The sequence below is a fragment of the Equus quagga genome, chromosome 6, assembly GCF_021613505.1.
Source record: "Equus quagga isolate Etosha38 chromosome 6, UCLA_HA_Equagga_1.0, whole genome shotgun sequence".
In the NCBI taxonomy this organism is placed as follows: Eukaryota; Metazoa; Chordata; class Mammalia; order Perissodactyla; family Equidae; genus Equus; species Equus quagga.
The window spans coordinates 39,260,095-39,404,273 of NC_060272.1; positions in this window are offsets into that span (position 1 = coordinate 39,260,095).

The window sequence follows — 144,179 nt, forward strand, 5'->3', positions numbered from 1 at the left end:
ATTTTACATTTTATCTATATTTTACATTTTATCTATATTTTACATTTTATCTATATTTTCAAAAACGTTAGTGAAAGTGGTTCAAAACATTTTAACATGTATATAATGTCTGGGGAAAAAATATGCCACCCCAAAGTGTGTCTCTTTGGCCTGAGGATTATTTTATGCTGATTATTTTTAAGAGACAGAAAGACTCAGGAAATTTTGCTTTTTACTTCCTCAACTGCCTGAAAGAATTTAGACAGAGGGCCTGTTCCGGGAAGAGCACTGTCACCAGAGATATCTACAAAGAACATGGGCTAGGTGTGGTGGGGGCAACTCAGCAGGGCCAGAGATCAGAGTCCTCTCCGTGTCGCATTGTCTCTGCATGACATGGCAAACATTTTTTCACCAAACATTTGCTTTTTGCATCTTCCTGGGAATTGTTTTCTTCCCTTTCAAAGCCCCAAAACCCTACCCTCTTCTCCTCAGCTGAGGATAGCGTGTAAAATCTCAATTGCCGACTGTCAGGAAACCTCGTATTCTGGGGATTCCCATACATACAGAATTAAATTCGATTTTCTCTCCTTAATCTATTTCATGTCAGTTTAGTTCTTAGAGCATTCAGAACAACTTAGAAAAGCTGGGGTTGGGGGTGGGATTTCTTCATCCCCAACAATAATTTAGCATTTTAGTATATACATAATTATATCCTTTTTTTATTTTTGTGCTTTTACATAGATAATATCTATATAAATATACAAAAATTTATAATGTGATAATATCATTAGTGTTGTCAGAGTTCTGTTACTGCACAAAATTGGAGTTCTCTTGCCAGATGGCCATAAATAAAAAAAACTAATTAATTAGAGCATCAGCTCTTGGGGGAGAAATCAGCTTTATTCTATGAGATCCATCTGCAGGCAGACAGGGGAAGTTCACCCTCAGATCTGTCTCATCCATTCAGGATTCAGGGGAAAATTTAAGAGGTTAGGGCGAACAGGCTGGCATGCGGAAATGCTGGCAGGACAGGTTTTGACTGGTGGGTTTCAAACATTTATTGTAAGGTTTTGAACATTTATGACTATGACAGGACTCTAAGCATTTGTGATGAGGTTCTAAACTTTTATGTTAGGGTTTTAAACATTTGTGATGAAGTGAGGAAGGAATTTTAACACCCTGTCTTCCTGAATGAGGGACCCCTCACTTGTGATAAGAGTCCAACTTCCAAGTTCCACTCATGTCCTGGTCCTTGGGTTCCATGGGAAAGAGGATCTTTCATTCTGCGGTCATTTCAGGTCACAATTTCTTCTTTTGTGTATGCTCTGGCTGTGTGACTTTGCAGTTTTTCCGAAAGACAATCCTAATCTCTGTTAATAAAAGATGGGGTCTGTTCAAATTGGCTCTAAATGGGCCTATGGTTACAGTTCTACCATTTTTTATTTTCAAATAACTCACCTTTGTTATTTTTTATTTTGTTTTTATTGTTCTTAAGCTTATTGATTTTGTCTCGCACGTTTAATGTTAATATTTTCTTTTTTCTGTGGCTTACTCTATTGCTTTATTCCATTATTTTTAGTTAAATTCTGAACATTTTTGTTTTGTAAATTGTTTTCTTAATAAATAAAGCTAAAATTAACCTATGTTTTGCCTTAACTAGATCAACCAAGTTGTGCTATGCAGGATATTATTAATCAAGTCTAGGCTTTTCTTTCTTTCTTTTTATTTTTTGGTGAGGAAGATTGGCTCTGAGCTAACATCAGTTGCAATCTTCCTCTTTTTTTCTTTGCTTGAGTAAGATTGTTGCTGAGCCAACATCTATGCTAATCTTCCTCTAGTTTTTATGTAGGATGCTGCCAGAGCATGTCTTGATGAGTGGTGTATAGGTTTGCACCAGAGATCCGAACCAGTGAACCCCTAGCTGCGGAAGCGCAGCACATGAACATAACCACTACACCACTGGGCCAGCCCCCTTAATTTATTTTTTAAAAATTTACCATGTCCTCTTTTTTTAGCCCACATATTACTTAATACTGTATAAGGTAATTTTCACAAGTATGGGACATTATTAGGTATCCCTTTGTTATTAATCTATTGTTATAATTCACTACTCTGAAATAACATAGTCTAGATAATAGAGATTATTTGAAATTTTTTGAGGCTATTTTCATAGCCTAATACATACTCTATATGTTCTATTTGTATAAAACTTGTCCGCATGCTGTAAAGACAAATGAAAATTTAAAACAGAAGCTTAATTTTCCCTGTGGAAAATAAGGGCAGAAGTTCTCCTTCTCTCCTTTTTCTTAGAGCATTTATTCAGAAAACGTGTAATTCTAAGTACTTTCTCCTCTCTTTGAAATGTACATAAACCCTTTTGAAAACTAGGTAGTCCCTTTCTCAGCTTTGAGACCCAGGAATGTGTTTCTCAAGGACTCAAGAAGCATCTCACTGAGGGGCTGGCCCTGTGGCCCAGTGGTTAAGTTCGCGCACTCCACTGCAAGCGGTCTAGTGTTTCATTGGTTTGAATCCTGGGCACGGACATGGCACTGGTCATCAAACCACACTGAGGCAGCATCCCACATGCCACAACTAGAAGGACCCACAACGAAGAATATACAACTATGTACTGGGGAGCTTTGGGGAGAAAAAGGAAAAGAAAAAAGAAAAAAAAAAAAGCATCTCACTGAAATGTAAACATCAAGGAAGATAGCGCCCAGATCTCCCAGTTTCTGTGGGAGGGTAGGAGCCTTTGGGGGTTACTTAACTCCAAGTTGCCAAAGTACTTCCTGTCATAAACAAAGGAGAAGTTTGTTTCTCCTCTGAATAAAGCCAATTAGCTAAGACAGGTGGTCACTCCAATTACCAGGTAAATTTATGATGAACTACCTGTGACAAATGCTGCTGTCAAGTCCTCTTACTTGAGAACTAGTTTTTGTTTATCTGGAAACATGTATGTAATGGGTTGTATCTGCTTGGCCATATAAAAGGGTGGGATTTCTCTCTGTCTTTGCAGTTTCTTACAGGCTTGCTTGTGATTTGCATCACATTCTCGTTCAATGCTTATTCAATAATAAAAGTGTTTTCCTGCTACAAATGTTGATGCATATATTTCTTCAATTTTGGCAGGTGTTGCACTTATATTGTGAAGCTATATTGTTAGTTACCTACATATAGATGACAGATAGTCTTTCTGTATTTTTTATTTTACCCATTTATAACTATTTTCTATTTCTTTATTTTTGCCTTAAATTATATATATATATCTCAGATGTTAATATTGATTCCAAAGATTCTCTTTAGTTCACAAATTTTTAATATATCTTTTTAATAGTTATTTTGAATATTAAGATTTATTTTGGCTTGCTTATTATATTGAAGTTATTCTTTATAAAGAACATCTTTTGCATGTCATATAATGCCGTTTGTGTTAGGATGTGTGAGTTCAACTCATTTATATTAAATTAACACCTATTTTATTTGGAGTTATATTTTCAGTTTTATTATTTTTTATTTTGTAGGGGAGGAAGACAATTCCTCTACCCACTGTGGGTTCTTCTGGCTGGAGAACGAATTAAATTCACATGAGACAGAATAGCAGGAGAAAATTAAACAAAGCTTTATAACATGTATACATGGGAGAGGCTCAGGCAAGCTGAGCAACTCACCAAAATGGCTGAAGCTACCACCTTAAATATTGTATTCAGCTAAAGACAAAGGAGGATGTTGGGGGTGGGGGGTATCACTTACAGGAGGTTACCAGACAAGCACAATAAACAGGAATAAGATTATTATGCAGATTTAAGTCCTTGCCTTCTGCATTGAGAAGAGTTTCTAGAGATAAGATCATCTGCCCTCTTCCTGGTACAGAGAGGGAGACACCTTTACAGATGGAGATTTCCCTTACAAACGTAAATGTCTCATAACAAAGGGTAAGTAAATTCTACTTTTCAGTTGCTTTCCTGTCTGCTGTTTATTAAAAGTAACCAGCCCCAAACAATCATCATGCCAAAGAGACACATCTTGGGGTGACCAATTCCAGGCCCCCGCAATTTCAAATCTACTACTCTATATCATCTTGTCTTGTCTTTGATATTTCTATTTTTCTCCTCTCTTGCCTTCTGCTGTATTGAGTTATCTTCTGCATGTTTAAAATACATACATATTTGTTGTAAAATACAATCCTTAAATTAAGACGCATGTCATCATTGTTAACCAATTTTCATATCTTATTTGTAATCATATATATCTTTTTCAGATCAAACAGTATTTTAGCAAACTCAGATCTCTTTGTCCTCTTCACTTTTCAGCCACCTTTTGTTAACACAGATTAGATTTTATAATGTATTTTTAGAGATACACTTTCTCATTTTTTTTTAATTCAAGAAATGTTTATTGAGCAATTACTATATACCAGGTAGCCCTAAGTTCTTGGAATACGTCAGTGAAGTGCACAGGCCAAAACCTCTGCCCTCCTGGACTCATATTCTGGTCATTGCTCTCTATGGCCCTTACCTTTATTCTTTGAAATATTTTTTTTTTTTCCATTCTGCTTGGTCACTTCTGAAGAGGGCATTTTTAAAATTCAATTTCTAAGCAACTTTTTAACCCATTTTCTGCTCTGGAATATTGAAGGCCCAGTACTTTTCTGAGTTTTATACAATCTCCTTCACCTTTAATCCAGGCTGGTAGCACTTTTGCCCTTACAACTCCCTTAAAAATTTTTGGGCTTCCTATAAATATAGTTCATATCCATTCCATTGGCAAAAGCCACAGCCAAAATTCTATTTGAGACAAACTTCTTTTTCTTTAGTTTTTTAATTTGATTTAAACAATTTATTTAAACTGAAAAGAAAAAAAGTCACCCATAGAACAATGTTCATATATCTTTGAAAATATTCATATTACCTAAATAACATATGTAAAATATGTATAAATAAAATTTTATATTACTGATAAAATATGGAGTGAAATAGAATTCTAATTTCTAGTTATTTACCTTTAAGACAAATTATTATACCTTTTTGTTCTTTGCTATTCGTTATTTCCATTAAAAACTCTGAATGTGATCAGATAGTTTACCTTTTTTGCATGACCATTTTTTCTTCTCTGGAAGAAATAGAAAGTTTTTATTATAATTCATGTTTTTAAATTTTATTTTAGCATGTCAAGTATATTTTTACTTATCTTTCATTTGCAAGTTCATACATAAGTAAGAACAATCCTCCTTTTTGATTCTTCATTTAATTTCAAATTTCATGGTCCTCTACTTTTTACAAAAAAATTGAGACTTTCAATATTCTGATATTAGAATCTTTCCTTTTGTCCTGCTTTTTCATTAATCCAGCAAAATGTAGTTCTTATCAATTTTTTTTATTCAGCCTTAAATGAGCAGATCTTCCAACTCAGTAATTTATTCTTCATCTATATCCATGGTGTTACATATCACATCTATTTCTTTCTTCATTTCATTTTTCACAATTGGCAGTTTCTATTTTTTTTTTTACCATTTATTATTGCAGCATCACATTGCTCATAATTACCCTAATTTTCTTAAATATATTTAATATCTTTATTTTTAGTCTATCTGCTCCAACAGTTTCACTTCAGATAGCATATACTATTGATAATTTGTATGTTTTTATTGAAGGCATTCTGTTATTTTGGTCTTGGAGTGCATATTCTAGTGGAGGCATTAGCTGTTCTTAGGTGAAGGAGATTAGAGAAGGGCAGAAAGGCAGGCCCTAGACTGATTCATTTCAAGTGATTTTCAGGATGGTGCAGAGCAATGGGCTCTCTCCTCTCACTGTGATCTGAGCCAATTAATCTCAATGAGTTAGAGATCAAGAAAGAAAGTTTACTCGGATTAGATTAGCCAGCAAACCAGAATATGGGTGACTAATGTCTCAAAAACGCATCTTCAAGGATGACAGAATTTTGAGGCAGTTACATAGGGAAAATGAGCAGTAAAGAGGGAGTTTAAAAATATGCATGACTCAGGCTGGTGGCGTGGCTGAGTGGCTTAGTTCACGAGCTTTGGCGGCCCTGGGTTTCACCAGTTGGGATCCTGGACCCGGACCTAGCACCACTCATCAAGCCATGCTGAGGTGGTGTCCCATATAGCACCACCAAAAGGACCTGCAGCTAGAGTGTACAGCTAGGTACTGAAAGGGGGTTGGGGAGTGGAGGAGGCAAAAAAAAAAAAAAAGATTGGCAACAGATGTTAGGTCAGGTGCCAACCTTGAGAAAAAAAATATATACGTGACATACATGATGGACTCTAGGATCTCTTACTGTTCTTTTCTTCTGTGGCTGATGATGAATATTCTACAGGTGCTCTTTCTTTCTGAAGGCCTTCTCATTCCCTGGGAAACTTCATTAAAATTTTATTAAGAATGAAGCTATCAGATTACCTCAGCAGGGGTACATGCACAGGCTCAGGGCCAGAAAATCATGAAGGTGTGCAGCAATTTATAATGATCACATGCTAGAAAGATTTCAACTAAGAAAGGGTTATTCAGTGTAACAAGATGGCCTCACTTATGTTCACTTACAAGATGGCCTTACTTATGTTCTTACAAGGAGAGTGAAGAGACGAGCCCCTGGGCAGAGCCCAGGTACCAAAGAACCACAGAATTTTGTTTACTGGTACATAAAAGCTGACTATTTAGCCCACAGTTTAACTTCATTGCTTTAGGAGAAGCTGCATTTTTGAAAAAGACATTGCTCCTGGTAGTCATCCATCTATCTTGGATATTTTGAGCGCTAAATATCAAAGGAGTGAAACCTAAAGCTGAACTCATTGACTGGCACAGACTTTCGTCAGTCCTCAATACTGGCAGGAACTTCTGTGACCCTAGTGTCACCTCTGAAGTCTGTAGGAGAGAGGCAAGGTAAAAAATGAAATATTGTACACCAAAAATCCTTTCAATGTCCTCTCTGAGCCACCTGCTTAAAAAGCTCAAAGCCACTCACCAACTCCCAAGTTAATTACATTATGGTGATCAGAACAGGATTCAAATTCCCCTTGCAGTTTCTCACATGTTGTTGTTGTTGAGTTATTGTCATTGCTGTTATTGCTGTTGTTAATTACACAAAGCCAAGCTCTTGTCAATTTTAACTCAAACCCATGCTGTTTATTTTCATGACTTTTTAAAAAATGATACACATTTTATATTCGTATTGTAAACTTCCCCCAAACTTGTCTGTGTAATTTTTTGTCTATTTTAACATGCGGACCTAGAAATGAAAGCCAGATGGAAAATGACCTAATGCTGGAGATAATAGGTCAAATAACAATAGAACAACCTAATTTCCAAATTTAGATTTCCACTATCATCCTACAATCCCTTAATAATTTAAGATACTTATAACTTTATCTCTCCACTTGTAATTGGACTTATGTGTTGTATTTCATGAAATTAAGCCTCAGTGGTATATAATTTATGACTCATAGAATTTATACTTGTAAATTAGATGGAAAATGAATTAACTTCAACTGAATTTCTAAGTGTATTTTGTAGTTCCTACTGTAAAAAACAATAGCTGTCAAAATATGAAATCATCCATTAAATAACATTTAAATTGGTCATACTGAGAAGAAAGTATCATAGCACTTAAACTATTATACTCATAATGTACTTTGAAAATAAGTATAATGCATATACTTATGTAAATAAATAAATATATGATATATAAAATTTTAAAATATTTAAAATTTAAAGAAAAGTCAAAATAATGAGATACAGAAAATTATTCTTAAATAGGTATCTGGTAGAAAAAGGAATATTATATGTGAGTGAGTATAATGGTAATTTAGTAAACTATGGTCTCAACTTTGGTGTAGAATCTACTCTTTTATTTCATAGGAAAAATATTTAAGGATATATGCAACTTAAAAAAATAAATGAAATAATTGCATTAAGTATGATGAGCAAATTATTTTGGCTTGTTAGATTAACCTTAAATACAAATACATACAAATGAATGTTGTGGTATGCAGCATAATGTCACCCCTCCAAAATAATGTCTACGTACTTATCCCTGGAACCTATGAATTTGTTATCTTATGTGGCAAAAGGGACATTGCACATGAGGAGATGATTCTGTGTGAGCCAAACTACTCACGTGAGTCCTTATAAGCAGAGAACCATCCCAGCTGTGGTCAGTGGGAGATGTGACTTTAAAGAATGGTCAGAGATGCAGTGCTGTTGGCTTTGAAGATGGAGGAAGGTGGCCACAAGCCAAGAAATGAAGGACACCTCTAGAAGTTGGAAAAGCCAAGGAAATGTATTTCCCTATAGAGCCTCGAGAAAGGGGTGTGTCATGCCTCCACTTTGACTTTAGCCCAAGGAGACCTGTGTTGTATTTTTGTCCTACAGAACTATAAGGTAGTAAATTTGTTTTGATTTAAGTATTTTGAATTTCTAAAGAATTTATATAATTTCTTAAGATTTATGTAAGAAATATGCCCCTATCAAATAAGTTTACCAAGTTAAGTATACAATTTCCATTGTTTGGAAGATTCAAAATACATTTTAGCATTAGATAGCTATATATTATATTATCTGTTATTACATATTTTATTATATGAAAATATCTGGCGTTGCTGTATTAAACATACTAGTTTGACTATTAGGAAACCTAAAAAACAAATTACAAACTAAAAACAAAACAAAACTAAAATACACAACAAAACTCATTAATTTTATCATTTGCAGAGCACTAATATTTGAAAATATAAAGAATTACTAAAAATTCAGGAGAAAAACACTGTCACATAATTGAAAAATCTTTGAAACTTATAAACTACTAGTTCTCAGACAAATCAACACAAATGACTCTCTATGTCTATAGGAAAAATGGTCAATATCACTTATGATAAGAGAAGGCACATTCACAATTCACTAAGATGCAATTTCCTATCTACTAAAAATCCAAAAGTGCGCCAGCCCCAGTGGCCCAGTGGTTAAGTTCAGTGTGCTCCACTTCAGTGGCAAGGGTTTGGTTCCTGGGCACACACCTACGTAGCTCTGTCAGTGGCCATGCTGTGCTGGCGGCCCACATACTAAAAATTAGAGGAAGATTGGCATGGATGTTAGCTCAGGGAAAATCATCCTCAGCAAAAACAAAAAAAATATAACAAACAAAAATCCCAAAATTTGGCAACGTACCCTCTGGATATGATTGTGAGGAAACAGGCACTCTTATATAGTGACTGTACATAAACGAAACAGTGGGATTTTTACTCAAGAATACTTAGCAATGTCTAAATATTTTCCATTGATCCAGCAATCTTTGTTTTGGCAATCTATTAAAAAACAAGTCCAATATATCGAATAGCATATATATAAAGTTATTCATGGTAACACTACTGAAATAAACAGATCCTAAAAGATGCTTACAAATCCATCAAGAAGAATGCATTGAACAATATATGATATTGCTACAACATAGAATACTATGCAAGTTTAAAAAAAGAGGTGATAAAATAGCTATATATCAATAAGGAATGATCCCTAACTACATTATTAGATAAAAAGTACAATATATAGAATAATATTTAAAGTACGATAGTTTTGTGAGAATAGGGAGACATGAATAAATACACATGGGGGCTTACATGTATCTTAACATTGCCAATACAGTCCAAAAATGAATAAAAAGTAATTCACTGTACAGGGAAGAAGTGAGCATAATATAGTGGAAGAGTTGCGAATTTAAATGCGACTTCTGTAAATGAGCTTTGCTATATAGTTTTGACTTTTGAACTATTTAAATACTTTTGCATAATCAAAAGGAATTAGGTGAAATTAAAACACACACATAGCAACCCCTAAATATTAAAACAAATTACCTAATTTATATTGAGTTGATGGCAAAATAACACAGGGAAAATAATTACGTTATGGGATATAAAAATACAGTATTTTGAATGTACGTCTTTAACGATATATTTTCCTAAGGAAAGAACTACAAAGAAATCTTAAATTGTTTTCAGTAGTCTTATTATCAATAGTAGATACAGTGAATCACTATATTTATTTTGAAATTATTAGAGGTCTATTGCAGAATAAATTGTGCACATAGTTATATTAGTGCCAACAGGGATCAAAATGTTCAGTCAGAGAAGAGACACAGTGTAATAACAAAGAACATAAATGCAATAGAGTAAGCTTACAATTGAAAGGGAAACATGGATGTGAACTTATATTCTCTAGTGAAACATATGTATATGTGGATGTGTGTGTATTATTTATATACAAATAATTTTGTGTATATTCCTATACAGACACACACATATACACATAAATTCACATATACACTCATTTTTTTTCCTAGCATTGTTCATGAAAGAAAGACCTGGAAGCAATAACAATTCAATAGAATAAACACCTGAAACATCAAAATTGTGATGTTAGAAGCTATTTCGTACTAAAAGGAAATAAAGACACTTATAAACATAGGTTATTCTGAGTCAAGGGCAAAGCAAACAAACAAAATGTACAGGAGAAACTTGGGCATCTTCTTTTGCCCAGTAGCAGGGATACTATTTAATGTCTTGGGGGACATATCAAAAGGACACAGGAACCATCTTGAAAGACGTGCCTCCAACCAAGGATGGACGTACTTAATCATCAAGCAAAAGAATGGCTGGAGTTTTCATTTTTCTTACACACATACACATTAGTTAGCTAGCTAGCTAGCTCTCATCTGTCTACTTCTCTCTCTATTATCTGCCTAACTACTACATTGTTAGGGAACCAACTCATTACTAGAAACATTGAAAAATAAAAATAAGGTTAAATAATTTGACTGTTAAATAAATAAATACATTTCAAACTGTATTTCAAGGTACCTGAAGTATCAAATGAAAGTTCTCTACATAAGATTCTAGCTGTATTGTTTTCTAGGTCTGCTGTAACAAGTTACCACAAACTGGGTGGGTTAAAATAACACAAATTTACTCCCTTGTAGCTCTGGAGGCTAGAAGTCTAAAATCAGGGTGTTGGCAGAGCCATGCTCTCTCTGATGCAATCTTCTCTTCTGTTGTTACATATCTTTCCTTCCGCTGTGTCTGGCTCTGTGTCTCTGTTTCCCTGTTTTATAAGGACACCAGTCATTAGATTAGGGCCCACTCTAATCCAGAGCAACCTCATTTTAACTTGATTACATCTGCAAAGATCCTATTTCCAAAAAGGTGTCACAAAGATATTTGCGTCCCATGTGAATGCTCACAAAAGGGTGACCTCAACAGAGGGAGATTTTAATAATGAAGTTAGTAGAATGACCTATTCTGTGCATACAGGTCAGCCTCTTTCTCCAGCCATTCCTGTCATTGCCCAAAGCACGCATGAACAAAATGGCCATGGTAGCAAGGATGGAGGTCATGCATAGGATCAGCAACATAAACTTTCACCTACCAAGGCTGAGCTGGTATGGCTACTGGTGAGTGCCCAGTCTACCAGTAGCCAAAACCAACACTGAGTCCCTGATATGGGAGCATTCCCTGGGATGACCAGCCAGCCACCTGGTGACAGGTTGATTCCATTGCACAACTTCCATCATGATAGGGTCAGTGCTTTGTTCTTACTGTAGTAGACACTTACTCTGGATATGGATTTGCCTTCCCTTCACAGAATGCTTCACCCAAATCTACTATCTGTGGATTAACATAATTCCCTATCAACCATCATGATATTACACACAGCACTGCTTCTGATCAAGAAACTCACTTCGCAGCAAATGAAGTGTGGCAATGAACATTCACTGGTGTTATCCTGTTGCCCAGCAGCATACTGAAACAGCTGGCTTGAGAGAATGGTGGAATGGCCTTTATAAGATGCAGTTACAGTTGCCACTCGATGGCAATACCTTATAGTACCAGAACAATGTTCTCCAGGAGGCTGTAGGTACTGTAAATCAGCTTCCAATATATGCTGCTGTTTCTCCCAAAGCCAGGATTCACAGGTACAGAAATCAAAGGGTGGAAATGGTAGTGACATCATTCACCTAGTGATCTCTTAGCAAAATTTTGCATCCTGTCCGTGGTAACTTATGCTCCATTGATCTAGAGGTCTTAGTTCCAAAGGGAAGAATGCTTCCTCAAGGAAATACAACAATGATTCCATTGAGCTGGGAGTTAAGACAGCCATGCACCTACTTTGAGCTAGTCATCTCTGAATTTGCAGGCAAACAAGATAGTTACTTTAATGCTGGGGTAAACGATCTTGATTACCAAGGGGAAATTGAGCTGCCACTACACAATGGAGGTAAGGAAGATTATATCTGGAAAATAGGAGATTCCTTAGGGTGTCTCTTAGTACTACCATGACCTGTGATTAAAGTCAATGGAAAACTACAACCTGATTCATGAAGGACGACTGTGAGCTCAGACCTTTTAGGGTGAAGGTTTTGGTGAGCCCATCAGGCAAAGAACCACAACATCTGAGGTTTGCTGAAGGCAATGGGAATAGGGAATGAGTAGTGGAGAAAGGTAGTTGAAAATGCCAGCTACAACCATGTGACCAATTGCAGAGATGAGGACTTTAATTATTATAAGTATTTTCTTCTTTTTTTTTTTGAATGTGTTTTTGTGTTTGTGTGTATGCTTAATATATATTTATATATATTAAGCAAATGTTTGTGTTTTCTTCCCTCTCTTATCCCCTTATCATGTAACATAAGATGTATTAATAAGAGTTAATTTTGAATCACAATGCTAAGTCACAGGGTATCAAGGAGGAGAGCTAACAGTACCCAAGGACTTTGCATCCTTTTCTGGGTAAAGGAATAACATGTTGTTAGTTGTACACGGGATTGTTGTATCATGTTAGGTAGAAGTGTGACTGTCATAGTTTTTATTTGGAGATTCAGTATGGTTTAAGGAAATATGTATAACTGTCAGATTGACAAAATGTGGACTGTGATGAATAGTTTCACTTGTCCATTTCACTAATCTGTAGTACCCACTTATTCAAGTAAGCATAAGTGTTGCTGTAAAGGTATGTTATAAATATGGTTAATATCTACAGTCAATTGAGTTTAAGTAAAGAAGATTATCCATGATAAGATGGGTGGGCTTCAATCCAAACAGTTGAAAAGCCTCAAGAACAAAATTGAGGAAAGCTCCCTCTCTCTCTCTCTTTCCCTCTCTCTGGTACTGGTTCTGTTTCTCTTGTAGGACCCTGATTGATACAGAAAGTATGGGAAATAGAGCAATAAATTGAAAAAAAAGATGAGGAACCAGTCAGCCAAATCCAAAATGTATTCTACAGAACCAAAGGTCTAACTTCTCCAAAATCTTTTTTTACCAGTAATTTTTATAGTTTTTTATTAAAAAAATTTTATTATTTATTTATTTAAAAAATTTATTTTTTATAATATTCACTATTTTATTTCACTAATTTCTGCTTTTTAAAAATATTTCTTTCTTTCTAGAGTTTTTGGTTTATTCGAATTTTATTTTCAGCTTTGTTATTCAATGTTTAACTCATTCACTCTCTTTCTTGATTTTTAATTAAATATATGTATCTAAGGATAAATATTTTCCTCTAAGAATCTCACAAGATCCTATTTTTATACAGTGCTCTTATTTTCTTTCAATTTGAATATAAGATTATGTTCAATTCAATATATAGAGATATTACTCAAATATTATTTAACTTATTTTCTGTCATTCTGTGTTGTCCAAATATATATGTGTTTTGTTTTTCCTTTGCTTCTGGTTGTGGATTTTTATAATTGCTTTCATATGTTACTTCATTCTCATCAGAGAAAGTGAATTTTTCCCCCTTTAGTGTTCATTCAAGCTTTCTTCATAGACTTGAGCTGATCATTTTTTTAAAACATAATATTTATTTGAAAATAGTATTTATTAAAGTTCTGAATATGCCTTTCACAATTTTTCCTTGGGTTGTTTAAAGGAGGTAACTTTATTGTTGTGAATAAAAGTACTGGCTTTAGAATTGAACTATTCCTGGTAATATATTTTCTAGTAGTTTTATTTTAGATTAATTACTAAATCTCTCTGTTTAGTAGTTAGATCATCGTTAAAAGGAGGATAAAATTATTTCCTTATCCAAAGAATTGTTCCGAGTATTCAATTAAATAAATAATGTAAAGTGATAATGGTAGTCTTTATGTAGTTAGGGTGTCAGCTATCATTATTATTGTCTTAATCAGTTTGTTTATTACACAGTCTTGATAAATATTTTCAAACATGATTATAGATTTGTTAATCTAATTCAAAGCAATTTTGTCTGGTGCATAATATTTTATCTCTTTTATATATTTGTTGGTGAACTCCTTAAATTTTATATTGGCCAATAAGATTATTGCCACACTTTGATTTTTGTTATTTTCTTTTCAACTCTTTTTTTTAATTCCTTGATTTTTAAATTCTATCATTATCGTATTAAAGAATATATTTTGGAAAGCACATAAAGTTAAATTTTTTTCTACCCATTTTTGTGGGGTTTAATCTACTTTTTGTTTGGCTTATATTTACTGAATATTTATATTTATTGCTTTTATCTTATTTAATATTTTCTATTTAGAATGCATTCCAAATGCTCCAATATTTTTTTGCTTCTTTGCTTTAAATGTCTTTTCCTCACTCTTTTTATCCCTCTGTTAATTGGAGAATTAATCATAGTATCTTAATATTCTTTGACTGTTTATATTTCCTGCTATACATATTTCACATAATATTTTCTTATAAATTCTAATTTGTTACCTTCTGAATTTAACTAGAAGTTTTAGAATATTTTAACTTTCCTTTTCTACCTTCTTTTCTTGTTCAGATACTTGAGATCTAGACTTTTAGTTACATCTTATCTACCACCTATTGAATTTTTTATGTTAATCATAATTTTATTTATTTAAATAAATTTGCCAAGTACTGTGCTCATCCTTGCATCAAGCATCTTATTTCTTCTTTCTGGGTTTCCTATTATAGTCATTTTTGAATAAGCATCTTCGGTTAAGATCAACTAGGTAAAATATTGTAGACTGACAGGTATTTCTCCTTTTGCTTTGACACCACCATCTATTGCTACTGACTGGGAATCTCTTGTCAGTATCTTTGCTGTTATTCCATGGAAAAATCTGCTTTATGATTTTCCCCTACAAATAGACATATTTTTATTTTATCTTATTAATATTTAGCATTTTAACTATCCCTTTTTGATCTTGTTTGCTATCATTTTTCAATCTAAATGTCTCTTCAATTCTAGAATAGTTTCCACCATTATCTTTTAAAATAATAAATCTCATATTTCTTCTTTCTCTCTTTCACAGCCTCTAGGTGCCCTAACTTATGTTTTATTTCCTGTCTCTATATCTAACTGACAGTTTTCTTCCAAGAGTATTCCCCGTGATTCCTGGTTTATGGCTGTCTCTCCAAGAGGATGTCGTCTTTGCTGTTGGTAATTCCTGTTATTTTATGGGTCCCGGAGCAGCTGCCTTTGACTGCAGTTTTTGCCCTTGTCTCATGGACGAGAAAGCATTAATGAGGCTGTAGGGACCAGCTAAGATAATAGCTACTTCAACTCTTGTTCACTATTGCGGCTTTAAATTTCTTTTGCAATTCAGTGCCTTTGGGATTTGATTTTATTTCTTTTGATCCTTGATATGGAAAAATATAAATATATTGTATGTATTAAATACATATATATTCATCAGTAAATTTTGCCTTGTTAATTACTGAATTTATTCTAAGGCAATCTTGAGGGAGCTATATAAGTATATCTAAGTTACAATAAATATTCAAAATTTCTATATTTTTTATAAACTAAATATCAGCACTTCAGGTCTAAACAAGTACTTTCTTAATTGTTTTACTATGATTCTTGTGGCAAATTTTAAAGAGTTAAAATAAGATTGCTATATAACTTACAGGGAAATTTTCTAATTATAAAAGCTGATTATTGGTCTATGAGGGAAAAAATACTGGAAAGTCAAATATGCATATCTTTTATATTAAATTTACATGGATTAGGATACTACAGAACCTTACATCAAAATTTTCAGTGGCCAACCCCGTGGCTGAGTGGTTAAGTTCGCACACTCCACTTCAGTGGCCCAGGGTTGCGTCAGTTTGGATCCTGGGCGCAGACATGGCAGTGCTAGTCAGGCCATGCTGAGGCGACGTCCCACATGCCACAACTAGAAGGACCCACATCTAAAATATATGACTATGTACTGGGGGGATTTGGGGAGAAAAGGCAGAAGAAAAAAAAGATTGGCAACAGTTGTTAGCTCAGCTGCCAATCTTTAAAAAAATAAAATAAAATATTTCAGATTAAAATTGTTTTTATGACAGTAGAGGAGAAATTTTCAATGTATTATTCTCCTAATCAACAAGTACTTGATTTATAATATGCAAGACATAAAATCTAATGAACTGGTGTGAGTGTAGCTGGACTGAATCATTAATGTATCATAAAAATAAATATCTATAGGAACATTTATACCTAACTACTCCATGAGCCTCCTTATTCTGCTTTACTAACTCCCCAAATAATTTCCTATTGCAAAAAGGTTAATAAAGAAAACCACAACACAGAGCTCTACCTGTGTTAGAGACCCCCTGGAAAGCAGGAGAGGAGTGAGGTTAAAGAAAGAGTGAAGAAATCTTTGATCTATTATTTGAATTGTAGATTAGTCTGTGGAAATTTTGGAAACTTTATGGGTGTGTGTACCACTAAAATTGTTTTTATTTCTCACTTTGTTTTAGAGGATCCAAAAAGTAACTTTTCAAAATGTCTGACTGCAGTGATGGACACATCATGTAGGCAATAAAGGGAATTTTTTTTCTAGTAATCACAGCTGCTAGAGGGAAAGGTGGCAGGCAGAAGCAGCAGGACAGCAGCAGGAAAGCCATCTGCTTCACAGACAGCAATATGCAAGTCTTTGGGATTGTTGATTAAACAAGCCGATTTCACTTTTTTTTGGAGAAAGATCTTCCGAGATCATAAATTCAGTTAATAGGTCATTCGTTATCAAGAAAAGGATACCTTCATTTTCATTTTACATTTTCTCCTATGTTAAGCTGCTGCCTGTCTATGGTACTCTAACATTATTAGATTTGCAGATTGTGCAATCCTATTTTCATAGGAACTATGTAATCAATTAAGGGCAATCCACATCCTACTTTCACTCATCTCACATGGAAAATTGCAAGTTAGATATAACTTGTTAAATGCTATTCAAACATATAAAATAATCATAAATACCTGGAGTCAATTATCAATAATTTACATCACTTAGATTGGTTTCCCTTATGATTACATCATCAATTTCATCAAGAAGGGAAGAAGTGGAAAAATAGTTCAATTCACACTGGTCAATGTAGGTGGAACATAGATTAAACCCTAATTAAAGTGTTTGTGAAGACTTGCCTGAAGTTTCTTCCTCATAACCAATAAAAATGACAGAATTTGGCCCCTTATCGTCCACCCTTTAAAAATAATTTAAACTCGATCACTAATAAAAATGGAGTAAAGAATGGCATGAGTAATTGAAACATAATTTCAAAACTGTGTCTAGCCAAAGGATTCATTTTCTTCTCCGAAATATATTTTACAAGAGTAACAAGCAAGTAACTTGACTGGAATTTGATTAATTCTTCTTCTACTCATTTCAGTTCTCTCTATTTTGCCCAAAGCAGAGGTAATTAATTAAGATAAAAATAATATGAGATCAGAAGCAATTAAATTGGTATAAATTTTCCTTAATTAAGTCTCTCAACTTGGCAGTTTATCATTTTGGCATTTTTTTTTTTCAGATATAGCTGAACGAATTGTCAGATATTTTAGGGGAAAGTGGTATAATGATATATTTGTATATACACTGTAGCAATGCACCTTTTGTTAGCACAGAATAACTTGATTTTCTTTCAAAATTGTTACTAAGTTAACTAATTATAAAAGAATAAAAACAAAAAAGAAATTGTTATTTTTCAAAAAGAAAACAAATGTGAATCCAGTTTTGCCTGGAGTGTTGAAGCCCCCAGTGTTTGTGATTATTTGCATCTTCATCCAAACAGATGGCATGCTTAAATTCTCCAAGCGCTATCAACCTCTTTGCCTTTCCCAGTTCTCTGTCAAAGTAAACAGTAACTCTTAACAGAAAAAATAAAAAGTATAATGAATAGTACAAGGTAAATGATAAACTTATCATGCCTGTATCAAAAATATTCATTAACAAATTAAACTATTAAAAGGTTAACTATTTTACCAAATTAACAAATTAAGTTATTAAACAATATAAGCTAGTAATATAAAAAGAATAGGATAACTGAACTCAACCCAAAGATCTGATTGTTTTTTGGTCTCTCATCTCATTTTGGAAAATATTGGTTGGAAATATTTTATTATGATAGCAGTTCTTAAGCTGGTTGGGTCTTGGATCTTATTGAGAATTGGATGAAAGCAGGTACATAAACACCACACTGTCAATTTACACAATCAAGAGTCTCTCTTGTGCTCTTATGTCCTCCTTCCCTCCCTCCATCACTTCTTCCCTCTCTCACTCTCCTTGTCCCTCTCCCTGTCTCTCTTCCTCTGTCTCTCTCTTTGTCTCTCTCTCACACACACATGGAGACACAGAGGCTCACAATTTAGGAAGCGCTATAGACCTCCTAGATTTTGTGCTTTGATATTGATTTTAAAATCAGGATGTAGACTAAAGGTTATTGTTTTAAATATCACTTTTTAGCCACCCTCCTCCCATCACATCAGTTGATATCATCACATGGTTTTGACCTTTTCATCATTTAAGTCTCAAATGAAACACCAACTCCCCAGAGTGCCTTTCTCTAGTTAAGTAAGCAGAGTAGCCTAGTTCTGTCACCCCACACTCTATTCCATTATCCTTTTTACTTGGTTTATGGTATTAATTGCCATTTGTGATTCTCTTTCTCATTTATTGGGTTACTTATTTGTTTTCTACCTACCCTTACCAGATTATAAATTACACGAGAGAAAGAACAATGTGTGTTGTGTTCTTTGCTACATCCACAGCAGCTCTAACAAAGCCAAACTCAAGGAAGTGTTCAGTAAATTCTGGTTGGAAAAAAATGAAAACTGAATGAATTCTATTTCTCTAAAAACATCAATGAAAGTTACTAATCATGCAGATTAAATCATTTCTTTCATAAGTAATCCTTTTCTTAAAAAATTAGTATTTAATAAGTGAATATATCTTTTTCACATTTGAATATGAGCATAGGCTTCTCTCAACTAATCTAAGAGCTGGATGGATTTTTTTTTTTTTAAATATTGGCACCTGAGCTAACATCTGTTGCCAATCTTCTCTTTTTTTTTGTTTTCTTTTTCTTCTCCCCAAGCCCCCCATAGTTACATATTCTAGTTTTAGGTCCTTCTGGCTGTGCAACACGGGACACCTCGTCAGCATGGCGTGATGAGTGGTGCTAGGTCCATGCCCAGGATCCAAACCAGCGAAACCCTGCGCCAGTGAAGTGGAGCGTGGGAATTCAACCACTAGGCCACAGCACCAGCCTGGATTTTTTAAATCAACATTAACAATATAATTTCAATATTCCAGATGACTGTGTTTACTGAAATGGGATATTGATCCCTTTAATACTCAATGTCCATTTATGGACAGGAAACAAGTATTACAATGAAACTATGTATTTGAATGTTATAAACAAAAAACAAAATTAAATATACAACCCCTAAGTCTGAAAAAGAATCGCTTTGTGCTCTCTGAGAACTTTGTATCTATTTTTTTTTCATTAATTGTAAGAAATTTATTTATTTATTTTTAAAGATTGGCACCTCAGCTAACAACTGTTGCCAACCTTCTTTTTTTTTTTCCCTGCTTTTTTCTCCCCAAATCCCCCCAGTACATAGTTGTATATTTTAGTTGTGGGTCCTCCTAGTTGTGGCATGTGGGACGCTGCCTCAACATGGCCTAATGAGTGGTGCCATGTCCGTGCCCAGGATCTGAACCCTGGGCCACAGAAGCGGAGTGTGGGAACTTAACCACTCAGCCATAGGACTGGCCCCTGTAAGGAATTTAATAACCATTTTTGCTTGCTTTCAACACAATGAGGGCAGGGCACGTCCTTGTCTTCCACTTTTCTTGCGAAACACAAGTGTGGGAATTAATAATACCTCAAGAACTGTATGTTAGGAGGAAAATATCCCTGTGTATTATTATTCTCCACTAAAATTTCTTAGGCTTACAATACAGCAGAATATCAGTTAAAGCTCATACAGTAAAATAATGAGACTGGAAATGAATATCAGCAGAAATATATTCACAGTTTTACAGCTATACATGACAAATTATATTTCATTATTTATATCACAAAATATCCCACAAAAAAGTTACTATCAGTAAACTTTAGTTCTCAGAGCGTCATCTTATTTGATAGTTACATGTGGCAAATAACTTGTTTGCTTAATATGTACAGATTGTGCATTTTTTGCAATAGATTGCAATATACCTTAAATTATTGAAAAAGTGCCATTGTATAATTTACAAGGTTTAGCTGATTTAATCTTTCAAAAAAATCACAAGAATATTTCTATGTGATGCATATTTTCCCTCATTATTCAGCATCTTAAATGTTATTAAGTCATAAGATTTTAAATAAAGTTTATATATATTGCTTATGTACCGCCATGGTTTTTTGCCATCAAAAAGATATATATTATACAGCAAAACTAACTTGAATTGAAAACCAGACAATTAATTTTGCCTTATTGAGGTTTTTAAAAATATTTAGATATAGCTTAGTCCTTGAAGTTATAATCTGGCAAATTTTGGAGGTCAAAAATTAAAACTGCTTCCCAAATGTCATTTATGGCAAGTATAAAATGTCACTATGTACTAATCTGCTTTTTTGAACTAACAAATAAGAATCAGTTTGCTAAAAGCTATTTCCATAAATGCTAAGACTATTTTTGCTTAGAATTTGTAAAACAATGTGGCATCTGATTCTAAATAAAGCGAGAATTTTGCAATTTTATCTAAGGAGCATATTTTTGAGATACCCATATGATCAAGGGAAAATTGAAAAATAGCCAACACAGCAATTACTCCTCCTCTTCACTACAACCACCACTGCTATTGTTAATAATCACGACGTCAATAACAAGTTACACTATCGGACAGTTTCTCTATGTTAGGAATTGTTCTACCCTGTTCAACTCTCCTTGTAAACCTATAAACTAACTTTTAGTATCTTCCATGTAGTTATTTGTGTGTGTGTGTGTGTGTGTGTGTGTGAGGAAGATTGACCCTGAGCTAACATCTGTGCCAATCTTCCTCCATTTTACGTGGGATACCGCCACAGCGTGGCCTGGCAAGCGGTGTTAAGTCCGCTCCTGGAATCTGAACCTGCAAACCCCGGGCTGCTGAAGTGGAGAACGTGAACTTAACCACTATGCCACTGGGCAGGCCCCTATTACCTTCCTTTTATGATGAGGAATCTTAGTTCAGAGAAATGAAGTAAGTCAAGGTCATAAGTTAGGGTGCTGCGAGAAACCTAGGCCAGGAATTTTGCTGTAGCAAACTTGTATCAGTCTCCCAAAATAAATATTTTTATTAACATGAATATATTAATCTATTTCTCAGAATTTAGTTATTTTATTACATTTTTGCTTTTATCTATTTATTTTTGTTTGAAAATTTTAGGGACTTATAGGTTCCAAGTTTTAGGATAGAAACCCTCCAGGATCCCATCACACCTAAGCATCAGGACTCCACACACCCAGCTGCTCTGGGATTAGGCAAATGTTTGCCTGTGTAGACTGCAGATCAATGAAAGGAAACCACACTGCAGTAAGCTACTCCCTCTCTTATTTCTTTGGAATATGTTTAGATCCCTTATTTTATCTATAAGAGCTTTTGGTATTTGTCTGGACAAGAGGAAGGAATCTAAGTTCAAAATGGTGGCAAATACACCTTTGTGGATTTATGGGTTATATGGTCATAAGTCACCACAGAATCTCTGTTAAAAATTGGCTGCAAATTTGTACTGACAAGCTTATTTATTCTGCTTTTCTTCATTCTGCTTTTCCTACTCTTCTGGTCTTCCCCATCATATATTATAGATGATTGTGTTATGCTGAAAGAGAAGAGAAATTTGGAAACATGCAAGATATTATTTTGGAGGAAGGGGCTTTTTATTAATGACTTAAGCCATACAAAGGGGAAAACAACAAAAAAAGCAAACCAGGCTTCAGCATCGCCAATATTCTCTAAGGCTTATTTATTGTATGAGGATAAAATCTCAGATTGGTTATGGTGTTCTTTTAAAGTTGCCATATATCACCAACCAGTTTAAAAGAAGGTAACAAAATATTGTCAACTGTTGTACTTGTTTAATGGGTTATCTTAAATTATGTTTTAAATTATAAATTTATGATCCAGGTGAATTCATAAGAAAGACAAAGGTGAAATTCTACTTTTCAGTGAACTATTACCTAACAAAACATGGATACAATGCATTAATTAAGGTTGTGGTATCTGCGGGCATTAAGCCACAGAAATGCAGGCTTAATACAAGTAGAAACTTATTTCTAAATCTAATAAGAGACCAGTGTTGGTTTTCCTGCTCAAGGGCTGACATAATTAAGTCTAGGAAGTCATTAATGCACCAAATATGCCTTGGGAATAGGTAGGTCACCATCAGATGGTGAATGAGCATAGAAGAGAGATTGTGTGTGGTATCAGAGGCAAGATGGAAGTGGCGCACTGCATCTCTTCTTGCATGCCATGGGCTAGGATGCAGTCACAGGGCCAAAGCTAGATATAAGCTTAGAGGAAAGGCAAGTTGTGAGTCCAGGAGGAAGAAAACCACACATTTTGTTGAGCAGCCAGCATTCTCTCTCCAAATCTCCAATTACATATATTTTATTTGTATATAGTGATTTGCAAAGATTTTATGATTCAACATTTTTTTTGTAAAAATGAATGAAAATAATAAATATAATAATGACTTTTATAGGCTTTAAGTGTATTAGAAAAATATACACAATATATTGCCAGCATAGTGGCATAAAAATTATATTTTTCCAGAAATTAGTTATATTTCTCAAAGATTATTACATTTACTTATATGGATTCTTTTATTTTGTTTTAGTGTATTTTATGAGATGTGCTTTGAGAAGACTTTCTTCTGAATCAATAATTTTAATTATACAAGTTTTAACTACATTTAGGTGGTACTGTGAATGCAATTATTCCTAAAGCCTACTTGAAGTGTTGCAAGTAACAAAGAGAAAGATAGAACCAAGAGCATTTGGATAAAAGGTGACAAAATCTTAAATGAATAAAAGATAAGGGGAGATTTGATATTCAAGAATTCCAGAGAAGAGTTTGGTTAACAGGATAATGAGTAGCAAAGCTTCCCATCTCTATTAAACAGGTGGAACTCTCTCTTCAAGCTGCAGCAGAAACAAGCGTTTGAATAATCCTCATGCAGGAGCCAGAGGAGGAAAATAAAGAATCAAAGAGAAGAAATACTTTTTCTAAGCTCCTAAATGAATTTTCTAAGAGCTTTCAACTTTTCTTAGGAGCAGAATTAGAATAGAAAAGAAAAGATTTTGCAGACTATTATCTAGAAAGTGGTCTAAGTTTAAAATTTGTCCAGAAATTATGGCAACACATAGCAACATGGAGCTAAGGAATCTTAAAGAATAGCTATTTCCTAGCAGAGACGTATATAAAATCATCAAAAGATCAAGAAAAGTTATTCCATATAAAAGAGATGATTATCAGAACAATGGCATTACCCACTTAAAAAAAGTATTATTAACTGTGTCAAGCTGTTATACATCTAATTTTACTCTCAGGAAGTATTAATTTCTTAAGCTATTTGCATCAATTTACTACTTAATTGGTTTTAGCATATATGTAGAACATCGATTTTAAGTAAAACAAAAGTTAAATAAGGGGCTGGCCCAGTGGCGTAGTGGCTGGGTTTGCACATTCTGCTTCATCAGCCCAGGGTTCATGGGTTCAGATCCTGGTCACAGACCTACACACAGCTCATCAAGCCATGCTGTGGCAGCGTCCTATATACAAAATAGAGGAAGACTGGCACAGACGTTAGCTCAGCGACAATCTTCCTCATGCAAAAAAAGAGGAAGGTTGGCAACAAATGTTAGCTCAGGGACAATCTTCCTCACACACTCACACACACAAAAGTTAAATAAAAGATAGATTAATTATCATGTTTAATAATAAAATATATATGATAATTTACAATAAGTAGTAATAGTAAATTACCAAGTGACACTCATTACTACCTCCACAGGAGGACTTCCATTTTCTGGAGTTCAGCAAAGAGCATAACAACACCTGCCACCAGGGGCAGCAGGATGTCAACCTACTGCATAGCTTGCAGGTGTCAGAGTGGCCAAGAAAGGCATAACTTACACAGGCCCTGAATGGAACACAGAGATAGGAGGCAGAGTGAGGTCAGCGTCAATAGTGAGCGTAGGTCCCCTATGGCCAGAATGTCTCGCCTGCATGGCGGCTACAGGGAGAGATGGTCTGCACGCACCCAGTGCTACAGACAAAGGACCCTATTCCTTCCCCACTGGGAAGGAAGACAGCAGTGGGGTTGGCCAGGTACTACATGATGCACACGCTTAAGCTGAACAAAGAAGTACACATCCAATCCAGCACAGGGGAGGACTACCAAATAAGTCCTTAGGAACAACCTTGTGCTCCTGATAGAAGAGGGAGGAATTATTTTTTATCTATTATTATTTTCTCCAAGGCAGAATGTGTGGATCTTTGTTAAAATATAATTCCAACTTTCTCTTACTCTTCTAGAGACAATGTGACAAAATTTCTCCCTAAACCATGAAATTGAGTCATAGGTATCAAAACTAGCAAGCAAAAAGGATTTGTAAACCACAGCGTTTCAGCAGTGGAATTACAAATGAGGCATGTCTGCCCTTGTGCTTCACATTCAGGCAAAGGTGTAGTGAACTGATATTGATGAGTATTCCCAGAAAAAAATGATTGTAGTGTGGACTCCATTTTAAGCACTACTGTATGGATGGCTAGCCCTGAAATTGTAAAAAGGTACATCCCAAATAAAAGGTGGACAATCGAGGTGGACAATCTCAGGTCCCAATTACAGGCAAATTCTCATCATCATCTCATTTATTTAGCCATGCCACCTGAGCAAACTACTTGAAATTATACAAGTAGTCTCTACGGACTTTACTTGACTCAAATAGTTTTCAAATTTTATTCCACAATCCATAAAATCATATGAATATTTCTCCTACACATCCGATATATCATGGAGAAAGTATCTTACGACTGCGGTCTAGTTTTTCCACTGAAAATGGCAAAGTGCAATTGGTAATATGCACTAAATGCACTATTTGTACTATTTACTTCTTCATTAATTGAAATCAACAGAGGAGAGGAGCCTAAGAAAGCTATAGCAGAAATATGAACTCTCGCCAATCCACAACCACCTCAAGAAGCACAAGAAACCAAACTCTCAGACATTCATCACAGCATTCCTGCTCCAAGACGGTGTGGACACAAAATAACCAATAACCATTTTGTAGATAAGAGAAATAAGCTGAATTTTACTTGAGCCAAAACTGAGGATTATAACCCGGGAAGGCCTTTTCCAGAAAAGAAGAAAGCGTTCTGGAGAAGCGTGGTTTTCAATACAGTCTTATACTTTTCTTAAAACGAAGAACATATGTTAAAGACACCCAGGGTGCATATTCACCAAAGTTTCAAAGAGGTATTCAGTTGCAAATTAGCAGGTCAACATGCCCCTGATGTCAGGAAAGGAACTAATGTGGGCCTTACCAATAGGGCGTTACTGATAGGGTGTAGGAGTGGAAGTATGCATTCTTTTCTTGAGAGAGGGCATTCTTTGCCTTAAGGGTTAAAGCAGATGTACAATGTGTGTTTGATAGGCCCTGAGTCAGGCATCTTTATTTCAAGCTGAAGCAGTTTTGAACTGGAACAGTTATCCCATATACCTCAGCATGTGAAAAATCTCTTGTCAGAAGGGATGTGTCCTTTTTCTCACATCAAAGGATTATACTTCTAGCTGAGTTCAAGATGGGGCGGGCTATTAGTGGAGATGGTGCACCTGGCAAAGTGGATTTCAATTCATCTCGCACGTCATCCACACTCGGGACCCTAGGTGTTTTTCTGGTTACTTGAAACATGGTAGGCATGCAGACACGTAGGGAGACTTCCCGCAAAAGACAAGAAGTTCCAGGATGGTATATCAAAACACCTTGAAAATGCAAAACAAAGCTTCTTAAAGGACCTTATAGGTTTCTCACCTTATCAAGTGGTAACAATTAGTAAATCTCTGTTTGGAGACTTGAGGGCCAGGGCAAGTTGCTACTCTAACCAGAAGAACTATATCTTATGTCTTGAATGACCTTCTTCACAGTTAATTTCTTGTATTATTTACTTAAAGAAATATGTAACTTTTACATGTGTAAATCTCAGTGTCTGAAAGTAAATTCTGTGAAAAGAAGTTATAGCTAGATTACTTGGGAGTGATCTGAGGAAGCAGGAGTGGGAATAAGGAGTATGAGATGGTGAATATGAAACAGCCACAGAAAGGTGTTTTGCTTGTGAAGTTCCTGCTGTAGGCTATGGGGACTCGACTCACCTGAGACCTCTGAGCCCAGAGCTGACTGTCTGAAAGACAAGAGGCTCTGCTGTTCATTTAGCACTTGGGCACTACTGTCCATTTCCCATTGGCTGAAGGTTGTTGCTAGAGGTATTAATTGCCCTGCACATCGGAGAAAGCTCTGAGGAAGAAAAGCAGAAAGATTAGTGTCATGAAGGATATCTGACATTAGATTCTATTTCTGTACACAAAACAGTCCATCATCGTTATTGTTGGTGTCAGAGATGAGCTGAGGGAAGATGGCATAGGGAACAAAAAATGACTGCTCCACTCAATATCTTTCCATTAATCGCTGTCATCCTTTTGCGACTGTGCACATACCACACATACTGAACAGTATGGAGGTGTGTGTTTTTCAGTCATTTATACTGTTTCTACTTTTAAGAAGACCAATTCTGTTTTAGCTCTTGCCAACAAATTATACCATGAACTCTCCCACTTCATATCTAACGTCTACTCAAATGCAGAATACTATTTCCCATTCACTGATGAATTTAGCATCTAGCTTGTTGTTCTCTTTTCTGTCTCTACTCTGTCCCTATTATTACCGTTATAATAGTTTTATCTCTTTCCACAGACATCCATTTCCATGGTATGCACTTTGCTCACTATAAAACACTGTACCAATTCCAATATATCAATTTCAGAAATCCCTTGCTCTGGTGGCACCACTTATATCACCAGTTCACATACTCGAATTCTATCCATTTCAGTAATTCTTTGAGATATTGATTCATCCCATCCATTAACTCCATCATTATTTCTTGGCCCATCACCTCCTTTATATACTCAAATTTTTTTATGGTCTATTCTTGTAGTTGTTCACTTAATTTCACTTTTAAATATCCCTCTATGCTATATCTACTTCTTTCCGTGTTACACTCACCTAGTGATAACAAATCCAGGTTAAACCCCAAACATCCACACCTTGTCTGCCTAAATCTAAGGAATTAAATGTTGAAGTGGGGGATAACACAGTGGTCCTGATATTTCTCATTTTATAATCAGAATGCTGAACCTTAACATATATTTTTCATCTTAATTTAGCTTTCCCATTTCCTTGATTGACTATTTTATCTTTCTTTTCTCTGAAAACCTCTAGCAGAATTGCCTTTTCCCCGTAATCTCAGCTGTTGTCCTTATCTTTTGTAGAAAATATAGAATAAATTAAACAGATACTCACTCAGCTTCCAAGGACCAATGTATAAACTACCCTATGTCTGTGCTCCTATTTTCTAGTTTGCTTCATATGGATGGGAGATATATCCTTACCCCTTTCAATGCATTCCAACTGCTCTTGCTTTATTTTTTTGCATTATTAATTTCTCTCTCCCACATGAGTCATTTTCAACAACATTCAATATGCTTTAGTATGTCCCATCTTGAAGGAAAGACAAATAATTAAATTGAATAGTTATCCTTGATATTGGGGTTTTTTCTCTGCTATCATTGATAGAAATATCATTGGAAAAGTTTTCTTTAATTATTGACTCTTTTATATAACTTTTGATGAATAAATGAAAAGCAATATGATATTTTGGAGTATATGAGAAAGCCATTTGGTTTGAAACTAATTCAGCCTGACATTGTTTTTCCAGAAAGTCATGACATGGCCTGTTGAGCATGCATTGTACATCTGCTTTAAACATTTACAATGTCCCAAAGACAAGAAAATTGCCCTTAAAGATAGAGATATAACTTTCTCCCACATCAGCATTTCTTTAAGGATAAGCATTTCTTCCCAGAAACCAAGGATTAATTACTGACCTGCTGACCACTGACTTGCTGTGCTCACCTTGTGACCACTGGCCTGCCATGCTAGCTAAGCATCTCATGACTGTAGTAAAAGAGATGTATCCTATGCAATGTGTGCTCTTTGTTCTAAGATTTTATATAACCACTCTGTACACTCTACTTCTTTCATGTGCTTCCTTCCTTGTGGAAGAAAGTCCCCAGGCTGTAGTCCCCAGACCGGGCTCATACAATAAACTTATACCAATTTTGATTTATAGATTGAGTATGGATTATTTGCATTGAGATTTTTATTGATTTTAACATTCAGCAGGTAGGCTTTTCTCCTCTGGTGAAACAGCTTCTTTCAAGGTCAACAAAAACTTGAATGTTGTAGGCCCATTGGCTGGAGGATTTATTATTAATTATGCTCAAATAACTATGAAATAATAAGGTTTAAAGATAAATCTACATTTTTAATTCTAAGTGTTAATAGCAACATTGCTAGGATAGCTGGTTATTTTAAGGAACAAAAATTATATAAATATGAAAATTCAAAATTTATATGAATGTATATTTATAAAATATTAAATCAAAATACATTTTGAAATGAAACCATATTGCATTTCTCCACAGACTCATCATGTAGTCATAGGAAATTTATATTAAAAATTCTTATTTGATTATTAATAGGACATCAGTATGTAAATGATAATAATTACAGTAATTTTAACTATCTTAAAATTAAAATGCTGGCAGTTTTCCTGTTTGTTTTGCTTTGTTTTATTTTTATTTTTTTTACTAGCCAAAAACTTCCCAAATACTGAATGCACTCCTCACATATTTTGGAAATCTATCATAGATTTATTAAAAAAAGAACATATTTTCTCTATATCTTCTAAAGTGAGATATTAATAATCTATCTATATCATTACCTAAGATTTTAATTTGTTCTTCAATAACTAGAAGAAGATTTAAATTCTTTTGTCCAGATAACTTGATGTGATGCTATCTATTACAAAGTACTTCTTTGCAGAATTGGTTATGCTACATACACATACAGTGAAATTTCTTAAAATAAGATACACTACACTTTTCAAAAATTATTATATAAGAAACTTAGAAACACAGTATTAACACTCGGTGTCGTATATAATATGTTTTCTTTAATAAGAAATTTAAATATTGTTAACCTTTTAAAAAGATATACGATAAAAGATTTCACAGAAATAAAACTTTACTAAATGGATTTTCTTCGTGATCTTAAAAATTATGGACATATACAATATACTAAGTTGGCTAATGTGTACCTATCTGTGTAGCATCAAATATAAATTTACTTGATTGCTTAACATATACATGATAACCAAATGGAATAGAAGTCTAATGACATAAAGAAGGTTACACACCTTTATAACCTGAACAGAAACTGTTCAATATTATATTTTAGAAAATTAAGTGTGAGATGGTGAAGGGACATTCTTCAGAGCAGTTTGTAAAATCCCATATTTTAAAATTATTTTCACAGAATGCCCTCAGATATTTTGAATTTCATATATTGATAATACCCACATACACAACATTTTTATCCCTTTTCGTTTACAGTGTTAGAATAACATGAATTTCAAATAATCTTTGACATAAGGATAGGATGTTAAATGATCTAGCTGCCATCAGAATGAGAAAAGAAGCAAACATGTGAACATGCAGATAGTGACTTTCCAGAGTCTGATCCTTTATGGATGAGGCAGTTCTTTTCCAGACTGATTACTCTGTCATTCACTGGAGCCTGTCTTGTCTGGGGCTGTCACACTCGGTCTTTGACATTAACAATAAGATTAGGGCCAGCACTGACTGTCACAACAGCAGCCGGAGTCTGGAAAGATAGTAGGGAGCTCGCTCTGATACAATTACATTCAAAGAGAGACCAGTAAATCCATACTTCCAATTATTCTTCAGCTATACTGAGGGAAAAAAGATTGCTGAATTTTTACACACTTTAAGTTCACAGTGTGAAAGACATACACAATGTAGCCCGATAATTATTGGATTATTTATTGATCTAGTTAATGCATCTTTGCCCTGGTGATGAAAATCTCAGTAGGAAACTTTACATAGTCTATAATGAGTAAAGAATAATTTGAATGAGCTTAAATCTTCCCTTTGAGCTTGACAATACATAATTTCTGAGCATGAAGATGTGTAAGTTTTTAACACTGTTACTCATCAGTTTGACTATCTACATCAGAGAAAGAGTCATTTTCAGAAAATCAACAATATGAAAGGCCTTCTGCTTTTAAAGAAACATTTTTCTTTTTTATCTCAAGATCTATATAAAATATGGAGTAATTTTTATACTTTATATGCATATTTTGTACTTTTATATAAGTTTCTTCCTAGTGCATATGTTAACTTGAAAGAATAGTATTACTTAATGTTGAGATTTTCTGATAAAAGATAATGAATTATAGGAGACATGGCATGAAGGTAATGAGACATTAGTGATCATATAAGAAAAGCTGAGATCTTTGGAAAAACAGTATTTAATAATAGTATTACAAAAAATAATAATATTAGTTTCCTATTCTGTGTAACAAATTACCACACACTTATAGGTTTAAACTAGCACATATTTATTCTCTCTCAATATCTTGGGGTCAGGAGTCGAGGCACAGCTTAACTAGGTACTCTGTACAGGGCCTCAGAGGCTTCAATCAAGATGCTGACTGAGGGGCCAGCCCCTTGGTCAAGTAGTTAAGTTTACATGTTCTGCTTTAGCAGCCTGGGGTTCGTTGGTTCAGATCCTGGGTAGGGACCTACACACCACTCATCAAGCTGTGCTGTGGAGGCATCCCACATAGAAGAACTAGAATGATCTACAATTAGGACATACAACCATGTACTGGGGCTTTGAGAAGGAAAAAAATAAGAGGAAGATTGGCAACAGAAGTTAGCTTAGGGCCAATCTTCCTCAAAAAAAAAAAAAAAAGATGTTGATTGGGCTGTGTTCTCATCTGGAAGCTTGACTGGCAAGAGTCTGCTTCTAATATTGTTCAAGTAGCTGGGAGAATTTATACTGTTGCAGCTAAAGGAGGATCTTCTTTCTTTCTTTTTCTTTGTTAAGTTCTGTGAGAGTGGGCACTGCCTCAGATAGCTCAGTGCTATATTCTTCTTTTTTTAATGAAGATTGTTGTACATAGCCCTAGTACATAGTTGTATATCTTAGTTGTAGATCATTGGAGTTCTTCTATGTGAGATGCCACCACAGCGTGGCTTGATGAGTGGTGTGTAGGTCCACGCCCGGGATCCAAACCAGTTAACCCCAGGCCACCTAAGCAGAGTGTGCGAACTTAACCACTATGCCACAAGGCTGGCCTCTCAGGAGGCTAAATTTTATGAACTGCATCAATGCACTCATTTGTTTTCTGACTTCCACTTGGATTTGGTCAAAGGGAGGCACATGAAAAAGATCAGACTGAAGAAAGAAAATGAAGTAAAAATAATAATTTACTCTTTTAAATCCCCAAATTCCTAATTGGCAGCCATTACTCTTCCTGTTGTATAGTGACCACTCCCTCTTTCTGCCTCTGCAGGCCAAGGGTTAGTTTCCTGTGGTTGTTAACTATGCCCTAAGCTCTTATTAATTTCTCACATCTTCATAAATTGTTGTGACAGGAAACGTGAGATCTCTGATTCAGACTGTTTATTACTCACATAGCATCTTAGATTCAATTTCTTATTCCAGCATTTTCCATGGGGGACATGACAAGAGCCAAGTGTTCACCTGTTCATTCGTGGAATTACACCACAGGAGAAAGACCATGAAATTATGAGACTCATAGTTTGTATGTGGTGATTGGCACATTGGCCCAATCTCCCCTCAGGAGAAAGACCTTTACTCTGAAGTAAATACAAATAATCTCGTGAGAGGAGAGGTGAAAGTCTCTCTAAAATGTAAGCAAACAGTCCTGAGGGAGAAAAGTATATAAATATCTATAGAACAATACCTAATCTCTAATTTCCAAGAAATGTTTTCCATTCAATCATCCTTTAACAATGTTTTTTGGTGCTCTTATAAAAGCATATTCGTGGATATTTGTCTCTTAACCTCCTTTATTCAATTTTTATCATTTAACCCATTTCTATTTCCTGCTGGAACCTTGTCTGATACAGCTAATAAGTAGTACAACTGAGACTTTAACCCATACAATTTGGCTCCAAAGACTGAGTTATTAATCACCACGGTATATGTCCTGAATCCATGAGTGTTATTCTGATGCCTGCAACAAAGGAATTATTCACTTAAAGATCTTCTATCTGCTACACTAGCAGGATCTGTAATTGAATTAATATTTTCAACATCTTCCCAACAAAACAGTACAGAAAATATCAGCAAAAAATGAGAGATATTAATAAATTAGAAACAATTGAATAATTCTTCACTTAATTTGGTATCCTTTCAGCTCAGCCTTCCTTAATGGTTCCAAAAAATTGCATGTGAACTAAGCACAAAGACATCTTGTTATTCTCTAATCTTCTGCTGTGTTTGTTCCAGGTGATTTTCTTCAGTTCACAACCTATGCCTTCACCTAGACTATAACAGGAACATAGAAATTTTCTTTTCCAAATAAAAATACCTTGGAATTTATCTGTTTATAAGCATTAATATGAAAATGTAAATGACTGGTAATAAAAATAGCTTTCTTCATTTCTATAACCCTGTAAGATCCTGGCTAGATTACTTACGCCATTTCCTCTTTCCATGCACATGGAATGAATCCTTCTCACAGTCTCACTTGTGTTTACGTTAGGCCTTGTAAGAAGGTTCTATCTAATGTAATGCGGTTGTAATTGATGTGTACCTCCTCTAGACTTGATCCATAAAAACACCTTGTTCCACCCTGAAGTGTTTCTTCAGCCAGCTCTTTAATCTGGCAGCCTCAAAAGTCAGATGGAGACTGAATCCCTAGGTCAACACTTGGAGAACATCTGCCAAACCGAGTTTCTCACTAGCATTGAATTATGACATGAACCAGAAAAAAATTATACCGTTAAGCCACTGAGATTTGGGAGTTGCTTTTTATATCAAAAAATAAAATAAATTACTCTAGCTAAACACCTAACTTCCCTCCACTACCCTCCATTTCATAAAACACAAATATATTGGTAACAATGATAAATTACTTGTAGATACTGATAAATTAGGTCAGGTATTCTTTCACTTTCAAAAGACCTCTGACTTAACATCACCATCGTCATCTTTAACATACTCGGCCTCCCAAATAGCCAAATCCTCTACCTAGTGATATCATATGACCTCGGAACCAATTGAAAGGACTGGGAAATCCTGAGGTATTTCTTGTATCATTCTGGACAAGTTTGTTGAGGTCTCTTGAGATGAATAGTCTAAGCTGAATCTAATGATTCCACCTGAGCCACAGAGTTAAATAGCCATTTCAAAATGGCTGCGTTTAACTCTTCCTCGTCAATAGATTTCTTTCTCTTGACATTCCTTCACAAGTGCTTTCATAAGGAAAGTAAAAATTTCCAGGTATATAAGAAGTGTTAAACTAAGCACTCTGAAATTCTCTGAACAAATGAAATAATTACATTACATTTTTCTCCTACAGTTAAATATCTGCCAGTCCTCAAATATGTTAAATGATAGTGTTCCAAACAGCAGCTGTTATCCACGAATGAAAATATTATGTATGTTAAGAAACCTACGGTGTTTTTTGTTTGTGCGTTTATATATATACATATATATATTTTTTTTCTTTTTACATAAAGGAGAATGACCTCTGGAAAAGGTAAAGTCTTAAACGCAAACAGGCAATTACAACAATTCAGCAAACTATCTGTTCCAATTATAGGAGGAAGAAATAGAAGTGAGGATTTTAACAGAGATGCAAAACATCATCAAAAATAAAATATCTAATGTTTATTGATGGAGATAAAATATGTTGACTGCATGAGCAAGGATTATACATAAACTAGTGAAACATACATAAAAGAGTGAAAGAAAATTTAAGAGGTCTTATAGGAAAACTATTCTGTGCCAAGATGCTTTATTAGACTGTGGAGGGGTTTTCTGAAAGATATACAGCATCGTCATTTAAATCTTTTGGAGATAGACAAGAAAAACTCTTCCAAGATAATTATCTAAATACAGCCCTGCCCATTTGCTATTGACAACAGTATTATTCTGAGTAATGCTCTCACAAAATGCTCTGAACTTCCTTTTTCCCTTTCTTTAGCAATAATATTGACATTTTACCCACTTTATAGACATAATTAATTATCCCTCCAAATAAATGAGGTTAAGTGTGTTTTTATTTTGATGATTACTTTTAATCTCTTTCCCAATGGTTGTGGGAAGTTTGGGAAAAAGTTAGGAGGAAAATAAAATACCAACCATTGAATTAACTAATTTGCTTGATAAAAATCTCTTTGAGATTAAAATGCAATTTTAAACTATATATCTTTCTGTCTAGAGGTTGCAAAGCTCATTCTATTACTCTAAACTCAAAATCTTTTTGACACAGTTTCTCCTATTTCCAATGAGTTAGGGTATCTCTGAGCAGATCTCTGAGTGAGGGTAAGTGCCAAGTAGATACCTGGGGTGAGAGCGTTGCACAAGGGGTGACAGCAATTTGATGTCTCTAAGAGGTATTTGAGATGGGTGCCTGCTTGACCTTTCCCAGGAACTGAAAAAAAGCAAAACAAGCCAGAGTAGTTACAACAAAGTGAGTGAATGGGTAAGTCAGAAGATAAAGAGGGTTAGCTCAGGTATCAATTTCCAAATCATGGTAAGGATACTGAATTTTATTCTGAGATGGAAATATTAGAAAGTTTTGAGCAGAGATACACCTAAAAGATTGCTCTGGTTCTGTATGAAAAGGAGAGACTGTAGGAAGGCAAGAATGGATTCAAGGAGGGCAGAGAAAATAATACTATCCAGAGAAGAGAGGATGGTTTTGGGAACTAAGGTGGTTGAAGTGAAGGTGGAGAGAGAAATGGTCAGACTCTTGATACATGTTAAAAGAAGAGGCAATAACTTTCTCTAACAGACTAATAATGGGCGTGAGGGAAAGAAAGTACAGAATAATGCCATGTTTTTGGGCCTGAGAACCGGATGAATGGAATTGAAAACAATTGATATGGAGCAACTAGAGTAAAGAGAGGAGGGGACAGAGCAGATATAGAGGAAATAAGAAGTTGTCTTTGGACATGTTCATTTTATCAAACATCCAAATGGAAATGTTTAGTAGATAATTGGATATATTTATCTCTAGAATTTAGGAAAATGATCAAAGCTGGCCATAGGAATTTTTGCAGTCATCATCATATAGATACTATTTAAAGACTTCAGTGTAGATAATACTAACTAGAAAGCGGGTATAACCAGAGCAGTGAGAAGTCTCAGAACTAAGCCTTCACTTTGAGATGTCAAGATGAAAAGGAATATCCAGGAGTGTAGGAATAACTATAAGAGAAGTCATTCTCTTCTGATTGCTTCCATTTCCTCAGTAAATTGAGGAACAAGCAAGCAGCTGAAAGTGTGTCCCAAAGAAGAGTACCAAAGATTTAGTAGAGTATAAAACTTATGAAATATTGGAGTGTAGGAGAGTGTAACGACTAAGGAAATGTAAAGTGATTGGTAATAAGCATTGAGATTCCACCTGAGCTTTGTGTAATGAACTGAAAGTCAGTGTGGTTGTGTGTTTTTCACCAAGCTTACCCAACTACTTGGCAACAGATAAAGAAAAGGTGGGAATCTGAATTTCAATCATTGTTGGCATTTTGCCCAAAATATTTGACAGAAAGCAAAGGATAAAATCGTTGCTTATACATTTAAATGAGTACTTTGAAGTGGAAGGTCAGAGATAGTAAGGACAACCAATTTGGGGTCCTAGTAGAATTCAAAATTGTTAAATTGGGATTCTATAGTGAGTGAGTTGAAAAGTTAAGATGTGATATTCTGAATGTCAGATACTTGAAACTGATATTTTGAAGAGCTTGCCAATATCAAGGTCTTCTAATGTTTGACCATGGGAACGGATCACTGAATGGATTAAAAAGAAGATGCCAAAGGGAGAAGACATCTCAAACATGAAAAATTAGGATATTAGGTGGAAACATCTATAGAGAGTGTATATTTTGATAATAATGGCAGGATAAATGGTTGGGAAGGAAATGTGATCGAGGTCTTAAAATCTCCAATGAAAGCAATGGTAGATGGCTGAAGCAATGGGGGCTAATGGGTAAAATAGATGGATACCATGTGCTTCGAAGTGAGTAGGTGATAAGGTTAGAAATCTGGAGAAACAAACACTGAAATGTCAATAAGGAGTAAGGAGGACTCTTATTTCATCTCCAGGTTCCATTGTATGTGAAGTATAGGAGAATGAAAAAACAGCAACAGAGACTACTTTAATGGAGTTTGCACAGGATACACTAACGCTAAATGACAACCATTTTTGAGTAGAGAAATAAAGTGACAGGAACATAAAAACATGTTGAGGGTATAGGAAATTTTGCTGCTGACAGAGTTCAGAGAAATAATAGAAGGTTTGGTGTTAACTTTGTAGGCTGTGACATTGGGCCAAATTAAGAAGTATACAAAGGTATATAGAGATGAAAGAGGTTTAAGTCTTGAAATTCTTATGGGAAATGAGATAAACAGAGATATGAGGCATGACGGGGTTAATGTTGACAGTCTCTGAGAAGGACATGAATAATCACTTAAAATTAAGTCTTCTTCCTCGGAACTGATCTCTTAGGCCATGTTTCGTAATGAAGCGGGGGAGTTATGGGAAGAGAGAAGGCTATTGCTAGGAGAATGTTGAGCAGTGAGGGCCCAATCTTCAGTCCTGAGGAGCATGATAGTAAGATCAAGGTTGTTGCTCAAAATCAAAAAGGAAAAACTAAATGAATTAGATTTTGAAAAATTTGAAAATAATTAATTTCAGGTAACTAATGAAATGATTAGCAGATAAGAGTAGCTATACGTTCAAATTTAATGTAAAAGTGATTTTTCATTTTGCTTTACTACATTAGTCTTTTAATATTCCCCCAAAGGAGAGGCTTACATATTTCTCTCTTTTCTCTCTCTTCCCCCTTTTTTTTTCTTTTACTTTCTTTCATTAACTTTTGACCTCTTGTTATGTGCCAGGTCCATTACAAGGTCAATGAGTGGTATAAGGAGAACAAGTTTTCACATTTTTGAAGATACTACTCTCCAGGAGAGGAGATAGTTACATGAACCAAAAGCGTAGTTCTAGATAGCTTATCATATGTGGTAAATTGAAGTGCTGTGTTGCTTATGGAAGAGGGGAAGGTGGCTCCTGTATTAATTTGGTCTGACAGAACCAAGTAAAATTTTATCTGTCTGGGCAGTGGAAAATAGATCATGTCTAAATAGGTTTATGTTGGGTATTTAGAAGTAGTAAAGGTAAGTCGAAGCAAGTGAAAATGGGAAATGCATGCAAAACTTTTCCTTTGTAAAGAAACTTTTTTGTAGAGCTTTGTCTTTGGGAAATATATTTGTGGAAAATAGTCATATAGCATTTTTCCCTTGATGATCTTGCTTTCTCAATATTTACATAATGGTCCCTCTCAAATATGTTCCTACAGCTAATTCTGCAATATAAGTACAATTTTAGTAGAGACTTGGAATGGGGCATATAAACGTAACCTTCCCCTGGCCTCACATTCAGGACAATGTGGATTGGTACACTATTTGGCATAAAGCAAAAAACCGGCACTCCTATAAGTTAATTTCATCAAGTATCATGATATCAGTCCTTTTCATTTTATTGATGAGGAAATTGGGTCTCAATAACATTAAGTCAGTTATCTACGTAGGCACCATTTTTCAGGACAAAATTAGTAGGAAAATTATAAAAGCTGACAGTTATTGGGGGTTACTAAGGGCCAGTCACTGGACTCAATGTAATAGTCACCACTTAGATGTTCGATGTGTCTTCCACTCTACTACACTAAGAAACAAAATGCGTTCATGTAGGTATGTTTTAATACAATAGAAATTCATTAAATGTCATGCATTGAGAAGGAACTTTAAAATATCAGAATATTAAGAAGGAGCAAATCAAGAATTTCTTTCTCTTTTAATTTAATATAATAGACTACAGGTGCAATTCATAATGAAAGTTTGATAGAGAATTTTGCAGAACATTTTGAAAAGTCAACATAATGCCATCAAAGTTATGTCTTAAATACACTTTATTTTATAATTCTGTTGATCATTTTAATTAATATCAGAGTAAGGATACTGTACAATTCCTGTAAAATTCCATTTTATACAATTCCGAATTACTTTGGAGAAGACAAGAAGAAAATCTAAACCAATTCTGTAATGGTAAAATGCCTCTTGAAAAATTATTTTACCTTCCAAACACTGAAACCAAATTGGGTTCTTTAACCTATCTTTGTTAAATTCCTTTGATTCCACTTACATCTAATTTACATATATTATTTTTATCTTTCCTAAACAGTAGCCAAGTAACACTGCCCGAATCAATGCAGGTGACCTTATTATATTACAGTTTAGTTTCTATTTTGCTTGTTTTGCTAAATCACATTTCTGCACAAAATATTAACTCTCAACTATTTTCTCAACTAACTCAGAGTTCTAAGATCCGTTAATCTGAGACAAGGAGAGCTGGAAGTCATTGCCTTTAATAATTATAGTATCTTCTTTATAAAGAGCTAATATACATTAAAAATCAAGTTAAAGATAGCTCGGCAGGACATGGGAACAAATAAAATTCTGCTGAAAACTGCATACTTACAGTATGAATTTTAAAAAGCTATAATCATAGAAAGATAAATTCCTTTCAATACTGCATAAACAATAACACAAGAATTGACCAGTTTTAATGTGCATTTTGGAAATAAATTAGAAATGGCACAGAACAAGGGTGACCAAAGATGCAGATGTGAAGGAAAACATGCCTGAGGAAATTTTGGCTGTTGGTGGAAGATTTTGGATCTCATTTTAATTTTACTTTTTTAATTGTATTTTGATACTTTACAATTTTTATTTCCTCTTGGTCCACTTTTGCCATTTTATAATTTTTCCAGAAATGTACCATTTCATATTGTTTTCCAAAGTTTTTTGGCATACGATTGTTGTATATTTCATTTTATTTTATTCTATTTATATTTTATTTATATTTATTTTATCTTACTGCATCTCCAGTTGTTTTTTCCCTCTTCTTTATATATTTCCTTACTTTAAAATATTTTTTCTTGTTTCATGTTGCAAAAGTTGTTTATTTATTAATCACTTTCCAAGAATCAGATGTTCTGTTTTATTTAACTGCACTACATTTTTCTATTCCTCTCTTCGAAGGTTTTTGGTCTTATTTTTATCATTTCCTTTTGTCTTACTTATTTGACTTTTCTCTATTGCTCAATCTTCTTGAATTGAATACCTAGTCCATTTTTAAAAATTTGTTCTTAATTTCTGATAAACATATCTAAAGTTTTAAAGAAGTGACACTGTCACACAGGATGTTTTTGTAGTGTTTTAATTGCCCCTAATTTTAATTATGTTATAATTTCCTTATACTTTCTTATTTAACACAAAGGATTTTCATATTATACTTTAGTCTTTAAGATATATGATTTTGGATAATCATTTTTTTATTGATTTCTAATTTACTCAGCTTTTCCGTTGGAAACTATACACTTCTACAGGTGTTTTTAGGCTTCCCTCAAAATCTAATGTGTGTCTGACTTTTTAAGATACTGCATTTGTGATCCAAATATTGTTGGTTTTTTTTATGTATTTATAATTTCATTGTGTGTTTGATCAGAATTGTATACTACAAGACAGATACATCTTATAAAACATTGTGGATTTAATTAATTATGAAATATGACAATTTAGAAGAATAATTTGTATAAATATGAATACATAGTTACAAAACTTTTTAATAAATATTTTAGAGATATACTCACATCTCTGGGGATTTATACCACATGATTGCTAAGTTTCTATTGACACACTACCATTTAAAGAGAAGGTTACCCTCCACCTCTCTTTCTCTTTCTCTCTATGCAGGCACACACACAGACACACACACACACACACATACACACAGAGGAGTAAGTCTGTGTTATGGATATAAAAGGAAATTAGGTGGGCAAACAGATAAAAATACAATAAAAATGACTATAGGGACAGGACATTGGATGGACTGTCAGAATCTGTTAAGAATTTCACCTATATTATTTACTCATTACGGATTGAAAACTCAAAGATATAAAATCAAATTCAAGGTTACCTAGACAATAAGTATTCAAACCAGGATTCCAGTGTTTATTTTACATCATATTTTAGAGAATGCACGAATATTTTGACAACACTGTGTTCTACATGCTATTTATAAAGAGATGTAGTTGGTTCTGTATAAATTTGCATGTGTATCAGTATAAATCACTATTCAAACAATTTTATAGAGCTATTCCATAGTAAGGATTCATTCACTTTTCAAATGACAACTTGTTTTAGGATAATACGCTATTAAGGGAAGGAACTCTTAAGAGATTGTGAGTCTGGACCAGAGGGAGCGAATTGATAACTGTAGTCAGGACTAATTTTGCCAAAATGTATGCTAACCTGGGCACTTAAGCTCTTCAGGGTAATGCCAAAACAAGATAAAGGAACGCCGACCATCAGGACTTGCAAACACTGCGACTTGGCAACATTCTAGATTTTTATTAGTGATTATTTCCCTTGAAAATAATAGAACTTGTTATTGCTCACATCAATTTATTCATAACAAGAATTTAAGAACTGGACTGTATGTCACAGTGAGCCCAACGGGCTCCACAGTATCCAGAGGAAGAATTTGAGGACTAATAATGCTCACCACATCTCAAAACTAGTTAGTGGCGGGGCAATTAAAAAAAAAGTGTTTTTATAGCACCCAGGCCAGTGTCCAGAGCCTATTTATGGTGCTATTAAGCCATACAAATAATAATTACCTTTGTACATGTTAGGACTCTTTCTAACACAGAGCTCAGCTACTGAGTCTTAATACACAATGTCTAATTGCCATGTTAACTTATGCCAAAGTCTCCAATATACACTAGCCATCCACATTTGTATTTGGAGTCAGAAAAAGATCCCAATAAATTATGTAATATCATTTATCTTTCCCTTTTTTACTGTGATGTTTGGAAAAGGAAATTTAAAAGAAAAAAATTTTTATATATGATAATGTTTTCTGCACAAATTCAAGACCCTAAAAACTTTTGAAAAAAATTTGGCTCAGTTAAACCACTTCACTCACTATAGATATTTTATTTACAGAAAAGCTAACCAATTATGTAATTACACTTTACTTAATATTAGACCTTACTTCAGTAATTTAAACGTACTTAATTTTAATCAGAACAATTTTATGTGTAAAAAATCTGTACCATATTAATGTGACCAAAAATTACTAGTTGAAAAATAATTATTGAAAAGCTTGACAACATTATTATCCCAAAATATATTAGTTAAAATGCAAGGTTATGTATATTAATGCAGACAGCTAGTATTGTCATTTTTCCTTTAAAGGATAAATATTTTTTAGTCCTAAATTGTTAAATAGTTGAAAAAACAAGAACATTTATATTTTATTGGAGTAATTACATCACCCAACATTTAGACTCATAAATTATGAAGCATATGTGTATGTCCCAATATTGCTTATAGCAGAAAAGAGTCAAACTTTCTTGAAATATGTTTTTGAGCATTATAAATTTCACTATGGTACCTGAAAGATCGTTCAGAAAAATCATAATTATTTTCTTGAATTGAATATTTGTAGATTATGTAAATTCATTCCAATGAATTTTAAGTGCATTGTTGCTAGAAATTGAAGTAGAAAAGATGAAGATATTTCGTAAACCTCATTTGGGACTCCTTTCCATGTGTCAGCTACAATTTCAACAGCTATTTAGAATTCAAACTCTTTAATTTATAATTTAATACCTTTAAATGCTGAGGGATTAATTTATGCTGATTTTAGTACTTTATGCTGATTTAGTACGTTTTGGATCATCGTTCAATATGTTACATGGCTTAATATGTTATATGGCTTAATCTTAATAATCTTGTTGGACTTTCCCACATTATTGCTGATCTTTTTAAATGCAAGCACTCTGAAGTTATGTGTTCTGTTAAAGAGAATAGACAATTTTGTGCCTAGAGAAATATCACTACCCACATTTGATAAGTAAAATATCATTCTATTGATAGGAATTGTTATCACAGCGTGCCATTTCTAGGTCAGGAGTGGATAAACATAAATAACAGGTTTTATTTGAATGTATATATAGCTAAAAATATCAATAACCAAAACTTCTTTCTCTCTACACATATACTGTATGGAATATGATGAGATGTATATGCATTTTTGTCAAAGTGCCTAAAAGGAAATATAAGACGTGCTACCATTTCAGGCAATCTCACCATCTATTAACCTTCTAAGTGCCTCCTTTAATCATTATGGGCAAGGAATCTTTCCCTTTCTTTATTTCTGCTAGATTCCCTTTTTCCATCTGAGCTGACAAATATTTCTCCTACTCATTTTCAAATAGCCAGGAAGTTTATGAAAATTATCAACCTGTCATGAACCCTAATTTAATAAAATTTTTTCGGGGGAAAGGTTTTTATTTTTTCTAATTAGCTGCAAACTTTGGAACATTGGAGGGAAAGAGGCTGGAAGTGGGTGAAGCCCACAGTGATTGTAGGGTTAGAGCTGTGGGAAAGGAAAGGATTGTGACGATAAATGCGAGGTCTGGAGGTTTGAGTAAAGAAAAAAAAAGACAAAAAGAAAATTCAATACCTCATTTCTTCCACATCAGTGATATCGCGAGCGTTCATTTATTGGGAAGAGCAGGTTATGGTGCAGCCTGCTTGTCAAGTTAATTTCTCCATCATTAGTCTCCCATTTTTTGATATGAACCATTGAATTTTTTATACCTTAAGTAAAAATGCAAAAGCAGCTTCTAACAGTTTCCCCACTCATCCTTTTCCCACTTGCACTTTCAAACTTTTGCCAATTTTAAACTTCTCTTCTTCGGAAATCTGCATGTGAAAGGCAGGCTTTAGGTTTCCAGGTGGTCAATTTGGAGCCACACAATCAGCTACCTGACCTTCAGTCAAACACATCAATGTTCACATATTCTACTTAAGTAAATTTTATTATAACCATGTTATAGCTTGCCTTCTGCTCAAATACTCTTAGCACATGTGCTACACACTACTGAATTAAGAGCATAAACTGGTGCAGACAACAGAGTACAGACTCATAAATCTATCAATAAAAGATTGAATCCCCATAAAACCAACAGTTCTGCATATGAAAGAATATGTTCTGCAGCACATGTAGTTTCATGGCTTGATAGATTAAACTGAGTATGTGTGTGCATGTATGTGCATATGGAAAGAAAGAGAGAAAAAGGGTATCGGAACAGATTTTTTTCTCCTTCATATTTAAGATAGTGCTGTAAATTGCCTATGCAGGCGAAATGTATTATTTTACTAGAGAAAGGAAGCCATACCAGGAGGAAAGTGGCTACCTCTGCATAGAACTAGTCCTTCTCTAGCACAATTCAGTTTTAGGTCTTAAGCCTGAGTGATCAGTGCATATACCATCCTAGATGAAAAGGACCACTCAGGACCTCCGGCTTCCTTTCACTCCAGCAGATGTTCTATAATCTTTGAATATTCAAAAGGTTAGGATGCCATTTGCATTCCACAAGAAGTCTCCTTGGCCTCCCTGTAAAGATTTCAACATCTACTTATTAAGAGGTAAGGAGATAGTCCGTCTTTGACAAGAAGAAAATAAAAAATAAAAAAATAAAAAATATGTATAAAGTAAAAGGGAATACTCAAATGCTTTTAAGCTAGATCATATTATTGCAAATATTTACTTAGTACATTTATTTGCTAGATACTGTACTAATGAATTTATATCAATTATAGCATTTAATTTGCACAACGAAACATAAGGTAGAAATTATTTTTATCCATGTTTTACTCTGGCTTACAGGGTCAAATGACTGGGCTGTATTTAAATTGGCTAAGAAATGAGAAGAGAAGTTTTAACCACATCAGCAGTCTCTAAAGGCGATGTTCTAAGGCAACTACACATCTCTTCCACTAGAAAAAGGAGTGATTAGCAACATTTAAATGGAAGTTGTTCTCATTAGGAAACACACGTAAAGATCTGCTGCAGCACATAATCTAAAAAAATCCATGTATATTTTCTTTATTAAAACATATTTGTACCTGATCTAAAGCAATTTTAAAAATTAATATTCTTGCTATTTAACATAGTCAAAAGTTCTAACTGATACAGTTCTCTATCTTCTCTGTCTCTGTATTGCTATTCAAACCAATCAGGTTATATAGACTGAGTAATTAACCAGTGAAAAGAAGTCATACTCCAATCAGATTGCCTTCGTTTATGCGCATGTAATGTTAACTATTCAACACAGTTTGTTGAGCTATTATCTAATAAATGCTTGACTACCAAGTAGCAAAATACTCGTCTTTTTCCAACTATTTCTTTGCACTACATTCAGCTTGTCTTCACTGGGGATTGTGGAAATTATGAAGAGTATTGTGTTTAATTATTACAGTCATTTCACGCCTTGCTTATAAAGAGAAGCTGTGCTTGAAAACTGCTTCAGAATTACCAACATCTCTGATTTAAAACACACATAGTTGCTTCAGTTATCTATTGCTGGTAACACTTTACCCCAAAATTTGTGACTTAAACAGCCATCATTTTATGATACTCAAGGTCTGTGGGTCAGGGATTCACACGGAGTTCAAGTTGGCAATTTTTCTGCTCCATGTGCTCCATGTGCCTTAGTAAGGTGACGATGGTATTCGGTGGACAGCTGGGTCGTGCTGGAGGGTCCAAAAAGGCTTTGCCCACATGTCTGACACATAGACGTGGATGATTAGAAGGCTGGGCTCAACTGGGCTGTTCTCTCTCTCCATTATCTGCCAGGTCTCTCCACTCAGTCTCACCAGCGGCATAGTTGAACTTCTTACATAGCAGTTCAGGAAATGTTCTTTGAGAGAGGCAGTTGAAGATCCTCCAGTCCCCTAAGGTCCAGGCTGGAAACTGCAATGGCAATACTTCTGCCACTCTGCATTGGTAAAAGCAGTCCCAGTGCCTGTCCCAATTCGGCGGGAGGTGAAAGACTCACCACTTAAGGTGCGTTATGTGAGAGAATTTGTGGCCATTTCTAATCCACTGAAACAAATAAGAAGCTGACACATTTGAAGAAATATGATGTTTATATTCTATATTTTGATTGAATATATGTCTTGTTTTTAATCAGGAGAATCTAAGCATATGAACACATATATAATTATGTGTCAAATTATATACTTTTATTAATTATACTAAATATCTTCATTAGGTGGAAGAGAGATACTTTTTTTTATTTGTCGTCATAGGTTAGAGTAATTTCATTATCGTGTCATTTAAAAAATAATAGGTTTTACTTAAAATTATTAATCGTATACATTATTCCAAGAAAAAATATATTTATCCACCCAGGAAATTATTCATTTTGAAAAATGTCATCTTATTTAAAATACGTTCCTATGCATATATGCATAATAATATAGTTTTTGACTCCAACAACAATAGTTACACTTGCATTATTCTGAAAACCTCTCTAAAGATCTTTAACAAAATCATTGTAATAGCTTCAAAACTTCAGCTCTATCCTTCTTCCTCTAATTTTGTAAAGGAAGGAAATTATTTGGTTATCAACCAAAAGCAATGGAAGCTTCTATAAATCACTTCAATTTGTAGGCATCTTTTGACATTATAAAGCAAAAATATCTGCTGACAGCAGACTAGCATTACTTTATTCCGAGTGGTAAAATTAACATGCAGACCAGTAAATGGAATTTTTAGTTACAATTCATTAATAAGTTGTTAAGCATTTTTTTCCTTGGGAACTATCCATGTACAAGAGAGTCAGCACCAGCTCCTGACGGCTGTCCCCTGTATGCTTTCTGTAAACAGAAAATGAAGCAACATCCCAGCCATTCTCCCTGGAAAGGCAGCTTTCAGAGCTTTATGCAAATAACATGACCCTCTAGCTGTGGCACATTCTTCAAAAAGACACCTACCTTCAAAAGTGACAGCAAGTAATAATGTGACAAACGAGCATGCAGCCTGCACATGTGCCACATATTTCACCTAGAATCCTTGGATGTGATAAAATTAACGTGACCTCTATCGCCAAGGACATTATAATCAATGGAACAAAGCCATAGGAGAAGCAGAAATGGTAGGGGCCAGGTCCTCATTTAGTAGGCTTTTCATTAAAGCTTTCTAACATCAATTTCTAAATTTTAAAATCAATTTTTTTCTTTTCTTTTTTGTCCTGAGATACTCTTACTTGTAAAATTTCTATTGTTTTCCTTATAAGAAAAAGGAACCATATTTGCTGATCATCAAGGAAGAAAAAGAGAGGTTACGTATAATATACTCGAGTAATTAAACTGTAGCTAGGCAATATAAAACTTTAATGACTATTGATATTGGGATTAAAGATCTTGGCTGATTGTTAGTATAGCCTGCTCTACATCTTGCTTTGTTTTACAATTGATTTTTTTCCCTTTTAAAGAGAGAAGAAAAATGATGCACGTTTTCCTTTTTTTTATTGATGAGAGAATTATGCAAAGAAGTGTGATAAAATATTTCCAACTGACTTTGTAAAATAAGTAATGTACAAATGAACTCTTTTTAATGTACCCCCACACTTGAATGCAGTAAGCACACCATGAGAGTTTTATTAGATCTTGATTGTAACAATCAAATTTAAGAAAAAACAATAGGAAACTTTTTCAATCCTCCTTCACAGACTTGGCAAAAATTAAAAAGTCATAAACAAAAATAGTCTTTGTGGCATCAAGCTGAGATCGAGGCCAACAACTGATATGGACATCAAAATGCATCAAAAGCAGATTTAGACATTTGCCTATAATTATTTTGAAGCTACTGAACAGAATATTATCTTTGCATAATTTATATTCAGAGTTCACAGTTACTGAAGATATGTGGAAAATGAACAAGAACTAACGAATGTGATGATTACATTTCTAGTAACGGAGTTGTGAAAGAAATTAAATGTGTTCATCATAAAATAAAAATGCATTCAAAACACAAACAAAAAGTATTGTTTGATCCCAGGTTCAAAATAGCACTAGCCGCTCATTTCTTATATTTTTTAAATATGTATGTAGTAATTAACAGAAAAAGACCTGGATTTTAACTGTTATTCAAACAGGACATCGAATGTTGGAAAAGATTACCTATACACACTCCAAGGAAATAAAAACAGGTCAGTAGATTAGGAATGAATTTTTAACATTACTTCTAAAGACAAAATGACCTTTGAAATTACAAATTGAAAAAAGGAAAGGTAAAACTCTCTTCTATTTTACAAGGAATCCCATCTGTTCATATGTTTCTAATTACACATAAAAAGGAGTGGGCATAGTAAGGAGATTTGCTCATTTTATAAAAATGTTTTTAAAAGTTTGAGAGATTTCAAGTGCTCAGAAGAATGCAAAATTATGGCTGTTTTCTCACTATTAAATTTGACAGACGTTGAATCTGATATTTTTGTTTGCTATTTTTATTTTTATCAAAATTATGCATGCAAAATTATTAAAGGCAAGTACTTCCTTCTTGCCTTGTTTTCTGCAACCCAGAGGCAAGCACTTTGATTATTCTAGCTGTTTAATTTGGTTTTGACCTTCACGTCTCTGAATAACCATGTTTCTGTTTCTATTTCTTTATCTTTCAGTTTTAGGCAATTTCCAATTATTTGCAGTTGGGATAGGTTTTCAATCTTCTTCTCACATCGACCCTGAAACACATGCACACAGCTCTGCCCTATCTTTCCAATAAAACCGCATTATAGATTTTGTGGGATCAATATTTAGATTTCACATTGTAATGGCGATACAGACACTATTCCCAAGTGACTCTCCATGTATGATTCACCATGCAAGCACCATTCTACAGCTTATTTCCCATTCTAGTATACACTTTCATATTCGTTAAGTTAACATAATTTTTATTTTAATGCTTATTTAGCTTTCTATGTACTCATTCTTAATGTCATAGCCATTTTTAAAGACATAATATTCCCTCATCACAAATATTCTCATTTATGTTATGCTTATTTTCTATTTCCTCTGTCAAATACCAGTTTCTCATACAGAAAAAGAGAAACTTTCTTGACTTCTGAGTTAGTTTTATTTCTTTATGTCTTTATCTTGTTTATTCTACAGACAATATTGTTCTGCCTTTAATGTTTGAATGTATGGATTGTGAGTATGTGTGAAATCAGATTAAAAAAATAAGTTCCTATAATAGTCTATTTTTTTGGATCATGTAGTTTTGACTTTACTGCAAACATTAAGGAGCAGTTTATATCTCACATCTTCTACATCTGATATTTCCTTTGAGCTAAGGTGGATGGAGATAATTCTTTTTTATTAACAAATTTGTTGTCAAATTTTCAAACACTTATCTAGATATAAATCACGAACTATAAAATTCATCCATTTAAAATGCACAACGCAATATTTTTAGTATATTCCTAGATTTGTGCAACCACTGCCATGATCTATGTTTAGAATGTTTTCCTCTCTCCAAAGAGAAATTTCACTCCCTTACAGTCACTACCCTTCCCTTTTCCCTCAAGCCCCTGGAAACCACTATACTGTCTCTATAGATTTGCTTGTTCTGGACATTTCATATAAATGACACCACGTAAATTTCTTGTGTGACTGACGTTTCAATTATGTTAATGTTTTCAAGTTCTATCCCTGTTGAAGAATATATTTATATTCGTTCTTTCAGATTTCTGAATATTCCATTTAGTAAATATACTATATTTTAATTATCTATCCATCCACTGATAAACATTTGGATTGTTTCTACTTTTTGGCTGTTATAGATAATGTTGCTATGAACGTTTCTGTACAAGGTTTTGTATGGATACAAGTTAACAGTTCTCTTAGGTATACATTTAGAGGTATAATTGCTGGATCCAATAGTAACTATGTTCAATATTTCGAGGAACTGCCAAATTGTTTTCAAAGGTGGCTGTACCATTTCACCTTCCCACCTGCAATGCATGAAGATTTCAATTTCTTTCTATCTTCAGCAGCACTTGTTAGTCTGTCTTTTTATTTTAGCCATTTTAATTTGTGTGAAGTGATATCAGTATAGTTTTGATTTGCATTTATCTAACGACTATTGACACGTATTTTCTTGGGCTTATTATTGTATTTTATTTATTATTATTACTGTATTTCTTCTTTGGAAAAATATGTTTTCAAATCTTTTTCTCATTTTAAAATTGAGTTGTCTTTTTATTGTTTTATAAGTTGCTAAATCTGTTTTGCTAGTACCTTTTTGAAATTTTTTTGCCTATATTCATAATGTACGTAGGTCAGTAGTTTTCTTTTTTTTCATGATATCTGTGTCTAGTTTCGTTATCAGGCTCATACAGCCCTCTTAGCATAACTTGGGAAGTGTTTGCTCCTCTTCTATTCTTTGGAAGAAAGACTTTGTGAAAGATTGGTATTAATTCTTACCTAAGTTTTTGATAGAATTTGCCAGTGAAGACATCTGAGTTTATGTTTTGTTTTTCTGTTTTTGTTTGTTTTATTTGAGGGAAGTTTTAAAATTACTAATTCAATAGTTTTGGTTGTTAAAAATCGATTCAGATTTTCATTTTCTCTTTTCTTTTCTTTTTTTTTGTTTTGTTAGGAAGATTGTCCCTGAGCTAACATCAATGCCAGTCCTCCTCCATTTTGTATGTAGGCTGCTGCCACAGCATGGCCCGACGAGCAATGTGCAGGTCTGGGATCTGAACCCGTGAACCCTGGGCCGCTGAAACAAAGCATGCAAACTTAATCACTATGCCACCAGGGCAGCCCCCAGATTTTCTATTTCTTTTTGAGTCAGTTCTGATAGGATGTGTCTTTTTAGGAATTTATCCATTTCATCTTAGTATCTTAGTTATTGATTTTGTTGGCATACAGTTGTTTTTAGCACCACCTTATATTCCATTTTATTTCTTTATGGTAGGTACTGATGTCTTCTCTTTCCTACTGGTATTAGTGAATGCTGACATATCCAGGATTTTTTTCTTCGGTTGGTTTGTTTGTTTTCGTCTTGCTTTTGTTTTTCTTTAGTCGGTCTGGCTAAGGATTAGTCATTTGTGGTGTTCTTTACAAAGAACCAACTTTTTGTTTGATTAATTTTCTCTTTTGTTTGTCTGTTTTCCATGTCATTTATTCTGTTCTATTAGTTATAATTATCTTCCTTTTTTTGTTTTTAAAGATTGGCACCTGACCAAACAACTTTTGCCAATCTTCTTCTTTTTGTTCTTTCTTCTCCTCAAAGGCCCCAAGTACGTAATTGTATATTGTAGTTGTGAGTGCCTGATCGGTGGTGCCATGTCCATGCCCAGGATCTGAATCAGCGAAACCCTGGGCCCCAGAAGTGGAGTACACAAACTTAACCACTTGGCCACCAGGCCGGCCCATCTTCCATTTTTCTACTTGCTTTGGTTCTAGTTTGTTTCTTTTTTTTTTCTAGTTCGTTAGGAAAAAATGTCAATTTATTTGAGATCTTTCTTCTTTTGTGCTATAGGCATTTGCTTCTATAAATTTCCCTCCAAGCACTGCTTTATCTACATCCCATAAGTTTTGGTATATTGTGCTTTCCTTTTCATTTATTTTACCTCAAACTATTTTACAATTCCTCATATGACATATCCTTGACCCATTGGTTATATAGATTTGTGATGTTTGATGTTTATTTCTCCATGAATTTCCCATATTTTATTTGGTTATTGACTTCTAATTTAATTCTATTTTGGTTTGAGAACACATTTTTATGTGATTTCAACTCTTTAAACTCTATCCAGGCTTGCTTTATTGTCTAAAGTATATTCTATCCTGGATTGTGTTTCATGTGTGCTCAAGAACAAAGTGTATTCTATTCTGGTGTATTTCATTCTGGTGCTACATAGATGTCTATTAGGTTTAGTCATTTTATCATATTGTTCAAGGATTCTACTTACTTTGTGATCTCCTGCCTATCCACTCTTAGAAGTGGGGTATGGAAATTTCCAACTATTATTGTTGAGTTGTCTATTTCTCCCTTAAATTTTTTAAGTTATCTCTTCATGTAATTTGGGGTGATATAGGTGGTTATAATTATCATATCTTCAGAGTGAATTTACTATTTTATCATTATAAAATATCCCTCTTCATCTCTAATAAAAAATTTTTTGTCTGAAAGTCTATTTTGTCTGATATCAATGTAGTCATTTGGCAATCTGTTGGTTACAGTTTGCATGATATATATCTTTCCACCGTTTTACTTTCAACCTATTTGTGTCTTTGAATTTAAACTATGTATCTTGTAGACAGTATATAGTTGGATCATGTTTTTGTATTCATCAAAACATCTCTGCCTTTTAATTACAGTGTTTAATCTATTTACATTTAATGTAATCACTGATTTGATAAGATTTATGGTTTCCATTTTGCTATTTGTTTTCTATTTGCTATTTGTCTTATGCATTTGCCTCTCTTTTACTCTATTATTGCCTTGTTTTATGTTAAATAGATATTTTCAGCATGCCCTTCTAATTCCCTTGTTGTTTCTTATAATCAAATTTTTGAGATGTTTCCATTGTGGCTTTTAAGGGGATTATATCATAACTTAGAAGAATGGAGATCAGATTAATAGTAACAATTCAATAGCATACAGAAACATTGCTCAAATGTAGGCCATTTGCTCACCCCTGATTTGTGTTATTTTATGATAATAACATCTTTATACATTGTTAGCCTATCAACATGGTTTTATAATTATTACTTTATAAAGCTACATTTTAATAAGGAAGAAGTTACAAAAATACCTTTCTGCTGTTCTTTATATTTACCTATGTAGTTAACTTTGCAAGTGTTCTTCATTTCATGGTGCTGATTTGAGTTGAAGTGCCCTTTCATTTCAGCTTTAACAATTCCCTTTACTACTTTATGAGGGGCAAGTCTGCCAATCACAGATTCTCAAATTTTTTGTTTGTCTTGAGCTATCTTAATTTCTCCTTCATTTTTGATGGATAGTTTCATTTTGATGGATAGATAAAGATTTCTTTGTTGACAGTCTTTTTTCTCCCCCACCACTTTGAATACAGTGCTCTACTGCCTTCTGGCTTCCATGGTTCCTTTGATATGATGACATCTTTTTCTTTTGTTGCTTTCAAGATTCTGTCTTTGTCTTTTGAAAGTTTGACCTTTGTGGGACTAGACGTGGATCTTTTTCATTTAACCCTACTTGGAATTTGTTGTGTTTCCTGGGTTTCTGTAGATTGATATTTTCATCAAATTTTCAAAGTCTTCAGCCATTATTTCTTCAAATATTTTTCTGCCCACTTCCCTCTCTCCACTCTTTCTGGGAGTCTTATTATGCATATGTTGTTGCACTTGATGGTGTCCCTCAGGTCTGTTCATTTTTGTTCGTTTTTTTCTTTCTCTTCCTCAGACTGGGTAATCTCAATTGACCTATTTTGAATTGCACTGATTCTTTCTTCTATCAGTTCAAATTTGCTCTTGAGCCCTTCTAGTAAATTTTATATTTTGCTTATTGTACTCTTAAACTCCAAAATTTATATTTGTTTCTTAATTTCTTTTTTGAAATTTTCTATTTGCTGAGATATTGTTAACATACTTTCATTTAATTCTTAGACATGCTTTTTTAAATATATTTATAATAGCTGATTTAAACTCTTTGTCTAGTAAGTTTAACATCTGTCTTCTACCTGGGATAATTGCTATTGATTGATTTTTTTCTATGTTGAGACCACCTTTCCAGTTTATTTTCAAGATTTGTATTTTTTGATTAAAAACTGGATACTTTTCTTAATGTAATGTGGCAACTCTATATATCACATGGTCCTCCTCCCCAGGGTTTTCTGTTATTGCTATTTCATTCTTATTGTTGCTGTAGCTATTGTAGTGGACATTTGTTTGTTTACTGACTTTCTTGGGCTAATTCTGCAAAGTTTGTTTCCTTTCTAATGTGTGACCACTGAAATCATTGCTTTGTTAGCTAAGTGGTCAGCTAATCATGGCTAGGGAGTTCCTTAAATGCACTAAACCAATAAACCTTCTACCCTTCATCAAGGGACTCTGTGTATGAATTGAGGCATGCCTTCAATTCTTAGGCAGTTGACAACTCTGCATTAGCTTTTACTCCCTGCTTGTGAAGGACCTCAGGATTAGCCAAGCTGAGATCTTGGCACCCACTCAGATCTTTCCTGGGCATGCATACAGCCTTGCACATGAGAGTGACTTTCTAGATTACCCAGGAAAATATTAGAGCTTTTCAAAGGTCACTCTATGAACATAGCATTTCCAAGCTCTTCCTTTTAAGTTTTGTCCTTGCTCTTGTGTGTACCATGAGGTATCGCAGCCTCAGTCACCTACAATATTAAACAAATGCTACTGATTGCTTTCAACAAATACTTTGGGAGTAAGGCATTTCACAAAATGGAGCTCAGAGCTGAGTCCACAGATAACAAAAATGCCTTGAAAATGAGTCTTTCTCATGGAGTTGCAAAAGAGGTCGTGAAGTGAGAATGCTATGGAAATAGGAACTTTAAGTAATCCATATATTATCTATCCCATTTGGTAGTTTCAAGTATGCTAGTTTCATATCCACTGTATTTGCAAAGTGATAGTGATGAGTGTGTGCTGGGAGGAGATTAATTTACAACATTACAAATTTTGTTATTATTATTGAGATTCAGCAATTGTTCTTGAATAAACAATTCTTAGATTTTTTTAAGCCTTTGTTTAATTTGCAGAGTTTGAAAATGTTGATTTCTATCATTTTTGCCAGAGTTTTCCTTGCCTTCATGGAGAGTTAGGTTACAGAGTTCTCCATCTCACCATTTTAGCAGTCCCATCAATATTATTTTATTTTAAGTCATGAGTTTTACTCTATTAACAATCTCTGTCCCATTGCTTAAACCATGAAATAAAGAGGCACATTTTATTCTTTGACATCTTTGCCACTATGCAGATTTTTTTCTAGTCTGCTTTTCCTTACATTGTATTCCCATCAAACTTGGTTTAATGAAGGGGGTTTCAGGTTTGACCATAACCACAACAGAATAGTTCAAGTTGGATTCAATCTATACATATACAGGTTTTTGTTTTTGTTTTTGACTAAACCTGGGGTAAAGACAAGGCACTTCTCTGGACTCATGGATGGTGTTAATTTTGATCTCCTTTTGCACAGGGGCTCATCTTTATGTAAGAATCTCATATCAAATCTCTCACTGTATGAAGGTCAAATGCCATTATTGCTTGTTCATTTGGCTATTAAATCTCAGATCATAGCCCTTAGAACTTAAATTTTTCTTGAATCCCATTGGGCCACCACTTCTTTAAATTTTGGCTACCCTTGCTGTAGCCTTCTCTCTTTGAGTTCAGAGATATGTTGAAATTATTATTAATATCTTTATTTTGTCCAGGATCTTAGTGTGCAACACTAAGGCATATGTGCAACCTTAGTCCTCCATGTTCCAGATTTATTCTTTTATTGCAAATATAATTTTTATTTTCATACCCAAATTCACTTCAGTAACTCCCCACTCTTAATGTATATTTAGTTACGTTTGCCTGCAGGAGAATTTATCAGTGACATGACTCCTGACAGCCTCTTCAACTTCATTTCTTAGAAAGTACTCTTTTTCATATGTACTCTTCAATTCTGTTTTATGGATCTGGGTTACACATTTGCCAATCCCTTTGAATTCTAAGAACACTTCTTGGTTTTCTAACTTTTCTTCATCCTTCAAAGACTTCTCCTTTATGAAGTTTTTGGCAAGCTAGATATAATGCTTTCACCCCCCCAATAATATAAATGTTTTTATCGTTTATTGATTAAAGGAACTGTGCTTAATTTGTATTTTTGTTTCCAGTACTCATCACAATTTCTGACTTACTTTATACACAGAAAATATATATTTACTGAATAAACATATCAGTATACCATATAGTATATGATTCGGAAAACTGAATAATGATAACAATAGAGGATCATACAGCACAAAATATTGTTCACCTACACATTTAAAATTTATTCATATTTGAAGTAATCAAAAACATTCTGTATAGAATGTGATTTATTTCAATAAATATGACTTTCTTGGATAAAATGAGTGACTATGTTCATTAAATAATCAACTTTAAGGTTATTAGTAAATTGTTAGGAAAACAATGATCAGACGATTCAAAGAAGATAAGCATTTTCAAATGAAGTATGTCATTTGAGGTAACAACTTTCAAGTCAATTAAGAACCAAGTAAATGGTTTCCAACAGGATTAGATTTAGGGCAGAAAAACATATATCTATTTTGTTTTATTTACTTTTTTTTCCCATTAAAGAATAGCATATATGCCATAAAATATTTTTAAAAACAAAGTAAATATGATGTAAAATGTTTATTTCCAACATTGTGCCTTATAGTTGCTATTATTATGGTATATTTTTATCTAGCTTGTAAAATGCTCTATGCGTATCTCTATCTATCTATCTCTTAATCAAATGGCATTACTGCTAATATTGTAATGTTTCTATTAAAATATGTTACTAACATTTATGTAAATGATTTCAATTATTCTATAGCATTACTCTTAAATCTTTTGATTATCCTTATTTATATGTGTACCAAATTATATTTAGCTTATTCCTATTATTGGATAATTAGGTTATTTCAATTATTTATGAATATATATGGTGCTCTGATGAATGTTCATTTATGCTTATGACTCACATAGTATGTAAATATTTTTGTGTGTATTGTAAGTTTGTATATTTCCTCCAGAAATTTGAAATTTATTAGAACATATAGTACATAGTCTACAGTCCATAATGTTGTGGTATGTTTAGCCTATTTGTATTTATAACACTTTTTTTATTAATATATTTATTTTCTTAGTAAATAAACTCGCCAGAAATTTGTTGTTTCATTGCATGTTTTAAAAACAACTATTCTATGTTTATCAATTTTACTATTTCATTCTGTTGTATATATCCTTGATTGTAGCATTGTGCAATTTTTCCTTTCCAGAAGCTAATTCATATTTTTTTTATGGGGCAAAGCAGAGTGAGTATTGAAATGCAGATGTAATTAAGTTACTCCATAACGAACATGTGAAATATGTCTGCCAGAATGACTTGTCATTGTATATTGTCTTTTATTAAATAATGTAGATTTACTGATTGTTATATCTATGCAATTCAATTTCATTTGTAATTAAGGCCACGCTCTCACAGTAATCAGTAATTACATTATCTTTTCATTCTATTATTTAGACAACAAGATGAGTCATTTGAAAATTAGAACATAGATCAAATTTAAATAAATTGTTATTGTATTTTAAATATTGCATTTCATGTACCACCAACTTCAAAAAGTAATTTAGAACTCTGTAAACTTTTGATGCAATTGTTTTTAATTTCAATTTTTTTAAATATCATATTAGTTTATGTAATTATTTAACATGTATCCAAAAACACAGATTGAATTTAATAAAAAGTCATGTCTACTGATATATTTAAATTAATTATATGCTTGCTTTTAAGAATTCATGATTTATACAAAAATATCAAAGCAGTCTATTATATTTAAGGCAAGGTAATAATATTTAGTATGTCATTTCACAAAAAGCCACAGATACACTAAAGCGTGTAGTTATAATGTTCTAATTACTTTTGGAATAACAGCACTCATTCCTGGTTAAACAGACACACACACACACACACACACACACACACACACAATGAGAAAAAACAAAGGAAAGAAAACATTACCACTATCCATTAGATACACAATTTCCCACTCCAGATATAACCATTCTAACAGAGGACTAATATTTCCTTCTGAATTTTCCAGAGATGTCTCTCCAAATGTGTGGGGAGAGGGGCATGCATGGATATGTAGCTGATAGTGTGCTAAATACTACATTCCTTGTTTTTCTCTTGCTTTACTTAACTACTATTCTTTTAATTGGTTGTGATTCACTGACAGAATACACAGAGCCTCCATTTTATTAAATTGTGGACCACTATAACTTTAAATGGAAGCAATTTAATACACCTAACTAGTCTTCCATATAACTTTCTATGGGAGCAGTTTAATATACACAATTAGTCTTAGCATACAGTTTTCAAATATTTTATCAAATAATGCTTTGATAAACAATTTTTTAAATCAAAAAATAAATCTTTTCTAATATTCCCATGTTTATAGGTAAAATAAAATTTTACCCAGTACAAATCAAAACTTTTTGTTAGACATTGCCTTTCTCCAAAAATGTTTAATAATTTTTATTGACACCTGGAATGCATGATGCCTTTTTGTCACATCATCATCAACACAAAGTGTTCTTAACTCATTTACATTTTTTCTTTGCCAAATAAGTAAAATCTAAGTTTTCATAATTTTAATTTGTATCTTTTTTTTTAAAGATTGGCACTTGAGCTATCAACTATAGCCAATCTTTTTTGTTTTTTTCTTCTTTTTCTCCCCAAATTCCCCCAGTACATAGTTGTATATTTTAGTTGTGGGTCTTTCTAGTTGTGGTGTGTGGGACACCTCCTCAGCATGGCCTAATGAGCAGTGCCATGTCACCACCCAGGATCCAAACCAGTGAAACCTTGGGCCACCAAGGCGGAGTGCACAGACTTAACTGTTGGCCACAGGGCTGGCCCCTGAATTTTTTAAATTATGAAAGAATTTGAGAATCTTTTCAAATGAGTAAGAAAGCAAAAGCCCTTTTATTTTATTTTCTATCTAATTTTATATATAATCTTGTTTGTTTATATATTCATATATAAATATAATTGTAAATATTACATAGAATCTAGCAAAATATATTGGTGATTAAATTAATCATTTGCACATTTCTGAATAGATCTATTAGTTACAATGATTTCTCCCAGTTAATTTTATCAAAAATTATAGATGCTTTATCTACCAATTTGACATATCTTTTTAAGATCTATTCTTTGAAGTCTATTTGAATCACTTTTATAGCATTCAAGAGTTTACAGTAATTTATTTATAGCATTTAATATTGAATCCAGAGTACTTAAGACACTAAGAATGAGATTTATTTAATGATGATTCTCTGAATTCACTATTTAATTTTATTCAGTTATTGATTGGTTGTACTAAGTTCTTAATGATCTATCTTGTTCCATTTTAATATATATCTGGCAGTTCCTCTGGATTTTGGAGTTAGATAATGCACGTGACCCCCAGTGGGGAATTTTTCCCCATTGTATTAATTTACCTGCATGACAACCCTATGGCTAGTGAAGCTAACTGCCTGTGTGTGACGGTATAATATGAAAAGTTAATGTGCTCTCTTGGAAAGTTTTGTTTCATGTTTGTTCTTTAATTGCATAATAGCCACCTAAAAAATAAGCTATTCTTATTCTGCCGAGTATACATTTTACTCACTTAAAAATATTGTTTGAGAGTCTAATCCTACTATAATTCATGACGCAATGAATGACACATTTACTGTAACTCTGACTCTCAGGAATTTTACTAATGGTCCATTTAACTTTCCATGAAGGTGAACATTTATACTGAAGGAAAGCTGGCAGCCACAATGAACACCGCAAGCTGTCGAAGTTGACAGTTGCAACTTTATTTCAAGAAGGCATTTTAGCAGATTTCTCCCGTTTGTAAATTGGACACAAAAATTTCACGAAACAGTATAGCCACACACAACTGAGGATGAAATTGCCTATTATAATGTCCACGGTAAGATTAACATCATTGCTGAAGTTTTGATGATAAAATTTGATAGAACGGCTTGAAATAGAGGTGTAAAGGAATAAACACGTAGTCCTGTTGTTGCTTCAGAAAGAATTGGGATAGCATTTTGTTTTCTGTTTTTTTGCACCAAATGAGCTATTTTTTCCTTAGTCATTTATTGCTAAGGACATTTGTTTACCTATAAAGTTCAAGGAGTGGTAGAATATTAAGGTTAACAAAAACAAGAATGGACATTGGGGTTATAAAATGATTGCTTCCCCACCAGCCTCAGTTAGCCACTTCTTCATTCTGTTTTTGTTTTCAGAATTTAACATTTTTGAGGGCTTTTTTGTTGTTGTTAAAACATGTTGTAACATTCACCCTCATCATGTTTTTGCATCACTATTGCTTTTAGTAATCAAATTATTTGAGACTTTAAGTTTATAATGACTATCCACTGAAAATAAATTAAATAACCAAGGATTTTTAGTATAATTTGTACTCCTAAATTTTCCCCCACAAGGTTAGAGATCAGCAGTTTGTGTGATTATGTGAGTTTGTGTGTGTATATATTCGCTAGTTTGCGGTTGGGTATTAATCTAAGTAATAAAATCAGGATAACTATCCAAGATTTCTGTACTTTCTTTCTCTTTCTTTCCTTCTTTCTTTCCTTCTTTTTCTTTCTTTTTCTTTCTTTCTTTCTTTCTTTCTCTTTTTTCTTTCTTTCTTTCTTTTATTGCAGTAACATTGGATTATAGCATTATATAACTTTCAGTTGTACATTGTAATATATTTCAAATTCTGTGTAGATTACATCATGTTGACCACCCAAAGACTAATTACAATCCATCACCACCAATTTGTGCCTAATCACCCCTTTTGCCCTCCTGCCTCCCCTCTTCCCCTCTGGTAACCACCAATCCAGTCTCTGTTGCTATGTGGTTGTTTGTCGTTGTTTTTATCTTCTACATATGAGTAAGATCGTATGGTATTTGACTTTCTCCCTCTGACTTATTTCACTTTGCATAATGCCCCAAGGTCCATCCATGTGTCACAAATGGCCAGATTTCATCATTTCTTATGGCTGAGTAGTACTCCATTGTATATAAATACCACATTTTCTTTATCCATTCGTCCCATGATGGGCACCTAGGTTGCTTCCAAATCTTGGCTGTTGTGTATAATGCTGCAATGAACACAGGGGTGCATGTATCTTTATGAATTTGTGTTTTCAAGTTCTTTGGATAAATACCCAGCAGTGGAATAGCTGGATCATATGGTAGATCTATTCTTAATTTTATGAGGATACTCCAAACTGCTTTCCATAGTGTTTGTACCAGTTTGTACTCCCACCAGCGGTACTTGGCTTCCCTTCTCTCCACATCCTCTCCAAGACTTATTATTTTCTGTCTTGCTACTTATAGCCATTCTGACCAGAGTGAGGTGATATCTCATTATAGTTTTGATTTGCATTTCCCTGATAGTTAATGATGTTGAATGTCTTTTCATATGCTTGTTGGCCATCTGTGTATCTTCTTTGGAGAAATCTCTGTTCAGATCTTTTGCCCATTTTTTAATTGGGTTGTTGGTTTTTTTGTTGTTGAGACGTATGAGTTCTTTGTATATTTTGGATATTAACCCCTTATCTGATAGATGGTTTGCAAATATCTTCTCCCAATTGTTAGGGTGTCTTTTAATTTTGTTGATGGTTTCCTTTACTGTGAAGGAGCTTTTTAGTTTGATGTTGTCCCATTTGTTTATTTTTTCTTTTGTTTCCCTTGCCTGGTCAGACATGGTAGTAAAAAATATGCTGCTAATACTGATGTCAAAGAGTGTACTGCCTATGTTTTCTTCTAGAAGATTCATAGTTTCAGGTCTTACATTCAAGTCTTTAATCCATTTTGAGTTGATTTTTGTGCATGGTGTAAGACAATGGTGTACTTTCATTCTTTTGCATGTGGCTGTCCAGTTTTCCCAACACCATTTATTGAAGGGACGCTCCTTTCTCCATTGCATGTTCTTGGCTCCCTTGTCAAAAATTATCTGTTCATATGTGTGTGGGTTTATTTCTGGGATCTTGATTCTGTTCCAGTGATAAGTATCCTTCAGACTCAGTACAACTGAGATGAGTGTCCTACTATCTGGCTTCACTGGCTATTAACTGCAACAGGGGAATACCCCGAGAAAAGCTATTGGAGGAAAGCCAAAAAACTCTTAAAACCCCTCTTAAAAAAAGCTCTTAAACCCTGGCTCTTAAAAGACCCACACACAAATTCATCTGTCTCAGAGAGCAACCTAAAATCACCAAAAAGAAAGCTGCACAGTCCCTTGGTGAAAAGAGACTCATCTGGGAGGCTCTGGGTACATCTCGACGAGAAGTGAGAACTCTCCAGAGATTGAGACTGGTGGTGGCCATTGTTGTGACCTAGTAGAGGTGTGCTAACACAGACCCTGGCAGATGCCATTGAAGTTCTTCCACTGTCTGTATATCTTAGGGTGGCTCCCACCCAGCTGGCTGTGAAGCTCTGCTTCTTGCAAAGGTGGCTTTTTTTCTCTCCAGAAGGAATTTCTGCCTCTTCTGTCTCATTGAGGACTGTCCCTTGTGGGGGTTCTTTTTATCCAGTTTTCAGTTTTCTCTCCAGGGTAATTTTTCCATTTCTGGATGTAAATTCAAAGGAAATGGAATCAATATATTTGTTTTTTTTGAGGAAGATTAGCCCTGAGCTAACATCTGCTGCCAATCCTCCTCTTTTTACTGAGGAATACTGACCCTGAGCTAACAACTATGCCCATCTTCCTCTGCTTTATATGTGGGATGCCTACCACAGCATGGCTTGCCAAGCGGTGCCATTTCTGCACCTGGGATCCGAACCAGCAAACCCCGGACCGCTGAATCAGAACATGTGCACTTAACCACTGTGCCACAAGGCTGGCCCCTAGAATCACTACTCTGAAGAGATATCTGTACCCTCCCATGTTCATTGCAGCATTATTTATAATAGCCAAGATATAGAAACAACTTAAGTGCCCATCAATGGATGAGTGGGATAAAGGGAAAAATATATATGTATATACATACATACATATAATGGAATATTATTTGACCATTCAAAGGAAGGAAGTTCTGTCATTTGTAACAACATGGATGGGCTTTGAGAGTACTTTGCTAAGTGAAATAAGTCAGAGAGAGAAACACAAATACCATTTGATATCACTTATGTGTGTAATCGAAGAAACCAAACTCATACGACCAGGGAATAGATTGGTAGTTGCCAGAAGTGGGGAGTGTGGGGTGGGAGAAACAGATCAAGGTGGTCAAAAGGTACAAACTTCCAGTTATAGAATAAATAAGTTCTGGGGATGTAATGTACAGAACTGTGCCTATAGTTAATAATATTTTGTTGTATATTTGAAAGTTGTTTGAGATTAGATCTTGAAAGCTCTCATTATATGAAAAAAATAGTAAGTATATGAGGTGACAGCTGTTAACTAAACTTATTGTGGTAATCGTTTCCAAATATGTACATATATCAAATAATTACAAGTACACCTTAAACTAATACAATGTTATATGTCAATTATATCTCAATAAAACTGGAAAAAATATCTTTAGTGGGCATTATAAATGTAAATAGTGTTAATGCTGCTTTGCAAAGCAAATTGAAAAATATTTCAAATGTATAAAATGGATTGGAGAAGATCATTGGTGGATTTCAGGAAACTTTATTTTTTATTTCTATGTTTGGTGCAAGTTTTTCAAATTCTAGAGCCCAGTAAAAGGAAATAATACGATCAAAATAGTGAAAAATCTAAAATTAGCTAATATATTGTTGACTAAATACAATCTAATTTTTCATATCAAATAGTTAATTTAAAAGGAAGGAGTATTTCTTTGTAATATATAAATGATGCTAACATTGGTCAAATAAATTTTTTAGAGAATCTCATCACTCATAGGCAATGGTGATACCTCCTTTTCAATTGTTTATCAAAACAGAATATTTTTAATATTTAAATATCACTTATTTAAATGAGATAGTCTGAGATGTTTCAAACACATTACCATTTCAATGTTAAATACTTTAGAATGATTCATATTGTAATGGAAATTATATTTGCTGTACTTAAGTACTGAGAAATATGGTAAAATAATTAGGAAATAAAGCATTACAAATTATGCATCTTCTTACACATTTGTGCTTGATTACTTTTTAATATATGACAGGATGCTTTAGCAACTCTTGCTTCCTCATTAGTATATTCAAATTTAATGTTTCCTTTCTAGAGCATGTGTGTGATTTATTTAATACTAGCTTATAAATTTTAGAAAATTAGGTTCTATGTTCATTAAATTTGAATATTATGATAAATGAAAGTATGACTTTTGAGTCTTTAATGATATATGAACTAACCAACAGAGAGCTTGTTTTCAAGTTTCCTTTTTGTAAAATATTGTATCAGAGAAGAAATTATTGCCAATGTCTTCATTATTTTCCTTTTCTTATGCTAGACTATCCCTACAGAGAAGACAATGCTGTGTGTGGGTGTTTGTATAATAAAATGATATAGAAATATATATTACATAGTAATCATAGTATTATATTTATTAGTATAAATGATGTGAATTCACTTAAAGAAATAAACAGGTTTTTATGCGAGTATATTACAGAGAAATCACCTGAGGTAGACTAAGAGATTAAGGAATGGTTTTCTGAGAAAATTTTGCTGAAAGAAGGTTAAGGATATAAAATTGTGTATTTTGATTGTCTTGTTGATTTTGAAGTATCTTCATAAATCTACAAGTAGAAATGATGAGTGGACAGTTGAAACTGTGTTTCTAGACCTCATAGAAGAAATCTCATTTGTGATATAAATTTGAGCTATTGGTATTTATGTAAAAATTAAAGATTTGTCTATAACTGAGAGAAGTTTCTTATGGAGAAGATAGAAACACAGAAGGTAGGATTATATTTATGTATTCATAATAAGCATAGGTTTTGAAAAGGGACAGAGTTTTAGCTGACAGATAGGTTATTTAAAAAATCAAGATGTGTGCCTTCAGTGAAGCTAAAGAAAATGACAGTGTCAAGAGATGACTAGTTAATAGTGGTAAAGAATCGTGTGTTAAATCAGTGATTTTTTTCAGTAAATAATTTCTTCTGTGTTATGCTCTGTTCTATGCCTTGGAGATGAAGCAGTAGATAAAACCACGCCCCTGCCCTTATGGAAGTCATATTCTCATTAAGGTAGAAAAACAATAAAGAAATAAGCTAACACATACCATGTAAGATGGTGGGAAGTGCTATGAAGAAAATGTGGAGAAAGAGAGTTGGGGTGTCGTAGGGGAGCTTGCTGTTCTGGAAAGGGTGGAGAGGGAAAGCCTTGCTCCTGAGGTGTATTTTGGGAGAAACCTGAAAGGCCTAAGAAAGCAAATTATGTTGATAACTGAAGGAAGAAGTTTTAAGACAGAGTGAATAGAAATTGCAAGGTTTCTGAGGCAGGAGATGGCTTCTAGAACCTCCAAGAAGCCGCGAGGTCCCTAGTTAAGCATTAAGCATATTAAAGATAGAATAATTAGAGATTAAGCTGACAAAGGTAAAGAATGCAAGATCACGTGGGACCTTGAAGGCCATGCTAAGGGATGTAGATTTTATTCTGAGGGAGTTGGAAATCCAAAGTGAGATTTGGGCAGAGGAAACTAAAATACGACTTACATTTCAAAAGAAACCTTAGGTTGCTAAATTACTGTAATAAGCTGCGGAAGGAGGTTAATACACCAAGAGGATTTTCTCTTCGTCTGATGTGGCTTGCATTAGACGTTAGCTGTGGAAATGGTAAGAAATGCTTGGACTCTGCATGTATTTTAAGGTAGAACTACAGGATTTGCTGAAGAATTGTATACAACTAGGCTTATTAGGAATGGATTCTAAAACTATTCTCTAAGATATTGACTAATATTTATTTAAAATAGTTTCAGTTTCAAAATGTTATTCGTTTAAAGATGCATTTTATTGTTTTCTGTATCTTGTGGACAGAAGATTTTCTTTTTTTTTTTTTTAAGATTGTCACCTGAGCTAACATCTGTTGTCAATCTTTCTTTTTTTTTCCCCTTCCTCTCCGTCTCCCCAAAGCCCCCCAGGACATAGTTGTATATTCTAGTTGTAGGTCCTTCTGGTTGTGCTTTGTGGGTTGCCAACTCAGCATGGCCTGATGAGTGGTGCTAGCTTCGTGCCTAGGATCCAAACCTATGAAATCCTGGGCCGCTGAAGCAGAGTGCGTGATCTTGACTACTCAGCTACAGGGCCAGCCCCGGACTGAAGCTTTTTAAATTTCTTATTTATCAGAATCCATATTGGTTAACATTTCTTTAATTTTATAAATCACAGATTAATGTAACATCCAATGAGAGTTTTCTTTAAATTGAAATAATGTGAACCACTAAATTGTAAAATTTCAACCTAAAGCAAATATCTATAACATTTTACTTAGTTTGTTTAGACATCTCAAAATTAAATTATTTTGTTTTAAAGATTGGCACCTGAGCTAACAACTGTTGCCAATCTTTTTTTTTAATGCTTTTTCTCCCCAAATCCCTCCAGTACATAGTTGCATAGTTTAGTTGTGGGTCCTTCCAGTTGTGGCATGTTGGAGTTGCCTCAGCGTGGCCTGACAAGTGGCGCCATGTCTGTGCACAGGATCTGAACCAGCCAAACCCTGGGCCGTCCTAGCGGAGCACACAAACTTAACCACTCGGCCACGGGACTGGCCCTTAAATTCTTTTTTTCTAAAAAATTTTTATTGAATCTATGATAGTTTACAACCTTGTGAAAGTTCAGCTGTACATTAGTGTTTGTCAGTCGTGTTGTAGGTGCACCAGTTCACCCTTTGTGCTTTCCCTCCACCTCCCCCTTCCCCTGGTAGCCACTAATCTGTTCTCTTTGTCTATGTGTTTAACTTCCACATATGAGTGGAGTCATACAGAGATTGCCTTTCTCTGTCTGGCTTATTTCCCTTAACATAATACCCTCAAGTTCCTTTAACTGTTAGAAGGGTGAAATATAGGTATACCAAGTACTATCTTCATGACCCTAAAGATTTCTGGAACTTCAGGCTGAGAACCACCATGAAACCTGGAGGACAAAATACTAAAGAGTCAGGGTGAATCTGCAAAGTGACCTCAATGAGATTGAAAATTAAAAAAAAAAAAAATGTAATAGAACTTCTTTAAAAGAGCTGTTTTGGGGCCGGCCCAGTGGCACAGCGGTTAAGTGTGCACATTCTGCTTCAGCGGCCCGGGGTTCGCCCATGAATCCCGAGTGCGGACAGGGTGCCACTTGGCAAGCCTGCTGTGGTAGGCGTCCCACATATAAAGCAGAGGAAGATGGGCACAGATGTTAGTTCGGGGCCAGTTTTCCTCAGCAAAAAGGGGAGGATTCGCAGATGTTAGCTCAGGGCTAATCTTCCTCAAACAAACAAAACAACCAAACAAACAAAAAAAAGGCTGCTTTGTTTTTCAAAAACTAAATTTCTTTATTAAAGATGGAAACATAGATTTGAAAAAAATTATGAGAAATTAAAATCATAGTATGTTAGTTAAGCACACTTTCAGTGTGATCTAACAGGGTGTTATATCTCCAAATAAACTCTCACTCTTAACCCACATTAGTAGAAACTGCTATTTCCTAACCACAGGAAATATTCCCTTGTATTTTGTATTGATTAGATCATTTGAAGAATATTACATTCAACATTAAATTCATTTTTTCATGTATTCATCCCTCTTCTATTTATCTAGTTAACAACTGTGTCAAGTATCATCCTCTCTTCTGGTGATACATAATGTGTATGTGTTTGTATGTGTGTATGTGTGTGTGTATACATATTGTGGGAGATCAGAATTTGCCATCCCAAAATGTGCCTCTTTGGCTTAATTATTATTATTATTTTTTGAGGAAGATTAGCCTTGAGCTAACACCTGCTAACCATCCTCCTCTTTTTTGTGCTGAGGAAGACTGGCCCTGAGTTAACATCCGTGCCCATCTTCCTCCACTTTATATGTGGGACACCTGAGACAGAATGGCTTGCCAAATGGTGCCATGTTTGCAGCGGGGATCCAAACTGGCAATCCCCCAGCTGCTGAAGCAGAACATGTGAACTTAACTGCTGCACCACCTGCCAGCCCCCTGGCTTAATTATTTTTAAGAGTAAAAGACTCAGAAAGAAGCTTTGACCTTCCCCCTAACTGCCTAAAAGAATTTAAGATAGAAGTTCTGTCCCAGGAAGGAACTATCGCCATAGATAACTCAAGGTGTGGTAGATAGGAAAGCACTAGCAATGCCTATTTTATCAAAATTCTTTCTTGGGTCCCATTGTCTATAAATGGGCCAGCAAATTTACCAAAAATTTGCTTTTCCATCTCCATGTAAATTGCCTTCCTCCTCTTTTGAAGTCCCAGACCACTACCCCCAACATCCTCCTTTGTCTTTAGCTGAAGATGGCATTTAAGGTGGTGGCTTCAGCCATTTTTGCAAGTTACTCAGTTTTCTTGGATTTCTCCGATGTATACATGTTATTAAATTTGCTTGATTTTCTCCTGTTATTCTGTCTCATGTCAATTTAATTCTTATACCAGCCAGAATGACCTAGAGGGTGGAAGAATAGTTCTTTTGCCTCTATAATACATACATACATATATTCTCACCCAGCTCAAACTTACAGTCTAATAAGTGGATCAGGCTATGGACTGTAGTAGCAAATATATAAAGACACAAACACAGCAGGAAGTAACATATTGGTGAGAATTTGGATACTGTGGCTTTTGAATAATAATGGGTTCAGTCAGGGAGGAAAAGGGATGAAAAAATACATATATATGTTTTACATATATATATATATAAATACATATATATATTTTAAAAAATACATATATATGTATATATAACCATAACATGAAAGGTGAATATTGGTAATAAACTGAAAGTAGAAAATGGGATAAAAATGAAAGAAAATGTCTTCTTTTCTAGAGCACAATTCATATACAATGAAATTTTGTGATGACCATATTTTAGTTAGTGTTAAATATATAACATGCATATAGGTAAACAATGTAACATAGTACATATCATATATCATATGGTGGTTATATTTTTATGGTCCATAATAAATACATTAAATAATCTACTTAAAAGCATGATACAAATATAATGCAATTTCAAAAGGAATAAAAAATGAAAAAATATTAAATAATTCTTCTCCTGCAAAATTTATAGGAGGGTACAACTTTGAGAATCATAAATACATGTATCTGCGAGTTGTTCTTTCAAGTTGATCTTTGTGACTTAGTTAGGGAGCTGTTGTAACTAATAAACTTGACATCTCAGTAATTTAACAAAAGAAAAATTTATTCCTTATGTAAAATATGATTGGGAGTGGGAGTGGGAGTGTTGGATTTAGCCTAATGGGATCCTGTCGTCTTCAAGCTGGTGCTGCCCTATCTCGCTTGTCATTAACAACTAACTGACAGTTGGAAAAATACGAGGTTTTAAGTGGTCATTCCTAAAATTGGTGGACAAGTTTTGCCACCAGTCATTGGCTATGGCTCTGTGATATCACCACCATTGTCTGCAAGGGAGATTGAGAAACGGAGCCTAACTCTGAGCTCAGGAGGAAAGTGCTGTGAATTTTCTCAACAGCTAGCTAGCTAATTTCTGTTATATTTGGATATGCATGACTTTAATGGATGTTGATAATTTGGCTGGAAGACTTTTGTGTGTTTTTAAATTTATATTAATAGGAAGAAATTTGGGGGCTGGCCCAGTGGCGTGGTGGTTGAATTCACACTCTCTGCTTCGGCAGCCCAGGGTTCACGGATTCAGATCCTGGTTGTGGACCTATGCACTGCTTATCACACCATGCTGTGGCAGCATCCCACATACAAAATACAGGAAGATTGCCACAGATGTTAGCTCAGTGACAATCTTCCTCCAGCAAAAAGTGGAAGATTGGCAACAGATGTTAGCTCAGGGCCAATCTTCCTAAAAAAAAAAAAGAAAGAAAGGAGGAAATTTTGTTTCTGAATCATATTGAAAATTCAGGTGACTTTTGATAGTATACTAGTAGTGAAATCATAGAAAAATTTAAAGTCTCTAAAGAATGTGAAAGAATACAACCAATTCTTTTTGTATGACTGAATTTTATCTTTTAGAATATTTTGAAATTTATGGGATGTATTCCTAGGGGAAAAAAATGGTTTATGTATGCATATACCCTGAAATTTAATCTCATTTTGATAGTATATAGGTTCAAAATTCCTGTCTGAGAAATTGTGTGACACAACATACTTATGTTATAGGTCAGAAAGGTGAAGTTCAAGTGATAAACCAACTACAAATTGACAGTGAGAAATACAAACACAGTATGTACTGCCCTTCACTCTTGTTCTTTCCACTACTTCACATTATCCTGCCACGTAAGTGTTATCTTGTTCTGAACTTGAGTTAATGCCAGAAAGACACATTACATTTTTACTGTAGCAGATAAAATGTAAAAGACCAATGCGTGTTAAATTCAAGTTATTCTCCAACATAAATGTTTTCATCAGCTATTTTTTATCACTCATTTTAAAATATTTCTGCCAGAAACTGAATATAACAGGTATAGTCTATTACACAGAGCATAATTGAACACTCTCACATACTGAACTCACATATTCAACATTTTATAAGCTCTCATGCTCATTGTTTGTGTGGATGAATGTCAGTGAATTAAGTGAACTTTCTCCATCACAGCTGGCTGCTATATTCAGTTTGTACCAAGATTTATTGAACTTGAATGGAACTTAATGTGTTATTATTTTTCTTCCTTAACCTTAACTTAAAACATATAATTGTCTTCTCAGCATTTCATTTAATGAAGCACTATAAACTATAGTCATTTAGAGGATTGCATTTCTTCAAATTATCCTGGTGTGCAACAAATACACATTTTGGCAGAGAGGAGACAACTCATCTCTAGTTTCTGGTATTCAAAATATTTATGAGGTTGGAAGATAATATCAAGGGACTGTATGCTTACTACCTATTGATATAGACTTTTAGTAATTCAGCATAAAGCTGTTAAACGTTTCATACCTCCGTGATAGGTCTTCGGAATACAAAGGTTAATGAGAATGATACTCAACCTACCGAGAGCTCATAGTCCGGAAGACAAATATGACTCTAGTTTCAAGTGAGCAGTTTTATACTGGAGGCATGTATATCATGCTGTGGAGAAAGAGAGCAGTGAGACACTGCCTGGTGAACTGAGGGAAGTTTTTCAAAGGACATGACATTTAAAAACGTCTTGTAGTAAGAATAAGAGTTCAGCATAAGAAGATGGGGAGCTGACGCTCAAGGTAAAAGGAATTGCATGAAAAAGGTAGCACAGAGACACCAAATAGAATAAGTTTTGTTCAAAAACAATAGACCATTACATTATAATGTCAGATTATAGAAGAGCATGGAAGATATGTGCCCAGGACTAAATGAAGCACATAGCACTTTGGCTTATATTCTTTTATCAAGAATTTAGTCACAGATGATCACACTTGACCAGGCTCATTTGATGATCACAGGACCCATGCAGTTGCAAAGGGCCCGTGCTTAGAATGGCCTGTGTTTGCTTTAGTTCTCTCCATTCACCATCTGGAAATTCTTGATAAGTTTTCAACAAGGGGCCTCACGCTTTCATTCTTCACTGGGTCCTGCAAATCATGTAGCTAGTTCTGCTCCTAAAAGCAAAGGAGGATAGGCAATATAGTCTAGCCGTGTTCCATGGAGAAAGGTATATTTGCCTTCAATGGCTATCTAACAGACTTTGCCAAGATATGTATGACAAAGCAGTGATAGAACCCCAGTTAATCAGTCAGAGATTATGTGTCATGCTTTTTATAATGAGCTTGGTTCTCTGACTCTAAGCCCATTGATTTTTTTTCTTTTCAAAACTGAATTTATGACTTATTCTATAGTCATATGTGTGGAATTTGAAAATACTGTCATGGAAAAGTAATGAATTTTTTGTTTACCTTTCTTTTGTTTTTGTTTTGTTTTGTAATGTTTTCCCTGAGAAAACTGTACAAAAGTGATACACTAAAAAAAAAGTAAAAGCTGTTGCCTGAGTCACCTTGTTAGACAGCTTTACCCAAAGTGAAATAAGCTAAAATTTAATTTTTGTTTGAAGAGTTAACTAATTCAGTCATGTAATACAAAATAAGAAAATGGAGCTTATCTTAAGAAATAAGACTTCAGTAAATAGGAAACAAATTGGAAAAGAGAGCTGTTACTCTGTGTTTACATGAGGGAATATTGGAAAGAGATTATCCCTAATCAGCATGATGAGCTAATCAGGAGGTTTAATTGAAAGCCAAATCCTCAAGTCAACATTTCCACAACAACAACAACAACAAAAAGTAAAAGAAAGAATCAAAATGTGGTTAAGAAGCCCAAACAAAAAGAGAACATGAGCCTTCAGGTACAGAAAAACTTCAGTTGTTGCTCAGTGTTAGAGTTATTATATTTTTAAATAAGCAGTGTGAGGCAGCATGCATATGTGAGGGGATGAGAGAATAGTTAGGAATTGAAGTTCAAGGGTAGAAAAAGAAAAGAAGGAAGAGAGATGAGGATATTGGAGGAACAAAAGAATGGGAGAGATCACCTCCAGATATTCTTAGCTTTGCCAAAATTGTCATCAAGCTGCCATGCCTAGTTAAAATCTCTTCTTTTTATGGAATCATTTTGTTGTAGTCATCTCATACAAAATTTGCACCTATCTGCCATCCAAGAAGAACACGGGTATAAATGGACACAGGTACATAGTACATATGGATGTAGTATATCACACAGGAAAAACTGCTGCCTAGTTGAAGATCATTTACTCTGATTATTGATGGATTTCTGAAAGGAAGCAAGTGCTACCAAGAAAAAAAAAAATACAAACCAATAACTTGTCCCCTGTTTCTTTCTTCAAGGATTTGCAGCTTTTCTTGATACTTTTCCTGCATTATAGATTTTAAAAACCACTCATCCATTATATGCTTTAGAAATAATCTGTTAAAAGAACTTCATTCTAGAAAACAAACGTATGTCCAAATTTTTTTATATTGAATGGCATATTTAAATTTATACAACTAGTTAGGGAATTGAGCTAAGGAGGCCTGATTCCTTTCTCTGAGTTCAAGTCACTGTCCTGGAAGGGAAGGAACGAGAGGAAAGTGGATGGAGATGAGGTCAGTTACACAGACAGGGTTTTGATCATTTAGGGCCAGAATAGGAAAGACAAGGAAATTAAATTTCTTCTAGGCATCTGGTGAAGGAATGAAAGAGTTTTGAATAAAAGTGTATTTTATATTTATGTATCAAAAATTATTTCTGACTTCTTAGTCTGAGAGAATATAGTGTGGAAGTAAGAGACTAGTTGGAGGCTATTTCAGTGGTCTACATGAAAGATTGTTGCAGTTAGGACTAGCTATAGTTGTTGAGGATTCACTGGACTAGGGCCATATTTGGAGGATAGAGCAAAGAGGATTTGTATGGGGATTAGATATCAAATGTAAGGACAGGGGAATCAAGTATGAATCCTAGGTTTTGAACTGAAAACTCACTGATGGTTCCATTTACTCAATGAAGGTGATGTTGTGGGTTAGAAAAGAAAAAGGAGAAAATATCAAGAGCTTTATTTTGAGGTGTTTATTTCAGCTTTTCTATATGGTTGAAGACTTCATAAGAAAGACATGAGAAAAATTAGTCTTTTGAAAAATACGGTAGAATATCATTATAATGTCATAAATAGGTGAAAAATTTCAATTACATAAAATATAGGATTAATGCAATGTATCTGGCTTAAGCCTTTTGCAGAAAGGGGTTCAATGACGTATCTGGATTCACTTTTTAATGGGGCATGTAATTGAAAATTGACATTCTGTAATTGTTTAAGGCACATATGGGGCATCTAAGTCAAGTTGTGGAGGAAAGAGGTGAATATATAAATCTGGAATGCTGGAGTGAAGGGGAGAAATCAAAATCTGGCAATAGAAATGCAAGAGCTATAGAGACTGAAACAGAGATACAGAGATAGTGAAACAGATAGAAAGAGTGAGCTAATGATAAACATGAAGATGGAGAGCTATGATATTCCTTTTGTCCTCGTTTTGATAAATACATTGGTGATGAGAGCCGAACATAAGTGGGAAGGGCTGTGCTAATTTTCTTCTCTAAGTGGGAGGTGAAGGTAGGAGACACTGCTATTCAAATAGGCTGCCTGATTTCAACAAGAATGATGTGATACTGGGGTCATAGGTCATGTCATTGCTTTTAGCTTCCAAAGTGTTGCCATAGTTCTCATTATAGGCAGAAGAACTAGAATGGTATTGGAACAGCCTGACCTACAGAGATCTTTGGTGGTTGCAAATATATAATCAATCACTCAGAATCAAATAGATGGTAATCTTGATAAGTAAGTTCTTACATGATCCATGTAATCATAAAAAATAATATATCTGGTAAGCTAAGGCTTGATTTGGCTTACTGTAATAAAGTGTCAGGAGCTTTTACTCAGTTCTGAGAGAGGATTCAACTGAGAATCCTAAAGCCCTTGAATAAAAGTGTATCTGGTACACTTGAGGGAGGACTCTACAATAAGTCTGTACAGGATCTTCCTTAGCCTTTGGATCAGGGAAAATGGTAACTGCATGCTTGGAAACCGAAGCTATTCAGCCTGTTAGGAGTTATGGAACACTGCTCTGAACCAGTCTCTGGGAATACAGAATGTAACTGTGATCTACCAATTAGAGTGAAAGCTTGTGGAATTTGGGTTGGAAGAGGGCATTTTTACCTGATTGTACCTCACAATTGGTAAAATGGAATAACAAATTCATACTCATGTCATGTCCCAAAGTCTTGAGCTATAATTAAGATATATATGCTTATCTGTGTTATCATCATATTGGCTCTCCAAATCAAAGTATAAGGGTCATTGGGGGAGAAAGAGAAAATGAAAGTTTCTGTATTTACTGTTCCATCAATTGCATACACAAAAAGGAAAAACACATCTGTGGTAGGGACAAAGATACTAGAAATGTGATTAATTTACAAAAGATAAAGGAGCAGTAGAGTGCAGACGGATTTTAGCAATGGGTCCCATCTGCTCCACACGTGTGACTTGCTTTGGCAAACAAGATGTTAACAAATAGGATGCATGCTGAAGCTGGAAAAGTAATTGCGCAGTAGAATTTGCTCTTTAGCCCATTTTGTTGTTCTAACTAACCATCAGAATGTACCCTGGTAGCCTGCAGGAGGATAAAATGTGTGGAGAAGGGCTGCTGGAGAGCTGATTATCCCATCTGAGGCCATCCTATACCATCCCGTCTTCTGATCGCAAATGTGTGAATGAGATTAGCAGATAGCAGTCAAGTCTGGTCCTGGTCAGCAAAGCCATCCAATGGAATTTAGATTCATGAGAAATAATAGAGCTGTTCTTTTAAGCCAGTAAAATATTGCATATCTGGATATGCAGTATTGTTGGATCAATAGTTAACTGTCACAGGTAGTTACCAGACCATCTCCTTTATTTCACTTCTTAACCTAAAGCTCAAGAGAGAGTGATTTCATAACATGAAAGTGGATTATTTTAAGTTTAAGGAGGAAGTAACTTCAATTTAAGCTATTCATCCAGCTGTTATCTCCTTACTTGAGGAATTAAACACAAATAAAATTCTAAGCACTTGTTTTACAGCTAATTACAAAACCAGTTTTTTTAAATTGTTATTACTATTGATTTGGAAATTCAATGTCTCTCTTTCTCTCTCTCCACATTTCCCCTCTCCCAAGCACTCTGAAGCAGTTTGCTTCCACACGGCAAGAGAGCAATACATCTTTATCTTGCTACTATATTTAGCACACATTTTAATTTGCAAGGATATTGACCATTGAACTGTCCCAGAGGACATCACATTGTCCACCAAATAATGATATTATTCTGATAAGAAATCCAGGAAGAAACACATCATTCTATTAAATTCTGTGATTCCAAAAAATAAATGGCTTCTTTACTCTGTGAATGTTTTTGGAGGTCCAATGATCTGGATACGTTGAGATAGCCCCTCCAAAATAAAAATAAGTTGTTATACCTTGGATCTCCTATTCAGAAAAAAAAGAAACAATCCAAATAAAGCCCCCTCTGTTTTGTGTTTTTAATTTTTTGCTGAGGAAGATTCGCCCTGAGGGAACATCTGTGTCAATCTTCCTCTATTTTGTATGTGGGTTGCCACCACAGCATGGCCACCAATGAATGGTGTAGGTTTGTGCCCCACACCTGGGAACCAAACCCAGCCACTGAAGCAGAGCATGCCAAACTACCCACTAGGCCATGGGGGTGGCCCCAAACAAAGCCACTTTTGATTTTGAAAGCAATTCACATTTGGATGTATTGTGCTGACCATTTTCTGAGTTACTAAGATGCTTCCATTTTTATCCCAGAAAAGGCTTGTCAGATGGTCCCAAACAGGAAACAGGAAGCTCTACCACCCAAACTTCAGAAGAAATGGATCCCATGGTAATGAAATGTTTGTGCCAAAGCAGGATACCTCAAGGACACTGTGGTGAGCCCAGCACAGAGGGAGATCCCTAGGTTTTAGTAGCCAAGACATAACAGAAAATATTCCATGTTTGTCAAACATACTTTAAGGCATAATAGATACAGAGAACATACAATAGGTTCACTGTTCTATAGACCAAATCATTGTCCAAAAAAAAGTACTGTATTCAGAACAATTTCTGAAGGCAGAAGTAAGTTGCATGAGCAGGGAGCTCACATTGGACCTCAAGGAATCCTCAATATGAGGTAATGTAATACATTTTACATAATACATTTTAACAGTGATAACATTTATTAAATTATGACATCAACTCAATGGTTTATATTCTTTGACAGTGAAGTTTTGGGCTGCACTAAGAGGTAGAAAATCTATCAGTGGGGCAGGCCCAGTGGCACAGCGGTTAAATACACACATTCTGCTTCGGTGGCCCAGGGTTCACCAGTTCGGATCCCAGGTGTGGACATGGCACTGCTTGGCAAGCCATGCTTTGGTAGGCATCCCACATATAAAGTAGAGGAAGATGGGCATGGATGTTAGCTCAGGGCCAGTCTTCCTCAAAAACAGAAAAGAAAAGAAAAGAAAACCTATCAGTATTGGCTTAGAATGCCAAATGGTTATGTAGGAGGGAAATCATAAATGCCAAATATGTCTTGAGACCATTTGGAGAAATTAGTACTGAAATATCTCCTCAAATAATCCTTCTTGATATATTTCAGGAGATACTTCAGTATATGTGCATAAATATTATATCTATAAGTATATATTAATGATATAAGTATTTTTAAAAATGGATTTTCTGTGAAACCTTATATTTGTGTGTTTGGGGTAGACTTTAAAATCTAGCCCATAAGTTAAAAAAAGATCATGACAGTACGATGAAAAAAATTTAAAGAGAAAGAATGGACGTGTTCCAAAGAGGGTAGATTTAGATTTACATATAGTAACTGCTAAAGTTTTTAAAATACCCCCCTCCAAACTTTTAAAGTTTGTCAAGAATCAACTGACTACGTTTGTGTGGGTCCATGTCTGGATTCTACTCTCTTCCGTTGATCCATGTGTCCATCCCTTTTGCAAGTACTACACTGACTTGATTACTATGCCAATTATTTTGAACTTTTAAGTGGTGGAGATGGTTTTAAGAAGTTTCTTAAGAAATCTGAATTATTAAACATGGTCATAGCAACACAATGTTAATTATTGGATTCTGAAGTAGAATTTCATGAAAAATAAGAAAAAAAAGATGCTCAATGATACCATTTTTACCACATAGTTAGTTTTTAAGGTGTTTCACTACATGGTTTTCACAGGTATGAAAGTATTTATTAAAATGGCAATAATAATTATTTTTTATCGCTGTTTGTAGAATTTGCTCAGGGTCTACTGGCTGTACGTCATGGTTCAGGTCCACAGATGAATAAAATGGTTCTGCCACATATGTGTTCATTCTAGGGTTTTAACTAACAGTGGAGAACATATTCAGGAAAATCTCTTTTCACGATGGTGGCAGAAATACAAGAGAGCACGCCATGCAAGTACATTTTAAGCCCTTGTTCATTTAACACCTATTGATGTATATATTGGTCAAAGCAAGTTATGTGACTGAGCCCAAAGACAAAGTTTAGGAAGTCGATTCCTCCCATGCAAGTAAAGTAGAGGGAGTAAATATGTTTGAATAATATTCAAGCTATTATGATCTGCCTACTTGTTCAAGTCTCTCTGACACACAAATATAAGATCTCTAAAGGTTCTGTCAAAATCATAACATCAAGTTTGAAGTCCAGGTTCTTGAAATTTCTATGAAATCTTGTTGCAGTTCCTCTTTATTTGGAGTTCTCTGAACCAAAAAGCCCAGTGATTACCTTCCCTCACACTCAACATCAGTGTGTGGAACAGGGAGCTGTTAGCCTCCCAAGGCGTCTAGACGGGCTTGGTCCTTCACAATTCTGGATAAATGTTACTAGGTATCTCGACTCTGAGGGAAAGGAATATTTCTTCATTAGGTCCAGTTTCTGTTACCACAAGCTGTTGTACCCTCTTGGCTCTGCCTTCTGGAAATTCCTTCTTTTTGCATCATGCTCAATAGCCAATTCTGAAAAATTAGGTAGGAATAAAAGAATTCAAGAAAATGCCCTTTGGGGAGTCTGAGAAGCTTCCTCATCCTGACTCCTGTCTTTGAAAATTTGGAGACCAAAAGATTTCTTTTAACTTGAATAATTTCAGTTTCTTGTGATCTGGCTGGCAGAACTTTTGACAATAGTCTTCACAAATGTTTTGGTTTTATAAGTATTAAATTCCAGTCAATTCCATGTGCCAAAAGCTGCACCCTCAATTATTTTCAGGACATTTGTCTCTCCAGACTAAATTATAGGTCCTTTGAACAAATCAGGCTGCTCTACAAATGCATTTTTCCTTGTATCCTTTTATCCAGCTTAAAGGGTCTATGTGACACTAATTCCTTTCAGAAATCGTAACTACAGGTATCTGAGTAACACACCTAATTTGGGCTTTTTCCTTATCAATAACAGTCATATTTTATTTGATAAAAAGCAGTTTTATTTTCTAAACCTGTTAAGTTATGACTTCCCTATATTTGCTAGAAATCCTGTTTGCAAACTGGCAAATACTTTTGTGAGCTATCTCTATCTTATAGTAAATTATAAAATACAGCTAATAGCAACCAGCTCATGATGTCAACATTTTGCCTCTAGCTCTCCAAGTTCTATGTTGAAAATACATTCAGAACATTTTCTGTCTTTCAGAATATCGTAAGCAAAATTCCCCCCAATATTTTGGCACTAAAGAAAATAAATTGCCATTTTTCCTACCTCTGGTATGAGTTTTCTCACTTTAAGCACTTGGTCCAAAATTCACAGCCATATAGTCTAGGGTCTTTTTAGAAATGCTACTCCTCCTATTTCCATTGCCAATTTTTATATCAACTTTTACTATGTAAGAAAAGAGAAGCAAAAACCAAAAGCTTCTAGCTTCTAGCTATGGGTATTTATTTTTCTCATGGCTCTGCAGTTTAGCTTAAGAGTCTCTGCTTCAAAGTGTTCCTCCTGAGCCCAAGGCTGAAGGGCAAGAGCTACTCAGTAGCAGCTCCTCTAGAGATGGCAGATGTGCAAGATGACACACTCGAGCACACAGACACATTAAAAGCCCTGTTAATGTCACATCTGCTAACATGCCATTGGCCAAAAAAGTAACATAGCTGAACCCAAGTTCAACTAGTAGTGAATGCACTCTTCTCCTGGAGTTCAAGTAGTGGGAGTTACTGTTTTTCAATAAAAATGTGTCTTAGTTTGTTCAGGCTGCTATAACAGAAAACCGTAGACTGGGTAGCTTATAAACAATAGAAATTTGTGTCTCACATTTCTAGAGTCTGGGAAATCCAAGATCAAGTCACCAGCAGATTCGGTGTCTGATGAGAGCTCGATTTCTGGTTTATAGACAGCCATATTTTTGCAGTATCCACACGTGGTGAATGGGACGAGGGAGCTCTTCCAGCTGTCTTTTATAAGGGCACTCATCTCTTTCACGAGGGTTCTGCCCTCAGGAGGGGTTAGGATTTCAACATAAGAATTTGAGGGAGACACAGATACTCCATCTATGACATAATGTAATATAACACAGTCCTACTGAAAAGAAGTTTGGATAAAATAAAGAATGGCTTCAAAAGCAGTTTTTCAAGAGTGAAAAACAAACTAAAATAAACACAAAAGAAGCATACATTCATACTAAAATAAATCATTATCCATTTGAAATGTCATCCATTTGCAAGTGATTCTTCTTAGCTGGAGTTGTAAGAGATGAGAGTGGGAATTTTCTGTTTCCACTATCATGATATTCTCATACAAATACTATTCAAAGGCAAGTCATCAAGGAGCTTCTGGTTGGTTTATTTTTAATATTTTCTCTTTAGCCCTACTTGTAGCAACATGAAAGCATTTCATAATATTTGACTCTAACATAGTCTTTTAAAAATATTATTTTTTATGCACCCTTCTTGTAAGAGAGGTACTGGGACTTGTTCCAACAAAAAAATGAAACAAGAAAGAGACCTAGTGAACTGGTGTTTCAAAACAGAAGTAAGGCAAAATGTATGCTTAGGGTCCTGGTGAAGGAAAGCTCCAAATTGTGCCTGTGTAAACAACTGAAAGTCAAATAAATCCTGAGAGGAGGAGGCAGACAGAATACTCTAAAGGCATAGCTCGAAGGAAAAAAACTATGATAGAGAATTTAATGTGTTAATTTTGAGAGAAGTTATTGCTTCAGTCAGCTATCTCAGACTCTCTAAGCAATGTTTGCCCTACAACTAGAAATTTTGAATCATTTTCTATTCTTTGATTATAGGAATTTTACCAAGTGATACATGAATATGATCTTTTTTTTGGTTAATCTTGATGTAATACACTTTTCCAATGTGAAGACTCAATTTTGCCTATGAATCAGGTAAATACTCTTTAAATAGGAATTCTTGTTTTCTTTGCATTAAACAGGAATTCTATTTTTCCTTTTAGAATGTCTATTATTCTCATCTTAAGCTACCTGGTTCTACCGACCATGAAGCTTACTTTTTGTTAAATAATTCTCTTTAAAATAGGATTTTAAATCAGAAGTTTATACTAGACACCAAGATGAAATAGACACAATATTTGAAAATGATGTGCCGAATAACCATGTACTGATTTTCAAGTAATATTGACTGTAAACTGTCTCTTTGATCTTGAACACCCTCACATACCTTGAGAATACAAAAGTTTTGAGAGAAGGAGTGAGATCATTTTGTAAGGATGTTATTTTAGGGAAAATCTCTGCTGTGCTCCTTCCACCTTCCGCCATGGAAAACCTAGTGCTAGTCCCCTCACCTCAAACAGTGGGTGGGGCAGTGTGCTCTAGAATCTGAGATAAGCCTGAGAAGCACTGAGGACAAAGAGTGTCTTTGACAGTTTGTTGTCAGAGCCGGGAAGCATCATTACTACGGGATTTGCCGACTTCTCATAGTTTATTGGCAGGGATTATGTATGCGTTTCCAGATGTGGGCCCCATGAGAAAGAGAAGCAATAGGTCCTGCAGGGCCACACAGATGGGTATAAAGAACCCAGTAGCAATAAACTGGAAGTAAGTGAGCTGGGACTGAGGATGGAGTACCAATGGACCCCCTATAATATAGAAGAACCTGCAACAGCGAAGGGAAATTTACTTGGACCCTCCTGGCGGGAAATGTCTGAATAGCCTCAAATTGAGTCATCTTTAAACTACTGTGAGGCCCATAGAGAATGAAGCCAGCTTAGGACAGTAGTAGTGAAAGCACAGTGTCACACTCCTGTGCCTCTCCTACCATAGGGATCAGCGGAACAGCTGGCGAGAGATGAGTAAGAAGAGAAGCAGCCAGGAGGAAATTACAGGAGCCAGTAATGTTTTTTCCTAGTGCAGATGCCCAGCCTGAAGCTGCCTGAGCTGCAAGAGGGGTATGAATTTATCACTGGATCAATTCAGAATTTTGATTAATGTCTTTGGCATTCTAATGATCAAAGTGAATCTGTGTTTAAAACTGTTATCAACAGACTATCTGCCACATAAGATTAAGCAGACAACCTATGGGAATTGCCAGAATTCTTATCTAGACAAGACTTACTTATTTTTTAATATAGGAATAAAAGAATATTATTTCAATCAATAAAATAAAGCTATGGTAAGAAGTCAGTATATAGTGTGGTTTAAATGCATTGTGAGTCTTTTTTCATCTTTTTTATAATTTATTCTGGCTTGTGTAATATTTCTTCCATTTGATCAATTAGTTTATGTCTCTCTCTATATATATATGTTTATTTATTATTCTATTCAACTAAAATTACCATGGTTAGATTAAATAAAATTCACAAGATATTATAGAAGCATAGAAAATTAAGATTTGAAAAGACCTGAGGTTCTACTCAACCATTCATCTTTATTTTTTACGTGCTTTCTCCATTCTCCTAACTAATAACTGTCCCAGCTTTAAAAATTTATAATGAGAGAGCAGGCTACTCTTGGAGGTAATTGAGCCGGAGGTAAGGATTCTTAGTAGAATCTTCCATATATTCAACTGAATTCATCTCCTTGCATATTTCACTATTTTACTTTTTCTACCAAATACTATAGGTTCTCCCTCTGGAACAGTATATAAAAAGGATTTGGATGAAAAATTTTTAAATCGACTGAACTCAGCTATCATGTTTTCATACTATCTCTTTGCAAATCACTTAACCCTGGATTCTTCATAAGTCATGGTTCCACACACCACAGGACATGTTTCTGACTGTTATCTATGTCCATCTTAAATGATGGCTAATATAAATGGTCTAATACTCCAGACAGAATTTTGGATAATTTATTTAAACATTTATATCTATTAATATTAACTAATTTCACTTTTAGTCTATCAATCAGTGGGACACAGACCCCACATTGAGTTCATCAACTACTAGAACATCACGTATTATTCAAATAAGCTATTAATTCAAGTTCACACCATGTTATGCCATATAAATTAATGTAGAGATTTTAAAGTTTTATTTTAAAAAATGCTATTAGTTCAGCTTGCTAGATTTAGATCATCATTCTAATATTGTGAAGCAATTTCAAATCTCAATTATTTTATCTAACTCATTAGATGTCCTTTCAATTTTCCTATATCCAGAGTTTTGAAAACAGTATCTCATATTTTAATTTGATTAATTTATAAATGACATGAGGCTATTCATAAAATGAAGCACCGGAGACCTCAATAACTCCCATATTGCTAGTTTTGGGGCATTTTAATATAAATGGTTTTAGTGTACTATAGTTCACATTTTAAACATTTTCACAAGGATACCAAAAGGCATTTTTAGTAGTTTGCTAAAATAAATATATCGTATCCACAACTGACATCAACTCTGTCCTATTTAATGACAAATTCAATGGACATTTTCATCTACTGTCTTATTTGACTTCACAACACAATACGATACTATTTGATTAGTTAACACTATTTTGGTTGCAATAGACAAAAACCCAATATACAGTATTTTTGGAAAAAGGAGGAATTTATTGGATCTTAAATTTCTTTTTTTATTTTTAATCTTTGATTATGGTTCTAGTCTGAAACACTGTTATTTATTGGCTGAAATATTAAAATAGCTTTCTAACTAATTTCCTTTCTCCCACTGAATTCGTTGACTACTGAGATATTTATAAAACAAAATCAGATCATTCTACTCTCCTAATACAAATCTCTCCAAAGACCTTCGATTGCCCATAAGGTCAAACATAATTTCAAACATGCTGACCTCCTTGGACATATATCCTACTCTTATCTTCTTACTTTCCTGAAATCTGGTACACAGATTGTCTTTATGTTTCTTGAATATGCTAAGATCCTCCCAACTCTTGGTCTTGGATTGGTTGTTTCCTCTGTCTGGAATAGTTTGTTCTCTGACCTTCCTTTGGTTGCTTTTATTTGTTGTTTAGGTCTTGACTCAACCACCTATTTTCAAACTCTCCAAACTAAATTACTCTCACTATCAATTCACTCTCAATCATTTCATTCTGCTTTATTTCTTTTTAACATGCATTATACTCTACCATTATGTTATATTGTTTATGTACTTATATGCTTACTTGTTTTCAGTATCCCCTCATAAGAATGTAAGCCAAATTAGAGAAGAGACACTGTTTGTTCATACCTACATCCCCTACTCTAAGAGAACAGTGCCTGGCAATTGGTTGGTACTCATAAAATGCAACACAAATGAATATAAATACCCTGGAGAAAGAGGATAGAGGAAAGAACCAAGAATATATAACCTGTTGCCACTAAATCTTTTTCTTGCAGCTCAACTTATCTCCAGGTGTCTGCTTTCTCTGAACTAGCCTATTCCACAATGCTAGAAACAAAGTTCTTGGCAACTCTAAGCTGTATGTTTGTTTTGTTACCTCTTGATGTAAATGGATTTCTCCATCTCAGCTGAATTTCAGAGAATTTCTGGAGAAAGACTGTGATTAGTCTCATTTGGATCATATACCCAATGTTTGGACTAATTTAAAATACTGTGGTAGAGACTGCTGGTGGGAGCTAATATCAGTTCTCCCTTCCTCCCTCTGAGCGCATCACCAACCTGGGTTCACAAGACTCCAGTTTTCAAGTGGTTCTTCTGCGTGGAATATGTGTGGCATTGATGTGTGTCACTTCTAGCTGAGGTAGATAAGAGTGGAAGAGCACTCATCTTGTTCTCTTTTCTTTGCTGCCAGCCAGATAGAGGATGCAACAAAGGACTTAGAGGTTGTAGGGTATAGTGGAGTCAATTAATAGAAGGAAATTGATTGCCAGAATGATTGCATCAAAATGACTCATTGACCTCTAATCAACTGTATTTTCAATTAGAAATATACTTTTATTGTGATAATCCACTGAAACTCTACATTATTTGCTACAATATTTATCCTACCTTAATGATATATATGCCTCCATTCTCCAATTTTCTGATACAAGTATTCCTTTTACTTGTGTATAGTGCATTATTCTGAGTGCCTGATCAATCAATCAAAATATATCATTTTTATAAAAGTTAAATAAAACATATCCATCTAGCTTCATCTATTTTTATACTTTCATACTACTTACAAGAGAGTAAAAACATAGATATTGGCAAATAAATCCACATGCATAGCACTTCTAGATTTTTTAAATAGTTTTTTTATTTCTTTTGTATTTATGATACTCAGTGTTGTTTTGCTCTCAACTTGTCTTGATATAGTCTTCCCAACTGACTCTTGTTACTTTTTAGAAAAACATAACCCCTTCCTCTCAATACTCATTTTCCATCTTTTTACTGATACTTAATTAAATTTGTCAATTAAAAATGATTAAAACTAGCATAAAACACTGTTAGGAATAAGTATAATTGACTTTTGCTAAGAGCACAATTCAAGTTGTAGATAGAGAACTTTGAGAACATATTGCAGTGCAGCCTATTGGCAGAAAGCTTCCATCATGCATAAACATCAGTCTTTATTTTTCACAAAGAGTGGAGAGTATAGAAGCCAGGTCACTGATTAAGAGAAGGTTGATTAGAGAGCTTATAATTTCCCACCCCCGCTATCACCCAATACCACTACACTGGTCACAAACTCGTTTCTGTTCAATACAGCTCTTCTAAATGTACAGTTTTTTAGTATTGCTACCATCTAGCTAGTTTCTAGAAACAAAACCAAGGGAATTTTTCTTAACTAGCTTTCTTCTACAATTGATTCAAAGATCTCATCAGATAGATGTTAAACTATTCTATGGGTCCAGCCCGGTGGCGCAGCAGTTAAGTGTGCACATTCTGCTTCTCGGTGGCCTGGGGTTCATCGGTTCGGACCCCGGGGGCAGACATGGCACTGCTTGGCACACCATAGGTAGGTGTCCCACATATAAAGCAGAGGAAGATGGGCACGGATGTGAGCTCAGGGCCAGGCTTCCTCAGCAAAAAAAGAGGACTGGCAGTAGTTAGCTTAGGGCTAATCTTCCTCAAAAACATAAATAAATAAATAAAATAAAAATAAAAATATAAACTATTCTATTACAGCTCCCAGATTTGCAGAGGGTGTTACTCCTTCTGTATCTTATTTAATAATAGAGGGCAAATTTGTGTTGTAAAACTATGTAATTTAATTATTGTTTATCTGTAGGCCTCTCCTACTGCACTGGAACACGGACCATGAGATAATCTAGAGCAGAAACAATATTTCCTCATGTTTTTAAATTATTCTGTTTTGAGTAGGGAACATGGGAGGCATTCAGTGAAGAGCTAGCAGGTATTGATTGCTTACTAAGCTTCAGGAACTCTGTTAGATGTTTTACATGGATTATTTTCTTACCTATCTAAACGACACTACGAAGTACTACGAAGTAGATACTATTAATATTTTAATTTTACACATGATATGTTGAAAGTGAAAGAATTTACATTTTTGCTCAAGGAATGTCTTGCAGCTAGTGAGTGTTCGAGCAGTCTGTCTGGGCAAATAAATCATGGTGAAAATGTGACATAATGTCCTGCTCTTCTGGTGCTCACACACTAGCAGGGTAGTCATGTATCAGTCAAAGGGTTTTAACAACGAATGCATAATTACACATTGGGATAAATGCACTGAATCAAAGAATGCATTACGTATGATTATATTCTGTGTTTTTATGCTTGAATTCACCACATAGATCACATTTATTTGGTGTACAATGCCATCAGCTAGACATTTGTACTCTTGTCTTATGTTACTTTGTGGATAACAAATATTACCCATTATAAATTAATTTTATTTAAGTCATGGATACAAATTGCTTCCAAATTCTAGAAATTATCCCAATGTGTTAGATTCTTTGAGAAATTCTGTGTTCTTAGATTTAATATCTGTTAATACTTGCAATGTTACTAAGATTCATTCGGTCTCTCTTTCCACCTTAGTGTTATAATTCCCAAAACATGTCCTAAATATGTGCAAAAAGTTCATTAAAAGAATTACTTAAAATGAGATTTTCTTTTCTTTTTTTTTTTTTGAGGAAGATTAGCCCTAAGCTAACATCTGCTGCCAATCCTCCTCTCTTTTTCTAAGGAAGACTGGCCCTGAGCTAACATCCCTGCCTATCTTCTTCTACTTTATATGTGGGACACCTAGTACAGCATGGCTTGACAAACGGTGCATATGTCCACACCCAGGATCTGAATGGCAAACCCTGGACCGCCAAAGTGGAATGTGTGAACTTAACTGCTGCACCACCAAAATGAGATTTTCTTTTTGGTATTCTTTTGAGAAGAGTGAAATCAGTTTCTTAAGAAAAATGTTCTTGTAGACTTGTCACTGTACTATTATTAATTAGAGTTTTGTTCTCTCGCCTTAAACTTCATACTTATCCACATTTGCTTTTTAAATAAACCACTGCCTAGGAAAACTGGTTGAATATATTTTTGCTATTACCAGTGTGTCTGATTATTGTGGTTGTCCCTTAATCCTATTGATCTTAGTCTTGAGTCATATTTACAGGGTGGAAATCAATATGAATTGATTAAAACTGTCACCAGTGAAAGTAGCAGACTGGTTTTGCTGCTTAGAGTTAATTTTCTGAATGGATCTCTATTTCTGATGGGTCTATTGTTTTTATTATTTTACCAATGTTTATAGCGGTGATTATACAACCATGTAAGAGAGTCTAAAAGTCATGCATGCTATATACCAACAAAGAAGTTTAAAATTAGTGAGGGAAAATAATTTTTAAAAAGAAACAGTTTTACCCAAAGGAAAAATAGCATTTTATGAATGAAAGGATTATTTGAGAAAGAGTTAAGACAGATTTTTTCCAAATCTTATTATTCTCTAATTGCAGCCAAAAAATTAAAGGTTGCCAAATAAATACAAACATACATAAGTGGAAGAGATTTACCATCCAGAAATAAAGCCATTATACTCAGGAACCTAATATATAACAATGTTCAATTTAGAAATGTCTGCATAAGGGATGCTTTAGTTTATAAATGAAATTGGCATGTGTAACTTTCTATTGGAAGGAAAGCAAATATAAATCCATACTTCATATCATATGCCAAATTGATCCTTAATAAAAACATTCATTGAAAATAAAGCATTAAAATGTTAATAGAATATTGAAGAGAATACTTGAATATTTGTAAAATCTTACAGGGGGGGAAGACGTTTCTGAGTAAATCTTCACTTACGCCCACTCCCCCCAGAATTCAAAAGCCAACTGGGACCATAGCAGCTCTTAAATTATCCATGTCCTGAAACTCACTTTTAAATAAACTCAGTGAATTTTACAGAAGTTTCAGTTTATGGCTGTAAATACTTGATCTGGTTTACTATATTTTTTTGCAGGAAATCACCAATAAGAAAATTATTGAGAGACTTACGAAAATTAGAAAATTATAAGGAAGAATGCAAATTTACTTAAATTTTAAAATGAGTTTAAATAGTTGGATTTAAAGAATTGAAAAAATATTGTCTATGTCGTGGCTCTAATCAATGTTTCTGTTCTCTGAGTAATCAACACTATATTAATCAAAAATATAATATAGTGGTAATTCCCCAAAAGGAGGGAAAACAATACCTTTAGTTCATTACTTATCTCTGTAATATGTCTTAGAATCCATAATGGAAAAGAAGGAGATACTGGAGTATGTGAATTTTTGAAATTTACATGTCAAACTATATCATTAAAAGATAAGCTGAAGATACCAGGCTAAGGAAGAAAAAGTACAAATTATATATAAAAGAGTCTTTATCATAAATAACCAAAGCATTAATAAGGCATTTAAAAAAGAAAGACAGAAAGCATCACATGGTGGCAATTTTCAGAAAATAAATTAAAATGGGCAATGAAAAAAAGGAAAGTGTTGCAATAGACACTAGGTCTAAGAATCTCCTGGTAAACACAAACATTACAATTAAATCAACAAACAGATAATATCCTAAAATCAAACCTAGAGTTGGTAGCCACTGGTAATAAAGCATTATTTTTAAATTGAAAATCTGCTTCTACCACTACATATATTAAAATATTTCAATGTAGAGGAAATTATGAAACAATATTTGATATGGCTTTAATCGAAACTACAAATCATATCCTCCCACAGAAAACTTTTCTCCTCTAAATTTCTTCTAGATTATTTTTCCAAAATTTTTTCTAAAGTTAAAACAAGTAGAAGTTACTATTCTCATTAGGGAACCAAGAGATTCAAATTGCTTCTTTGTGAATTGCTCACTCATTGATCAAATACCGAATATAATTGAGCCTGATCAGTCACTCATATATCCTCTGATATATAACATTGTTAAATATTCAAAAAAAAATTTCAAATAGAAAAATTAATGCAAAAAACTAATTAGTATGTTCATTTGCATTCCCTGTTGAAGGCAAAAATATATATTATCTGCTATCAAAAGTTTTAATTGAATATTTCATTTATAATTTAACTCTAAATTCTAGTTATGGTGATATTTCAAGTCTATTTTTCCCCATAAGCAATGACGATAATAATTCTTACTTTACTTTTTTTAAGAAATAAAAAGAAACATTAAGGATAATATAGCATTAAGAGCAAATTTATCTAAATTTATAAAATGTTTTAAAAAGTAAGCAAATAAATTCTTTGCTAAAAAATTGTTATATTATCTACTGTAACTCTAGGTGGGAAATTTGGCTTATGTTAATATCACTTTTTATCAGATGAGATGTCCTTTGTGAATAACAACTGACAGATGTCTTTTCATTGCTCTAAAATTAAAGGAAAATCACTTAAAAAGACTATCCTTTGCCTGAGACTATTTTCCTCCTTCACTAGAGGTTTGTGAACAACATCAAAAACTGTTCTCTGCCTTTAACTTATGATTTCTTTTAATTGTATATCTTTTCTTCCTGGCCTTTCTTAACATAGCAGGGATTCCTCCTGTGAGAGAATTCCTTTTTTACCTCAGGAAGAAGGTCTAATTGCCCTCACATAACTACTTTGTCATTAACAAAATTCTTATTGAAAATTAACAGGGTTTTTGGTCTCTACCTATGCAAACCATCATATATTTACGTCTCTTCTAGGTTTATAAATGTCCTTTCCACAACTCCTCCACCCCTTAAATATTGATGAACAAAAGATATACATGCACACATAAGACAATAGTGATTATCTAGTCATTCTTTTTTTTTTTTTTGAGGAAGATTAGCCCTGACCTAACATCCACTGCCAATCCTCCTCTTTTTGCTGAGGAAGACTGGCCTTGAGCTAACATCCATACCCATCTTCTTCTGCTTTATATGTGGGACGCCTACCACAGCATGGCGTGCCAAGCGGTGCCATGTCCGTACCTGGGATCGGAACCGGCAAACCCCAGGCCACCGAAGCAGAACGTGTGAACTTAAGTGCTGTGCCACCAGGCTGGCCACTATCTAGTCTAATTCTAACATGTATATGGCAACATAGTCCATATTGCCATTGAAGACATTTTGAAGTAATGTCATCTAAACCTTTGTAAAGGAAAAAGCGAGAGTGTTTCTTTAAAAAAAATTGTTTCTTAGATATACTCATTTCATTAACCTTCTCATAGCTTTGTCATGAAGACGCGGAAACAAATTTTATGTACTAGTCTGGTATACTTTTGTTATGGATTATTTATGAAAGAAGCACAGTGAGCAGGAGCAATGAATAGAATGCATAATGTGTGGGAAAATGAACAGCGAATAATAAATTTTTAGCTTAAACAAGAGCCTATTTCTCTGGAGGCTCAATAGTTTGATCAAGACACTGTGTTTTAAAATGCAGCCTATAACCTACCACACTGAAATAGGTAGCAGAATGTGTGTCAGCTAAGATGTGAATTAAGAAATCTCATCCTTTGGTTACATGTCTCAGAGAGCTGGATCTTTCCCTTTAATAAATATTTCAATCTAAAGAGAGACGCCTCAGTAAAATGAAAACAAATGACACCGCTATCTCCAAAGAGACAGTGTATTACTTTAAAATGGATGAAATGGTCCATGCTCTGCCCTATGACAGTTAAATGCTCAAAATGAGACAGTCAAAAATAGAGTTAACTCATTCCCATGGACATGAAATTGAGTCTCCATTTTTGTTCTAATTTGCGAAGAAGAAAAGAGAACGAAAAAGAGCACCAAGTCTAAATAATATTGTTACAAAGATTATCTAATATCTTTGTAGCATTCACCAGAGGCATAGCACAATCTTAAATAATGTCATTTCAACTTAGAGATTACCTTATTGATTAATGCCCTAATATTCTTCATTACAGGCATTCAAAATATGGAAAACAATCGTTAATTAGTTATTAATAGATGATTAAAAACTTTATAAATGAGCTATTTGCTGAGTCTTTAGACTCGAATTTGAAATTGTTATTAGACAATAAATGTGGACTTGAATGTGAAACAAATACAATTACATGGCTTCATATATACTCCTGACATCATGAAGCTTAATTGTTTGACTCACATCAGGGATGTGCATGGAATTACGGTCTGACTGTCCTGAGCTAATTCAAAAACTTTTTGAAATTTCAGGACAACATGTCACTCTATTTTCATGTTAGTCACAATATAATAGAGGGAATTTTGTGAGTGAATATATAAAGATATATAGATATTCGGTAATAGGATTTTTCCCCATTTTTTCATTCTCATCTCACTTTATTGGAGAAGACTATTTTTTAGGCATTAAAATGTAGCCAAGTTAGGCTCTAAGTAGTGATTTCTGTTAGTAAATAAAGTTCGTTTACTTTTCAGATGTTTGCTTTTGAAAAATACGAAACTTGAGTAGGACAAATTTTATCCTTATCCTCAACCAATTTATAGTTTGGTGGGGTTAACATAGAAGTGACACGTGGTGAACAAAATTACAGCACAGTGTGATTGGGTCCCACTTGAGAAACATGTAAAAGGCTATGAAAGTACTTAACATAGAAAATCAACTCCGACTCGAGAATCACTGTAGTCTTTCTGGATGACTATTAATGATTCAAGCAAAGGAAAACAGAGAACTAAAGTTGTCCATGCAAAGGAACAAGACTTTGAGGTACTGTAATTCAGTTAGCCTGGGCGAGGTTCACATAATCCGGGAAATGAAGAAACTGTATGGCCTGTGAAGGGATTTGAATTTTTATCTTGAGACCAAGGGAGAGTTATTGAAGATTTCTAAGCCAATCAGTGAAGCTGCAGTGAGAACCAGAGGTCTGAGTGAGTTGGCAGAGATGGGGAGAGGGCGCCAAACCAGAGAAAGGGAGACACATTACAAGAAGGCGCAATGATTTAATCTTCTTGCAAAGATCACTTCTTTTCTTTATACCAGTGATCCTCAAGTGAGATCCTCAGATCCCTGGGAGCTCCTGAGATCAGTTCGTAGAGTCCACAGAGGAATTCTATTTTTGTAATAATGCTAAAATGTTGTTTCTTCTTCATTGTGTTGACATTTACACTATGCAATCTTGGGGGAAAAATCCCTTTCCTTTAAGAATGTCATTGGTAAAGCAATAAAAATTTTTAAAATATATTAAACTTCTACCCTTGAACCATGTCTTTTTTATATTTGTTACAGAATGGAAAGTTTGCATAAAGCACTTGAGCTGTGTACAGAAGTTCTGGGTTCTCTTAAGTGATATCACTTTTACAGTTGTTTGTCATGTCATTTATAGTCATGTGGGGTTAGCATAGAAGTTGCGAGTTGAACTAGCAGCTTTTGTTTTTATGGAAAATCATATTTACTTAAAAGAATGACTGAGACAAAGTACGGCTTTGCTTATTTCTAGGCATCTTCTCAACAGTGAACAAAGTAAGCCTGCCACTTCAAAGAAAACAATAGTATGTTTTGATCTAGAATATAATGTGCTCAGAGCAGTGCTTCCCCATCCCCAGTTCTGCTCAGGATGAAAGAATTTAAGTATTTTGTCCCAATTTGTACTGCCAGCACATATTTGTGTGAATTCTAGTCTCTATTATTTTTCACTAAAATTCCCAATATGGGAAGAGAAAATTGATATACTATTGCTCTTGCAATTTCTAGAATTACACGTGTGAGCATGCAAGTATCAGAAATAAGAATGATGAAACAAATTAGATAGCATTTTTATCCTAGAAAATACAAATATCTGGGCCCCACACTCAGAGATTCTGAATTAGTCATGTTGAGTTGTTTTCTTTTTTTCATTAAATGCCCTAGGTAATTGTAATGTTGGTCAAGATTGGCCTACATTGTGGTTTCCCTGTAGAGTTATTATGCTATTTAAGGTAACAATAATAAAATCTTCGTTAAATTTCATTGCATCTACAAGTATCTCAGATCCCTGTACACTACACAGGTTTTTCCTTAATTCATCATTGAAAGAATTTAATGTCCTTGCAAATGTATCTTTTATGCAGTGATCAGTTAATTATTACTTCCATGATCTGAAGCCCTTTGAAGACAGCTAATTTCCCAATTTCCCAAGAAGTATGGTTGCTAGACTGCTTCCAAAGGATGACTGGATGTGATTAAAAATGTGCAACTGCAAGCCACTAGTCTCAGTTACATAACTTATCAACCTATGCATCTTTACTGCACACTGTAAATTGCAGCCAAACACTCCACTTCGATTGATTGGAATATCTAAGAGTTATAATCGCCTTAGCAAAAGCAAATTTGTGGCTTAGCAGAGAATCTTCATTCTTTAAGCAAAGATGCTAACCAAATTATCTCTCTCCTGACAAAAAAGAAATCAAATGAAATATTTCAAGTTTGATTAGCTATTTAAATTTTTGAAATGCATAGATAATATTTATATTCTACACAAAGCTATCATTAAATGCTTATAGCTCTAATGGCATAGGATATACATAATGTATATTCATGAATTAGTTGCACAATACTTAAATGCATCAATAAGTAACAGTTTTGCATTCTATAACATACAAACATTCATTTACTGATAGTTTGTTGATCCATTTGCAATTCTTCTACTGTTTATTTAGACCTAATTTCCATATTCTTCCTGATATGTAAACACGCTACCCTATTAATTTAACTTCAGAATTCCAGTTCACTAGACAGCTTAATGCCCTTGTTACACAATTGCTCTTGTTCTTTGTACTAAAACTGCAATTTTATGAATTCTTGTAGTAAGTATGAATATAGATTTACTAATGAAGTAAAGCTATTAATATGTGAATGCATTCAACTCCTGAGAGTGCATACTTAATGGAACATACAGTCAACTAATACACTAGAAAAACTTTGAGGATGAGATTAACTATCTGTGTGCAATTTAAGCTTTTACTTGGGAAATACGCATTTCTATCAAATTAGCTGAACCTACTCTTTTAAAAAAGGTATACAAATTTAAATGAAAAAAACTAGGAATTCTAGGAGATACAGATTTTAACCATACTAAAAAGAAAGTGAGGCACTTCTGGCATTACAATTTATCTTAGTTTGCAAAACTGAAAATTTGAGACAGTTGTTTTCTGAATATAGAGAATATGTGACAGCATCCATGGGTGTGTATCATAGTGGTTAAATAGCAGGCATGAAAAACGACTATCCAAGCTGGTGACTGCATAAATTTGTTGAGTGTCTCCCAAAAGAGAAATTTAACTTAAGAATCACAGATGCAAGTTAAACAAGTTCATAGTTCTTCTTAAGGAATTATTTATAATAATTTTTAGTCATATATCAATTTACCTTCTTGGAGTAAAACTGTCACCCAGATTTTGTTTATCTATTTGTAAGTCCATGAGAGCACAATGTCCACCTTAACTTGTACATACCTTTGTAAACTAGGATATATTTATTTCCTGTAGTATTAAAATGTAAAATATAATTAAATAATGCTTAAAATATTTGACCGTGTGTATGTAATATCAGTTGAGGAAAGTGAGTTCCTCAGAAGAAAATAACTTACCCAATTCTGTGATGAGTAAGTCAGGACAGGAATACATCTACTTCTAAAGTCCTTGGCTGTTACAGGACACACTATAACAAATCAACTAAGGGAAAATCTTTTGGAGTAGTGAAGAGATTGTACTGTGCTTTTAGCTCTACCATAGATTATAGGAATCTATTATGCTTTGGATTTTTTCCCCATATTTAGTGTCAAGTGGTTAGACAAGTTTACCAAAATATTTTGCATATAGAATCTATTCTAGACTACAAAAATACATGTTCAATAAATATGTTATTTCTTGTCCTTTCAAACTCTCTAATGGTTCCTAAGCAACTGTTTCACTTGGTAACTAAGATTTCCATTTCAATACACCTTAATAAGTGTATAAGTTGCATTACTGATATTTTTATTTAAGGCATTGTATACAAGATGTCAGATGAGCCACCAAGCAATTTAAAGTTAAAAAAAATAATTTTGATCAGTTGCTGTGTTTTCTAATCTAATAGCTCTTTTTGAATTATTGACAAGGAAATCCTCTCTCACCATTCCTATTCAACAATGTACTAGAAATCATAGCTATTACAATAAGACAAGTTAAAAGAATGAGGGGTGTACAGCTTGGAAAAGGGAGAAATAAAACTGCGCTTATTCATAGATGTCATGATTATTTATGTAGAAAATGCTAAAGAAGCTACAAAAAATTTCTAGTATAATAAGTGAATATAGCAAAATCACAGGATATAACATTAATATACAAAATTCAATTGTTTTTCTACTTACCAACAATGAACAATTGGAATTTAAAATATAAAATAACTACCAGTTAAATTAATACTATAAGGCAAAAGACGTGGAATAGGGGCCGGCCCCATGGCCCAGTGGTTAAGTTCACAGACTGTGCTTCGGTGGCCCAGGGTTTCGCCAGTTCGGATCTTGGATGCGGACATGGCACCGCTCATCTAAGCAATGCTGAGGCGGCATCCCGCATGCCACAACTAGAAGGACCCACAGCTGAAAATACACAACCATGTACTGGGGGGCTTTGGGGAGAAAAAGGAAAAATTTTAAAAATTTAAAAAAATAAAATAACCAAAACAATACTGAAGCAGATGAACAAAGTTGGAGAAGCCACAATACTCTCTCAATAATTTCTAAAAAGTTTAGTAATAAAGACACTGTGGTACTGGCAAAATAATGGACACATAGAACAATGCAAGATAATGGTGAGCCAAGAAAACAAACCTGCACAAATATAGCCAAATGATTTTTTATAAAGGCAGAGGTATTACCGAAACCAAAGTGGGTTCACCTCCTTGTGAGTCAAATAAAACTCTCCACCAGAAGTAGTTGTCTCACAAAGTAAAGTATATTTGCAGAAAATAGGAAACCATGTGGAATCATTTCCAAAGTCATGGCTTCCCCAAACAAAGGGAGGCCGGTACTTTTCATTTCAGATGGGGAATTAATATTCAAAAGGGAGAGGTGGGTATTTGTTTGCACAGACTTGGTTGGAAAACATGCTTCCTCATACACTGCAGGTTATGGAAATAAGGCCTAAACTCCTCCAGGGGAGATCTTATCCTTAAAAGTAGGCAAAGGTCATAGGCTTAGCTCTTGTGGTGAGGCTTGGTCTGGCTCAGGGAGGTTGGTGATTGCATCTCCGTAACATAACAAGAGAGAAAAGAATACAATTTGGAAAAACAGTTAAATGCTTCCAAACCCACCCTTGATTTCCTCAGGGCAATTAGTCGGTGACAGAGGGACAAATCAATAGAGAAAGGACAGTCATCTCAACAAATGGTGCTGGAACAATTGTAAGTCAACATGCAAAAAAAAAAGAACTTAAATACAGACCTTACACTTCTCAAAAAAGTTAACTTAAAATGCATGAGTGATTTCAATGTAAAAGGCCAAACTATAAAATGTCTAGAGGGAAACGCTACATTATCTTGGTGATGAGGGTTTAGATACAACACCAAAAGCATGATACATGACAAAAAATTGATAAATTGCACTATATTAGAATTAACATTTATGCTCTATAAAAGAGATAGTTAAGAGAATGAAAAGACAAGCCATGAACTGGGAAAAGATATAAAGTTATCTCTTGATATCCATGGGGAATTGGATCCAGGACCCCCCCACACACACACACACACACACCATGGATACCAAAATTCAAGGATACTCAAATCCCTTATGTAAAATAGCATAGTATTTGCATTTAACCTACACATATCCTCCTGTATACTTTAAATCATCTCTAAATTACTTTTAATAGCTCATACAATGTAAATGCTATCTAAATAGCTGTTATGCTGTATTGTTTAAGAAATAATGACAAGAAAAAAGTCTGTACGTATTCAGTACAGATGCACTCATCGTAGGCCTTTCAATCTCTACTTGATTGAATCCATAGATGGGGAACCCTTGCGTATGGAGGGCCGACTGTATGTAAAACATATCTGATGAACAATATTGTGATGGTTAATTTTACTTATTAACTTAACTGGTCATAGAGTGCCCAGGTTAAATATTATATATGGACATGTCTGTGATTGTGTTTCCAGATAAGATTAGTATTTGAGCTGGGAGACTCAGTAAAGTAGGCATCAGTGTGGATGGGCATCATTTAATCCACTGAGGAGTTGAATACAATAGAACAGAGGAAGAAGGAATTCATCTCTTTTTTTCCTACCTTACTGATTTCCTACCACATCTCAGCTCTGGCCTTCTGAGAAGATTTAAATGTCCTGATTATTTCTAGTAGTAAAGAGAGGACTGGTAGTCCATGACTTGAACCCTTCATAAATATTTGCAGAATATCTGCACTGGATACTCGTGGTCAATTACTCATAAGAAGTAAGGAGCTAGATCGCTCTGTTTACTTTCAAGCATTTTTGGAAAATCATGACTATAATGACATTGACTGATTGCTCCTAACGTTGCTGGACAAAGTAGTGAAAGAAAAGGATGAGCTCAGAGATTCAGATTCCTATCTCAAGGACCACAAGAATGACCTAAGAGTGTCTATGTGTGCCCTGAAGGAAACTCTTATCTCTTGTAGCTGCAGGACTGAAATTGCTGAAAATCAAACACAACCTCATTCTGCCACTGGCTGAATTACAACACAAGTTGAACTCATCCTAGCGAGCTGTCTACTTTTAACCGAGGGCATCAATTGGGAAAGAATGGAGTCAGGACCTGGACATGTGGGAAGACCCTGATGAAACTGGGTACATTGAGCCTGTAAATTCTATTGAGTCTTCTTTGCCAGTGGAAGGTCTCCCCAACAAATGACAGTGGCATCCCTACCCCCCCCCCAACTGGTATTGGCCTTACCCTCCCATCTGAGGGGAGTAGTCCTGCATTGCCTGAGGAAACTGTAATGACCTCCCTAAGGTGGTTGCCATGCAAGACAATGCCGATTCTCCTCCAGACCCATGTCTGTACTCCCTCGTTGCTTCTAGGCTTATCACTAATTCACATTTAGCTGGTTTCCTAAAGATGAGGTACTATATGTGACCCCATTAAGAGGTGTAATATACTCTAAAAGAACTACTTGAGTTTTTTTAATTTATATAGACAGAAATCCACAGAATTTGTGCAGGAATATATATTAAAGGGGTGGGATAATGGTAGAAGGAACATAAAGTGGGTCAGGCCAAACTTATTCACGTGGACTCACTAAGCAGTGATTCTGCAATTAGTGTTGCTCCTCAGGAGTCAGAAAGGGTTCTAACAGTTTGGTTAGTTGGTTGCTGAAACATGGACCAAATGATGGCCCCCTGTGAGTGAACTGGAATTGCCTTGACATGCCTTGATTTAATGTAGAGGAAAGGATTCAACGACTTAGGGGGATTAGAATGTTAAAGTAGATTTGTCCTTTAAAACCTAGTCACCTACTCTTCAGAAAACATACCTTTCACCCATACTGTAAGCGATAAATTTGTGAGAGGAACCCCAGCATCCTTGAAGAGCTCTGTGATCACTCTTCTCTGTAGGCCAGACCTCACAGAGGGAACTGTAGTCACTGAATTGGGAAGTCTAAATGCAATGGGAGTAATTCGGATCTCAGGGTGGCAGGGACCAAGTGATGGCACTCAACTGCCAAAGGCAAATTAGATATGGTTCCTGTAATGGATGGCAGTCAAAGTAGCAATCAGAATAGTCTTATTCCCACACACCTATGGGATTGCCTAATTGACCGTGGTATTTTCAACAGCATTGCTTCAGATCAAGGAATTCACTTCACAGCAAAAGGAATATGGCAATAAGCCCACACACATGGAATTCGCTGGTCTTGTTACTGAATCGAAGTGGGTTCGCTTCTTGGTGAGTTGAAATCAGAGCCTTCACCAGAAGTAGTTGTCACACAAAGTAAAATGTATTTGCTGCAAATAAGGAGCCCACAAGGAATTATTTCCCAAAGCTGTTGCTCTCCTGGCTTAGGAAAGCAGAGACATTTTATTTCAGATGGGGAATGAATATTCAAAAGGGAGAGGTGAATATTTGCTTGCGCAGGCTCACTTGGAAAACATGTTTCTACATACATCACAGGTTAAGGTAACAAGGCTTAGGCTCCTCCTGAGGCAGAGATTTTAATATTAAAATAAAGCAAAGGATAATTTCGGCCATCTCTCAGCTCATTCACGCAGGTGTACTCTTGTGATGGGGCTCCGTCCAGTTCCGGGTAGTCAATAATTGCATCTCTTAACATAACAAGGACAACAAAAATCTATTTGAAGGAACAGTTAAATTCTTCCAAAACCTCTCTTGAGGTCCCTGAGGCAACTATTCAGTGTCAGTCTTATCATGTTCCCCACCATCCTGAAGCAGCTGGCTTGATAGAAAAGTGGAAAGGCTTTTTGAAGACTCAGTTACAGCACCAACTAGATGACGATATCTTGCAGGACTGGGGTAAGGTGTTCCAGAAAGCTGTATATACTCTGAACCAGTTTCCAATATCTAATGCTGTTTCTCCCATAGCAAGGGTCCAGGAATCAAGGTCTGGAAATGAGAGTGGCACCACGTGCTATTACCCCTAGTGGCCCACAAGCAAAATTTTTGCTCTCTGCTCCTATCACTTTATGCCCTGCTGGCCTAGAGGCCTTAGTTCCAGAGGGAAGAATGCTTCCAGCAGAAGACACAACAATGACTCCATTGAATTGGAAGTCAAGACTGCTATCTGATCACTTTGGGCTCCTCTTGCCTCTGAATCAACAGACCAAGAGGTGGACTGGTCATGAGCATATCCTCCTTATTTTGGTATGAATATGTTTGTGTGTGTGTGTTTTTCTTTCCTCTTTATCCTGTTATGTAACAGAAGATGTATTGATTTTATATCATAGAACTTAACTATTGTTAATTTTACATCATAGGTTTTAAGTTACAGGATGTCAAGAACTAGAGTAAATATGACTCAACGACATTACCTCGTCTTCTGGGGAAGGGATTAGTGTGTTTTTGGTAGTACTCAGGATAGTTGTATCATGTTAGGTGGAATTATGACCTTGTTATTGTCTTTATTTGGAGATAAAGTATGGCTTAAGAAGATATATAAGGGTGCCAAGTTGACACGAGGTAGATTTGTGATAATTAATTTTATGTGTCAACTTGACTGGCCACGGAGTGCTCAGATTAAACACTATTTCTGGTTGTATCATCAGTAAGGCTATTTCTGCAGATTAGCATTTGAATTGCTGGAGTCAGTAAAGTAGATTGCCCTCCCCAAAGTGGCATATCCAATTTGATGAGGGCCTGAATAGAGCAAAAGAAGGAAGGAAGAAGTATTTATTCCTTTTTTCCTGCCTCTTCGTTTGAGCTGACATCTCATCTCATCTTCTCTGGCCCTAGGAGTGGGATTTACACAACAAGTTCCCCTGGTTCTGGGGTCTTTGGACTCAGACTGAGTCTGAAGCTTTCCACCAGCTTTCCTGGGTTACCAGTTTGCAGATGGCATGTATCGTGGGACTACTCAGCTTCCATAACTGCATAAGGTCAAATTTTCATAATAAATATCCTTTATATAGATCGATCGATCTATCTGTCCATCTATCCATCTGTCTGTCTACATCTTATATTCTACTGCTTTGTTTCTCTGGAGAACCCTGACTAATGCAAACATCTATTCAAAATATTAAAAAATTCATAAAATTCCACAATAAGAAATTTAAAAATCCAATTAAAAAATAGGCAAAATAGCTGAAAAGACATCTTATCAGAGAAGATATACAGATGTCAAAGAAGCATCTGAAAAGATGCTCAAATCAATTGTCATTAGGAAGTTGCAAATTAAAACAATGAGATACTAGATATATGAGATATAGAACAATTAGAATCGATAAATTCCTAAAACCTGACAATACCAGTTTCTGACAAGAATATGAAGCAATGAACCCTCATTCATTTATGGTGGGAATGCAAAATGGTGCTTTAATCCACTTTAGAAGACAGTTTGGCAATTTCTTAGAAAGCCAAATTTTGTCTTAACATAAGATTTCAGCAATCGTGCTTGTAGATATTTACCCAACTGATTTGAAAATGTATGCCCACACAAAAACCTACACATAAAAGTTTATAGCAACTTAAATCATATGTGTCACTAATTGGAAACAACAAAGATGCCCTTGAATAAGTGAATGGATTAAAAAAATAAAAAAATCTAATAGCAATGCATATATGCAGTACATTATTACTCAGCAATTAAAAAGGGATTATGATATCAAGCCATACAGGATATGGGTTAATCTTAAATGTACATCGCTAAGTGAAGGAAGCTGAACTAAAGGCTGCATACTGTATGGTTCATTTATGTGAAATTCTGGAAAAGGCAAAACTACAGAGACAATAAACACATCAGTGGTTGCTAGGAGTTGGAGAGAATATGTTGAATAGGTGAAGCAAAGAAGAATTTTATTTTTAGGACAGTGAAATTATATGATAGTGTAATTGGGGACAAATGACCCTATCCACTGTCAAAATCTATAGAAGTTTAAAGCATCAAGAATGAACCTTTATGGATGTAAGTTTTTTTTCTTTTTGTATGATTTTTTTTTTTTTTTTTGAGGAAGATTAGCCCTGAGCTATCATCCACTGCCAATCCTCCCCTTTGTGCTAAGGAAGACTGTCCCTGAGCTAACATCCATGCCCATCTTCCTCTATTTTATGTGAGAAGCCTGCCACAGCGTGGCTTGACAAGTGGTGGGTAGGTCCAAGCCTGGGATACAACCGGCAAACCTCAGGCTGCCAAAGTGGAATGTGCAGACTTAACCGCTGTGCCAGTGGGCTGGCCCCTATGCATGTAAATTTTTAAAAATATATTTAAGGAAGTCAGAGGATCTCAGGATAGAAGGCAGAATGTAACAAAAATAAAATTTAACTGCTTCAAAAGTTTGTGAAACAATCTCACCCAATGACGTGAGAAAAAAAAGGAGTTGAACTTAGTAACTGTGGAATTAAGTCTAGTACGAAAGGCTAAAGACACAAGGAACCCTGTACCAACACTGCAGTCTGGCTGAGAAAGGTGTTTCCTGTGGGAGTACAGGTTAACAATTTTGAGACCACTATACACCATGCGGGATTTACACATTAAGTAAATGCATGGTGGAAGGTGGAAGTTAGATTTTCTCACTGTTGTAGTGGATGGTTACGGATAAGTCAGTGGACAAGGCTAAAATATTCTATTTGTAATGGATTAAAGTTGGAGAAATCAGTATGAATTCAGGTTTAGCTAAACATAGATAGAAATGATTACATATTAGAAACATTTATAGATATGCGTTACACTTACATTGGTATAGGCATAATATTTCCTTGCTCTTTTAGCTTTGAGGATCTAAAAACAACCAGACCTTAGTAGCAAAAATCACACATAGAGACAAGACCTGGGTTTCTAATACCATTCTCCAATAAAATAAACCAGAGCACCTTGGAAAATGGCGGATTCCAGGATTAGGGCAGAAAACATGCTGGATGATCCTGGAGCTTCTTGTAGAGCCATTAAGTAGGTAAGTGCTCAAAACACAACTGTAAATTATGAGGTTATGACAAAAGGACACAGGAGCCAACTGAAAGAGTTCTCAATGCTCAAATTTTGAACAATTTGAGCAAAAATCATAAAAAAATTTTGGATTATTGCCCAAAGTATAAAATAAATACCTATGAATCCATATTGATATAAATGAACAATTGAATGTACAAATAAATGGCAGATAATAGATAAATCTCCCCCGTGGAAGAATTCCAAATAATTTATGTGGAGGTCCCTTCCCACTCCTTAAGTGGGCTACATATGGTTACTTGCCTCCAAAGAGCAAACGAGGGAAGAGGGAGAAAAAGAGTCATTTTCCACTGGGGAAATCCGGCAATACTACTTAAGCCAGGCGTTCGAGGCTAACACCAACAGTGACAAGTCATGTATTAATTACATATACTTTTGATATGTAATTAGAACGTCATTTTATTCCTGTAGCAAAGAAAGCCTCTTTAATTTTTCTTCCCCAAACCCATAACCTCCATCTAATCGTGAGACAAACATCAGACCAATCCCAACTGAGGGACAGTCTATCAAATACCTGATCAGTACTCCTCAATACTCCAGCAGAAACAGGTCAAAAACAAGGAAAGTATGAGAAATTATCACAACAAAGAATAGCCTAAGGAAATATGATAACAAAATGTAATTTGATATCCTAGAACAGAAAAATTACATTACATAAAAAATAAGGGAATCTAAATAAGCTATGGACTTTTGTCAATAACAATGTATCAACATCGGGTCATTTGTAACAAAGATGCCACACCAATGTAAAATGTTTGTAATAGGGGAAAGTGGGTGTGAGGCATATGAGGACTCTCTATGCTATCTTCTCAATTTTTCTGTACAAATAGAACTGTCTTGAAGTAGAAAAGTTTTTTAAAAGAATACAAAAATATCCAATATGTTCAGTGAAAAAAATCCTTTCACAATTATTGCAAAGGTTTTGTAAATTATCCAACATTTTGTAATTGGCAATGTTAAAGACAACCTGTATGGCTCATATGGTGAATCACACCTGCATTTTAGTAAGTATCTTTCAGTATTTTCATGTAATATTTCCACATTTGCTTTATTTTTTAAAGAGAAAAAATAAGCCTTGGCAATGTTGACATTTTATGTATATATGGTGTTTAGTACTGTGTGGTGTTTTTAAAGTTGTTTATATTGAATTTAATATTTTAAAAAATTCAGCCACACATATTTATATACAGAGATAGAACTTCGGGCAGTAGTGGGAAAATGCTATCACCAGCCCTCTGACTTCACAAACAAATTGTTTGCAGTAGAAAATCACATTATCCCTGTTCTATTTTTTTCTTTTTTGAGGAAGATTAGCCCTGAGCTAACATCCACCACCAATTCTCCTCTTTTTGCTGAGGAAGATTGGTCCTGAGCTAACAGGCATATCCATTTTCCTCTATTTTATATGTGAGACGCCTGCCACAGCATGGCTTGATAAGCTGTGATAGGTCCACGCCTGGTATCTGGGCCAGCAAACCCCGGGCAACCCAAGAGGCGAGCATGAACTTAACCATTGTGCCACTGGGCTGGCTCCTGTTCTGTCTATTTTAATCAGTCTCAACTCACATTGTTAATAACCTCAATGGATCACTTGAGATTGTTGGTTTGTTGAATATGCTTTTATAAAAATTGATAAACTATATATTTACTCTCTCTTCTGAGTCAAAATGGTCCTACTGAATAATTATTCAAAAAGGATATAGTATTTTATTTAGAGTAAACATTAAGCTTCATACATTCAGATAGTATAATCTTTCTAATGTTACAACTTACAGTCAGTAACTCACATGTGCTCTATGTTCTCTCATTCTTTAGAAAACTTCATGCTTCTCTTAAATTCTTAAGCCTACTTTACTCTTCCTTTTTTTGGTTCAGCTTACGGATTCTTCCAGCTAGAAGGATTACTCAGGTCTGAGATGGTATGTTACATGCTTTTATGACGAAAAGGACATAACCTCAGGAGAAGAAAGGGACATAGCCTCTGGGGCAAAGCACAGGGCAAATAGAGGAAGGGCAAGAGGACAAGGAAGGTGTTCAATCAAGTGGCACATTTTCCTACATTGAGCTTTGCTCAGTAGCTCAGAGAAAATGAACAGCTAAACTAATTTCACATTTTCGTGATTTTACTTGCTTATCAGTTGCACATAAGCAGATTTGTGTGTTATAAACACACGTTGTAACAAATATCTGCATTCGTCTACACTAAATCCTCCCATTTCCCAGTTAGGGCTTGTGGTAGGGTTGCCACCTCCTTCCTGGGGAGAACCATGGACTTTGTTCCTTCTTTCTCATTCACGGCTCCCATCCTCTTTCTCAGAGTAGGAGAAGGAGGGTGTGTTACATTGACAGACAGGCAATTCTCACTTTACTTGAACTGCTGTGAGATGCGCTCTGCGGGGATGGTGCATGTTTATGAATGACTTTGCCTTGTGGGTGCTTTGGTGGGTTCTTCAGAGACTGATCCCACGGACCTTTCCAACCATGTGGGTCATGCCTCTACTTCTGCTGCAGCTCTTTCCTCAGGAACTCTCTTACTGCTGGGGTTCTCTGCTATGTCAGACTTCCCTCTAGGACAAGCTCCCCTCTAAAATGAGGCCAGGCTGACAGTACTTCAGAATTCATATGTAGTCACTGGGATTCATGCACTTATTAACTATTCCCAGAACGGAGAACAGTTACTTTACAGATGCGGCCCTTTACCCTCCTACCCCACAGGTCATTTGATCTTTCCCAGGCGTGGGTCAGGAAATAGTCCTTCATGTCCTCCAACTGCCAGAGCACAGAGCACGTGCTCTGAGGTGTTCTGTTGAAGCCCTTCTCCCCACAGACGGAGTTAGAAATAGTATCCTTTCATCCTTATCTTCTGTTTTTATACTGGAGAAAGCCACACAGACCTCTCTCTTAGTGAAATCCTTTTTGGAAGTTTCCCTCCTTTTTTGATTCTTCATTGACGATCTCAATGGCTTTTATGGTGTTCATGCTTCAGTTGAAACTGAGGTGGAAAGAGTCCCGCTTGTTAGAGTGTTCTGCTTCTGCAGTGGAACTGCTTGCTATTTTAATCTCCTTTTATGTAGATCCCTCGCTCCTAGAAATAAAGACACTTAAGATCATTATAGATAGTGCATTATAGGTAGTTGCACTTCAGAATGAAAAAAAAAACAATGTCATAAAATTTCTTAAAGGTACTATAGTGCCTTTGAATGGTGGTCCCAAAAGATATGTCCACATCCTAACCCGTGGAGCCTCTGAATGACCTTATTTGGAAAAAGCATCCTTTGCAGATGTAATTATATTAAGGGTCTTGAGATGAAATTATCCTAGGTTATCTGAATGGTCCCTAAATCCAATGATAAGAGTCGTGATAAGAGACACACAGAGGTGGGATATGAGGAGAAGTAAAGAAAGCCACATTAAAGATGGAGGTGGATGGAGTGATGCAGCCACACTGAATGCTACAGCCTGCAGAAGGTGGAAGAGGCAAGGAAGAAATCTCCTCTAGACCTCCCGAGGGAAGGTAGCCCTGCCAACCCATGATTTTAGATCTCTAGTCCCCAGAACTGTGAGAGAATAAATTTCTGTTATTTTAAAAACCCAATTTGTGTAATTTGTTATAGCAGCCTCAGGAAACTAATGCAGGTACATTCCTGGGAAATTAGTTAGGCTAAACTACTCTAAAAAAATAACCCATGTATGGCCCCAATACAGTTAATTTCATTTATCATTAGTTTAACAATCCAGGGAAGGTGACCAAGGGCAGCAAGCAGCTCTCTTCACAGACTCAGGTCCTTCCATCTTTCGTCTCTTTTATTCTTGGGCCTTGCTGTAGCACGCCTTCATTCAGGACAGGAAGGAAAGAGAAGGTGGAGAAGTCAAACACACCCCATGAAAAACGCCACACATCACTTCTGCTCCCATGCTATGGAAGAGAACTTGGTCCCAATGCCACATCTAAATGCAAGAGAGGCCAGGGGATGTTCTCTATCATGCACTTGGGCTATAAACCTGTAACTATTGATGAAGGACAGACATGTTTTGGCGAAATCCTAGCAGAATTTGCCAAACTTTGTGTTTGCCAAAATTAAAGTCAAGTTAATATTTTCACATCATTAATAATACCTATAAAATTCTCAGTGTATATAAAAATATGCAGCTTTATTTTTCTTTCATGTGATGGTCTATAGTTTTTAGAATGTGCACAAGATGCATTGTTTACATCATTTTTCTAAAGCAAAATAATTATAATAAAATAATTTTGCTAGAAATGATTCACATACTCTACTTGGAGATAGAAAAACACAAATCCAATTAGCAAATTTTCTAATTTAAAGGTGCCAGAAGTGTTGAATAATTGGCCATTTCTTGAACCAAATTGCTTCTTAGACTAATCATTACTTAGTGTAATATAAGAGCATTGAGTAATCAGAATATGTCACCACACTTTTATTAAAACGTGTAAAAAGACAAAAGTTATAGATGTACTTTTAGTAATTGTAAAATATGTCAGAGGAAGGTCAGGGAAACATACAAAATATTGAGTAATCTCTTGTATTGTCAGTAACAACAAAATGTACTTCCTTTGTAAAAAAACAAAATACAGTGATTTCTGTCAGACAAATGGTAAATATGAAACTTGCTTTTCACTCTAGGAACTAATTAAATTTCTTGACGTATGCATTTTGGAGATTGTGTTCAGTTTCTTCTATTAAAAAAATGATATACACTAAGTTTTAAGAACCCATTAAATGCCTTATTTCGTTAAATAGCTAATTTACGTTTCAGTATCATCACACATTATTTAAATTGCTAATTTCTAACTTTAAATAAGATGGCCAATGCTGTTAGAGTAGATAAAGTGACATAGAAGGCAATTTGTAAAAGATGGTGTGGTGGTTAATTTTATATATCAACATGGCTAGGCCCTGGTATCTAATTATTTAATTAAATACTAATCTAGACGTTTCTGTGAAGATATTTTGTACACATTCCTAACATTTACAATCAGTAGAAAAAGTAAAGGAAATTACCCTCAGAACTGTGGATGGGCCACATACAATCAGAGGAAGGCCATAAGAGCAAAAGCAAGTTTCCTAGAAAAGAAATTTTGCTGAAGACTGCACCATCAACTCCTGCCAGAGTTTCCAGCCAACTTGCCCTGCAGATTTCAGACTTGCTAGCCCCTACAATCACATGAACCAATTCCTTACAGTAAGTCTATTTATATTTTATATATAAAGATTTACATGTAATAAATCTCCTTATATATATTTATATTTCACTAATACATACAATATACATAATCCCCTATTGATTCTGTTTCTCAGGAGAATCCTGACTGATACAAGCATATTTTTTGAAAATACACAACTGTTATTCTCTATTGCTTTTATTTTACTTATTAGATGCATATAGCATAAGTGGATGATAATGGTGTTTTCTTTTAAGCTCGCTTACCTGTTGAATTTTAAAGAAGCTATTCTAATATATCAAGTATCAGGGATCCAAGGAGGAGATTTTACCTACCATGTTTAGACAAGGTGTCAATGCCAGTATTAATAAGAAATACATTTTAACATCATATTCCCTGGTGGAGGAAATAATGCAGTCATGTCAAAGCCCATGAAAGCAAGAATAGAAGCTATTTCTACAACCAGAGTTTGCCCAAATTGGGGTCAACCATCAGGACATAAGCACCTGACATGACAAACAGATAATAATAGTATCTATTCGGTGTGATAGGAGTGAAAAAGAATGTGGGATAAGATGTGGAGTCAAAGGAGATGAAATACGATGCCTACTTTATATTTTATGAGCTTTGATGACAGGAAACTCAAACTCTACAGATTCTGTTTACCCATCTTTAAATTGGGAAGTATTTTTACTACTTACTACACAAGATTATTTTACGAATGAAGAAAATGGTAATTTATGTAAGAAAGTATGAAAGTCAAAAGTAATATTTACTTAAATAAATCCTGGTAAAGTCCTGAAGTTGCATCTGATAGAGGTTATTGTACTTCTGATGCTTTCCATGAGTAGCTGGTTCTTTTTCCCATGAGCAGTCCATGGAGATTGTATGGACTAAAATAGAGTGGCCAGCAAGTCAGCAAAGTGGCAAGATCCAGTTGTGCTCTTTGTAAGATAAGCTATGTCTACCCAGATAGTATTATGCATTTTCTCTGACCTACTTTAAACATTTTTATAGTTACATAACCGTATGAGATTAAGCCAAGGAAATCGAGTTAAATTAGAGTAATTTAGAGTGACACTATAACTAGTGCTGTCAGCGTAGGATGTGTTCTTAGGACTGTTGCCTTTGAATGTGTTTATATCTGTGCTTGTAGGAGGGAGAGGCTATGTGGCTTATCACTTATGGGAAATAACACCTGTAGCTGGAGTTTATTTTTATTGGGGCTTGGGTGATTTAAAATACAATAGTATCAAAATCCTAACATTTATTGAACATTAGGATGATGTTATTAATATCAAGAGAGGAAGAAAAGCAATACAAGAAGATATCAAGGAAGTCTTCCCTTTCCAGCTGTATTCACAATTAGATATTTCAAAATATACTCTGTATAACTAAGGGTAGTCCAGTTTATGACATGGTAACAAACATTTCCAAAATCTCCATGCCTTAAAACAAAGAATTATTTCTTTTCCAGATGTTAAATTTATTCTAGGACCCAAGCTAATGGATACACATCATGTGGAATATCATCGGCCATGGCCACAGGGGAGAGAGAGACTTTTCCAGTAGTACTCAACCTTTGCACCATTAACAAGTATTTGCCAAGAAATAAAACTTCGTTGTTTTATGCCACTGAGATTTTGAGGTTGATTATTATCACAGAGTAAACAATTCTCTCTTGAATGAGGTAGATATTAGTACCTGAAGCTGGTCATCAATGAGTGAGGCTTATCAGTTTACATGGAAGATATGAATATTAGAATTTGGAAAATAGTGATAAATGTTACGCAGTGGCCAAAAAAAGTAAAACTGTCCCTGGCAATACACTAAAGGATCATGTATCTAGTGAAATTTTAGTTCTGGGAGAAAAAGTTGCAAAACACTATTAATAGCACATATTTGTTGTTGTTTGTTGTATTTGGGAAGGTACTACCAGAAAGAGAAGAGCTCTAAAATTTTTTTTAAAAAACCAGTTTATGAGAATTAAGAAGAATAGACAGAGACAAGATAATTGAAATCCTACAGGATTATAAAAAAATATATTTTTTTATATTACCCTTCTCGTCATTCTAAAAAAAGGAAAAAGCAGATTTTGAGCAACAAAAATTTATTAAAATTTAACAACGTGAAAAGGAAATTTTAAAACCATAAATAAATTGTCACCTATGGTTAAAATTTCTGAGTGGATTAACCTTACTATTGTGTAGGATTTAGTATTTTTAATTGCATAAAGTGACAGAGAATTGTCGCCAGTGGTATAATTCGCAAATCAAAGACCTCTCAGCTCCAGCTACCTATATTTAGGCCTATTGTAGAAGCAGCAGGAAGCAAAGCAACATAGCAAATTTAAGCGCTGTCTCAGAAAGCCTTGCTCTTTTGGCTATTGACATATGGAGATACTTGGAATCAGATATGTAAGATTCCTAAAAATTTTTGTGAGAGAATCCAATTGCTTGAATTAACAAATACTCTTAGGCACAAAATAATTCTTGGACTTCTAACAGCTTAAAGGCAGGACATCGTCTGAGAAATATGCTCAGCTCTCAAAAGATTTACATTGCCCAATGGTAAAATAATGGATTAGCTGAAGGTGAAATTAGTAAAGTGAAAAATATGTCAAGAAATATCCTGCAGAAGCCCAAAAGGCTAAAGGCAGAGGAGAATCTTTCAGAGGACAGAGAAGAGGCCCACAACGAACAGCATTAAGAGCCATTCCTAGGGAGCAGAAACACGGTCTAATTAAGGAATTTCACCCAGTCCTGAGTTAGAAGGCATCACAGTGTTGGCCTAGAGGGATTTTAAGGGTTGATACAGACGAGGGCCGAATGCAAGTTGCCTTTTTTTCTCTTCCAGAGGGGAACAGTTATGGTAGTTCTACAGACCATAGTCCGCCTCTGTATGTCGCATTTGTGAGAAGCAGATATTTTATCCTATTAGTTTGTACGTCCCTGGATCAAGAAGAGCCACATCGGATCCTGATGTGGAGACAATTGTGCCTTACCTTCTAATAGAGACTAACTCCCATAACCCAGAGATACTGGATTTTGAGCTGTCTCATGAATTTATGGGGTTTTAAGTATTTCCTTTGGGAATAGATTTGGCGTGTTTTGTAAAAAGAAGACAAGAGAACCAAATATGTGATTGACGGTAGAGCCTTTTAATGTTCACCTATATCTGATTCAACTTCTCCTTAGGTATATGGTAGGATTACGATTCCTGCACAAGTGAGAGGGCCATGTGACTCTAACTCTGAGTATTGGTATCAGTAGCGTGAATAACAACATTTAATTGCTGGGCAAAATTCTTGGGCACTCTCTTCCTCTGAATTAGCACACTCTGATGTATCACATGGAAAAATAAATTGTAGTTGCATTAAGATCACACTAGAATATTCTATTGTCTCAGTATAATATAGGCCACCCTGGCTGAAATAGTACCTCAGCACAAAACACATGGATTTTAGAAAAATTATAACAAACATACATTAAAATATACTAATTAGCTCAGAAGAAAATAGGGGAATGGACATGGAACAAAACTAATCTCGTAAAGCTGAAACCAGAAAGGAAAGGAAAGTAAGAGAGGTCCTGATGCCAGGAATCCTGTGCTTTAGGGAAGAACAGCTTCATGTATGTGGAAGATGATTTTAAGACTTGAATCTTTAGAAAGCGGTGAAAGTGACCCTGAGCCCTCTGCATTAAGTTGGGATGACAAAGAAATTATAGTTTCAGTAAAAAGTATGCCTATGAAAAGAATCCCACCTACAAATGAAAAAATTAAGGAAATAAAATTGCCTGCCCTGATATTAAGTAGAAAAATATTAATAAAATGGATTATTCGGAGAGGTTGTTGACATAGATCTCCACTCAAATAGGTTGTATATTTGAAATAATGAACTCTATGTTATACTGGAAATCCCAAGCTTAAACTTTGAATCTCACTGGACTCTAAGTAGAAACCCCCAGTTCCAACAAGATAAAATCCATTTTAGGAAAAAAATAAAGCCCTCAATATTCCCTCCAAAAAAGTCCTTCCCTGGACTATGAGACAAAGGATTATTAATATTGGTGTTATCAGATATGGAAAATAAAATCACAATGGATAGAGCATTTAAAATTGAAGGAGACAGTTTTAAAACTGGATAAGATGCAAAAAAGATCTAAACACAAAGCAAGTGAGAAATATAATTAAACAGAAATTCTAGAAAAACAATAACATAGTTGAAATAATCTACTCAATGGATGGATTGGTAAAATAATGGATTAGCTGAAGGTGAAATTAGTAAAGTGAAAAATATGTCAAGAAATATCCTGCAGCAAAGAAATTATGGGAGTATGAACAATATGTTGATAGACATGAATGGAGTTAATAGTAGTAAATAGTTCTGAATATATCTTATTAGGCTTACATAAAGAAAGAACGAAAATGGGCAAATGTATTAAATGTATAATGGATAATAATTATTCAGAAATGAGTAAAATAACGAATTCTCAGATATAGGAATCCCAGTGCATAGTGAGCAAGATAAATAGGTAAAAATCCACAGCCAAATAGTTATCATGATTTAAGAAGTTCAGTAACTATATAAAAATAAATCAGTGGAACATAAAATAGAGTTTAGAAAAGATCCACACGTACATGAATGGTAGATGCATGAAGGAGGTTGCATTACAGACCAGGGAGGAAAGGAGGGACAACTCCCAAAAACGAGGCTGAGATAACTGGTCATTCATTTGGAGAGAAATGAAATCGATTCCCTAGTTCACAGCACATAGAAATAAATTTCAGACAGGCTTAAACTTATAGGTAAAAGAAAAATATTTAAATGGCAATTTGAAGGAATGTTTTTATAAACTTTGAAAAGGGAAAGATTTCTTCAACAAGATGGAAAAAGATTCCAAACCTGAAAAGAATACTTTTTGATAAACTTGACTGCTGTAAAATGAAGAACTTCTGTATGCTCCACTGTTTATTTTTTAAGTAAAATTTTAAAATTCAAGGGGCCGGCCTAGTGGTGTAGTGGTTAAGTTCATGCACTGTGCTTCGGCGGCCCGGGGTTCGTGGGTTTGGATCCCAGGCACAGACCTACACACCACTCAGCAAGCCATGCTGGGGCAGCATCCCACGTACAAAACAGAGGAAGATTGTTAGCTCAGGAGCAGTCTTCCTCCAGCAAAAAGAGGAAGATTGGCAACAGATGTTAGCTCAGGGGCAATCTTCCTCATCAAGACAAAAAAATTAAAAGTTCAAGTTACAAACTGATATGTTTGAACTCCAAATAATGTAAAGTAAAAAGCATACTAGTTTATGTAGAAATCATCTAGGAATTATGCTAAACCTCATTATTTATTAGAGAAATTGTCAATTTACAGTAATATTTTCAGTACAAAGCATTAGCAAAACTTTAAATCTCACACTACTACACACTTAGAAAAAAGTGGAAATAAATTCTTATAATCTTTTGATGGAAACATAAATTGATAAAACCTTTCTGGAAAATATGTTGCAGTTGCAGATTTGAATAGACAGATGTCTGTGCTAATGACTGTGGATTTCTATGCAGAGGCATATACCTTTGGGAAATTCTTCTATATGTAAAATTGAGACAGCTATGAAATTATTCAGAGAAGCAATGCTTGTAATGTACAAAAATAGAAATAATCCAAATCTCATCAATAGGGAATGGGCATGTGGATCACGATAAATCATACAAGGGATACTATCTAGAAGAGAGAAAAAGGAAATGCAGCTATGAACACAAGCATAAGACCTAAACATACAACATTTAGGAAAAAAAAGTTTCAAAATGCTACATATAGTAAGATATGTTGATTAATAATATATATTATGCATAGTCCAATTATTAAAAAATTTAACAATATGTTATTTGGGAATCTATACAAAGTGAGGAAAGTTATAGTACAAAAACAAGTGAAAGTGGCTACTTCTCCAGTGCAGGATAATTCATACAGTTAGGGAAAGGCATACGGAGAAAATAAAAATATATACAACTTCATTTGTATATTTAAGAATTGACAGACTATGATACAAGGTAAAAAATTCAAATTGCTGCAATAAAAAGTAGATTTTGCAGGGCCAGCCCAGTGGTGTGGTGGTTAAGCATTCAGGCTGTGCTTTGGTGGCCAGGAGATCACAGTTTCGGATCCAGGGTGCAGACCTACATATCACTCATCAACCCACGCTGTGGCAGAGTCCTATATATAAAATAGAGGAAGGCTGGTACAGGTGTTAGCTCAGGGCCAATCTTCCTCACGCAAAAAGAGGAAGGGGGGAGGGGTGGAGAAAGAGCAGATTTTGCAAGTTCCAAAAGAGATGTTAGGGGATTTAGAAGAGAAGAAGGTTTTTTTCTTGATAAGACGACTTCAAGGAGAAGTTGCAATGTGGACAGATCTCTAAAGATACATGGGGTTTAGACAGAATCAGTAAACAGATTGGATTATATCAAAGCATCTCTATGGCCCATCCGGTTGTAACATTCCAGAATTCACTGGTTTTAGAGGGGTATTCACTGTCTGGGGGCAAGGGGGGAGTTTGACTTGGGGGTGTAGTCCCGCAGGAGTTTTGCTTTGTATTGCCTACCAAAATAAGAAAAAATATTTTGTTAATCAACGTAAATAATTATTTGAATGCCTAAACCTGTCAAACTCAATTTTTCTGTTTCTTACCTGATATCTTAACTTCCGTTCTCAATGAAGTTATTGCCATTACTGGTGTAGCTTTCTCTCTCTTTATATATATATATATATATATATATGCATATAAAGATATCTCTATATATGGATTTATCTATCTCTGTGCTTTGTTAAGCTTCATCTTCTATAATCTACATAAAGCATCTATTCCAAACTACCTTTCTTGCAAAAAAACATTATTTTCTGATTCTTCAGTATATATTTATAAATATATAGATTAATAAATTTTTACTTATGAATACCATTCATTTTCAGTATAATAGTCATTATTTCCAAATGATGACTTACGGGCACTTTACAATAAGGAATTATTTTGAGTCACTGAGTTGGTTTTAAAATTAAATGCATTTTGTGTATTCTAAATCTTTGAAGATTAGTAGCATCTACCTTGCATATTTTAATTATACACCCTCAAATTTAAAAGCCATAGTATTTTTCTAATTCAATTCTAAGCCTGGCAAAATTTACTGTAATTTATATATTTACTATACTTAGTTTCTTGTTGTTATAGTTTGCTACAGAATTCAATTCTTTATCCCATATTGAATTTTCACTGTCTACATCTAATGACATAGTACATTCACTAAAATCGGAGAATTTTAAAAATTTACTTGATGTTTTTCCAGTATTTGTATGCAAATTCTTGACACTGGGTAAAATGTTTATTATTTGCTAAATTGTTTCAAAACCGTAAGATACTATATTTAATATAATCTTTGCCCTTAAAATTTAAAAAGTTCTATTTTATGATGTTTTTCCCAAGAAAAATCATTCTGTTTTTAATTACCCAGTATTAAATATTACCTCTACCCTCCCTTGTTCTCAAAGCATAACATCTTTAATCATCAGATAGCTTCACAAGTTAAAGCTGCAATGGCCTTTCTCGTTTCCTTACTTTCCTTCATGTGGCTTCTTAGCTAGAATCTTCCTTATCTTGCCTCCCCTAAGGCAATGTTATAACAGATTCTGGCAGAAATTCAGTAATTACTATGAGGCGCTTGATTCCCTTCTGCTGATTGTCACTGAAAACAATTGCACATCATTTCCTTGAATATGTTAGTGCTACAAACTAGCTCTTTACTTTTGACAACACTCAGTTCCAAATCAGTGACTTTTTCAATTATTCTTATTCCTTCAATTTTTAATTCTTTTCTGCTTGAGAGGATTGCTGTTGGTGTCTCAATTGGTGCTTAACATTTCCGTAATGTAGGTGAACTTATTTTGAAGAGTATTTTAGAGAAAACTCTCTCCTTGACGATGTTATGGCTTCGTTGCTGTGCTAAATTTGTATACTTGATTAAAAAAAGAAAGCTTGCATGTTCTCTCTATAAGAGGATGAGTGAAAATACTGGCTGTAGTCACTTAAAAATGTATGATAGAGAGTCACGTATTCAAATGTCTGAGAAATAGAGCTCTATTTAACTTTGTTTAACAAAGCATTTCGCAGATTTATTTATTTTTATTGTCAGCTATTAGCATCCAACGGAATTGATTGTCTATTAAAACAGTAGGGAAATAGAGCTTTAAAACTATTTTTGGTAGGACATCTCACTTAAGTTGAGGCAAAATTCATAACGTTCTAACTTCTTCTAAGAACTGTGGTTTCATCTGTTGTTGGGCTAGGCTATCACATTACACAAGAAGACATGGCCATGAAGTGCTAATAGCAGAAAGCTGAGAAAAATATGATGAAGTAGGAAACAAAACAAAGATTTCCTTTTAAGAAAGAAGGCCTTACAACAGAAACAATTAAGTGGCGTTAACTTAGATGGGAAAACTAGAGTAGGTAGGCAGGAGGGCTTGGTATAGAAGATTAAAGTGTTAATGTGAAACAGGATGTAACTACATGTGAAAATCAATGTCTAATTTTCTCTCTATGAAAGAAAATGCATATAGCTTGAAATGCAACAAAGAAAAAAGTATCATTATGTATAAGCCATGTGTTTTGATGAATCTGAAATGAGCAAGAAATAGCCCATGATGAGGGAAAGACACATATATACTAGAAAATACAAAACATTAGAACTATGACTAAATAAAGGCTAGGCATCTCCTGAAACCAGCAAACAGCCATTGATGATTAAAGTATCTAGGCACTAAAGTTTTTTCCTTTTTGCAATTACTAATTGTAGCTTCTAGCTGTATAACTCACCCATTGTTAACTGTGCTGCTTAGGCAATATGCTATCTAACTCTCACTAAGCTCCTATAGATAATATCTCCCCGGAGCCTGGATCACCATGGTAATGGGTGTATGACCTGGTTTTCAGGAATTAGAACTCTTTGTCCACTTCAGGTCGGTTAAGGCCACCAGCTCATCAACTGGGCCCACACAGATGTCCAATAGATGGCCTTTTGATGTCAAGAGGCTGAAAACTCCACCCTCAGATCATGCTCAGGCTGCCATTTTGTGAACATGGGTCCTATGAAGAGGCATGAAGTCTGACTATGCTTTTGCAGATCATCAATTACCTCACCTCTCCTCACCTCCAATCACCTACCTTCACATTTCAGACCACCTTGCCCCCATTTCATAAATATCCCTGAGTCGCCATTTTCTGGGAAGCAAATTTGAGGCTCATGTTCTTGTTTCCTTGCAAGGCTGCCTTGTGATTGATTAAACCCTCTCTCTGCTGCAATCTCATCCTCTCGGTGTTTGGCTTTCTGGGCAGTGGGCAAATATGAACCTGGTTCAGTAACACTCCTAGATTTAAGTAAGCTACATAGGTCAAAATTCATAAAATCTTTTGAAGAATTCTAGGGAGAAATGCCAAAATAGGTTACTATTTATTAAAGAAGCTGGATGCCTAAAACTGTGCTTATTAAGAGACAAGATGTCTGTTGTGCTATATTTTCTTGGAGTTAAAAAGACACCATCACCACAATATTCAAGCAATCTTATCTAACTCTTTATCCTATGCAATCAATTCAATGAGATTTTTAAAAATTATTTTTGTCTCCATCCAGTTTGTTGGACTTACTTTGGGTGATGGGCAATATATACATAAACAATAATAATAAAGCAGCTATTAAACCTATGGATTATTCTCTTCTTAATCTAGATATTTAATTTTCTATTCTACTGCACATGCAGATTGATGTCAAAGAAGGAGTTATCACTATCTCAAAAAGAAACTCCAGAAAATATCAACCCCTAATATTCTTGAAAGTAGAGTATAATGTATAGAAAAGCATGGAAATTGGCTCTGAGTTGAAAAGTGATGCAGAAGAGTCAAAATCAGAACATAAAGAAGTTGATTTTGCTTATTATTTTTATGTATACATCAAAGAAACCTGGACAAATATATATCATCAAAATTCTGTCTAAAATTTATGTTTTGATAAGTATAAAAGAGCTCATTAAGCAAAATATAAATATTTTACATGTTAAAATTATTTTGTTATAGTTTTTCAGTGTTTTTTTCTTTCTTAGTGAAATACGAAATAGTGATGCATTTAAAATTAGTGATGTCTTAGATTCAATGAAATACTCACTAGATAGTTATTGAATGGAATCCAAATCAGGTACATCTTTGATCTTTCCCCAGTAGTATATCAAGTTCTTTGCATTATGCACATTGAAAAGTAAAAGACATTTGTGAAATAAAATTCTTTATTTCACTTCATTGAAAATTATTATGGTTCTAAGATGTGAATTTTCATTTTGATTCATTTAAATTTAATGTGGTTCTAAGGTGTGGATTTTTATAGAAAGGTATCAGTAATTTTATACTAACCCAGAAAGTATGAAAAATAGGAATATAGGACATAAATTTAAAAGGTATTATTGATTGAATAGCTAAAGAATCCTTTATAAAAGCAAATGTAAATATTTTCTTTCTCTAAATTACTCAATAAAGAAAAGCCACAAATTTAGGGGTAAGATTCCATTTCTTTCAAAGAAATTTCAGATCTGAAAAATCTCCAAGCATGTGTATATTAGGGGTAATATAGCAATAAGAAAAAATATTTAGTTTAAATTTTAGGGTAACTGGTAAATACAGCTAATTGTGTGCTTTTAAGTTATTAGGAATATAGGTTCTGTTTTCATCTACATACTGTTTATTTTGTTTCATAAATTCCTTGGAATTCCAATAAATTTCCATGTTTAAACTTCTTTCTTAACTAAATAATTCATGTTCATTTTAGAAATGGGATATTTAAAATGAAGACTAAATACTGTAAGAGATTGGTCAGCAAGCATCCACGATCAATTACATCTGTAAATATCATTGGCAATGAGGAACAACTAATCTTCTAGGGATGATTTTAGGGGCAAAACAATATACTTCATTGTTTTCCTGCCTAGCCCTGATGAGGTTGTTTAAGATATTCTTAATTTTTAATGTGATTTTAATTTTTAAAGAAACAATGCTAGGCTTTAATTATACTTCTTCACCCTTATGGGCAGTTTTCATCTCTGGATATAACAGTATCTACAACAAGTGCTGTTTCTGCTCTATACACAAGAAGGAAATTAAGCTCAGAGAAATGCTAAGTGACTAGGGAGAGGTCATAGAACTCATCAGTGGAATGGCTGTACAAGTAACAGAACCACAGATGTCTTTTCTAACCCGGTCTACCAACTCAAGAAAATTTCCATTCTTAAAGTGCCTAGTTTTCCTCTAACAATGTGAACAAGCACTGAAGACTCCCATGGGTTAGACAGAAAAGTGATGAACTTGAAGATTTTTTCTTAATAATTTCATTTCTTCTCAAGCTAGGGTCTTATAAAAAATATACTCTAAAATTCCATTCTGATATATTTAGAATTCTATCAGTTCAGAGTAGCGTAATACCTGGACACTCGGTATTGATTCTTTTCAGACTGAATTGTACAGACATTGCTCTATCTTATGTCCTTGAATCAGTATTGCAGAAATCCAATTGCCCTACCCTTAACCTCTTCCACGAAGGCTGATTTTAGCTATTGTGTGTATGAGGCCTGTAAAATAGCAGTGTCCCCTTGGGAATCATGATAATGAAAATTAAACAAACACAGGTACTGAGGCAAGCTTAACAATTCAATGTCACAAGCAGGAAAATATATGCAGCTCTAAATTTGATCACACTTAACTCCTCTTGTCAGTTTGGTACACACTTCAACTTTCAATGTGAAAATTGCAATTATCTATTTGCCTTCAAAAATTGTTAATGATGTATTATCTACTTGCCATGAAAACTATATAATATTGATTAGAGTCTCTTGACAGAAAAAGCGTGTAAGCTAATATGTTAGCAAAGCATCCCAAAAGCAGCTGATGCTTTTTCTATTGATTTCTCAACCTTGGAAAAAGACAATGAGTTCCCAAACATGCTCTCAGAAACACTCCTTAGAGAGAAGACTATATCTATGTGCATGTAATTTCAAAAATAATATTGTAGTGCTTTTGAGCCCTATATTGACATGAAGCTCGTTTCAAAGTTTGCATAGAGGAAGATGTTAGCCTTTGTCAAAAATAAACTTACTTACGTAGATTTGTGTGTACATGTTGGTATCTTAGAATACGATTAAATATTTATGCAAAGCAGGAAATCCCTTGCTACTTTTTCCATCCCAGTACGTAGTCTATCTGCTGTTTATTTATTTTTTCAAAATTTAAGATTGCTTTTCAGTTTATCTTCTACTATCTTTGACTTCTGCTCCAGATATGATGGAGTCGCTTGTAAAAACTTAAGGCTGGAAAAAAAATCTGTATGACATTGAGCCGACATTGAGCAGCAAGGTTCCAGAGAAAGGAGAATCTTGACAAAGGCAAGCCTATCTTCTCTCCTCCTATCGTCTGTTCTGCTTTTCTTCTCAAAGCATTTTTGAGAAGCCAGGCAGTGGGATGCTGCTAAGAGTCAGAAAAGCTGACAGAGCTTTAGGCTTCTTCCTAGGACTGAGGTGGTCAAATAAAAAAAAAAGACGTTTAAAAATGCTGCGAGAGAGGATTCAAGGATTCAAGATCCCTAAAAGAAGGGAAATGCAGAGGAGTGAGACTGAAACTCAGCATCAATTTTTCCCTCGAAACATTTGCACAAGCCAAGAGCATGTAATGCCAAGTTGAAAGTGGCTGAAAAGCAGAGCAGAGCTTTTAGAAGCTCACGTACTACGAAGGCTAAAGTTGTTTAGGAAGGAACAAGGAGGATCCTGGGAAACAATGACCCCAGGAGCTCAGTTGGGATGACTGCAGAGCTACTCCTTAGAAAGATGGCTTTACAAGATAGACTGAGGCTTGAAAGATTGAAAAGCAGCCTCAGTCCCTGACTGGACTGAAGGAATTTATTCCATCCCTAACCCTCACACAGGATAATGTGAATCTTCTCAGGAGGGAGATAACATCGCTACAGCAGATACTGTCAGTTCTCCACAATCCCCCTGGACATTTACTATTTTCCTTTAAGCCAGTCCCATTTCCAAATGCCAGAACCTGCATCTCTTTGCCTGAGAACTTTGTCTGGCTGTCAGAGCGCACTGGTCCAGCATATTAGCGTGGCTGGCCAGCAATGGTGGGGAATTAATCACTCTCCACTCGTGATCAGCAGACCTTACCTGGTGACAGATGTTTCAGCTCTCCTGCCCCTTGTGTGAGATATCTCTGAGATGCATGCTCTGGACCATTTTCCCGACTTCCTCATTGGGATTATGCTTCGCTTTCCCATAGTGGTGACTAATTTGATAACATATTTTACAGGCTTCTTTCCCTTGCCTTCTCTGACTTCCTCACTCCCCTACTGGCATTTCCCGGACCTCTCAAATAAACTGCTTACACTCAAATTCTTGTCTCAGGTTTTGTTAATGGGGGAACCCAAACTAATGCAATCAGTCAATATTTTTGTACTTTATTTGATATCTGATTTTCAACCAAAAATGGTTAGGTACACTAAGAAACAGAACAAAGAGGGAAAACAAAACAATTGAAACAGACCAACAGGTAGTAATAGATGCTGACTTCAACACAGTCTTTAAAAGAACTGATCTTTAATCATTTTCAGTAATTTCATAGCACACATATTCACAAGTGAAGGAAATCAGAATATGTCACCTCAAAATATGCCTCTTCAACATAAAAACTGTTTTGTGTTAAAGGCAATTGAGAAAAGAGCAGGTGTAAAGAAGGATGCTCTGACCTTTTCTTTTGTTCTTCTTGAAAACAGGAGATAAAATCCCCATATGGAAGATATTCTCCTACACCAGAAGGAAAGAAACATTCTTACCATCAAAGAAGAGAAGATAAGGGGCTGCCTGGTGGTGTAGTGGTTAAGTTCATACGCTCCACTTCAGTGGCCTGAGGTTTGCCAGTTCGAATCCAGGGTGCAGACTTACACACCACTCATCAAGCCATGCTGTGGCAGCATCCCACATACACAATCGAGGAAGATTGGCAACAGATGTTAGCTCAGGGCCAGCCTTCAGCACCAAAAACAAGAAGACGAAGAAGAGAAGCTGAGACCAAGAAAATGTTGTACAAACAGACCGTGTTAAAATAATTTTATCTTCCTTTAGTCTCCCACACAGTTTAGTTACTTTTCCACAATTGCCTTTCTTTGTTCAACCTAATTTAAAAACACTTAGGTTTTGCATTTATTTGGGTCTTCATTCCTTATGAAGGCTTTGGTCATGTAAAATTTGTACTACATAAATTTATACACTTTTCTCCTGTTAATCCATCCGATGCCAATTTAATTCTCAGGTCCATTCAGAACCCTGAGAGGGTAAAGATAAAGTTTTGCCTCTGCTACACAAGTAAGAGTTTTAATAGCACTCAGTCAATTACATATTCTACAATTTGCTTGTTGTTCATCACAAGATTATAATGGTAGAGACTTATAAATGTTCCTGTTTCCTATTAGCAGTTTCTCTTGCCTGAACCCACCAGTTTTCTTAGTCTTGAATTTGACTACTGCTTAGTTTTCTTGCCATCACATCTGTATTTACACTTTTATAAAACTTCCAAAATGAGAATGAACAGTGAGCGCATGGTCTACCCAGTTGTTCTTTCCAGGATGAAAATTTGCTTTGGGCTTTCATCCTCCGCCTCTCCCTCTCCCTCTAGGATCCCCTCTCTATTTTCCAGAGTTGTTGTAAAGCAATCTGCCTGGAACTGAAGCCTGTCCAATTTATATTTAATGGATATTGTTTAATTTGTGAATTCTCTTTTTTGAGAATTCTCCAAGTCCCTACTCTCATCTTACTGTGCTGAGTACTTTGTAAGCATCTGATAAATCTTTTATTGCATTGTTTCACACCCTCTCTTTGGTTAGGAAACTATTTGCTCTATGTTGATTCTCACTGTGTTTTTCTCTCATCAAATAATGTGTTTGATAAAACATAGCTTCCAAAGGAGTAAATATGGAAGGCTAAGAGACGGTCTCTCCAGCTCATAGGACAGGCTAGTTTAAAAAATTTTAATGATGAGGTGAGATAGCACAGGTTATTCTTCTTTCCTGATTTGCTTGCAATGTACGCAGTTTTTTCCTCCCATGCTAAAATGCAAAAGAAATATTTTCAAGTCTGTAGTTTTCGTGAACCTACTCCCACACTAAAGTTAGTTTTAAGCACGGTATTTTGAATACACGCCTCAAACAATTATTGAACATATAATTTTGTTTCTACATATAATTACTGTTTCTACCAAATTCTTGGTATATTTTTCAAATTTAAATTTCATTAACCAATAATTCAGAAAAAAACCATAGTACAGGGTATTCTAACTTGACTTGTGGATAATAAATTACTTTGCAAACAGGCTGTGTGTATAAAACATTATCATATTCCTTCTCCTTCACTATATCTTCTGCTTCTTTTTATTTGATTTCGAGTATACTGAAGTGATTAAATACACCGGAGGTCTATGAGTTTGGTTTCAGGGAATAAGAAAGAGAAGAACATTACTTGAGCCTTATTTCTTCCACTACCAAGTCTGTTACTTTCTTTAAGAACAATAAAGCAATACTGGAAAAAGTCACTTAATCACGGACTGGGAACAGATTGAATTAGCAAATAATTCAATTATTCCAATTTTGCATTTGTTGCAAATCTAAGAATTACCAAGCAAAAAAAAAAAAAAAAGGAAAAATGATGATGATATTAAAGCTTTGACAAGAAGAAACAGATTTGGCATTGTCTGAAACATCCAATTGCATATGCAGCTGGTTTTTTTCCTTGCCCTGTGCCCTGTGACTGCTTCAAACTGCTAACCTGATGGGATCTGGGGACACATCGGTTTTGACTCCTTAACTTCTTCTTAACTTCATAGTACCTTGCCCTATACACAGTGTGAACTCTAATAAATATTTGATGGAGAAAGATCTGGTAGCAAGAAAACCAGCCTGCAAGAAGTAGCGAGTCAAATCTATGGAACAGTAATTAGAGCGCAGCTCCTTGTCAAATGTGCACCCAGGCAAAACCCTGAGGAAAAAACTTCAAAGAGAGTTGAAGTGAACTCTCTCAGATAATCAACAGTGACCTAGTTAGGACTGTAAACAATGAAATAAAATTGGCTCTGTAGAATGTGTCACTCCATCTACCAAAACTGTCATATGTGACCAATAAGAGTGTGTGAAAAATTATGAAGTGAAATAACTTTATATTTGGCACAATCCTTTCTGTCTATGTATTTCTTTTCTTTTTCTCTCTTTAAATGAATTTTCATTTTCTCCCTATTAATATTCATACTCATTTCCATCCATCCCCATGCCTGTCATCCGTGTTCAGAAAACATGCTCCACCCAGACAGATCCTTCTACCTTTACTGCATCATGATTTACCTGAAACGTCTCATTCCATCTGGGCATGGTCAAGTGATTCACTTTTCAATTTTTCTTTTTTTTAATGAAGATTAGCCCTGAGCTAACTACTGCCAATCGTTCTCTTTTTGCTGAGGAAGATGGCCCTCAGCTAACATCCCTGCCGGTCTTCCTCTACTTTATGTGTGGGATGCCTACCACAGCATGGCTTGCCAAGTGGTGTCATATCCACACCTAGGATCCGAACCGGTGAACCCCAGGCCCCCGAGAAGCGGAACGTGCGAACTTAACCGCTGCGCCACCAGGCTGGCCCCTCAATTTTTAGTAAACTAGTTCTTTCCATATTTCCTAGATGAGAGACTCTACTTCCCGACTCCTCGTATTCCCTTCCATGTGGAGAGAGCTCCAGTAATATAACACATATGTCTTCTTTTTGTTCCCTCACTTAACTCTATCCTCAGGAAAGTGGAGTGAATAACCTGAAAAGTTGAGTTTTGAGAATAAACTGGGAATATGTACACTGGATTCTTCCCCCTTCTCTTGAGCAAAATGTTGCTACTTGAAATCCTTATTTCCCTCTGTTTCCCTATGCCAGAAATCTCTAAAATCTCTATCTGCATTTAAGTCTGTTTAAGTCAGGGTTTCAGAATTAGAATACTTACCCATATATATGAACTAGGTCCTCCAACTCAGCCTATATCGAAAGGAAAATGATACTCTGGCCTCCACATGTTGACATCTTTATTTCCCCAGTAGGTTAAGAATTTATGTGACACACAAGGGTGCTAATTATTTGGTGTCCCCTTAAATAAAATCTAGTTAATAATGCTTCCTAGTCAAGAACAACTCTGCATAACATCAACATTAGAGAGTGGGGCTAAAGAAAAAGGGTCAGCAAAGAAAATTGTTTTCCTAAGTAACATCAACATGTTGCCTGAGTCAAAATTTTGTGTTTTATTCAGACACACATTGATCATTTCTGAATTTCTTTTTTAATGTTATACAAACCGGGATGCTTTTTACTCTCTCTTCCTCTAAGAACAAACAATTAAAAAATAAGTAAAGAAGATAACACAAAAACAAAAATCTAACAAAGCTTATGGAGGAGGTGCAACTCATTTGAATATCCTCTCCTAAGCAAACAGTCAAGAATTAACTACAAATATCATAAGAAAAAGAGCCCAACATAGGTTCTGTAGCAAAGAATCTAGAACAGAAAAGGGTCATATTCATTTTTACTTCAAATAACTGTGGCTTCATCCTGGTAGATTGCTTTCAGGGGCCTGCTGGGGCAATCCTCCTGCCACCCACATGTCCATAGGGTCACGGGTCAGTAAGGTCAATAGGATGTGTAAACCCAAAACCTATACTTGGACTCCCCTTTGAGGTCTGCTTTGGGTACATGTGACCGATCTCAGAATTTCTTAAATGTGCTGTACTCCCCTTTGAGTCCTGAAAGAATTAGGAGTATGTCTATCCAGCTCTTCCACAAAATAGGGACCAGAGGAAGAAATACAAGAGATCCCGTGAGGAATTTACGATTCACAAAAAAAGAGAACATTTAATAGGATGCCTGTGTCTTGTCTTGGACCAAGCAAAAGCTTCTTTGGTATTTAGTTGATTCAAGGAGATATTTATGCTACATCCATGAAAACTATATTTAGTGACTAAGCTATGTTAGATTGCATATATCTTCTTAGTAAAATTAAAATAATTAACATAATAATAATAAAAGATAGCTGATAGTAAAAGAAGTTGGTGTTGAGTTTCTCCTTTCTCTACTTCCAAATGTCAGTACCTATTCCTTATTTCTCTCTTTTAATCAATTTTTTCTTTCTCTATACTGTCTGCTTTCTCTTCAGCCAAAATATTTATCTCTATGTATGACTCAACAATTTCTGTTTAATATTGGTATTTATACTACTTATTTTTCTTTTTTACTGGATTTATTGAGGTATAATTTACATATAATAAAACTTACCAATTTTAAGCATACAATTCATTAATTTTTAGTAAATGTACAAAGTTATGCAGCCATTACACAATCCAATTTTAGGAGATTGCCAACATCCCAAAAAGATCCCTCAGGGGCATTAGCAGTTAAGTCCTGTTCTTCTGTGCAGACCCCAGAAAGTGTGAATGCACTTTGTCTCTATAGATTTGCTTTTTAAAAAATAGACTTTATTATTTAGAACAGTTTTAGATTTATAGAAAAACTGAGAAGATAGTATAGAAAGTTCTTATATATGCCGAACCCACTTTTCCCAGTTATTAGCATCTTACATTACTATGGTACATTTACCACAATTAATAAACCAATATCGATAGATTTTTATCAACTAAACTTAAAATCAGTGTCAGCCCTCCAACTTTTGTTCCTCTTCAGTATTGTATTGACTATTCTCTGTCTTTTGCCTTATATATAAGCTTTGGAGTTGTTTTCTTTTTAAATCTACAAAATTGCTTGCTGGTATTTTGGTCAAGGTTTCATTGAACCTATAGATCAGCTTTGGAAGAATTGATACTGAAGAATATTAGCATTTCCAGTTTGAAACACAGAATATCTCTCTATTTCCATCTCATTTGATTTTTTTATCAGATGGTTGTAGTTTTTCATGTATATATAATGAACATACTTTGTTAAATTAGTATTTAAATATTTCATATTTTGGTACTATTATAAATGGTATTGTGTTTTAAATTTCAAATTCCAACTGTTTATTATTAGTATATAGCAAGGCAATTGATGTTTGTAAGTTAACCTTGCATCTTGAAACTTTACTCATATATTAGTTACAGGAGTTTTATAATCTTTTTTAATCATTCTGTGGGAATTTCTAGATAGACAATCATGCTATCTTTGAATAGAAACAGTTTTACTTCTTCTTTTCCCATTCACATGGCTTTTGTTTTCCTTTTTTCATCTTATTGCCCAAGCTCAGTCTTATAATACATTTGTTGAATGGAATTGATTGGAAGGACATCTTTATCTTGTTCCCAGTCTTAGAGGGGAAGTGTCTAGTTTCTCAAGATTTAATTATGATGTTAGCTATACAATTTTTGAAGGTATTTGTCATTTTGGGAAAGTCCCTGTATTTCTAATGTGCTAAGAGTTTTTCAATAATGGATTTTGGAGTTTGTCAAGTTTTGTTTTACGTAGTTAATATGATCAAGCGATTTATCTTCTTTACCCTGTTGATGTCGTGGTTTATATTGATTGATTTTCAAATGTGGTATCAGTCTTGAGCACCTGGTCACAGTATATAATTTTTTTATACATTGTTGGATTTGACTTACTACTATTTATCAAGAACTTTTGCACCTATATTCATGACAGTTATTAGTCTATTGTTTTCCTTTGTTCTAATAATTGTACCTGGTTTTGGTATTTAGAAAGTGTTGGTCTCACAGAATGAATTTAAAAATATTCTCCCTAGTTCTATTTTTTGGAAAAGACTGTGGAGAGTTGGTATCATTTTTCCTCCTTAAATGTTTTTTAGAATTCATCAGTGAAAATCTCTGGGCCCGGTACTTCCTTATTTGAAAGGTTATTCATTACTAATTCAATTTATTTAATAGATATGGGCCTATTCTGATTATGTTTTTCTCCTCGTGCAAATTTTGTGCATTTCAGAAAATTGGACCGTTTCACATCAGTTGTCAAATTTGTGGGCTAGAATTGTTTGTAGTATACCTTTATTATAGTTTTTTTTTTTTTGAGGAAGATTAGCTCTGAGCTAACATCCACTGCCAATCCTCCTCTTTTTGCTGAGGAAGATTGGCCCTGAGCTAACATCTGTGCCTATCTTCCTCTATTTTATATGTGGGGTGCCTGTCACAGTGTGGCTTGATAAGCAATGTGTAGGTCTATGCCTGAACCCTGGGCTCCTGAAGCAGAGCACGCAAACTTAACTGCTACGCCACTGGGCAGGCCCAATCTTTACTACACTTTTAATGGTTATGACACGATAGTGAGATCCCGCTTTCATTTCTGGTATTGGTAATTTGTATCTTCTCTCTTTTTTCAAGTCAGCCTGGCTAGAGCGTATCAGTTTATTGATCTTTGCAAAGAACCACCTTTTGGTTTTCTTGATTTTCTCAGTATTTTTGTGTTTTCAGTTACAGTGATTTTTAGATTTAAATTTTTTCCCTATGCTTGTTTTAGGCTTAAATTGCTCTTCTATCTCTATTTTCCTAAAATTGAAACTTGGATTATTGATTTTAGATCATTCTTTATTTCTAAAATAAGCATTTTATGCTATAACTTTCCTTCTAAGTATGCTTTTACCAACCCCACAATCCTGATAAGTTTTATTTTCATTTTCACTTAGTTCAACTTGAGAAACTTCTTTGACTCATGTACTATTTAGAAGTGTATTGCTTATTCTCCAAGTATTTGGGGATTTCCCAGCTATCTTTCTGTTACTGACTTCTAGTTTAACGCTATTGTGGTCTTAGAACATACTTTGTATGACTTGTAATCTAAGCAAGTTTGTTGTGGTGTGTTTTATGGCTCAGAATGTGTTCTATCTTGGTGACTGTTCCATGTGAATGTGAGAAGAATAGACATTCTGCTGTTGTTGGATGGAGTATTTTTAAAATATCAATTAGATCAAGTTGACTGAGAGTGCTGGTTTGGTCAACTATATTCAACTATATTAAGTTATTGCCAATAAGTGAGAAATGCTAAGATCGAGCAAAAGATTATATCCTGGAGTCGAACAATTGGAAAGGGGTTAAAAGATATTTAATGACTATGCAGCATGCTTGAATCTCTTTCCCCCTTGGACAAAAATGAAGTTTACTTTTTCTTTAAATTTTAGGACTAAGAAGTTTTAATTTCCTCAAATATATATTAATGTAATTATATAAAGTAACATTTGTGCATAATTTAATGAAATATTAGTGTATTCTCAGGAAAATTTATATTTTCATTTGAAATGCAATTTATCTACTCTATTCAGGAAAAATAATAAAATCTCACATAAAATCTTACTCAAACTTAGAAGCATTTTTTTCTTTCCAACTACAAAAGTATGTATATTTTTACTTATTGCAAGCATTTTTGTTTCTCACAACTTCTACTTGTCCCCATTTCCCATTACAATTTGGAATGTGCATTCATATAGGAGTGTGTGTGTCTGTGTGTGTATGAGTATGTATGTGCGATAGCTATTAGAAATCAATACAGCTATGTACAGATGACAAGACCATTACTGGCAAATACTTTTTAAGAATGAATAGTGAAAAAACTAGCATGGTCATATCTTGCATCCGCAAGGGAATTTACATTAATTTCCTGTGGTTGCTGTAACAAATTATCACTGAATTGTTGGTTTTAAACAGCATACATTTATCGTCTCATAGTTCTCAGAGGCCAGAAGTCTGAAATGAAGGTGTTGCCATTGCTGCACTTCGTCCAACAGCTCTAAGGAAGAATCCATTCCCTGCCTCATCCAGCTTCTGCTGGTTGTTGGCATTCCTTGGCATTTCTTGCTATTCCTTGTTTTTAGTGGCATCACTGATTGTTTTCATTTGTCTTCCTCTGTGGCTTCCTCTTCTGTGGTTGTGTATCTTCTCCCCTGTGTTTCAACCAAATCTTACACTGCTTTACTCTTATAAAGATTTGTCATTGGATTCACGGCCCACCTGGATAATGCAGAATAAGTTACCTCTTCTCAAAATCCTTAGCTTAATCACATATGTATTTTTAATATAAGGTAATATTCCTTTTTTTTTTTTTTTTTTTTTTTTTACCATGTAAAGTGTGAGTCAGTTTCCAGGGATAAGGATATGGACATATCTTTTTGATGCCACCATTAAGGCCACCACTGTCTGCCCTTTAGCCCCCAAGCATTCCTATCTGTCTTACATGCAAAAGTTACTCACCCCATCCCAATATGCCTACAAGTCTCATCCTATTACAGCATCAACTCTAAGTAAAAAATCTCATCTAAATCTTATCAGCTCAAAAGCCACAGATCTCATCAACTAAGTCGTCTGAATCAAATATGGATGAGACTCTGGGTATTGACAGAGATTCTATCCTACACCAAACTCTGCCCAGGCTCCTCTGAGATCCCCATTCAACTAGGCCTCAACCTTGGCCTATGAAGACTTGAAGAAACAGTGGCATAGCATCTAAAAGCCCCAAGCCACATCCCTAAGACGATCTTAGCCTTCGTAAAGTGTCTGACGGAGAAAAATCAAGGCTGCCAAAAATATTTACTGTTTGTGCCAACCAACACCTGAGAATAAGACCTTTATGTCACAGTCACTATGGGAAGGTAGAATTCTAACTTTGATAATTGCCAGCTAGCAGACACAAATGGCCTAATCACGTTTACGCTGACTAACCCTTGTTGATTTTTCAATTCCCTGATTCTACTGAGCCCTCAACTGCCTCACTCGCCTCACTCTCTACTTTCTCAATCTCCCATTAACCTCTGCACAAATTAAAGTTGAGTTCAGTTCATGCTGGACTCTTTTTCCTATTGCAATAGTTTTAACTGATTAAAATTTATCCTTAACACTTTAACTACTGTCTGGTTTTGTTTATCTGTGACAGTATGATTCACCCTGGGACAAAATTCATCTTTATCTGTGGACCTTTAAAACTGGAAAACAGGTTATCTGCTTCCAAAATATGATGGTAAGGCAGACAGACATAGGATAACAGTTATAGACATTTCCGTTCCAGAAAAAAAATGGGAGGAATGAAGGGGTCATGGGTCCCAAGCAAGTTTGAAATCAAGTAGCACAAATTCTAATACATTTGAAGGACTGAGAATAATCTGTTGCGGCTCAGTGCTCCACCCTATAGGTCTGTGGTGTTGCCCTCTGCTCACCTGGTTACACCAGCATCTGTCTCTGCACCTGTGACCCCACTTTCTGGGCTGAAGGTTCTACCTCAAAGTTAGTTTTTCCTTTTTCTTGAAAAGTAGCACGTTTGCAGCTCAGTAACTCTATCAGCTGTTTTCTACCCATAGAAATTTGGAATTCTGGCATTCTTTTCTCAGTTCGTGCTTCTGTTCCTTTCCTTTGAGCTGGCAGTGTTTGTGGTGATGTAAAATCTCAAAAGCCTTGTAGGTCTCCTGTTTATGTCATAGGGGTCCAGACCATTAGACAAGAGACTGGCTCCTTTACAGATCTTCCCTGGATAATCCCATGTCTATTCTTAGTTTTGCTGAGATGATTGAGTGGATCCATGTGTCACATGTTTAATTTCTGTGGCAAATGATTTTCCAGTCACATCCTTGGACTGCTCTCCAGGGCACACATTCATAACAGTGAATCTCCTAATATTAGCATGTTATCTGGACATGTTGAGACTTTCTAAATCATGAAGCCTGAACGCATTGTTATTATAGAACTTCCTCAAATTCCTTGGTATTTAGAGCTAAAAAAAATCCGCTTATCTGAAAAATAACAAAAATTGAGAAATTATTTTTATTTGAGTAGTTCAAATGATTTTGAATTTTGATTTTTGAATTTTGCATTTATCATTCAAATTTTATATTCAAAATCCAGATTTTAAGTGTAGGGTCAAATTATTCCTCTAAGCAGATTTCCTTGTCTAATCCTTCCCAGGTGACAAGATCATTACATTATTCAATGGCATCACATGAATATTTGTAAAGAAGTATTTACTATTTTTCAAATAAAAGAGGGGAAAGCAAAAAGATATATACTTTTTTTAAATGGCATATATATTTTGAATTAATTGTTTTTATGGGAATGCAAATACAAATCTGGGAGAAATGCTAGGCACTGTGAAGAAAGGAGAATTGAGTTGGTACTCAAATCTTAGAACTGTTATTAGGAGTGTGTTTATTAAAAAAAAAAAATCAGACTATATTTTAAGGTCCCCAAAGAAGTTACTACAGTCCTTTTGCAGATGTAAATCCCTTTTGATACATAAAGATTTCATTGTTGAAACTGGATGTTTTCTCTTAAGAATATAAAGACCTTCCTGGAGAAAGATTCCTTCATACTGTACAGAGGATTCACCATAGTGAGTCTCTCTCCAGGAGAGATCGAAACATCCCAGCTAATCCTCCAAAGCAACTGTAAAGTCTTTTCTTCTGAGAATTACACTAAAGGCTCATGATGGGACTAGGAAAGATGCATTCTTGTCACCAAAACTGAAGATCAGGCTACTTAAAAGCAGATTTTTGACTTCACTTATAAAGGATAACTAATTTTTACTGTGTTTAACTCTGCTTTACATGTGTCAACTCATTGAGTCCCGGGGAATTTTACATTAATCCACTTTTAGAAATATGAAATTATGTCACAAGAGCAATAAAGCAGAGGCTCCAACTAAGGTCTGCAATGCAGCACAATTCACAGTCTTTCTGATGTTTCCCGATGTCTCTCTTATTGAATATCTCTTAGCTGGCCAGTACATAAAAGCTACTGTTCGGAAAGCGTGTTCTTGAAGAAGCTGTCCTCCTGTGTGCTTCTCATCCAACAACCACCTTCACTGAAGTGTTTGCTTTCTAATATGTAATATGTTCACACTCTAAACCCAAGCCCTCCAACTTGTATGGAGGAAATCTACCTTGTATCTAGTCCAAATCTGTCTCTTAAACAAAGTAACCGCATAGTTTTTCATTAACAAGACTTATGCTTTTATTATACTAGTACAGGAGCAGTCAAGGCTAAAATACATACAAAAGGAACTAATTTATGAAGTAAAATTGTTATGGCTAAAGAAAAATCACCATCTACTGATTTTTGATGAACAATAACATTATGCTTATGTTCAATCAATTTAAAACTAATTTCCCATTTTATACAGAATCCTAAAGCTCGAATTCATTGCAATTTCTGAATGTATTACCATACATTAACTGTTTTTTTCTGGCCCAATATGAAATTTATACATTCTTGTGAAACATACATTGCATTGTATCAGTGAACTTAATGAAGTTCAGGATATCTTAAGAAAACCAATGAACAGTAAAGAATTGTCTTCAAACCCAAATCACACTCCCCATAATTTCTGATTTCTTCAGCCTCAGAAAGCAAACATTTCTGCATCTGTATATTCAGAATCCCATTTAATAAAGTGAATTTGCCCAAGCTGTGAGTATGGCAAGTGTACTATACCATGAAGTATATTGGCATGAGAGTTCTTTTAGCATATAACCAAGCAATTCCAATCTTATGTCTACTTAAAATGCTAAACCTCCCCTGTATACGTTGACTGATGATTGAGAGTAATTACTATCAGATAGATTATATTTTCTAAGGCTTCTCATTCTATTTAAAGTGATTGTTTTAATTACACACACACACATATACTCATATATGAACTCACTCTCCAATTTCTATGTAGATTTTGATGTTATTTTGGGTTCATGGACTCCTCTGAGAACTGGAGTTTCTCTCACTCCTGAAAGATAAACACACTTATTTATATTTTGTGTGGGTTTTTTTTTTAACATAAATTCAGATGATCTCCAAATATCTGGAAATTGTTCACGTACATCAGTTGTAGAAACCACAATCTATTGCGCGGCTATAAGATATTATAATACATGTTACTGACTAAAGAAATTTCAAACAGATGTGTCCTTGCAAAATATAAAACTTTATCTCTTAAAAGTAAATGCTCTATTTTTAAGTACTGTAACCTTGTTTTTAAGCATAGCACCTATGCCAAAGTAAGAGCTTTCACTCAGAGCTGTGACAATTTTATACACTCATATGCAAAGCTCAGATGTTCAGATACTAATTCCCTTCAGTAGAAAAAAATTACGATTAATAAAAGCCACTAATACAGGACTGCAGATTATGGGAGATCAAAGAAGAAAAATAGATTAAGGAAATCAAATGGAATTTGACTGTGAACAATTAGAAATCCCAAGTGTTTCGACTGAAATACACATATTTGATCTGTAATAATAACAGCTGGTGAATTATTCATTCAAATTTTAATTCTGCTGAGGTTGTTCTACTTTTTAGTCTTTCGTTTAGTGGCGTGTGTCTGTCCTAATCTATATAATATTTCTTATCAAGTAAGTTCCCTGAATGTAATTTTTGGTAAAATAACCAAAAAGAAATTTGTTTAAATAAAATACAATTAGTGCTAAAAATAATGGGAATGTGATCATCATAAATACAGTGACCCAATTTTAATACAAGATATTTTTCATATAATTTAGAAGTCATTTTTAAAACCCTTGAAGGAAAAGTTTAAACGTTATAGAAATAAAATTCTCCCCAGTGTCTAGCCTAGTAGTATGCCATTGGAAAACGACATGGAAATGGAACCAATTCATTCAAAACATGTTTATTGTCTTTTTGCCTTATGGTTATCACTTTACCTTTTAAAAATGTATTCACCTTTAAAGTCATTTCACTTATTGAGCTAATAAAGTCTATTTAACTTCTACCTGTTGTTTCAAGTAGAACTTTTGAAAAATATATATTATGTTATCTTTTAAGCATAGTTTCTTTTAATTTTTTGAACATATTTATAATATACCTTTGTAAGTCTTGTCTGATAAAGCCAACATCCAGGCCCACTCAGAGTCCGTTTCCATCACTGAGTTTGGGTCGCACATACTATTTTATGCTGGACTCCTGGACTGTTTCTCCTTCTGTACATGCCCATTGATGTTTCTACCTGATGTTTAGATTCTTCTTTGTATTATTAGCCTGATTTCCAAGTGGTCAGTCCTTATCTGTGTAGTTCAATGTTTAGTCAACAATTTAGGCAAAGTTAGTACTCCAAAACCTCAAGCCTGCAATGCTTCCACCCACCGCCGATTGTACCAGAGTGGTTAGGCTAGGAAGTACACTCGAAGGTCAGCCACTTGTCAAGTCCTTCATGGCCTTTACATTCCACCAAGCCCTCTTGAATGTCTCCTGGTCTTGTGTGCAGTTTCATAAGAACTAGGTATATGTGAAGACATATATAATCATTCTATGGCTCTTTCCTTTCAGGATCTCCTGGTTAAATTGCTGGCTTGTTGGCACCTACCCCAACCAGGACCACAAACTTGGGCTATAAAAGGTTTGAGGGGGCTGGCCCAGTGGCGTGGTGGCTGGGTTGGTGCACTTCACTTCAGTGGTCCGGGGTTCGTGGGTTTGGATCCTGGGCACAGACCTACGCACCACTTATCAAGTGATGCTGTGGCAGGTGTCCTACATATAAAGTAGAGGAAGATGGGCATGGACGTTAGCTCTTGGCCAGTCTTCCTCAGCAAAAAGAGGAAGATTGGTGGTGGATGTTGGCTCAGGGCTAATCTTCCTCACACACAAAAACGGTTTGAGTTTTACCCATTTGTTTCCTACCAGGTTCACTACTATTAAAGGACAAAGCTGTGGGATTTTGCCCTGGTCCCAGATCCATTTTTCCCCCTCTGAGGGACAAGGCTGATTGCTTTTCAGGTCAGACACATATTTGTAAGACTATAACTTACATCAACTATGGAGGAATAAGAGTGGCATTAGGCAAGAAAGCCACAGACCAATGCTGTTCTTTCATGAAGATCCCTCAGTTTTTCAGGAATAAATGTCTCTCAATTTACTATCTGCCTTTCGTCTATTTCTAGAGCTTGGATAGCATAGTTTGGGTAAATTTGGTCCAATTTTTTGCAGAAAGGATTTCACCAACCTCTTCATAGCACCATAGTTGAAAAAGTTCCTTGAATGAGACTATTGGAATTGCAATGGGCATGCTTCCCTGCTCCTCAGTGCCCTTCCCCACGTGTGATGAAGACTGAAGACCATGAAGACAGTGGAACGTGACCCAGAGATAGCAAATTAGGTGGTTGACCTGTGTGCATATTTGACCTTTGCTTATGATTCCTGAGACTTCTAGATTAAGCTTAGTCTGTAAGTACACAGGTGCAAACTCCAGTCATCTTTACTGACACTCAAACTGGAAGGCATCATTTATCTCTGCCAGAATAATTCAGAGTCTCTGCTTCCTACAAAAATTATTTTTGTGGCAGTTGTAGGGAAGGCTTACATTACTCACCAAAATCAGATGTTTTACTTGTTTTCTTAATTTCTAAGTCTTTGGCAAAATTATGTCCCCACACTTTTGGAATAGACCCAGCAGGGGAAGTGGGGAACCTCACACCTGTGAAACTCTTGCTATTAGTTCTATCCACACTCTTGTCATTGTCATCCTCACTGCTGTTACCATCACTACTGAAATATATTATAGTATATACAATGTATATTCAACTGCTGAAGCTAAGGTCTGGTCTCCTCAGTTCCTATCAGTAATAATATTCCACACACACCCCACACATGGTGGTGACCTCAAAGAATCTGTTAATAAATTTAAATTTAAAAAATGTAATATTCTGTTCATCATAGATTTTTTGCATTAACTTTTATTTTTTTTAAAAAGTTTGCTTTAAAATATTTTTTCCTGATTACTAAGTTTCTTGACAAAACTTTAAATTTTGCACCCCAAGCAAGAGTCTCATCTACCACATGTTAGTCCTGGTCCGTTGGTAATAGCAGACTCCACTATTAATTTCAGCCTTTATTTGATTATATTTTAACATGCCCTATTTTCCCAATCTGATTAATCATATCTTATTTATATTGACAGGATGATTTCTATAACACCTTGATTTCTCTTCTCATTTCCTGAATCTTCTAGATCTCAAGATGCAAAAGATGAATTTCATGAAAATAATCCTAAAGGTAAACATAGGATGACTTTTATACAGAGAACTTTAAACATTATATTTTGCTTAATTCTTTCCTAATTATGTATATATTTTCCCTGCTTCACTTCTTTGTTTTCCTCCTTCACAGTATCATTTGAGATGATTCTCTTTTATTGATTGTGATTAATAATTCATTCATCATGTAAGCATTCATTCATGAAGTCAATATTCATTGAGTACCTACTTTAATATATCTTTCTAAATATATTTCCCTATTGAGAATATTGATTATATTTTTCTGATAATTTTTTGGAAGTTAAAAGTTACCATATCATTCGCTTATCTTTAATGTGTTTACCACCATCTCTTCCAACTGTGCATTGAGTTTGTTTCTTTCTCTTATTTCAAATTCAAACATATCAAATATTAGTCTCATTACCTGCATGGGGACCTACATTCACCTGTTCCATTCTGGAGACTTGATTCTCATTCAGCTTTCAGAGACGCCTTCATATTGTGCCTGTGTTGGATTTCTAGATTCCTTGTTCAGAAGATAGGTTTATTTCCTCTTTCTTGGGATATTTCACAAATTTTAGGGAACAGACCATCTATTAATTTCCTAGGAAATGATGAAGGTAAAGTTTTGATATGTTGATATTTGAAATTACTCTTATTATATCTTTGCCTTTGTATGCATGTAGAATTTTTAGTTGAAAATAATATTTTCTTGGATTTCTGGACTTTATTCCATTGTCTTTCAGTTCCAATACTGCTGCTGGGAATCATTAGTACTGTTTTGCTTCTCCAATCTTATTTTCCCTTCCATGGAAGATTTGCCATTTTATTTTTATCCCTGGTTCTAACATTTCTGAGATTTGCTGTGGTGATATTTTAAATTTTTAAATTTTTTTTTTTTGAGGAAGACTAGCCCTGACCTAACTACTGCCAGTCCTCCTCTTTGTGCTGAAGAAGACTGGCCCTGAGCTAACATCCATGCCCATCTTCCTCTACTCTATACGTGGGACGCCTACCACAGCATGGCATGCCAAGCAGTGCCATGTCCGCACCCGGGATGCGAACCGGCGAACCCCGGGCCGCTGAGAAGCAGAACGTGTGAACTTAACCGCTGCACCACCAGGCCGGCCCTGTGGTGATATTTTAAAAAGCTAATTGTGTCAGATTTCAGTGGGTTCATCAAACCTGAAAAAATATAATTTAAGTCTAGAAAGTTTTCACGAATAATTTTTTGTCAGTTTCCTCACTTGCATTTTTTCAGATTTCTCATGTTATGGTTTTTATTAGTTACTGCATTGCAGAGATTGATTATCTAATTTTCTTGTCTTTATCTCATTTCTACCTCTCATTTCGGTTGTATTTTTCATTTTTGATCTCAGTTTTAGATATTTTGCTTTCAAATTTTCTTTCTGAGAGTTTTTTTAAAACCTGAATAGTTTGATAAATATTTTATTCCTTATTTTTCATTCCTGAGGGTTCTTTCTTACTCTCTGATCATTCTTTTATATAATATCCAATTCTTGTTTATCATTATTGCCTTGCATTTTGTTCTGTGCCTGCTATGCATTATTTCCTCCTAGTCCCATATTCTATTTACTTTGCTCTTTATCATTCATATCTTGACTTAATGGCTGGGGTTTGTCAATTTGGGGGCTTGCTGTTATTGATTGGTTGGGGACCCTCACATTCTCACAGTGTTTACAGGTTCTTTCTCTGGAACTCCTCTTTGCCTCCAGATAAAAATACTCAGTCTCCTGCCTAGGGGAATATGTTCCTAGCTGCTACTGGCTTTAAAGCTGAACCACATGAAGAAAGGGCAAATAGGTATTTACTTAATGACATTGATTTTGCATTTCCTTCCTTACATAAAGGCTACCTCTGTTCCATGATTTCAGAGTTTAGTTTTAGTAATTTCTTTGCAACCTAAAGGTGGAGTCACTTAACGAGGGAAAAGAGGAAGAGATTGTCACCAATATGCATGTAGCTGTGTAACTGATCCTCCCATTTTTGTTTGTCCTTTATCCCTCTTCTCAGTTGTGCCTTGTGTAACTGAGAATGGCAACTGTCTACTTCAACCTGTTCCATGTTACACAGTGGTTAATAAAGTAATGTCCTATTTGTAGAGTCTAAGTGGAGACCTGCACTTTAACAATCTCTTTATAGAGGTGTTCAAGCAATCCCACGGTTTTTGACCAAATACCTCACCTTCTCTTTGTTTTCATTACACCCTCCTTTTCTGGCTCCTGCAGCATAACATCCAGCTTCTGTAGCTCTTCTATCCACATTTCATCTTTAAAAATATATATTTATGGCTATTATCTCTTAGTTTCTTCTCTTATTCTCTTTGCACTTATGAGTGTTTGTGCTTTCATTTCTTTAATATCATTTTTGCATTATTTCCAGAGTGAATAGAACTAAATGTATCTACTTTCATGATTAACTAAAGTCCTTGCAAGTTAATCTATTTGACATTATGTATATATGCTGCTTTTTCTTTTAATTATTTTACTCATTCATTCACTTATCAAATAATGCCAAAATGTCATTTAGGAGCTTGGATTTACATAGTTTCTATATATAGATCATAAATAATATTAATATGATATACCCTTATTTGATGGAAAGAACAGAGTTTAAATCTTGAACCATACACTAAGAGGAAAGCATCATACTTTTTGTGCATTATTGTAGAGGTAGGAGTGGAGCCTTGGCTTTGAACAGTGACACAGTTAGCCCTTTTGGAGGAAAGTCATAAATACAATGTTCAAGAGGATAATATCAGTTCAAAACATGAGGGGAAAAAAAGAATGAGAATGCAAGTAAGGGAGGAAAAATGAAGAAAGACAGTAAGATAGAAAGACAGGAAGAAACAACGGGAAGGAAGCAAAGAGGAAGAAGAGGGGAACAAAGGAAAGACAGAGAGACTGAGGAAGGAAGGAAGGAAAGAGGGAGGAAGGAAGGAATGAATGAACAAAGGGAGGAAAGAAAAAGTAAAGACTTCCGATGGTTCTATACTTCTTCAAACGCTCTGTTGATTAGTTGGTTTTGGGTTTTGTATAAGAATAATATTGTTTCTTGAGTTTAAATAAGAATTAGTTCAAGCTTTATAAATGAACGCTGTGCATGTATGCGAGGGGGAAATCCAGACCTTGAGGTCCGAATATGATTTGCCTAGAGAGGGATTCTACACAGAAAATACATTGCTGCGTATAAAGAAGTTCAGAAAAATCATTTCAAATGGAAAGTGGCATCATCAATTTCCCATAACAAACCAATTTTGAGGAAACTACACAACAATAATTCTAAGAGCCTATTAACCATTACCTTTACAATTTTTGCTTCTCATTTAATATTAGCATATATATAGAGAGATAATTTTGTTACTTTGATAACTCACTTGGCTTTAAAATTTTAATATTTTGGAAGTCACCAGAATATGTTTTTTCTCCAATTTTGTTCTCTCTTATCTTACTGAGATGGCCAGTTTTAACATTATGGTTATAGTCTACAAAACTTATGGTTATGGAAAACTGCAACTAGTATTTTTGCAAGACTAAGGTCTGTCCAAGTAATCAAGGTTTGAACTTTGTGATTTGCACATCCTCATTCAATATCTTGTGTGCTGCCATTTTTCCAGTAAGGCTTTTTCTATTTCTTCAGCAAGGTAGTACAAATTAATTCACTACGTAACTTTGCGTTATTGTCACATATAAATGAGTAATTACTTTAAATATAATATTACTTTGATGATATTTAGTTTACAGTTTTATAATATATTACTGGCCAAAGACTCAAGTTCTAACTTTTGGTCTGGTTAGCTAAGTCAGCTGGATGAAGACAATCTGTAAGGGGAGAGCAAGGATTTTGGCTGATGTGATCATCTGTGGGAATCAATTATATACTCTGCAAAACAAAACAAAACAAAACAAAAACTCTCCTAAAACAAATTATTCAGAAAGACTAGGGGAAAAAAAGAAATGGGAATATTTATGTCAAGCATATGGAAAGAAGATTAATAAAAAATGTAATCCTTATATCAAATATAGTAATACACAAGCCAAAAAAATATTATATGTGGCCAAGATGGACTGATTTTAAACGCAAAAAGCCAAAATTCATACTATAAGTAAAGTTTTAGTAAAAAGTATTCACTCAACATTATTCATTCTCCATGAAACTGCAAGTTGAGCACGTTCAACCTCTAATTCCAGCAAAGTCAGGTTGTGCCATAAGGATTCCCATAAACTGTCTCTCAAAGGCTCAAAAGAAGAGCCATTACCAATAATGCAGTCTATAGTATGTAATGTGTACTGGAGGCTAGCCCATATAAATGAAAATTGTCCTTAGCTGAATTCATAAATAAAAGTGGAAAAATGTAATAACTAATCCAATAAAATATACTAATCACCTTTGTCCATAACTTTATTGTACATTATTAGCCATGCTGAGTATGGTTTCAGCTATTAAAGAAATCACTTCCTTTAATCTTCAATTGTCCACTTCCAGCCTCCATGCACATCTGCCTTACCTATAAGCCAGGTGGAGGAATTAGAAAATAAGTTAGTGAGAAAGCTCCTATCCTCACCATTACCTTGATCATAGCAGTGACCTCTTGCCTCTTCCCCAGATTTCTGTATTGCTTGGTGTTTATTCCAGAGGAGAGATTAAGAAGCTCCACAAGTTCACATCTAGCATACTCAATTAAAACTGGGTACATTTAGCTCAACAACAACTAGAGAATGACGGTGGCAGAGACCGCCATCTGCATATAATAGCCACCTCAATTATGCATTCTGGTTAGGCAACATTGCCACAGACTATTTTCTCCAGTGACATGTTCCAATTGGTGATTTAAGTAAGACAATAACATTTCGCCCACAACATCACTGTATCCTCCAAGCTAGTTGTGGAATATCTTCTCTACTCCTCATGGAAATCAATGCACATTGCAACCTATATCTCATCACACCCTATGCGCTCTGGTCCATATCTTTGAAAAGGGTCTTAGATGCCACACACACAAGCTAGAGGATGGCTGAGTCCACCCTAGTCCTTCAGTCACTTGTTTTGATATCATTTTAACTGAGGTGACAATTCAGCCCTCTTTCTCAAATATCTTTCACTCTAAATTTGGATCCTTATAATTGGATTTGAATATATCCAAATTTCACCTGACTCTTTAAAGATGTGGTCACAGCAGCTTGTCTCACCTTTTAGAGTTAGAAACTGTACAATCCATTATGCTATCATTTTTTCCTTCTCCATACTGTACTTTGAAACCTATGTAACCATCTCCTACTATAATTTCAGTTAATTTTGGTGTGCTTAGAATTCTCTATCTGTAAACTTTTCCAATTCCCTAGTTCAAGATCAATTTCCTCTAAATTCCATGGCAAAATGTGACTGTTATAATTTTCCTAAAGTCCTTTGTAACTTCACTCCTTTGGAGTTATCTCAACAAGTCCTTCTCTCTCTTTTGTTTTAACGTCTCTTCCATTTCGTTACAATTATATATATAAACATATTTATGTATTGTGATGTGTGGGTCTAAAAGACAATCTGATAGCTGAAATCAATCTATAATATTACAAAAGACTGAATTATTTTCAAAGATTCACTTGAAGCGCATTTCCTCTAGTTGCTGCATATATCCTTTGATGTTTTGGGGGAGCAAATTTTGTTGTTAGAAGGGGCTTAATTATTTGTAACACGGTCAAGGAAAATGATTTAAAAAACAGATGTTTCCATATTAACTTAAGTTGAGAAGCTATATCCTAGTAAAAATGAAATTTATACAAAAAACTGAGAAAACATCAAAATGAATATTTCATATACAATGCATGCCAAAAAGTTAGTGTTTATTTCTAACTATAGCAATGAGTTATAAATAAATTAAAGAATATTTAAAATATACAGTTACTATATTAGTTTGCTAGAGTAGACATAAAATACTATCCACTGGGTGGCAGAAACAACAGAAATTTACTTTCTCACAGTTCCGGAGGCTAGTCGTCTAAGATCAAGGCGCCAGTAGATTTGATTTCTTCTGAGGCCTCTCTCCTAGGCTTGAAAGTGGCTCCCCTCTTGTTATTTCTTCTCATGGTCTTTCCTCTGTGAGCATGCATCCCTGGTATCTCTCTAAAACCTGAATCTCCCCTTCTTACAAAGACACAAGTCAGATTGGAGCAAAGCCCACCCTAAAGACCTCATTTTAACTAGATTACCTCTTGAAAGGCCCTATCTCCAAATAGTCACATTCTGAGGTACTGGGAGTTAGAAATTTGGCTTATGAATTTTGAGGGGAACATACCTCAATCCTTAGCTGTTACTTTGCCCTATCCAGATGTACTGAACCATTGTCTATAGATGATGGTAGCAGATGTATTCCCATGTTTATATACAATCTAATACTATGAAATCAATGTTAGTCTTGGAGAAATTTAGTTAACTGATAATGAACTTTATGTGAATCATGAAGAAACTTTTAATTCAGCTTTCTAGAACTAAAATGATCAAGATGTTATTTCTCCTTCATGCCTAGAAAATCAATTTTGTTTTGAAATTCTTTGTGCTATTCAAATGCTATTTCAATAATTCTAATTTCAGTCATGTGAAGTACTGACTTTTGTGTTTCACACTGGACTATATTGTAGAAGAAAATGGCTTTGATTAAAAGGATGATATTTGATCCTAAACAGCACTATATCAGAATTACACAAAATTAGCATTCATGCTTTTTGTTCTTTATTTCTGAATATTACTCTATTATAGAACATATGACATGTGTTTCATTTAGACCTTTTGTTTATGTCAATGTAGTTTTCTCACTAAAGTAAGAAGAGACAGCTTGGATAACGAATTTTAGATTAGACCTTTATTTGACAGCCTCAAGAGTGATATGGTTGAAAGAAATACAGTTTAACAGAATAGGCAAATAATAGAAGATCTTATATATGTAAAGAATGCCATTTATTTGTTTATAGAAAACTACTAAATCAGAGTATACCATAACATTTTTTTCAGAGGCAAGCTTGCACAGTCCTTCAGTCACAAACATACACAATGGCCAAACACACCAACTGATGAAAGTCAAAATACAATCAAGTTCTTCAAGAAGCTGGCCCATAGTTAAATTCCTGGAGATTCTTCTAATTGTTCTGGAGACTCCAGCTAGAAGGTTTCTGCTGGCTCATAAGTTAAAAGAAATGAGTAACAACCTCAACACGTTTTAAGTGTTTACCATGAGCTGGGTGAATCAAAGGCAAATTTCTCAGCTATCGGTTCCCCTGGTAGGCCCAGAATTCAAGCCTGATTAGAGGAATTGTTGAAGTCCACTGTCTTCTCTCGCTATTAAGTTAGTTATTCTCATCTTTTCAGTCTTTTAAGAATATTGCCTTCACATATGGTAGAAAATCAAACAAAAGCTTGTCAC